Source organism: Phalacrocorax aristotelis, chromosome 11 (assembly GCF_949628215.1).
Source record: "Phalacrocorax aristotelis chromosome 11, bGulAri2.1, whole genome shotgun sequence".
NCBI lineage: Eukaryota > Metazoa > Chordata > Aves > Suliformes > Phalacrocoracidae > Phalacrocorax > Phalacrocorax aristotelis.
Window position 1 is genome coordinate 8,752,184 of NC_134286.1, and position 120,704 is coordinate 8,872,887.

The 120,704-nt window shown below is 44.3% G+C and overlaps 3 protein-coding genes and 1 non-coding gene across 12 annotated transcripts; 3 read left to right on the forward strand and 1 right to left on the reverse strand.

Annotated features, from left to right (window-relative positions):
- Window positions 1-19,878: 19,878 nt before the first annotated feature.
- On the reverse strand, window positions 19,879-52,439 carry LOC142063249 (transmembrane 9 superfamily member 2-like). Of its 2 annotated transcripts, XM_075106748.1 has the most exons (17): window positions 52,129-52,439; window positions 51,503-51,570; window positions 50,074-50,167; window positions 48,227-48,354; window positions 47,880-48,009; window positions 45,511-45,638; window positions 42,934-43,045; window positions 40,359-40,438; window positions 39,306-39,414; window positions 35,592-35,724; window positions 33,935-34,054; window positions 33,699-33,756; window positions 31,163-31,322; window positions 30,406-30,557; window positions 28,750-28,861; window positions 28,157-28,328; window positions 19,879-20,495 (listed from the first exon to the last, which is right to left on the reverse strand). In XM_075106748.1, exons 1-17 carry the CDS (start codon window positions 52,243-52,245, stop codon window positions 20,428-20,430), a joined length of 1,941 nt encoding a protein of 646 aa, XP_074962849.1. In that variant the 5' UTR covers window positions 52,246-52,439; the 3' UTR covers window positions 19,879-20,427. The 2 variants fall into 2 exon arrangements, with proteins under 2 accessions (XP_074962849.1, XP_074962850.1); XM_075106749.1 differs by lacking the exons at window positions 39,306-39,414; window positions 40,359-40,438 and having other exon boundaries at window positions 52,129-52,365.
- Window positions 52,440-56,964: 4,525 nt separating this feature from the next.
- RBMX (RNA binding motif protein X-linked) lies at window positions 56,965-67,990 on the forward strand. 4 transcript variants are annotated; one of them, XM_075106750.1, is made up of 9 exons: window positions 56,965-57,286; window positions 58,660-58,786; window positions 58,986-59,092; window positions 64,583-64,754; window positions 65,850-65,966; window positions 66,333-66,447; window positions 66,564-66,689; window positions 66,766-66,869; window positions 67,373-67,990. In XM_075106750.1, exons 2-9 carry the CDS (start codon window positions 58,678-58,680, stop codon window positions 67,678-67,680), a joined length of 1,158 nt encoding a protein of 385 aa, XP_074962851.1. In that variant the 5' UTR covers window positions 56,965-57,286; window positions 58,660-58,677; the 3' UTR covers window positions 67,681-67,990. The 4 variants fall into 4 exon arrangements, with proteins under 4 accessions (XP_074962851.1, XP_074962853.1, XP_074962852.1 ...); XM_075106752.1 differs by having other exon boundaries at window positions 57,168-57,286; window positions 66,781-66,869; XM_075106751.1 differs by lacking the exon at window positions 56,965-57,286 and adding an exon at window positions 57,339-57,408.
- On the forward strand, window positions 58,843-58,915 carry LOC142063462 (small nucleolar RNA SNORD61). Its single transcript, XR_012662775.1, has one exon. It is a non-coding gene; the product is annotated as a small nucleolar RNA SNORD61 (small nucleolar RNA).
- Window positions 67,991-75,846: 7,856 nt separating the features above from the next.
- Window positions 75,847-116,638, forward strand: ARHGEF6 (Rac/Cdc42 guanine nucleotide exchange factor 6). 5 transcript variants are annotated; one of them, XM_075106744.1, is made up of 22 exons: window positions 75,922-76,156; window positions 77,222-77,305; window positions 85,426-85,510; window positions 90,353-90,480; window positions 90,897-91,098; window positions 93,747-93,817; window positions 95,246-95,340; window positions 96,897-96,992; window positions 97,856-97,978; window positions 99,233-99,371; window positions 101,223-101,282; window positions 103,436-103,582; window positions 104,467-104,553; window positions 105,531-105,609; window positions 106,387-106,520; window positions 106,817-106,942; window positions 109,827-109,847; window positions 110,639-110,732; window positions 111,723-111,812; window positions 112,605-112,704; window positions 113,600-113,654; window positions 114,297-116,638. In XM_075106744.1, the coding sequence occupies exons 1-22, from the start codon at window positions 75,992-75,994 to the stop codon at window positions 114,435-114,437; spliced, it is 2,322 nt and encodes a 773-aa protein (XP_074962845.1). In that variant the 5' UTR covers window positions 75,922-75,991; the 3' UTR covers window positions 114,438-116,638. The 5 variants fall into 5 exon arrangements, 4 of the variants coding, with proteins under 4 accessions (XP_074962845.1, XP_074962846.1, XP_074962848.1 ...); XR_012662700.1 differs by lacking the exon at window positions 109,827-109,847 and having other exon boundaries at window positions 75,847-76,156; window positions 110,622-110,732; XM_075106745.1 differs by lacking the exon at window positions 109,827-109,847 and having other exon boundaries at window positions 75,924-76,156.
- Window positions 116,639-120,704: the final 4,066 nt, after the last annotated feature.

Below are 120,704 nucleotides of genomic sequence, written 5' to 3' on the forward strand. Positions count from 1 at the left end.
ACTGCACGCTTCCTCTCAAGAGGCCGAGGACAACTCGGCCGTCATTGTATCTTTCCCCCATCCTTTGCCATGCAAAGAAAGTGAGATCCTTCTGGTGTAACCATCGGTGAAATGCATCAATTACGCACCATTCTGGGGACGGCCACCACGAGGCATTCACTTATATATGACTAATTGAGCAGAGAACAATTGCTATTCATTTCACAAGTGGTTCCCAAGGGCTGTGAGGGGGCAGGGAGGACTGCATCAATTCACTCTTCATCAAGTAAACATTCAAGTCATAAGCACGACCCAAATCTCTCCGGGGTGGTTAAAGATGTTCTCATTTCTCCCTACAGCCCATATTTGTTAAGTGCAGCGAGGCGGTTCCCGAAGCCAGCGCTGCAGCTGTAAGCAGGGTGCCGGGCCCCAGAGGGTGGGCAGCAGGAGCCAGGGCTGTGGCTGGGCTGACGCTGTGACCCCAGCAAAGCTCTCGGAGGCCAGGGACCTGCCAGGGAGCCCCACGGCGAGGTGCTGCACATCCACTGAGGCCTCCTAGCCAGCAGCAGGGAAGCTTCTTCCATGCAGAGGGAGACAGCGAGGGGAGATCTCACTTGGCCGCTCTGATCCTCCTGAGAGTGTTGCACCCACCTTCTGTTTCTCTGCATGCCAACAGCACCAGGCTCCAAAAAATCCCTTCCTTCACTTGCCAGGGGTTCCTAGCCTTTGGCTTTTAAGATGAGGAGACAAATTTACATTAGAGTGAGCAAAAAAGATGTAGCTGGGCAAACCCACCTCCTGGAGCCATGCAAGGAGTGGGTGATGGCTGCATACCTGCGCTAGAAGCAATGAATTACTTTACTGCTGGCTACAACAGCACTGTGAAATGCCTTTCCCTAGAGGAAAGAAATCCTTCTGCAGGTTATTTTTCAGGGAGCACAGCAATATTGTTCAAGAAGGTTAAAAGTTTAGGCCCAGATATTGTTTTTCTTTTAAAGTAAGGCAGACTTCCCTACATGCAACCCATTGTAGGTCCTCCAAGATGGATATGCGATCAGATATCCCAGATCATTGTGCTCCCCTTCACATTAGAAATGGGTGAAATTCAGGATCTTTCATCTTTTCCCCATCATAAGCTAAAATTCAGTGGCAAGACCAAAGGCTGGATTTCAAGAGGAAAGCCAGCCCTCCTCCTCAATACGGCAGCACTCTAGCCTCCAGGTCATTCTGCTGCCCGTTCTCCTTAGGCAGGGCAGCAAGATATGGCACAGCAGCACGCTGAGTTATTTTTCCTCCACATATAATTATTGCATTTGAAGATAAACTGGCCCTCTCACTTACTCCAGTTGTGATTATTAGACAGCTTGGCTAAGAGATACTGTCAAGGAACTTAACCACTGAGCTATTGAAGAAAATAGCATGGGGCTTTACAAGAGCACTTGGATCAGTTTTCTGCTCAGAAACAGGCAGGCAGCTGTGCTAGAAGAGCAAAATCCTTGAAATGCTCTTTATTGTACCTTAAAAAATAAAGTACTCTCTGGATTGGTGTCCCTCTGAGGTGCTTGGTTATCTTGCCTGTGCTACCAGCAGAGATTCTGCAGTCTGTACCAGTGAAGGAGAGGAGCTGAGCTAATGGAGGGGAACTGCACACCAACCTCAGAAACCATGTGTTGGAAGTCAGAGAAGAAAACTGGTCTGGGAAAGTTATTTAGGTCAAAGTTTTCTGAAAGTCTTGGCCGATGGAGGATTGAGGAGCTGTTGCCCTCTAGAGACATTGCCTCATGCACGTGGTCCTTGTGAATTTGGTCTCGAAGTCAGCCTGGGCAAGAAGATATGATGGAGCAGGGGATTTTTCAGGAGCTCATTTACACAGCTGATACAAAGAGCAAAAGCCTAGTTTCACTTCAGATGGAGAGAAAGAGTTATGGAAGCACCCCAGCAAAGTGAGATTCAACCGATGAACAGTTAAGCCCCTACAAAGCTTTCTGGAAAGCAAGAAAACTCCAGGACAGGGCCAGTACTGGGAGCAGGAGAGCTGTGCAGACGGCCATCTCCTCCAGCAACCGAGTCCAAGTTGCCCAATAGCTAGCTTGAGGAGCAGGTGCCAGAAATCATAGGAAATGGCGCTTGAAGAGATAGCCTAGTCCATTCCCCCACCTCGAAACAGATTGTATAAGTCCGCATCTCTGCAAACATACTTACCATGCTGTTCTCAAACCCTCCAGTGCCAGAGATGCCCTGGGCAATCCCATCCCTGGTGACTCCTTACATCTAGGAAGGGTTTATGAGCATGAAGCCTACCCATTCCTAATGCAGCCCAAAGCCCTGACTTCTTGCCTTGGTTGTAGCAGATAAAGGGAACAAATTACTCGTGCTCCCTGCAGCAGTTTTGGGTATTTGACTGCCACATGTTTCCTCCTGCGCGTGTGTGAGATGGGGTGGCAGGAGAGAGGGAATCTCCATCAACGAGAGCCAATCTTTGTCATGCAAAAAGATGAAATTCTACTTTTTGGCAAAAGTGAATTTTCATTAATTCCCCCAGCTGGAGGTTCACCATTTTCCAGAGGAATTTGGCCATTTTCCCAGTGTGCAAAGCCTCTGTGGGTTAGCACCAGCAGGGCTTCGTTTTCACAAGATCAGTCTCCAAATATGCAGTACAGCCTATTGTCTAAATACAGTATGAGCACAGCTCAAGCCACCTGATCGGAGCCTGGTTTCCTGGCATCTACTTTCCCCATCTGTTGGCTTTTAACATAAATTGAAGTACGAGTGCCTACTAATACTAGTCTCACATTTGAACGTGCTCACGAAGCCATAATCTAACATGCAGAGCATATTGGACCAAGTTCAGTTTACGCGAAACGCAAGGCACATCCCCAAGACAGAACTGGAATTGCTTTGAGGGCGCGTTCGTTGCCCAGACCACTCTCTGCTACACATCCATATGCTGGAGACCTCTTTTTGGAAAGAGAGAAGTGCACGCAAATGGAAGCTTCCCTCAGGCTAACGCTGATCCGCTTCATTTCTCATCCGAACCCCAAACACGTTCCAAATGAACTCGGGGAAATCAAGGCCATTATGTGCAAGACACGGAGTTTTGAATTATGATCTCCCAAATTTTCTTGCATGTGAATGACTTGGATGTGTGAAGGAGTGACGCAGCTCTGCGCAGTGGGACGGCTCCCTGTAAAGCCACATGCCATCCTAAAGCCAGGCTGGTGTTTCCAAGCTGCCCATGGCTTTTGCAGCCTCCAAAGTTCCTCTCGACGCAAGGGCTGTGATAAACCTGAGCTTCTGGACCAGGTGAAAAAGCAACCCTCCTAAAAATGAAACAGATGGGTACAGAAACCAAAGCTAACATTTCACCATTAGCCATTTCCAAAGGAGCCTTTCTAAGCATAGCAGCTCAGCGTTGTCTCGGGAAATTGGAACTCTGAGAAGCTGGGGTTTGTCCTCTGCCCTTAGACATTTCCTTCACTCATCTGCCCTGTGTCACAGCCCTGCAAAGCGGGGGGGTCGTCACGTCCCACTGCACAGCCTCAGGGATTGCCATGCTCGTGCTGGACCCGGTTTCTGAAGGTCAGTTTCCCTGTAGCCTGGACAAGGAGGGATCATGCTGATTTGGTGCTGATTTTGGTAAGCTTCTTAGACCCAACCCACAAGGCTTTTCTGGATTTGTGTGCCTGTAATTTCAATAAAGGACCTTCTTCCATATGTGCACCTTCTCATCATCTCAGTTTGCCTTTATCTCTTTGATTCATCCTTAAAAACAGCCATAAAGTCTTGTTTCACATTTCATCCACTATTTCTCAGATGTGCCTTCCAAAACCAGAGATGCACCAGCTCCCTTCTCAGGATGGGCAGGGCAGAGCATGACTGCAGATGGAGTTTGTTCATCCACATATCTTGCCTTGGTGATATACCTAATATTGCTCCAAGGGCAGCCTCTGGGCCCTGCCCGTTGAGCATCCAAGCAGCAGCACTGCACTCTTGGTGGGTCCTGTTCAGGATGTTTTGCTTTGCTTTCTCCAATCCCCAAAAAGCATGTTATTTTTTTCCTTTATTTTTGGGAATTTCAGACAAGGCCTTACCCACATCCCTGTATGTAGACAGGAGACAAAACTCCCTTCTGAGCCCAAATCTCTATTGATCTCCTCCTTCCTCCAATGCCACATGCACATTTTGTCCTCCCTTGTTGCTGCATGTGCGTGAGCAGGAGGCAGAAGCAGAAGAAGCCAAGCAGGCACAAATCTGCCTGGGACATCTGAAAGGTCCAGCTGAACTGGTCCCAGGTCCAGAAGCTCCACCGCATCCAGTCCCCACCACTACTTACTCCTTCTGTGGGACCCCCCTGCTCCCTGCACAGCAAAACACGCCTGGAAACATGGGCTTTGCAAAGAGGGTGTCAAGGTATCCCCAGCCTCCCAACAGCCACTGCCAGGAACAGAAATGCCTCTTTTTTTATTTTCTTTCCTCACCATCAAAACGGTGTTCATTGCTCACATAAGCCATGAGCCCAAAGGTCCAGGGTCAGATCCAGCACCATGCGGGGCTGCCAGGGAGGGAAGCCTGCAACACATGGACAGCAGTGGTGGTTGCATCCATAAGCCAGCTCTGTGGCACTCGTGGGGCTGGGGCAGAGGAAGGAGCTCAAAGGGAACAGGAACATCCCCACATGAGAACGAATACCCACCAGAACCCCCTCTCCTCCCTCCCCTGCTCCTGCCCAGATCCCTGCCCAAAACCCAAGTGTTCAGACATATTTTTCTAGAAGACGTTTCACATTAAAGCTGGAGCAAAGTGAAAAGGCATAGGTCCCTGACATCTCCTGGGGCTCTGCCTGGCAGGGCAACAGCACAGGCAGCTGCCTGCCCCTGGCACCAGGCCCCCAGGACAGGATGTCATCCCTCTGGAGCACAGCGCTTTGGCAGGGAACGTCCTGTTCCTCCAGAGGAGGAATGAAAGGACACGGGCTTGAACAGCGGCACAGACATCTCCGTATATAGCTGTGTGCTATTCTCATCCCCATGCAGCCCCTGCCTGGGGAAGCTGCTGCCCAACCCGTGCTCATGTGCTGCATCTGAGAGGCACGGTCAGGGGCTCACCAGAGCGTGCCACAGGGCATCACAGCAAGCTGGGAGAAAGCTCTGTGGGGCCAGGGCTGTTTCCCATGCCTACACAGGGTGCCTCACAGATCCCAGCCCTGCTTGCACCACAAGCCATGCAAACGTTTACCAAATGATGCCACATCCCAAGAGAGCCTCCGCACGGGCATTGCCCACTAAAGGTTGGGCCTGACTTGACTAAGCACCTTTCCAGGCACAGAGCAAAGGGCTTTGTGACCTCCCCGTGCCTGGGGTAGCTCCCAGCTCTCCACAGACAGGGTCTGGGTTCTCCCTGTTGGCACATAACACATCTAGAAACAGCCACTGCAACATAAGGCAGTTCAGTCACCAGCATAACCCACCCCAGGAGGGTTTGCAAGCTGTGCAAGACCAGCACTGGGGGCGCACACCACTTCCACTCCTTGCCAAACCCTTCCTTTTAAAAAAAAATAAATTCACCTTTCAAAGCGATAGCAATTGCTAAGCAGTCCATTTAACACCATTACTAACGGAGCCAAACAGTTCAGTCTATCCTGGGCAGAGAAGCGCACCGGGTATGGCAGAGCACAACAGTCATTAGCCTTTGTGTCATTTGCTTTGTGTTGTACACCAGGCAAATTCAGTAAGTTGGCGGTGATTGACTGTGGGAAGTAGCTTTTAACTCTAACAACTAAGAAAAATGTTTCCAGAAAAAAACGGAAGTAGGCTTGGTCACCCTCCAGGTGATGTAGACCCAAAGATGCTTCAGACCCAAAGGTGTTGCCACCCTTTCCCTCTGTGCAGGGAATCGGCCATGCACAGCCAAGAGGGAAATCCCAAAGAGCGCCTGAGCACGGGCTCCTGCAAGGTGGCAAATCATCCCCCAAAGCCTAAGACTCCAATGTCTTTGTCAAGCCGAGCTTCCTCTCACGACATCAGGAGAGAGCAAGGATCTGCTGCTAGTTCAGGTCACGGGAGCTACCCAGCCAGGGTGGGACAGGAGTGCAGCCCCCACAGTCTGGCACTGATGGGTTTGGAGGTGCTGTCACTCCATCTCACTTACAGGGTAGAGAAGAAGCCATTGCTGACTTGACTTGCCCCCAACAACTGGTTTTGGTTGGAACTCGTCCATGTCTACCACCTTTCTGACAGTAAACCAAACACCAGATTTTCAGCTGCCAAAGAGTTTTTTAATGGTAAAGCCACAAATTCTCCCCTCCTTTGAGTTTCCCTCATGCTGTTGCTGGGGCCTGCCTCTGAGAATAGCTCTGCAAGAGCTGCAGCGTTCAAGCCAGCAGGCTTACCCAAGCCAGGCCAGGAAAGGGTTTGTTGGTATAAGAGGGGGCAAAAAGTTCCACACTGCACCACCCAGACCTCTTCAACTAGAAGAAAGCCCTATTTTCACTAACTCATCTCAAAGTGGATGCTTTCCACTCCACAACCCATTGTGACACCTATGGGCACCAGAGCCTGTGCCAAGGTGTGCAGTTAACCCCACCCCCAGGTAGGAAGTTTCCACCTGCAAAATCCACCCACTTCAGTGGGATTCATCCCACAGACTACAGCAGGCTCCGGATGAGGCTCTGGCTATCAAAAGCAGTTCGATTTGGTTGTATCATCAACTCCAAGTGCATCCATTTTTTTTTATTAGCTATTTTTACCGAGGAGTGCTTCACCTGGACAGACACATGCATATTACTGCATGCGAGATCCAGCCCAGGTAGGAGAGTAACAGCATCATGGCTTAGGAAGTACTCACACTGCAGGGGATCCAGCTGAGTATTTACACTGCAGCATTCAGTGTAACTCACGTAAACCTAATATTTCTCAGTAAATACCCACTCTGCCAAAAAGAAAACATTACTGTAAAACTGGATTTGCTCACAGCTCTGTGCTTTCCTACCCCAGCAGGCAGCTTTGGATTTTCATGGCCAAAGGCGTGCACTCTGACAAGGAAACCTCACCAGCACAAAGTCCAAGAGGGAATACAGTCTAAGCTGGCCATCAGCTCAGGTACATGGGCAGAAAGAGCACGAGGCCCATGCCTTCTGGACGCCATGGCAGTCCCCCACCAGCAGGCCCATACAAAACACACCGCCTATTTGTCACCTCTGAGGATCCCAAGCTCTGGCCCAGTCCCAGGAAAGACACTCTGAGTTTTGGCCAAGGGCACCCCACTATGGACAGTCTCTTCGGAGACTGACACAACACTCCTTTCCAGCAGAGTAGGGCTGTGTCCTCCTCCAAGCACGGGTAAATCTGCATGCTTTTTAAATACAAAGCACAGCATCTAGCCCACAGGTTGGAGTTTTTAAAATGGTACAATGTGCTGCGAGCCGATACGCATTATGGACGTGCCATTCAGTAATCAAGGGTAAGCAATGAAGTTTTTGAGTTGCTGCCTATAAAGGTAAAAACCACTTTCAAACAGCAGTTTTGTTGCAACAGCATCTTTCCGCTACAGGGTAGGAAGAGGCAGCCAGCGGCCACAGGACCGAATAACTCGCTTACTGAGAAAGTGCCTTTGCGTACATAGCGTGCAGAGAACTGGAGCTCCTGGAAAAGCCTGTTTCAGTCAGACAAATCAGACTTATAAACTCGCTCCTTTTGGGAAGGGGGGACTGCAGGGAGGGGGCTAATGGCTGCTTTATTGCATTAGACAGCATCTTCATTAAGGCAGAGAAGAGTAACCGAGGGGAATGTGCACATAGCGTGACTGTTTTGCTAGAACCCCACAAACCACCAACTGGCAGCTCCTTGGCTCTCAGCCACCCAAATCCACGAGACCATCTGGCAACTGGTTCAGTTATCCCTCCCCAGTTAACAGATGTACACTAGATGGTGTGGGAACAGCATTTTACAGAAGCAATTAGTTTAATCCTCAGCTAAACAGTTTAAATGCCAAGCAATTTGGAGGAAAAAAAAAAAAAAGAAGAGAAAAACCCAAAAAACAAACCAACTTGCTTCCAATTTCAAATAAATATCCAATTCTGCTGGTTTCACCACCATTGTGTGCCCATGGGCCTTGTTCTTATTCCCAGCTCCACGTGCTGGACACGAGAAGACTGCCAGATTTATTCGGAGGCTGCAGCCGGGCAGCCACCACTCACATGGCCATGCGGTAGCTTCACCATAGCCAAAACCCAACCGGGTAGAGGCTGATCTTTGAAATGCAGATCTGTCCTGACTTTGGTTCCTCATCTGGCTTTGGGCAAATCATTTAACTTGGTTAAAATTATTTTCCTGGCTCACATGCCTCCAGAAAATGGGGTAAATGACGTGGTCTTGCTACAGGGAGTGGTAAGGTGGAATCAATTACGGTTTGTGAAGCACTTGGAGAGTCTTCAATGGGAGGAATCATAGAAATACAGAACATTGTTATTAATTACACTGATTAATTATTATTAAATTAGGACAATTTTGTTCTCTTGAGAGAAAAAAAGATATGTTTTCCAGCCATTTCTTTTGCTCACATCCTTAAAAGAGTGACTTTCCAACTGGAGAAGACTGAATGAGGAGCTTAACCCAAATAAAATAAATTGCCAGTAATTTCTGGTATCCCCTATGCCATTATTGAACAATTTGCATTTGAATCGGGGCTTTTTCCATCACAATCCAGCTTCACCTGATCCTGCTCTATAATCACTATCCCCATTTATGAAATCCCAGCATGTTGCCGCAGAAATTATGTCACAAATTCATCATTATGACTTCCCCAGCAGGAGCAACTGGAGCTGAAGATTGGCTGTAGAAGTTGCCTTTTTACCAGTCCTGCTTTAAAGATATTTTAATATTTTTTTAAGGTACAGAAGTGAGATTAGCTACCGTGGGGAATTAGGCAAACATGTCATGAATATCCCAGGGATACAAGCTTACACCCATGAGTCACAGGAACCATAAAATATGATCAAGAGACTTTATGAAGGATGATCTTTGAAATCAACTCCTAATCTCTGAGCGGTTTACATAAAACAGACTATTAGTTAAAAAAAAAAATTGTAATTCAAAATTCAAAAGTGAACCAGACTGATAATAGTGAAGTTAAATCTATTTCTGTCAGGAAGGCTTATCTGTCAAACCACTCCAAACACCGAGGCTTACAGGTTTGTGCACTCCTTTGATAACATGATAATTAGCCAGGTACCATGGCAAGAAACATTCAGAGAGTCAACTTTTGAGTTAAATAATTTATATTTAAATATTTTAGACTCTTCCCACTAGGCTATGCTCTCGCTGCCACTTGTCAAAGACTGGCGTGTGTTATATTTCCTAATGAGAGCCACTGAAGAACTTTGACACTGGTAAAAACCTTAAAACAAAGACTATTTATGGTATAAGCAATGTACTTTGCCAGGAATTGTCTTAGTCACCCCTGTAATTATTGAAAATAAACAACATTGGAATACAACCCTCTTCCTGTCACTGCTAGAGCTGAGATAATAATTCAGGGAAAATTAAAAATGCCTTATAGGGAGTTTAACGCCTGGTTTGGGGACTAAACACTGATGTGTTCACGTAAGTGTGGGGCTGGGATACCACCATGGGATGCTCACAGGGCAGCCCTGAGGGCTCCATGTGCTCTGTTTCTTCTCCACTAAATGCCTTTCCGTCACTCCGATGGCCACTGGCATTTCCCTGAGGCCAGGCGAGCCCTGTGCACACAGGGCGGGCACCACCACGATGCCAGCACCGGTCCTGCCCCCTCCACAACACCGGCGTCCTGCTCCTGTCACCTTGGGACTAGCCCTGCTCCCGCTCCGCCGGCATGATGCTCCTGCCGCAGCCACTGCATCCCCATGGAGCGGGGCAAGGCGGAGGCAGGGCTGGGTACAGGCACCCCAAATATCGCAGCACATTACCAAGGGAGAGGAAGGGAGACCTTCCAGTTTTTTAAATCATGCTCAAGCACCCCAGCTCCTTGTCCAGCAGTCTCACCATCACGGTGGTGCTCGGTGGCATGGCCCGTCATGCCTTGGTAGATGAGTACTGTCCTTGGCTGTTTTATCAGCGCTTGGAGGAGCGGTGCGAGATGCTTAAGGAAGGACACAGTGCAGACAGGGTTTGGGGCACCCTGGGCAGCAAAGCGTTGGAAACGGGGAGCAAAGAGAGAAATGCAAATTTCCTCCCAGCATCCTGGGCACGCGCTGGGCTGCCACAGCATTGCCCCACTCACAGCCCTTTCCAGGTCTTGCCCTAATCCATTCGCACCTTCCCCCCTTTCCCCCGGGCACCCATCCCTCCACGCACTGGAGCTCACCCACTCCTCCAGGTTTCAGCAGACGAGCCTGCATGGTTTGAGAAGCGGCTGCTCCCATGGCAGAGGACATCAAAGGTACCATGTGCCAGCTCCTCACTGCATCAGTTATTAACTCAAACTGCCATCAATTCTTATTTGCGCTAACACAAACTATGGCAGCTGGAAAATTACCTAGCCATAAATCACCGCTGCTCGGTTGTCAACCAGCAGTCCTCCAGTTGGATGCACAGATTTCTTCTCTCCTTCCCACCAACTTTCCACCTTTTCTAAATTAAAAATGAGCAAACTAGACAGCAGACATGTCCTGTATTTAGTTACAAGAAATCTTTTTGTAATATTGTTAAGCATCCTGGCAGGTTAATTAGTTTTTTTGGTATTTCCTAGAGTGCAATGTTTGACTGGAAAGGCAGACACAGTTGATTTTAAATCAACTAAAAACATTCAGGATGAGCAAGAAACCACAAGACTTTGCCAAAAAGGAGGTGTGACACAGACAGGGGGCTCAGCCCTCCACACGTTCCCAGAAGACCAGCGCTACAAGCAGCAAGAAACCATCAGCCTTCAGGTCCCCATAGCTGTAAACAGGAGTTATTTAGCACTGGTAAGCCTTTTACATTGCAATTGAACCCTTCCACTTCTGAGCGGTGACAAGCAATAATTAATTAGTAGCAAGCACCCTAATGGCTATTTCATCCTTCCTCCAGCAATTAGACTCTTTCAGCCGAGAGGTCTGTCCCAGCATGGCACAACTCATTAAGGGAAAGTGCAGGAGGAAACCTGGGAGCCATTCAGAGCTGGAAGAAGGGGGAAATAAAGAGGCCCAGTCCCACGTGCCCTGTGGCAAGACCCCAAAGAGCCAGCTAATTAGATCGCCACCGGTATGTGATTTCATACAGTGAGGATGTTTCTGAAGCCTGGACACCTCTAGTCAGCATGTAAAGAGAATGACATATAGAATGCAGGAATGGTGGTTTAAAGTTATTAGTGATGCGGTGCATGGGAAGGCATCCTGCACTTCCTGAGGGGCACCTGCATCAGGCCAGGAAAACCTGGCTGCTCCTGTAAAGCACACGCTGAAGCATCTGCCATGCAAAGAGGGAGCTGGAGATAACAGCTGCCTGCTGGGTTTGATCCATGGGCCATGGACCCATTCAGGGGCCTTAAAGGGATCTTCTTTCAGGCTGGTTTGGGATTGAGACAGTTTGGGAGGTAAAAGGCATCCTCCTCCCTGCATCACCCAACACAACATCGTCCTACAAGGTCTGCAGGCATCCTCCATGCCCAAAGCCATCCCAGTAGGCCCTTTCACAAAGCACAAGCCCTAAACACATTACAGACATATCTCCACCAGCCACAACATAGACGACAGCATGACAGGAGCTAAGCATGACACATGCCCTGAGGGCCTCTCCTGTGCAACCAAAGGCTGGTGCCACGAGCAACATCTAGACATCTCTGAGGGCCAAGCACCTTCTCCCATTGCCACCATGGGACAAGTGCTGTCCTCCCGGTTTTATACCCAAGGCACAGAAACACCCTGGCTGACAGGGGAAGCCTGCAGAGCGTCATTCCTTGCTCTGAGTTTCCCAGTATGGACACTTGACCGTGAAGGCATTTAGTCTCAGTTAAGCCCAGGACAATCCTTTTCCCCACCTCAAGGACATGCAGCACCAGTGTCCTGCTGTTTTCCATAAAGCATGTGTCTGCCAGCTCCTGGGGTACCTCATCTGGGGCTCCCTAAGCTTGCTGTGATCGTGGCATTGCAGCCTGGGCCACCCTGCAGGGACACACCATAGCACAGCCACACTCCTGCCCAGAGACACTCCCTGCTCCAAGGGAGCCTCAGAAACCAGGTCCCACCTCCCAGCTGACCACACAGCCCACTTCTACCCAGGAAATCCCCATCCCAAGGCAATGACACCACAACTACTGCCACAAACATCCCCTTTCCCCCCTGCCCCTTCAAAGAGGGGAATTTCAACAACTGTAGCTTGTTTAACTTGGATCTTACCCTGCCACTTGGGGTACAGGACCAACAGAAGCTCCAGCCCACACTCCAGCAATCAAATCCTTCTCCAGCTCCAGTCCTCACCACACCTGAAAACCCTAACGACTTCAGCAAGTCTCAGGGTCTTATGGGCTTTGCTGCTTAACCACCCTCAGCTGCACAATTAATACCAGTTCACCACTTTCCCTCTTTGATGCTGGATCTAGCTGAGCTCCAGCAGTCTGCCCTGCACAAAGCTGTCCATGCAGCCCCCAGAGACATGTGCTAGACCATTTTACCTGCTTTTCCTCTACCTCTGTGTTGGCTTCCCTAATTCCCATGGGACTTCTCCTGTGAGCTTGCCCTTCCTGCAATGCATGGAGGATGATGGGCAGTTTTTTCAGCTGAAGTATCTGCCTTTTTTTTTTTCTCTCCCTCTTAACCAAAGCTTCCCTGCTGATGCAGCCTCCAAAGGACGTGCTTGGAGAGGAGTGACAGGAGAAAGCTGGAAGCCAGCTGAGCCTGTGCAGAGCCTGAGGACTCACAGCCACCTGCGTGATGCTGCTTCCCCCCACTTGGCTGGGAGGTCCTCTCCCAGAGGGATGCCTGGCCACATGCAGCCATTTTGCCCTGCTTGAATGACGCAGGAGCCACCTCAGGCTAACAACACTTTTCTTCCTGCTTGCAAACCAACACCGGTAAGGAACCTGGAGGGTCTCTCCTGCTGCTGCCTGGGAACATCAGACACCATCTACTTGATGCACCCCACACGTCCACAGCAAATGGACAACTGGCCAAGAAAGACCAAGATCTGAGTAGCTATAGCAGACAGGATGGGGATCATCCCGAAATGCCCAGTGCTGGCACCAGTAAGAAATTTGTTGGAAAAAACACCCATGCTAACCCACAGGGGAAGTTACGTATTGGCTCTTGCCAGTCTGATGAATTGTCTCTTAATCTGGATTAGGTTTAACCCCGAGTGCATGACCAGGCCATGCAACGCAAGGACCTGCAAACATGAAGGCATGAGCAGCATCTGCTGGATGAGCCAAGCCAAATGCAGCCACAGCTTCTGCACAGTTTGGGGAAACAGCTTTATGTGGTATCACCTCTAAGGTAACAGCATTTCCCTGCAAACCCCCACAAAGTGCCCAGATGTCACTTACATCAGCATTGCAGAAAACCCCAAAAGGAAGACGCAGGGCTGTTGCAGCCACAGCGGTCTCAGGATAGCAGTGGGAAAAGCTCTCCAAGCAGAGGGATTGTCTTATTAAGCCAACTAAGAGAGCCAGACCTGCAGCTGCAGGCTGTGCTCCCCAGCCCCGCTCCACTGGCCAGGGCTGTGTCGGCTGCAGCTCACCCCATCAGCACCAGGCAGTGCAGGGTCCGGCTACGGTCCCCAAAATGTGTCTTCACCATATCTCTTTTTGCCTGCAGCCATCATCCTTTGTGTTTGAGGTACTGACACACCGGTAGCTCCGGTGCAGTCTGGGAGCATTGCCTCTTGATCCACCCACAAACCGCGCTATGGGGATTTCCTATCTTGCCCTTCTCCAGAGAAGTTACAGCCTCACTGAGAGTTGGTTGCATGTATCTCTTCTCTATTATGGTAGCTCAAGAGGGAGATAAACATCCTCTGGATGTACAAATGTAATCGTCATCCTGTAGAGTCTGAAGTACTTTCGCCAGGGCTCCCATGCCTTTTCATCTACAGCAGAGCCTGTCAAGGAACAGCACAGGAGGGAAACGATACCAGAAAATATGGGAGGCACATGTGCACATCTGATTAACTCAACTTTTTACGACAAACAAAGCAGCTCAAGGGCCCTGTTCTCTCTGCTCCTGTAATAAATCTCCTGGTTTTACTGTTTTATGATGTCAAACATCTAAGAGTTTTCCCTGAGTTGCAAATAGAACATAAATTACCTTGGGTAAACCCTGCAGACGCTAATGTTATCTATAAAAATCCTGGCACTAATAACTTCGCAGAAAGTCTAGGGGCTTCCTAGTTTGTATGAGCAAAGCTAATTAGTGTGTGTAGCCTGTAACTAAGAGGCATCTAGATTTCAAGATAAAGTACCGTACTCTGAACTCCCTAACTGCAGGCACTTTGGATACCAAAATAGACAGTGACCCTGACCTGAAGTTCTGGGTACAGGCTTACAGCATCTCAACAGAACGTGAAAGACATCCATCCTGCTTTTATCCCAGCGAAGTCAAAGACATCCCACCCAGGTGTAAACAAACCGTACTAAGAAGGATCCATCCTGTCTCCAGGAGAGCTGCATCAGTGGCTGTTACCCTAGGGGAAAGCCTAGGCTGCTGTTGAGCCCTTTCCCACCCACTCTTTGCCATAACAAGTCTGTTCTCCACAAGCGAATCACACTTCCGACAAGTCATGACTTTGGCCTTAATGAAGGGGCTAAAACAGTTTGATCTACTCTCCTGTACATGGGCCCTCAGATGCTTGCTGGAAGTGCTGCACGCCCCAGATTCCCTCCTGGTCTCCATTGCTGCAGGAGTGCACAGGAAAGCTCTGGGAAATGGGGTCAGACTGTCTTTTTCACAATTCTCTGGCAGGAGGAGCTCTGCTCAGGGCAGAACGGTGTCCCTGGACATGAAATAGAAAGGGAGAACACAGGCCACATAACTGAAAGTCACCTGCACCACCCTTTGCAGGCACTGCGGGCAACTGCTGCTTCTGTGTCGCAGCTTGGGCGATTTTACAGCCTCGTCTTACCAGGTTTGTGCATGGTATTTAATGCCCGTTATCAGTATGAAAACAGTACAGTTGTAGAAAAGGCAGTAGTCTTTTCTAAAAGTAACAAATGGTTAGTGCACATAGTTCATATTTAATAAACATAAGTACATTGAAATAACTCTGCTCCATGACATGAGTTCAGCAAACACTCTTTTTAACACTCAGATCTAAGTTTAGTTGAATTACACAAGTCATAGTTGCAGGTGAAGAGCACAGCAGCAGCATCTTTCTAGTATTAGCCTGGAAACACCAGCAGCTGTTCTGTAGAAATGCAGCAATTTTGTTCCTGATTGCAAGTAAAAATGCAAAGTTATCTAAGAGTGGTCAGAGAAACAGTGACACCTGTGCTGAACTAGCTGAAATACTGCTGTATTTCCATCAGCTTTGGTGACAGAGCTCATGGGAATGAAACTAGACATATGCACGTCTGGTAGAATTAATGCGTTATTAATCTGTAGAATTAATGCGTTATGGCCTAGACAAGTGCTCTGTGCAGTGGGCGGGGAACTGGCTGACAGGCCGCACCCAAAGGGTGGTGGTAAATAGCTCTTTTCAAAGTGGCAACCTGTCACTAGTGGGGTCCCCCAGGGATCAGTATTGGACCCAATGTTATTCAACATCTTTATAAGTGATCTAGACAATGGGATCAAGAGTAGCCTGATGAAGTTTGCAGATGACACCAAAGTGAGTGGGGAAGTAGCCACTCCAGACAGAGAGCTGCTCTGCAGGGAGCTCTGGATAGGCTGGAAGAGTGGGCCAACAAGAACCTTATGAAGTTCAACAAGGACAAGTGAAAGGTCATGCACCTGGGAAAACATAATCCAGGAATGCAGCACAGACTGGGATCCACCTGGCTGGAGAGCAGCTCTGTGGAAAGGGACCTGGGGGTCCTGGTGGACAGAAAGCTCAACATGAGCGAACAGTGGCTGCTGCAGCCAAGGTGGCCAACAGGATGCTGGGTTGCATCAAAAAGGGCATCACCAGCAGAGATAAAGAAGTCATTATCCCGCTCTACTCAGGGCTTGTCAGGCCACACCTGGAGGGAGCACTGTGTATAGCAGGGACCAGAACTGTACAAAAAGGATGTGGACAGGCTGGAAGGGGTCCAGAGAAGGGCCACCAAGATGATCAGAGGACTGGGAAGCTGCCATGCGAGGATAGGCTGGGAGAGCTGGGTTTGTTCAGCCTTGAGAAAAGGAGGCTCAGAGGGGATCTCATCACCACGTACCAGTACTTAGGGGTAGCTACAAAGAAGGTGGAGACTCCCTTTTTACACGGAGTCACATGGAGAGGACAAGGGGGAATGGACCCAAGTTGCTCTTGGGGAGATTCTGATTGGACACGAGAGGGAAATTTTTCACAGTGAGGACAGTCACCATTGGAATAATCTCCCCAGGGAAGTGTTTACTCGGCCACATTGGACACTTTCAAGAGTCATCTGGACAGGGTGCTGGGCCATCTTGTCTAGACTGTGCCCTTCCTAGAAAGGTTGGACTATATGATCCCTGAGGTCCCTTCCAGCCTGTGATTCTGTGTAAGGCTACAGGGGACAGTTCTCCATCAGGAAATCACAGGTCTAAGAACCATCCTTTCCTTACAGTTTTTGACCCGCATGACCTAACCTTTCTCCAGCCACAGGCCTTGTCCCCAACCCTTACAATGCAAAACACCTATTATTCCTTCTTTTATGCATGATTCTCATGGCTGGATCTTCATGTGGTGATTGCTGTTAAAGATCCTGCCCACAGGTTCCAGAAAAGTTCTAGTGTAGACATGGGATCTCAATTGCAGGCAAAGTTTTGTTTATATTTCTTCTCCCCCAGTCATTTGCAACAGTCCTCTGCAAACATTCAAGCTATCAGCACAGCAGACTTAATTCTGAGACAAATTTTAAATGTGAACTTGGACTGTGTTATCAAACACAAAAGCACAACTTGGTATCAAGCCACTGAAGACAAGCTTATTGCTGTTCATCTAACATCTTTCCATCACAACTCCTCATGAATATGCCCCATGTTCCCAGCTCCCCCACGTCAGCACCACTCGTAGCCCTCAGGGAGGCTCACATAGGTATGGGCACGAACCCCACATTCATACCGCACTTGACTCCCACCCTCGCTGTACATCAGCGTGGCCTTGTTCTGGCATTTACATTCAGGAATGAAGATGCGCCTGTATCTATTCAGTACTGTTCAAGCAAGTGGAATGAAATGTAAAACATCAGCACTAAAATCCCTCCTTCCTTTGAGGTTCTGTTGTAACTTGTCATATTTTAAGTAAAACTTGACAAACATGACATTCTACAAAGCCTGCTGGATTTGGGTGGTTATTACAAGAAGAGTCTTACACGGGAAATGCTTTACTTCGCCTGCTGTGAGTCCATTACTAGGAGCATCACAAAAATGCAATGTAGATGTCTATACACGCACTTCAGAAAAGCTAAACAGCCTGATTTTTTTCTTTTTTAAATAGGGCAGGAAAGCTGGAGTATCTGCAACAAAATAGGGAATGTTTTACTAAGACGATTGTTCTAATGGAAATACATGAATACTGGTTATTGCCACGACAGCTATTATTCATGAATTAATATAAAATGGGTTAGATATCAGACACCAGTTACTGGTAATCTAAATACTTAAACCATCCACGCCCCATACTGACTGCTTCATCTTCAAAACACATGACTGACTCAACACAGAGTGGACAAGATCGTCACCCATAGTTTAAAAACTCCCTATGAGCACCAAGAGTCACTGCAAAACAACATTATTACAACCCATTCTGTGCCCAGAAAAATTAAAACCAACAAGTTTGTCTACCACTTTCTGGCTAAGGCTTACACCACCTTTAAATTAATAAATACAAATTGTTTTGAGCATGTAACTTACAGCCTGGTGGCTTTCTCTGAAGTGCAAAGCTCAAAGACAGCTTTCAGCTTTTCCTGGGTCAAAAGAAGATGGCAGAAAATTCTGAGGGCTTAGTCCAGATTCTCTGCAAACAGCACAAATCTCAGATCTGGGGCCAGAAAAAAATATTTAGATGTAGGGTACCTGTAGAGATGAGACAGGTGGTTGTCTCTTAGGCAGGGGGAGTGCAGCAGCAGCAGATCTCACAGGTGTTCACAGATGGGAAAACAACAATGGACAAACTATTTTAAAACATGACACCACTCAGATATCAGTCAGTCAGGATACTGCCCACCCCAGCCCCTCCCTGTAGCATGTTAATAAAGAGCATCCTTAACATTCACTTTAATTATACTGAAATGCACAGCCCATGACAGATCATTAAAGCAGAGTAATTGCCTTTGCCATGACAGCATCCATCTATTTTGAAGAAATGAGACCAAATCTCAAAGCCTTTTTCTGATTGTTTTAAGATACACTCTATTGCGCCGCACATTTTGTCTCCACCACAAAGCCTGCTGAATTGTGAATTATGCCAGGCTTGCACGAGCGGGGCCTATTACAAAAAACAAACCAAGTTCTCTGATGATAATTGCATGAGAATGACTGATATTACTTTTATGGCTTTGGATGTAAACTACAGGCAAGCTTCAGACACTTGCTTAATCCAGCTTCTACTTTTTAGCTCACCAGTAGTCACGGTAAAATCAGAGAAAGCACTGTAAATACAATTTTACAACTCATTTAACTTTGCCTCTCGTGAAATGCGTATTTATTAATCTGGAAAATTTTCCTGCTGGGATTTTATGCCAATTGTAGCTCCAAATTCTCTCATGAATTAATTTCCCTTTGAACATGTAAAATTCAAAAGCAGCTTCAGCCAACAATTTGTTTGTTTGGGTTTTTAAGCCTCCAGTAACCTCCCTGCCCAAACTTTAAGTATATGATTTAATAGGAAGGACCTTTTTAAGCAAAGCAGCACCAATTCCAGTATGAGCATGGAATCTTTATGAGAGTGAATGCTGCTCTTGAACCAGCAGGTAACCGCAAGCCAATTTCTCCAATAGCAGCTCTGTAGTTTTCCACCTCTGGGAGGGAACAGAAAGGAAATGAAGATTTTGGCAGAAGGAAGGGAAAACATTTGGGACACCAAGTTGCCATAAGAGCATACCTGAATCTCACTTGAAACAACCTTTATTGTAGCCAGCTCCTCCTGGTACACTAATGCTTGGCTCTTTTTATATAGTTGTCTAAAGCCTCTTTTTTTATGCCACAGGCACTGTTCAAAAGATGTAGCCTAGTACTCATCCCATTTTAGCTAGGTGATCTGTCTCTCACTTCAGTAACCTGGAAGGAAAAACCGCACATAGAGGTGAGACTTGAAATCCTCATACCAAAGATTACCTTTTGGAAAGGATATTAAATATTAACTACAATTACCTGGTAGTTTTATGACTGTCAAAAGTTATGGAGTCATTTTGGGTCTTGTTAGATTGCGGGCTTAGACATTGAAAAGCAGCTTCCTGTGATGGATGTTTCCTTATGCCAGTTAATAAGCTTTGAGTATTTTACCTATTAATCTGAGTGAACATCCCCTTATTCATCCCCAACGTTGACAGAAAGTAATGGTTTGCCCAGCAAAAAGTATTTTGGGTAAAGTTAGAGTAAGCACACAGATGAGACACAGGTAATGGCAGCAGCAGCTTCAGAAGCCCCTGTCCATCCTACACCCACGGATTCAAGGAACCTGCCGGTCCTTCCGCTCGCATAGACAATTTGCAGCCAAAGTCTCAGCCAAACTGCTTACAAACAATATAAAACTTGAGAGCTATCAACTGGTCAAACTAATGTGATCTGCATCCAAGTAGCGAAGGCCTCATTAACAAGAAAGGAAACAAGTTGGCTGGAGTTGTGCAGTTTTATTTGAACAAAAACCAGTGTCGGTATTTTTAATAAAGTCTACATTACACTAAATGCATGTACATTTGTAAGAAGATATCTAGTTGTAAAGAAGGTGCAAGATAATATGTACAATCATAGTTAAGTTAAAAAATTCACATTTTACATAGATTTACTTGACAGTCCTATGCTTTCACGGTATATAAATGGTAACCGAAAGAAGTAACAAAAAAAAACCACGAGGAATTTCAGCTGGAGGACTGTATGATGCACTCATTTTTCAGATAAACTAGTTCACACAATTTTTATTTATCATAAATCAAATTCTTTATATAATTTTTAGAATTTTCAGAATCAACATATTCAAGGAGTATACTGATGTAAACATTTTTCCAGTGGTGCCATTTCCTTCCATTAAAAAAAATCTCTATTTTCTGCTGCAGTTTGCTCTTCAGCTTTTACAAATGAGAATAATTACACAGGATGTTTTTTAATACATGGTAAAAATTATCAAACAGCAAGGGAGATATGTTCAAAAAACACTTTGAAGCTTTTCAGTCCACTTTCACAACACTGTAAATCTTACTTACAAACCAGAAGCAGGCAAAAAATCCAATAGTCCCTAAAATGAGAAAGTGAAAATGGTTAGTTTATCTTCCAGTTTGCTCAGAGATAAAAATCTAACAAGTACTTCCCAGCAGGACAGAATATAACCTTGTAATCCAGCTAACTATCCAGAATAACAGCACTTGTTAAATTTAACAGCACACATTCGTCCCTAGGCTAAGTTATTGATTTAGATCAAAGATGACTTTTAGGACCAGGCTGCTTGACGTACATTTAAACCACTGAAGGTGATGCTACCATCGCCACTAGAGGCACACAGCACCATTTAAGAAACTGACTTTTATACACACACAAAGTCAACACCTACTTGGGTCTTTTAGGTCTACAATAGTTCACAGCCATCTGTGAATGATGACACAAAACAAGGCCCTGGGAAAAGTCACCTGGCCCAGTTTTCTCTTTATTGTGCTCTACTTATACTCAAGAACAGGGAGCTTCTTACTCTGGATATCCTGCTACTTCCTTTTGCTAAAGCAATGCTCCAAGTGCTATAGCAGTGGGATGCAAGCATCAAATGAAAGTAGCAGTGATGCAAACCAAAACACATAATTTTGTGTAACATGTGTTCAAGCTGCAGATTTTCTTGTCACAGATTACTACAGATAATTAAAACATACACTAGTTTGGACAACAGAACAAATTCACGAACAAATAAATCCAAAGGCTTTAGTTTTAAGGCTAAATAGATATATTTATCTGGATATAGAAAGGCTAACAGAGATACCATTTCAACTGCTAAAAAGGCCCTTGAGCCACAGCTGATGGGAGGCTAGGAGAAAGTACCAGTACATGCTTGCCCTGTTCTATACCCCTTCCTGGGAGTACTGCTGCTAGGGTGCTTGGGTAGCAGGCCTGTGGTTTGGTTTGATACAGCCTTCCTTGATTTCTTACCAATCCAGTTCTTTAGTCATCTAACAACAGCAGGAGAAAAAAAACCACAACTACCTTCTGGAGGGACTTTGGGCCACTTGTCAAGTGCGTGGCTCAAGTTAGCACAGTGCAGAATCAGATGATGGAAAGAGGAGATGACACTGAATGAGATTAGCCTATACCAATTTTCTATTTTTAATCTGAAGAGCAAGCCTGTAATTTGCACCCCACAATCACTATTGTGGGGCAACTGCAAAGACATTGCCTATCACATTTATTTTTAAATTACTTTAAGAACTTAGTATGCAAGGAGACATTGAGCACCGTACAATTAAGTCTTAAGCCTCTAAGGGAAGCAAGGCACTGTTCCTCATGCTTTTACCTAGGGGTAAACTGCCACACAGATGTCAAGCCTTACCAGCTAAAACCAGGGAAGGTCTGTTTCAGCTGAATTCACCTTCAAAGACAAGATACATGCCAGCCCTGTGGCAGCCCTTACCAGCTACACTATAGGCACTTGCATGGTCACGCACTCAGCTCCTCCTGTTTTACATTCATCCTTTTCTGTTTGTACAGCCAATACTTATTATCAGCTCCAACTTTTTTTCACTTTTTCATTGTGACTGGTTTACTAACTAGGAGGTTCTTTATTAAGTGCTTGTCTTTTCTACATTCATCACATCTCTGTCTTTCAGACCACATCTCCGCATTTGATAAGTGAGGAACCTGTCTTTGGATGCTTATTATCTATATGCCAATTCTTGTATTCTTTGTGCTTGCAGTTAAAGGCTTTTTGACAGCCTGCTATTATATGCCACAGATTACCCTTTCCCTCCAAGTTTGCAGTTATCATCCTCTGAAACAGTAGGAGACAGCAGATTTACTGCCGTTGATAGGAGATCAGACACCAACCACAGAAGGAATTTAATTCCTTTGTAGGCTTGACATCGCTAAGTCTTTGCAGTTTATGGTCAATTCTCACTCCTTCCTACTGTGTCCAATACTCCAATATCAGCACTGTTACTCTAAGCCTTACTCTCATGATTTTTTCCTAATAATGGTTCTCAGCATCTGCTCTCCTGTTGTTTTATAATGTAGTCCACTTTCAGCCTTTTATGGCTTTGAAAGAAATGTTTCTTCCAAATGTTTAACATATGAGATATCTTAGATATCTTAGAAATTTTTCTGCTGTTCTAGAACAAAAATTGCAATATCGTAACAAAAATGCTTAACTTCAGCAGAAGAATGAGATTTTCCACAGAGTTTTCTGAGCATCCGTAACTTAATATGGGAACACACTCTAAATCCACAGTATTTTCCTCCAATCCTTGTCACTCTCAATCTTTCCAATACACAAGCTTTCTACAAAACATGGCCTCATTCATAGCAGAATCTGAAGACTTCATACTGTGAACAAGCATTTCATCTATAAACAGATTTTCACAGGTTTCAGTAACATTGATTTTCAACTTCCCTCCTAAAAAACAGTCTGTTTAGCAAATCAATGACAAGTACCCCTGCTCCTTTTTTAAACTTTATCAGAAATTTTGCCAATGTAGTGGAACTAGAGTAGGACTATGTTTCCTAACACAAGCAGTAAGCAGTAACGTTTGTCAGATGCCAGATTTGAATCATGAACTTAGAAGCTCAGGAGAGAAAGGCTAGACTCATCACCAAGATGCAGCCTTATGTAGCCAGTACCCCCCTGGTCAGTGGGGGTTTCCTTTTGTTGTTACCTCCACATTGATAATTAGGGCTTACCAGTATTATAATTTCTTCTTCCCTCCCATGAACAAATGTATCCTACAAATTCCAGGTGCGGATAGCTCTGTGGACCAGAAACTTCAAAAAGAGCATCAAACTAAGGACCCCAAAAGTACCTCTCCTAAACAGTACACTTGACGCTCAAAGATCAGTATGGTTTAAAGGTGCTGGCAGAATCACAACTACGTTGAAAATCGACCTCAAAAAATCCAACTGCAGATTTAGAAGTGAGAACTGAGCAAAACAACCACGCATTTTTAGTACTTTTTTAAAAAAAAAAAGTAACATGGGCCAAACAGTCTAGGAACTTCCAAAAAGGTCAGGTGAGCACAGAGTTGTGTTGATATTACAAAATCAGTATTAATAGATAGAAATGAATGTAAGTTAAAGCGGTTTATAAATAATGTTTCTTTAAGTTATACAGCTGCTTTACCTACAGGATTGCTTATGGTACTACAGCAAAAAGCGTAACTTTTTTTTTTTTTTTTTTTTTAAGAACTTGAACAGTACAGTGCCTGGTTCCACTGAAATTCAGTGGTTTTTTCCGCCTCAGACCCAGGGGTGCTTGTGATTCCATGAACCACTACAAGGTTCACAAAAGGTAATTCAGACAAAAAAGCTTCCAACTTTCTATACAGGAGTAAATACCACAATCAGAAAGGGATCTGCAAATGCATAATGATTGGGGAAGAATAACCCTGAGCTAGTTTGGCTTGTTTGAAAATTCTAGCCAGAATGTTTTGTCTACATTTCACAAATTTTGCCACTTGTTCCAAATTTTAGCACTTTATACAAAAAAGCACCAACATACTGGATCTTTAGGTCAGTGCTGACTAGTATAACAGGTTCTCATATTCCCCTTTTAACTAAGGCCAATCTTAAAATACAGATAAGGGCAAGATCAGTTTCCTACAACTGTAGCTCTACCCAGAATTGCTGTTACGAGCTGCACTAGTTAAAAATACAACCCTGCTATGTCAAGTAGCATGCTTGAAATGTGTTTTCTTGAAAAGCACACTCAGCTCTTCAATCCTGAGCATTTTCCCAAGCACATCTTGCACCAAAACTGGAATCACCCCTTAAAATGTGCCTCTCATTATGACAGTAAGACTATTTAGGTAAGCTTTAGATAAGACCAGCCAAGGATCTGGCTTATATTTGTTTACTTCAAAACACATTCAAATTGAAACGAAAGTTTTGAAGCACTATCAACATAGAGCATACCTCTTCAGCTTACTGCTTTGCTGACAGCCATCAACGAACACATAACAGAAAACAGATACCCAAAGGTGTTTTTTTTTAAAGCTGTTGAAAAAATTCTAGCAGTAAGTACTTAATAAACCTCCCCCAATAAAAACCAAAACAATGCCCCCACAAACCCCCAAACAGACAAAAAAAACCACTAGCTGAAAGAGACCTCTAAAATTATTTTCTGATTGGCCTAAACTGCTTTTCATCGTAAAGTTTTTACAGCTTTCATATGCACATCTCTATCAAACAACACAGCACAAGGATACCATGCCTGCCACCAAGTCCTGCAACAAGCCCATACAATCTGTTTTAATCTAATATTAAAAATAAGTTTTGTGGCTAATGGTTACCTTAACCAATCCTAAACACTCACCAGCCTAAATTACATTAAAAAACATGTGAACAATGTATGTTTAAGAACTTACTTTTGCAGGGTAGAGCTTTATTTCTCCTGGAGTGAGTGACCTGCCTTTCTAGATAACCCCTACTAGTCTCGGGAACTGATGCCACCCTAGTGCACGGCAGCCCACTGTACATCACTCATTACCCTAGGGACATACAGCTAAAAAAATAATTTTTGGGGAGCCATTTAAAATTCAAGAACGCAGTTGTGAAGATGCCTCAAGTTATTTCTCTAGCCAAGAAGCAAAATACGTCCAATGCATCTACTTACACCTACTAGGGAGACACTGACACCTCAGGTTTTTTTATCTTTTTGTCCTCCAGTTTCTGTACTGCTGAATACTCTGGTCTGCAATATATACCACCACTCAGCAGCAGTTTTCTTTTACACATAAAGAAGATCACAAGCTAGCATCTAACCGGGTAAAGGAAAGTTATCAGTAAGCTAATTTTAAAAAAAATTAAAAACAAGGATTATTGCACAGAATAATGCCAAAACACATTAAGCAGACTGTTCTGCTTTATTCGTTTCTTCTAGCTTTATTGTTTAATGAAGAAAAAAAGAATTCAAAGCACGAACAGATTGTAAGAAAGCAAATAGAAAAGCACTCTGCACTTGGCTGATACTTCTTATGTACCTTAAAAGCTCTCTGTATCATACTGGTTTCAATCACCGCACAGTGGTGGGTGCTTCAGAATCTCAGATTCTAAACACCATCTACCCAGAAGATCAAAACTCAATTTTGAAAATGGCATTAACTCACAAGTGAAAATGATGTTCAAAAATAGAGGTCACTGTAAAGCAACATGCTTTGACAGTGTTCAGCATTTTTTCGTATCCGAGCATAAAATGCATGTAATCATGTAGCTACCCCCTTTCAACCACACTCACTATTTCTTTAAAGATTAGCTGCACTTTGTACATTAAAATGAAATTGCCTTGTTTGCGTGTGCACATTAATTGTTAGATTTCACTGGACAGACTATATTATTGTCAAGGTTGCCACACAAGCCTTCAGTTCCCATTTACGTATTCATTACGATCCCTTTTGTAATCTCCACAGTGGCACAACACACCACCACATAGGAGGTATCAATGCCGCCCTCTATATTCTGTCATGGTTGCGGAGACCTAATATGCAAGAATAGAGAAAACCAAAACACCTAGTGCTAACTTAAGTGGAACAGATGAAGGTCCCATTTTGGGAACATGCATACAGGAAGAACGCTGTTGTTGTGTATAACGTGCAAATCTACATTAGTAAACTCCCTCACCTCCATAAACTTGTTAAGGACTGAACCCTTATTTTCCAAAGCAAGTGCTATTAAGGAATATTTTACACCTAACTTTGCTTACATTCCAGCCCCCAAAAAATCAGTTATCAAGCCAAAGAAATTTATCATAATGTTTTACATAGCAAGGATTTATTACACACTCCATATACCTTCTACCTATTTTATTCAACTTTATATACCTCTTCAACTTTAAAAGTGCCCATGTAGCTAGCAGGTTTCTTCATGAACTAAAAGTAGAGCATAGCCACTATTATCATGCTTCTATTAATAAAAAAATAAAGAAAAAAAAAAGAAAAAGAAAAAGGGCACTGCAAAACTAACCACAGCACAGTTTATTATTGTACTTTTGGGGCCTCACTGGCCTCCACATCAAGAACTCCAGGATCAGCACATCTGAAGCTTTTAATACCATTTCAGCAGCTGCCATGACAATTTCAATTATCATTTTATATATGAAAGGGATATTTTTAATTCCACCAATTTGCATCTTGTAACTGAAATTGAAATTGGCAGAATAGCAACTAACCTATGCTAAAACCCAGACACACATTAACATATTGCTTTAGTTTAAAAGTAATTAAAACATTTTACACTACAGTTTATTTCAGTTTATATATATAAAAATAAAATAGAGGACATCTGGAGCACGTCCATTTTGCCAGCATTTAAGCAGGGATTTAACTGGCAATATGCCAATTCATGTTTGCTTTCTAATAATTAGAGACTTAAATCCTCCCCATCCTTCCCTTCCTCCCCATCCTTCCCTTCAAAACTTTTTTTACTTTCTTTTGAAGAGACACAGGTCTAAATAACAAAATCTAGCAAGTGCCACTTATTGTTATTAAATATAATTTCTACAGAGTACCTGCTTTGTTTAAACCCATACAGTAATTTTATCTAGTGTTATTAAGACCAGTGCTTTTTTTTGCCTCATACTCAAATCAGTGTTAAAGGCAATAAAGCTGAACAAGGTCCTTCTCACTGCTGAACTCACAAACTTGAAGTCTGATGCTAAGACTTACTTTAATTACTTATTTTAGCCACTCTTTTTTTAACTGCATCAAGGGAGTTAAATGGTGCATCTCAAAGCCAAAACAAAGTAACTACAGCAGGTTTCAATAATCAGGTAGATGATGTTAAGAAGTAACAATCCAAACCATCATGCCATCCACAAAGAGATCCTCTATGACAAATCTTAAGAATGAATGTAAAGCCTGGTGTATGGGGACAACGCATTATATATGAACTAGCATTTTCTCTAGTTCTACCACTACAGTACTTCATGATGCACTGTATGCACAGCAATACATAAGAGATCTGACTTCATGTGTTAAAACCACATATAATACAGCAGCAGTATGATGAACACCAATACAAAATGCTCCTGGCTATTTTTAAGGGCCAGTGCTCTCTGAAGAGCTTCTAATTTCATCTAACACATGGTAAATCCAGCACGGATTTCACATCAAATCAACTTGAAATTATAGTTTGATCCAAGTGATTATGAACATCAGAGTAATTCTGTAGAAGACACTTAATCTGCATGAGTAACAGCAGAAAATATGGAGAGCCATATTTCAAATAGGTTCCTCCAGTTCAGGCACACTCCTGCTATTAAGAAGTGGTGCTTCATGAGCAGTTAAGACCACCTCTAACAGTACTAGAATCCTGTATCATCAACATTCAGGTTTTTTCCCCCAGCAGCAGCCTGTTTCACTTGCTAATAGTGAAAGCTGGAAACATCTTTTATTCTCCATATTGCAGAGTGCAATATCTCTAACTACAGAACTTCTAGAGCCAGTTAAAAAAATCCAGATTCAAGTTAACCCTGATATCAGAGTGAACATGAACAGCATTTTGAAAATATAATGGTTTAAACTCACTGCAATGATATGCAATATTAAAGACTATCTTACTGTGATGTGTGCTGTCACAAACCATAAAAGTAACACTGCCTAAAGAGTTGTAAATTGCATTTGATGTTTTGGATAGTCTGAATTTCACCTAATGTTTCTCATTTAAAAAAAAAAACAGAAACCCCTGCATTTGTTTTAGTTTGAACACTGTACTTACCTGTAAAAAGGAAAAAAATCAAGACCATGATCATTGTGTAACCAAAGTATAAAATGGTGCTAGCAGTTCCCGTTATCTGGAGTTTAGAGAAGAAGTAATGAACTGCGTAGATAAAGAGATAAACTGCTGTAAAGCTGCTCGTCAAAAATGATCGCCACCACCAATGATAATCCTGAAAGAAATGATAAATTATTCAGTAAGAGATATCATGTAGAAATCAGAATATAAATAAGCCCAGCAAAAAAATAACGTCTTATGAAATATATTTAATTCTTCAAAATTCATCTCAAAGAAAGAAGAATTCTAATATAGCATGTAGCTACTTTTTTCTTTCTCAAAGTCAGCTGTATTGCTTCCACTATGGACATGAAGTTATTCTAAGATCAAGGCTGTTTATTTTTGCTTATCTGCTGCAAACAGTGGATTCTCAAGCAAAAGGCACTTTTCAGAAGAGTGGCTAAGACAGGCATGTTAAGACCTGACAATAAAATCCATTCAGTGTCCAGCACATGACAGCGTATGCAAATACCTCAACCCTATTTCTAACACCTTCCAGCTACAAGTGGTATCCACATCAGAACTGTACTTTTTACCTCTGCACACAGATGGAAGTAGCACAGCAAAACTGTAGCCTCAGAACACGTAATTAGTAGGATTATAAAAACTAGGAACAGGAATCCAAACATGTAATACATCTGATGAGACCTAAAATAAAAAAATAAAAACAATTCTAATTTTTTATTAGAGTTCTGAGTTAATTTATAGTGTTACATTCCCAGATACACTAAGCTAAACCAAAACAAACCCCAAACTCAAAAAACCCACACTGCTGGGATAACTTTGTCTATACCACTATCGGCTGATTCATAAGAAGTTTTTTTTACCTGAATGTACTTTGTAAGTATACATTCGTTTAACCTAGCAGTAATAAAACCACTGCTTTACAGAGCAATGCTTAGAGTCTTCAGTTATACTTCCCCTGAAACTGGCATCTATAAACTTCCACAGAAAACAGTTATGGACAACTTTCACCAGGGGCGTTTATCACTTCACGTCTCCCTGTTGAGAAGACCTTTAGCCTCCCTGACTCTTGCATCATGTGTACTCTTCCCTAGTTACGATACCCATTTCCTTCCTCCTACTGTAGCTAAGTTTTCCACATGTCTCTGCACCTCCTCACTACCTCAGTCAGATGGTGGCCCTCCACTCCCACTTTATCCCCATACCAACTCTGACTCCAAGGGCTAACCAAACACAACAACACTCACAAAAGTAAATGCAAGGGAAATACATCTGTTTACTCTTAATCTGGTGGCTTTCAGATAAGGGAAGTAACCAAATCAACTTTATTGAGTGATGGTGACAATTACTGCAGTATAAGATTTGACAGGGGGAGTATTAGTTGCACATTCCCTCCATGCTTCCCTTCTATTGGATAAATAATGAGAAGCAACTTGGGAATTTCGTAATTTTGACTACAGAAGTCCAGAGTATGTATACCTGTTTGTCAGCTGATTATATTTTCCAGCATAGCCGTATTACACAGTTTCTACTTCTGTTGAGGACTAATGTGAAAGGGTAATACCTCTAATATATTTGCATTTAAGAATAGATTTAGAAAAAAACTGTTCCCTAAGAGATTTCAGCATAAACAGAGGACTCCTTAAAAACCTGGCACTTTCAGGTTAGTATTTTACATTGAACAACAATATGCTAAACATTTCATATTTACATTGTGAAAGTGATGGAAGATTGCACTGATTTAATTTTCTATGCACCTGCTTGACCAGGTTTTGACAAGATTTAGGAGTGGTGTGGATGTTTCACAGGGGGTGGAGTCTTTGTTTTATAGAACACGGAATCCCAAGATCTTGACCTGATTATGATTCAACAGCTGAAACTGCTAGATTATACTAGTTTCATAAATCATAATATAGTTCCACAGTGTGTTAGGCTCCACCTAACCACAACAGCATGAAACCATGCTAGTGCTGTTCAGAGGGTGAAAGATAAAACAAGGCAACAACTCCATTTTCACACTTTGCAGTTGCCAATTAGAACAACTAATTTTATAAGTTCTAAGCACAGGAATAAATATGCAGATTCTGGAAATTCCACAAAAGACTGCAAGGCATCAAAACTTCTAAAAATTCATTGATTCCCTATATTCACTGGTTTGGCATGTTCAAACTCACTATGCATTTGTTATCAAACCAACATAACTAGAACAAGAAAAAAGTTATACTCACCAAATGCTATTCAGAATGAAAAACAGTTGAATAAAAATACAGCCAAAGGGCAAGATACCACCCATTACTATACCAGGCAATGGCTTTGTGAAAAAGGATTGTTCGGGAATCTGTCGAGGAATCTGGTTTGTACGAACTGGATGTTCAATAGGCTTTGAAAGAAATCAATTAGAAGATAAGTTGTTGCATCATAAATAAGATTACTTTCCCCTAATGTTAGCATCTAAAAAGTTGGTAAATGTAACTTTATTTTAATGCATAAGCCATCACAAGTTACCAAACCAAAACTACAGACTTGATAGTCAACATTAGGAAAGAAACACATAAGGTTTAGACATTCCAACTATTGGCCAGTAAGCAGGTCAGAACACGAAGGCAAGAAACCTGTTCAGTCCTAATAAAAAACCCAAACTTCTTGTTAGTTGTCTGGCGTTATCTCAAACTAGCAAGGTACAAATTGGAGTACTTCTGAAGTACTACTTCAGAAATGGAACTGCGGAGGTATTACTGAAGTACAAAAGCCAAGCAAGACCTCCAAGAGCACTATTAAATTCTGATTCTAGTGAATGAACAGAAAAAAGTTTAGTGTGCCATTACAAGCATACACTCAGTTTCACAATCATGGCAAAGTGAAACATCATTTTACAATCATAGGGCCATAGATGCTTCAATCCAACCAGTTCTTGTATGCTTAGGGATTCAATGGCTCAACTACAGATACCAGGCGTATTTCAAAACTGTATTCAGAGAGCCCTACCTTCTCTTTGAAGCCAAAATATGCACCAACAAAGGTTAGCGGAACTGAAATTCCAAACCACATAGCTAGGATAGCAACCAAAGTGCCAAAAGGGATGGCAGCTGAGGATCCTTTCACCCACAGAATAAGATTCATAATGAAGAAATCAGCAAAGACAATCCTGAAAAAAGGTGAGAAAATATATTAAAATAGTCAGGAAAGTAAGTATCACTGGTAAAGCCACTATCTAAATATAGACTCCACTGTAAACATTCCATTGTAAAATCTATACAAAGAATGCTAAAAAAAATAAAAACCCCTTTTATCTGAATCACCTTTCCTATTATTCCCAGTCATTTGATTCCTTTTGTTTACAACCTTTACAATCAGTAAATTCCCTCCAAAAAAAACCACAGTGATAGGACAATCTCATATATAGGAAGCCACACATCACACTCACAGCAAACATACACCCTGCTGCAGCATGTGTCACAGCAACATGGTAGCAGAAGGATGGATTAAAGAGGGCTCTTCCCTAAAAAAGAATTTTGTATTCTCATGGAGTTACACAGTTAAATGGCTCACACCTTTGGAGAATTTAAATAAAGACTGTATCAGTCATGACACGTCCCCAGACCTGTTCTTCCCTCCCCAGTGAAGTACATCTGCCTCATTTTCTAAAGATCCTGGGAAAACACTAGAAAAAGACTCCAAGACATATGATGATGATTTCAAACCCATCCCATTCTGAAAGCAAAGCAAAATGTACTGCAAGGGAACTCAATACGAAAGACTGGTTGAAGTGCCATTACTCATGAATTCAGAGATGCATCACAGAAAATTCAGCCTCAGAAAGGGCCCCTGTGAAGTTCACCATTGCCTGTGATTTGTTAAAAAAGTGTTTCTGAGACAGAATTTGCACTGCCCCGAAGCGGACATGCATCCTCCACGGTATTTAATTAAAAAAGGAAGGGGAAGAGATTAGAGCAATAGACATGCTCCTTCTTTCCTAGGAGAGGCTTTGCACTTACCAAAACTGTTTGGGGGAATAGACTTGTTAAATAAGCACACCTAAGCAACCTCTGGTGGAAGCATCTTGCTGAACCAAAAATAAAAATCACATCCATTTCAGGAATCTTGCTAATCTTTATCATCTGCCTACGATCATAACAGACCCCACTTATGCCCTCCAAAGTTCGAAAAAAATACTGCAAATATGAACTCCCATCCATCTACTGAGACCTTAGGCTGTTTATGATATTATGCAAATTTACTGAACTAGCATGGCATAATCAAGACATCTGTTCCTATTCTACCATTCCCAATCATTTTACTTCCTCTGTGAAACTTAATTTATTTGGGAGTTTAAATGATCAGCACGATATTTCTTCCACTGATAAATATTTTCTTCTCCCTCAAGATCATATCTAAACAACAGCAGGGAGACCGAAGCACATTTTATTTAGAAATAAGATTTCCTTACAGAAATACTACACTCAGTTGCTATCGAATGCATTACATTTCATTTGATGAAATTCTACTACACTCAAAACCAAGTCATGTTTTATTCATTTAGGGCTTTTTTGGGGAGAGATACCTTAAGAAATTATTTACAACCTTTCCTCAACTTTTGCCAAGGACATGTATCAAAGGGTAGCTTCATCTACCCAAAGTTGCAATCAAGAAATATGGAAGACTTGAAGAAATTAGTTTCCGTTCCCTTTCTTCACTGACCTAATTCTCATGAAAGGTCTTAAGAGCTATGAGAAAATGAAAGGTAGGAGAGCTATCACCCTTCCCAAGCACAACAGTATTGGCCATGGTATGATACATGCCACAGCCATATCTGAAACAGGACACTACCTACCTTTATATAAAAAGATAACCAGTTTAAAAGAATCTCTGCATTATTCTCACACAGAAGCCCCTAAACTTCTACTGTTTAGTATAGCAGTACCTAGCTATTTACTTTAAAAAATATATACTTCAATTTCTCATGTCCTTTTCAATAAAAAAGTTACAAGAAAACATTGATATTGTAACTAAGGTAATGGAGGTTCTGCCTAAAGGGTTGTCTCTCCCTACTTCGAGAACAGCACTACAGACACTCCAAAGCTACCACAAAACCACGTACCTCCTAACAGAGTGACCATACCTATTAACTGTTACGGCAGGATTACCTGGAACATACAGAGTTAAGTGGTACCAAATTGGAATTCCCCCATCACTATGCCTAATGTTTTGGTGCAGTGATGCTCAAAGGCTGTGACACTACCTTGCAAGAGTGACATCATCCCTCCCACCCCCACAGCTGATTTGAAAACAAGATGCCAAGAAGCTGGTTCTAGAACGCTAGGCTCCAGCTCCTCAGAATTCACTCTTCTTAATATTCACAGATAGGTTACATACAAAGGGAGCAGCAATTTGGAGAACAATAAAGAAAATAATCCCCCACACAAGTACCATAACAACAATTCACTTTTTCCCCTCTTCCTTCCCAACTCAGATTCATTTATACTTACAAATAAAGGAGAGAAAAAGGGGGAACAATACTAACCCAGGGCAAAGCAGAGCTGTAAGCAAAACATTTGTCTTCCACTTCTCGCCTCTAAATGCTGAGGGGAAAAAAGTAAAAACAATTTCAAGTACAGAACTTTTCCCAAACGTTTTGCAGTACGGCAGCAAGAAGCAGATTTGTTGTCTGAGACACCAGCTCCAGTCTGAGGTTTATATTAAGCCCAGGAATTCTGAATTTAACCTGCTGTGTCACATTAAACAAATGTGTGTACTTACTCTTGTACATTCTAGCAGACACGTAACCAGCTGGAGTTCCCAGTAAGACCCACAATACAACTGCACAGGTCATCAAAGCACCACGGTTGGCAGGAGAAAGAAAACCAAGGCAAGCTAGGACTAGAGAGGCAAAAAGATTTCATTATTTGTGGACACAAGTCAAAATTCTCCTGTACCACGTATCACTGTACAGGTTTATCCCATTCACTACCAGATATTTAAATGAAGACTGTGTGCATAAGCTCCTGTATATTGCCATCACATGACCATACCCCTAACTTCACTGTTTCATTCATAATAAAGCACAATTTTCACCTTGTCTTTCAAATAGAAAGTTTCTCATAGAAGAAAGACTGAAAAAATAAAATGACACAGAGGTGAACAATGAACCTGAACCAAATTTCAGCTTGAAGAAGTCTGCTTCCAAAATCCTATAGTCCTCCTGTAATCAGACACAGTCAATACTTGTGCATGCTAAGTAACAAGTGAAGTTTAATATGTGGCATAGAGGACACCTGAGAACAGTAAGTCTGGAGAAGCCAAAACCTTTGACAGAGCTAAGCGCTTCTCTTTGTTGGGGCAGGGCAGGGGGAACTATTGGGGGATTTTTAGGATTTGTTTTTGGTGTTTTTTTGGGGGTGGGGTATGTTTTTTTTAAGGTAGAAATAAGCATGAAGACAGAAGACTCTAAAGGTACAAGTCACTTGCTTGAAATTCCACAAAAGGCTCTCAGAACTAATTGTAGAGGCCAGCCCAGAGATATTCTCAGAAAAGAAGTTTGTCAGCAATCTTTAGTGGGAAGCTTTGTTTTTAAACAGAAGAAGAAATTGGTGGTGGTGTGGGGTGGAATCCTTTCTATACTACACTGGTTGCACAGGAAACTATTGCAGTTAAGTAAGTTACAAAGAGTTGTAATAAACACTGAAAGACAAGCCTACCAAGAAAATTCTATTAATCTTATAGCATCACATAATGAATAGAAAAAAAGCAGCTCCTCTACGAAGGACTAAAAAACTCTGAAAAAAAACCTGGAGACCACAATTTGAAAAATTCTTCTTTTGTAATAAGTATTAATATAGTTCCCAACTCTACTGTGTGGTAAGAAAAGGAATGGTCATATACTTTATAGAGAACATATAATAAAACACTAACTTGTGACAGGTTACATCATCACATGTATACATAGCTATTTATTGTAGGCTCTCATATTATCTCAATATTGTGTCAGGATTCTTTCATTCGCATGAATTCTTGCTCTTATTTCTGCATGGCTGCAGGCTGTTGCGTCAATCGTATTAGACAGAAAGTGTTCCGAGAACATTAAAGCTTTGATTACATGTCTTTGAACTTGCATTACTGGATCCTTGGATAATTTACACCATGACAAACTGGTTTTGTTTTTTTAAAAAGAAACTTGTAACAAGGAAACATCATTTCTGCAATCATGAGGAATATGAATTAGCCCAGATACCACAATGTTTTGAATGACAGCATTACTGAAGCTATCTAGATTATTATTATGAAACAGCATTAATATTTTATTTCACTAAAGGAAGGAGTTCATTTCCAAAAGCAGGCTTCTATCATTTGTTTAATGATATTGTAGTGTAATAGCACAAGAAAGATGCAAACACATCACCTTAACAAAGTTACTTACATAAAGTAATAAAAGTCATAATGAAAATCTGCGTTCCTTGGCCCAAAAAGACAGACAGTAACATTCCCTTCCTTGGAGGTCTAAACACATCTCCATGAACCAGCTTCCAGCCAAATTCCTCTTGGGCATCTTCCTATATAAAATCAACATCGTCTTTAGCAAAGATACATAATGCAGTAGTGAATTAACACAAACAAGATGCAAAATACATATTTAAAGTTTGATTAAATTCCAGTTCAGATCCAAAGACAGACTAATTGCATGTGATTCATCACTCATGGATTTTATACCCCCCTAATGGTTCAGTGAAAGAAAAAGGCAGGATATATCAAGAAAATCCTCATCTCTTAAAGCAAGAAAAAATATAATTAGCCAACCATATAACATAATTCTAAATTTAAAACTAAATCAAAGCATCCCATTTAATTTAACTTGGATTATAGCATTTCAATCTAGTTAAGCATTTTTATTTTTTTTTCTTCCATTACAAAGCACATCGGTCTCAATGACAATACTGGAAAAGAATGAAACAGTCCCTGCGCTCCACAAGAAAGCCTCCTCCCCAGAATCACTAGGGGCAAGTACCAACGCTCTTTGTCCCACTGCCAGAGGGGGTGGGGATCCTCAGTCCAACAGCTGTAAGGAACCGCTGCTGAAGAATAGAACTTTTCCATAGAGTCACTCAAAACAAACACCTCCCCTCACAAAAAACCCAAACATGCACGACCATAAATAACCGACCCCTCAACAAGACCACTCTCTTCCTCACAAAGTTAAGAGCTACAGGTTTCATTCAACCTAGGAGTAGTGAGTTTAGTTCAATGGACTGCTTAGCACTAGAATGACAGCACACAAAAAACAGGGTAAGAAAGAATACAAACCAAAGTGGAAAAGGACATAGAGCATCTTAAATTACATAATCTGTCGCAAATTATTTTTTTCTGGAAGATTATTTTTCCCTTTCCCATACTGATACTTCTGCTTGCACTTGTTGGCTAGAAGTTACCCTCAGAAGTCTGATATGCTAATACAAAAATTGAAAACTATTGAACACAAGATACCACTGATTAAAAAAAAAACCCTAAAGACACACACACCTATGCCTGCAAAGAAACCGATACCAGGTACCTCGGTATAATTCCAACATGTCAGTGCTCTTCCAGTAAAGAAAGGTTTGTTTGGTTAAAGCAGCATGAAGACCACACTTTCCTGTAAGTCTGAACTTGGAACTAATTGTGATGATGATGAGAAAGTTGTTGAGGTAAGGCAGAAGAAAGAATTTTCCCAGGTAGTAAATAAGGAATGAAAGAATTTTAAAAGTTACCATCTGAAGCAAATCTTGATCTGTTTTCAGAATGGTGAACACTAAGCAGAAATAAATGCTTAATACTTTAGTTCCTGACAGAACAAGGAAAATGTACAAATTTGGAATGGCCGGTATTAGGTGATTTATCAACACCTAATCTGGCATGCACTCAAAGGACACCCTCTGGTTTTAATACAAACTTTGAAACATGGTAAGTTATGTAAGTTAGCATAGTAACATCCTACATGGTAAATATCTTGGTTTAAGGAAAATAAAGAGAAACTAAGCTTGGCAGATTGGGACCCCTGATTTACCTTTTATGAGCCTATGGGCCAGAGTGTTTGCCTTAAAGCTCAATTTTTAATAAAACTCTTCCATTACAGGCCAATTAGCTATGAGTCAGTATTTTCCAGACCTTTGTTTAAAGAATTCAGCTGTATTTTATATTGCTAACATTTACCGTTAGAAGATGAGTATTAGAACTGTACACCTAATCCAAGTAGGAAGCTATACTTTATAGTTACAAAAAAATATTTGAGGAAAATAAGAAAAGATACTTTTGAATCTTGGTCAATATGCTAAAAATTACTGTACATGTTTTAAAAGTGCAGTAATCCTCACCTTACCCATTAATTTAGCCTAGTTCTCAAAATATTTTAACAGAGATTTAAGTCCCCTACGCTCAAGCAGTCACTCTCAAAGAGATTTAAGAATAGACGACGAGAGTTTTACCTCTCGCTGTTGAAAAGATATTGACATGAATTCTCTTGAGTTCAGGAATCTTTTCTTAGTCATAAGACCCTAAAAGTAATCTAATGATTTCTAAACACTTCACTAATGTATGTCTCACTAAATCTACATCACACTGAAAGCCAGACGGTATTAGTATGCGCATTCAACATTCAGCTAAAACCACAATGACTGGCTTGTGCATCTACCTCTTTTCAAGTAGAATCACCAGCGTTCCCTAAGTGTGAGATATGAATTTGCTTCATTGCAGCTTCCTCAGCCCAGGTTTTCTTTTGCACAATTATTTCACACCTTTTTAAATCAGCTCCTTGAACTGCAACAGATCTTAAGTCTCTTACAACCGGCAAGAAAATTAAAATATTGTGTGTTTTTGAAAGTGACACCTGTCCCTGCTGTTATCCATAAAAACTAATCAAGAAGCTCACAAGTCTTGCTCTTTATCACATTAAGAATGACCAACTAATAAAAGACAACACAGTATAAGATACTGAACATAATTTAATTGAGAGATCAAACAGGAGCTTCACAAAAACGATCAGTTAAAGGATGTGGAAAAATTCTTCCACTTTAATTACTGTCTGGATTTGCATTAACAAAAGATATTAAATATCAAAAACACAAAGAAGAATAAAAGTACTTTCAGATGTTTTAGTTTCAATATGAAACATTTTTGTGCATTTTAAGTATTTCTTTATGCAGATAGACAGCAGCAACAGTGAAAATTCAAACCTTTGTAGTATCTGACATTATTTCTCATCTTTGGCTTGCAGATACCACTTTTACCAATGAGAAAGAGTAATTTTTACTCAGCCTTTCACTCACAGTCAACTGGTCAAATCTCTCTAATTTACAATCAGCTATACTCTCTTCCTCGAAGGCAATAAGCCACTACAGGCACCTGCCCTTTTCCCATTTTAAGGGGTACATATTTCAAAAGAACTCACAACAGGTTCAACCGGATGTCAACAAGCTTCGGTCATCATGTGAAGTCAGACAAACCAGGTTCAGTTTGACACAGTGATCACCAGAATCGTATTTTAAAATAAATAAAAATCATATACACACACGCCTCAAGTATTTCTAACACAGCTACAAAGCAGAAGTTGTGTTGCACAGCTACAAACTAGAAGCTGTGTTGCCCGTGAACTGCAATATTATGATCTCCCAAATGAAGACAAAGTACCACCACACTTTAGCCACTGACAAAAGGGCAACATCAATTTGTGTTAGTCTATGTTAACCAGAATCTCTCCCATAACATTTAGCAAGACAACTACTGATCCTCACACTATTTTCACTCTATTATTAGCTGTTGGTTTGATTTTTGATCCTTTTTGCAATAATCACCTCAGAGTTTTGTTTGTTTCATTTTTGGTTTGGCTTTTTATTCTTAAATATGTTGCTTTATGAAGTTGCATAGCATCATACTTCTCATGAAATTTAGACCACAAACTTTCCAAACTTCACAAGTCAAGTGCTAGTACACTTGCCTTCTGGACAAGTTATACTACAAACTACTATAAAAAAATACCAGATATATTAGCATGTATCAAATTCTTGGTAGTTATAAATCTCTTCAGATTGTATTGAAAATTAATTGAAAGACATTGCTATTACCAGAAACACATGCTCATGTAAAAGGTGTAAATCTTACTCACAGAAGAGTCAATCTGATTGTATCTTGCAATATCTTTATGAAGAGTCCTCAGAATGATCATAGCCACCATGCCGGATAAGAAGAGAACAATTACGAGGGAATTCATTATACTGTAGATAAAGAAAAAGTCAAACTTTCAACCTACTTATTCAGGTTTCATGCCACACACTCCAATTCATGCCACATATGTACAGCTCAAGTCTGAGGAGTAGCATTAGATATTCAGACTTTACTTAAGTCATTCAGATCTTATTTTCCCACCCAGAGAAAACAGTTTTAAGTTGTGTACCTTTAGGATTTCTGAGGACACAGAAGTGAAAAGAATAGTATTTTATAATATATTGTTAATTCTCAGGACAGTTACATACTGCTTTTCTTTATTTCCTCCTTAAAACAGCTCAGAAGTAATTTTCCTAGTGAAACAGCTACAGCTCTTAAAGCAGACTTTGTCAAGTAGATTTTATATCTATCAACCAATGAAACGTGCATCATGACATTTAATATTTTGTAGGCACGTATTTAATCAGATTAGCCTTTTCAAACACTTTATATTGCAAAACATTCACATTTCAACTTAGATTATATACTTACTTGAGATCATTTGCGTGGTACAGAGGAAGTAAGAGTTTTTCATATACATCTTTTACTCATAAAAAAAGCCCTTCTTTTTACTGTAAGCAGCTGCTGAGTAAAAAACATGCAGTACACACATGTACCTCTCACTCGGCATTTGGAGAAAGCCAGACAGTAACAATAAGAACACTGCAGAGCAGCAACATCTCAGATGTTCTGCAGAATGGAGTTGTTAAAACAATGGAGGCTGCTTTCCTTTTGGACACTAATGGTGCATTCCTTTGGTGAAACACAATACTACAGTTGCTCCCAAGAGATGGAAGACTGATAAAAGTTACTTCACATATGAAAACAAGAAAGTTTTCTTGCCTGGAAACTAACAGACTTTTCTACCACAGCAGACGTTATTGATCTGTAGAAGCACAAATAAGAAATCATTGTGCTCCTGAAAGGCTATTCACTGAATAAATGCAGATCTTACCTAAACCACTGGATGTTTGTATGTGGCATGGACTCCAAAATGTAGTCCCACCTGGAAGCCCACTTAATATTATTCTTTTCCTATAAAGAAATTAAATAGCAATTAATAGAAACAAGTACAGGTTTGTTGCAGTGTCTGAGAAGGAATAAGCACATCAAATGTGCATAACCCTTCCATTCAGCATTAATATCTAAGCTTGGTATCAACCCTGGATGTTAAACCTCCCTCTTGCATTAATTCTTTTTATCTCTTGAGCCTCTCAAAGAATATCTTGTTTATTAAAATCTCCTATTCGCATCTTCTACCTTCAACTGAGGCTTCACTAAGCCTCATCTTTCCACAATTCAGTACATAGCTGCCGGCAGCTCCCAAATGCACACTGAATAACAATCACACCATCACCACAAGATACTCCCAGCACAGCACACTGATCTTGAAACCTCAACTTTGTTAAACGTACTCAATGGGTATATTTCTAGTTTTCCCTGGAACTCTTCTCTCTCATCAACTTTAATGTATTTAGCACAGGCTTCCTCACTCCATGCCATAATGGTGTCTGATACAAACTGTTTTCCACTCTGATTCCTGGCAGACAACTTTTATTTCCAGATATCCCTGTAAAGAAGAAATCGTTCAACAACTTTCAACTTAAAAGAGAATGGAATTGTCTTTTCATCTCCTCCTCTACACACTTCATCTGAGGGCTATACAAGCAATAATTCTTTCTGACCACCAAGCCTTGTCCTCCACAGCTTGTCTCATGGGACATACGTCTGCTGCCCTGCTACCAAATCCTATCTCCTGACTGGCACGAAGTTCAGCACAATTTCTTCATTTGTTCACCAGCTGGTAAGTTTGTTCAGTTAATTCTCAGAACTTAGAATATGTCTCCAGCCTAGAATTTTTAAGTTCCGATTCGTGTTCTGGATCAAGAACATGTAACAACAAAGAACAGGCACCGACACAACAAGGTGGCTGAAATTGCCATAAGTTGCTCTTTATCAGCTCAATCAGTAGTTGATCAGTAGTCCACAGCTAGCTGCAACAGAGTTTCAGAAGCGTGGTTCTAAAGTTTATTACTTGAGTACCAAACTGCTCCATGCTTACATTTTTGAACACTTGTGTATTAAGCATTACATGCACGATTCTGTATACTTTTCACATACACAGAGCTACACCTTGCCCATTTCAATGAATTAAAGCAGACACCATAGCTTTCTCATCAGAAGCCAACAGCCGTATTAGAAAAGACCACAGAACAGTTATGCATTTCCCTGGTTTATGTATTCAGGCTTACTGAAACTAATATTCTCCTATTTAAAAATACTTTTCACTGACAAATACTCCCCTTTGAAACTACTAATAAAAAGTAAAATATATCAGGTATTATTTCAAATCAAGGCTAATGGGTAACAGGGAGAAGAAGCAGTTTTGAAGAGCCTGTTGACTGAGACGTGCCGAGCGCCGTCTGCAGTAAGCGCCTGCACCCATGGCAGCTAAGCCTCACCTGCTCTACACCGAGAAAAAGGGAGTAGGTAGTCCAAATGCATAACACATTGCATGAATAACCAGACAAAGTTCACATTGCAATTCTAAATTGTAATTTATCATCAAGATTTAAACACAAATGTTAATCGACAGGAGGCTCATTCATGTAGCAAAATTAGAGAGTCTAAGGAGGACTGGGTGTCTCAAGGGAAAAGTAACAGGATACAGAGCCTTGCACCTCAAGGTCATTGGTTCAAATCAAATTCAATTTGGTAGAATGAAAGCTGTTACCATATGATGGCTGCTTGACTGCCTATACAAAATAAGCTGGTGGTCTCAAGCCAAATACTCCATGATTGGTGTCTTACATCAGAAAAACAAGCATGCTTTTGGGACAGACTGGAATCAAGGTACCAAAGTTTGAAGCAGCTTGAACCAAATCATTCTCACCCCCACAGGAGGCTCGCTTTCCATGCTAGGGTAAAGACCCTGTTGCAAGAAAGTCTGATTTCCTCCCGGCTAAGTCATAACAGGATGAATAAAGCATGAGAGTATTAGTAAACATTAGAGTATTAACTCTAAAAGATAAATAGCCACCTACTTACAAAAAGGTAGCGAATAAAATAAAAGCAATACAAAAATGAGACAAAACCTGTACTAAAAAAACAGCTTTACAATATGCTAAAAAAAAAAAACCCAAAACATTTAACATAAAAGCATCTCCAAACATAATAAATACTTCTTCAACACGAGACAATCAGTACCCTGACTGAACTCTGAAAACACAGGGCACACCTCAGGGAAGACAACTCTTGCAGTTATTCAGTCTACTACCTTTCTATTAGTAGAAACAGGCAGATTAGTAGAAAACAGAAAAAAAAAAAGTCTTTATTAATACATTCCAAGTGTCACTCAAACTGCAGCAATGGAGAAGTAATAGGTTTGGGGAAGAATGCTTCACAAGACCATCCTTACAGAATTTACAGTGCTTTAATCCAGTTACAGCTATTAAATAGCAAATTATCCAGTTGTTTTGATTTCATTCTTTTGGGGATTCACATATTCATGTAACAGATTCGATACTTACTTCAAATGTCACAGAATAAGTGTAGATCAAATTCAGTTTACTGGTGAATTCTCCAGGAATCTCCATAGGTGGACCCTCACAACTTAGGTTGTTCTCATCTGTATGTTTGTAGCTAAAGGGGGGGGGGAAAAGTTAAATAAAATTTCACATGCTCTAGAGGATGAATTTTCACTAATTCTTTTCTAAAGGTTTTATTTAAAAAACAAAAACAGGAGGTGCTGTGTATCTCATTTTGTACCAGCTATTCAATTTCTTTGAGAACCTGCTTTTCTGTTCTTCTACTCACAAAGGTTGAAGATCTTAAAATATGCTTTTATTAACACTTATGTTTGTAGCTAGGGATAATACGAGAAAAATAAGATCATGTATATAATTAGGTATCATTACTCAGAATTTCTGTAACAGCCTTAAAGCCACACCAGAACTGAACACTGGTTCTCACAAGCACTGTGGTGAAAGCTAAAAACTCCACAGAAAGCATCCTAGGGATTTGGAGCTTGGATCACTATCCTACACTCAGTTAATATCTGTTCACACTTCTAGGCATTTGAGAACATTATAGGTAAAGTTGTTTGCTAAGCATGTGGGAGATAAGAACCACAGACCTCTGAAAGGTTATCAGATGTGATTTCACCCTACCCACTTCTGCTATGATCAGAATAAAGTCCTAGTCCTAAGCTAAAATGCTGCTTGGTTAACCAGGCTGCAAAGTGTGGAGCTCTTTACCAGGTAAGATGGTTAAGTTTTAACACAAAATACCCTTTCTCTGCCATCATACCTCCCTTCACATTTTAACAAGACTACACTATTGGTCAGGGACTTAACCTCAGTGTGTGCTCATCCGTAAGGAAGATAGAGAATTTCTTACCAATCTCCCACAGGTAAGATCCCACCTTCCCTCAAGTCTCACAGGGAGAAGGGTGTTTACTTACTTTTATTTTGGTGGACTTGGGAGTGGGTTTTGGATTTTTTTGTTTTTTAATTACTATTGGTTTTTTACAGATGCGAAAAGAAATTACTGTGGGAATCTTGCCGTTTTCCATTCCTATACAAGTGGTCTAAATTTACCTTGTCAGTCTTGTTCTGAGTTGTTCTACATTTGCCAGACTAAACAACATTCTACATTCTAAAGCTCAAATATGCAAACCTGTCTCTGCAGTACCTTAGAAATACTGCAGCTATAGAAGCATAACATCAAAGAAACCTTAAGTTTTGCTTGAATTCATTCCTGTAAACCTCCTCTAACACTGGAAAATAGCTTCCCTCTCACACCCTCTTGGGCAAGTTGTATTTACCCAATTTAGATAAACAATTCTACTTTATACGCATTATTATATGTCAATTATATTACTAAGTCAAGCCACAAGACAGTAAAAACTTTCATGAAAGGTCTACAGTGCTCCAACCACAAATACTCCCCATCAGTAGCGTTCAAGGCTGAAGCAAAGCACCAAGCAAAACACCAGGTCAAAGAAGGACAAAAGTAAGGTTATGTGTAACCTAACTGTGCCCCCTTGTGGTCTGCTTTACTGGTGAAAATAATTCTCATTTTTCAACCATTCAGGTTGCAAGTGATAAAGCACTGATCGACAATGGAGGAGGTTGATAGAATCTTCTTGCCACCATCTCCGAGCAGATGTAAATGGAAGGAATAAACTCATATAGCAAGCATAATTCACTAAAAGCACACTATACCACTGTAACAGAAAAAAAAAGTATACCTGAGCCACGTTGTACCATACATGTCTGTATGACTTGAGAAACTGTGGTAGTGTAACTTAAGAATATACATAATCTCTGTAGAGAGGGAAGCATTTAGCTAAAAAAAAAAAAGGCAACCTACTGTGAAATGTTATAAACAGCCTGCAGTTTTCAAATATAGGTAAGTATGAACTGACTGACAAGCAGCCAAAGTAATCGCTTCAGTCTGTTTCTGACCTCTGAATTGTTGCATCTCCTCTCTAGTCGACACAGAAACTAAGGAGCTACTGTTTAAGAAAATATGTTAGTCTTTTTAGAAAATTAGTCATCATCAGCTGCTGCTCTGAATACCAATATTAACTTGGTATTTCACCTATACCTCAGTATCCAAACTAACACAGGAAAAAGTACTCCTGTACAAATACGGTACAAATACGGTACATTCATACAAAGCACATCTGGGAGGCAATGCAGCAACAATAACAGATGACACTCAGTTAAAGGATATTTCTCAGTGTAGCTGAAAACTTGTCTTCAAGTCATAGTCACGTAGAAAAGAACTAAAATGTTTCTTTTAAAAAAGTAATGCACAACCAAGATGCAAATCAAGAAAAACATGAGAAAGCTTCTATTGTTTGTGTCTGGTTATAACGGTCTGCATAAGCAGTCTTTCCATCAGGAGAGACTTTGGGGAAGATTTTAAAAGCAGTCGTGGAACTACTCTGTGAATACAGTTCCAGCTGTGAACCAGTATACTAAAACGTTTAAAGAACAACCAGTTCCTCAGAACTTACTGACACCAAGTATAATTTCTAAGTTTGCAACTACTGTTAGGACTCCCTAGTACTAGAACTTGCTCCTTTGACGCACAGTTACCTTTGCGGTCTCAGTCTCGCCATCACCAGTCTTGCACCAGGCCAATTTTCATCCTTCCCACTATGGTACATGATTGTTATGTCAACGTGGTTGAAGAGGTAGAAAGTGTTCTTCTTGTTAAACTCTGACTACAAAATATCACCAAGAGATTGAGAAACTTCAACAGGAGAGGGCGCAAGTAGTCAAGAACTTTAAAAGGAGACTACTGGCCAAGGGAGGAGCAAAACAGACACGGAAATACATCAACATTCATGGATTTTTTAATATACCAGTATAAAATATTCATATATTTTTCTATGCATATTATGTGGGTTTGAGTTATGTAACACAAAAGTATCACATCTGTGTTACTAGCAAAATTTAAATATGTTTGACACCATTTTTTTATTTACCACAAAAAGCTGCCAAAATGAGGTCAAATATGTATTAATTCAAAGTACAAGTAATTTGGATTCACTGTTTCTCCCCCCTTCCCCAACCCAGTCTTCCCAGTAGACACTCCAGCTACCCAAGCTTACAAACAGGTTCTGCTTCAAAAAACTACCTTTCACCCTCAGTAGCTATTCTGCTTTAGTAGCCCTATCCTTTCAGAATTTGGAATTATGAAGAACTATATAAAGCTCAGATGATACCAGAGCCAATTAAATTGACTTGGATTTTCTTTTCTCCTCAACACTGTAATTGTTTAAAAAAAATTCAATTTGAATTAGGGGACCAGGATGACAGACTGCTAGTTGAGTTTCCAAGTAAAAAAAATTATTTTATTTATTGTGTATATTACACCTCTTCCATCCCCTGCCCCCTCCCAGCAAAATATAAAGGTGTCTTGCATTAAATTTATCTGGACTTCTCTTCTTTCACCATGATCAAGATTCCCATCAGAGGACTAGAATTATACCTATGTCATACTATAATGCCACCTTTCCTCCATTTCCAGCTGCATAAATGTGAGGATGAACTGTAGCTGGGCCACTGCATGACAACCACCCCTTTCCTGGTCCCATTTTTAAAGAGACAATGATGTCTGCTAGAAGCGGTATTTGGGTATACCTCTGGAAGAGGATGATATTCCCCAACTCACGCCCAAGGATCAGAGTCATATCCATGGTGCTACATTCTTATTTGCCCCCATAACAATCGTCCCACAACATTCCCACAACAATGCCACACAACATCCTCATCGCAGTTAGAACCTACAAACTAAAATCAATGCTGAGCATGACAGCTACACTGGCAGAGCATCCACACCACAGCTAGCACAATTTGCGCAGCGTTTCATGGATACACAGTACAAGCTCTCTAGAGCTTGTACTCTAGAAAATTCAACCATTGCTGCCTAAGTATGAAGGACCCCCTCAAAAAAAAAAACAAACAAAAACAACCAAAAACTTTTTAGCCAAGTTGCTGATTTTGCTACCACCATTTTCTGTGTACCAGATAGCTTCCAACACAACATACACCAATATCAATTTAACATAAAAACCTCCTCACATACAAATCAATGGGGTTGAACACATAACTAGAACAGGTTATACAATTCAGAGATCGTTTTCAATAGCCTAGGGAGCTTGAGAAGTAACCGAGTTGGAAGGTGACTGTGGACCGAGTAAACTGAACATGCATGATAAATTAATCACTTCCAAGAAGCATCAGACCTGCAGAATACAAATAAATTGACTGCACACGTAAATCATGCAGCAGAGCAGAGCCATAGCAGAGAGCTCCCTCCTCACTAAAAGAGGAGTGTGGTCCCTCACCCCAGGAGAGGTAAAACTGTATCACTATTATCTGTAACTGTACTAGTTCACCATGGAACTCCCAGGATGACTGACACATTTCAAATTGTTGTCAATATAATTCTTTCCTTGTCACAGCTGTGTTTGTTATCTTGCAGCCATCTGGGAAAATCCTGACACATTTAACTTGTAAACCGTGCTAGACGTAACTTTTGCAACTAGAGCACAGTGTCTAGGTCTTCACTAGAAAGCTTCTATCTGAAATCAGTAAAATGTCTTGCATACAAATACGACTTAGTGGCATGGACAAAGAATGACTAGGTAGAAGGATGAACACACATGAAATTTCAGAACAAAACCTCAATTTTCTAAGGCTTTTAGACACCAATATGGTTGTTTTATAGCTTTATCTATATTGGTCAAGAGATCTACATGAACTGGGTTTTTTTGGACAATTGTATCAGTGACACATTGCATACCGGAGCAGCATTCAGCTTTGTCAATGCCCACATTCTCAGTATTAACCATGTTTACAAGGGTACCTGTTCTTTCTCAGGAAATGAAAGCTTAAAAATAAAACTGTAAATTAAATTAAATCTGCTGTACTAACAAAAAAAAAGTTCCATCACTTACATTTATAACACAAGCGTCTTTAACTCTACCATCTGGAGTAACAAAACAGCCTATTGGAAATCCTGGATTACAGTATTTTTGTCCATCTTCCACATCATAGCACCACGTTACAGGCATGTTATCAATAATCCTAGACAGAAATCACCAAAGAACACGTCCTCAGAAAGGGATGCACCTTATTTCACATTGACATTTAACATTGATGTAATACACACTGTTTTCAGTAGTACCCACAAGATGCACAGTAGAAAACGACTATCACATAGAAGGAAGAAAGCAACCACTTAGAACACAGATAGTGTAAAAAAGCAGCAAAAAAACCCCCCAACCTCAAGCACACAGCTTACCAGTGATGCTGATAGTTCAACTGCATTCCTTTCTTCAAAAAAGCCAGTTTGCTTTTATCAGCACTGTTTCCTGGGTCGTATGATCTTGTACAAACCTTCTTGCATGTTTCTTGCTTTTTGAAAGTGAACTGTTAAAAAAAAGCACAACAAAAAACTAATCTCAGTTTTGCTTCAAAACTCCTTTAGAGCCTTTTTTTTTTTTAATGTAAAGCTTACTCTAAGATACTTCACTTCCTTGCTATAAAAGCTCCTACAGCCAGAATTTCCTGCACAACAGCTTTAACTTAAATGTCAAGACTTATGTATATTCAGCACCAGCAATCCCCTTGCTAAAAATCTCTTCAATAGCCCAGATATATTCTCAGGGTTTATCTGGAAGCAGTTTAAATTTGAAAATTAGTAGAAAAAGTATTGCTTTTTTCTTTTACCAGTTTGTTTAATTTTAGTAATTTCATCATCTGCTAAACCAGACTTTCAACTACACCTTTTTTGAATGTTTCATTTTAACTTTAGCTGCGTTTCCCCACAACTACTAAGTTATTAGGCAAGGCTGCCAAAAACGCACCAAGTTGCACAGCATCTGTGCTTCGGGTGCAGACACCCCCTAACACAAACATGCTCACAGCTGTATATCAAACTTCTATTCTAACCCAGTTAGGATTTACCTCTTAGTGAGCTAACATACTTAAAACATGACTGCAAATTCTAACATTATCAAAGTCTAAGTGCTAAGAGCACTTTCTAATTACCACAGTATGCAGCCATTTCAAACAAGTAATTGTTATAATACTTAAATCTATTCAGTGGGTATCCAGCCCAAATGACTCATCATGGTACATATTTAAAAGCTTCTTGTGGCCAGCAGTCATAAGGTTTAAAATTACATTAGCTGAGAGGGTCAAAGAAAAAGAGAATTCTAGGAGCAATTTACACAAGGGAGGAGGCATCACCTCCTTAACGGTCCTATGAAAAGATGTGAGTAGGTCCCTAATGACTGAGCAGCAGCAGGCTCAGAAACTCTGCTGCCTCTTTTTCTCACAGGGATTTGGATTATCTAGCAACCCTCGCACACAAACATAGCCCAGTTTTCAGCTTCACCAGCAAATCCCAGGCTGGAAGCTACAATTGAACAGTATACAGCTTTCAAGCATTAAGAGCCAGTGTTTGACCATATCTCCTTTACTGCCAATAATTTTCCCAAGTTGATTAGACAGCATTTTAGAGATGCTACATTTGCTCACTGCTAACGCAGAGCATGAGACAGAAAAATACTACATACCTAATCTACAAAATACTTCTATACATTTATTTTACAGAAGATTTCAAGTGACATGCATCAACAATGAAAAATTTGGTTTTTAGACAACAGATGTTAGGCGTGTACAAGCACGGAAGAGCTGAAAGGGAGCCCCAACTTGGCTTCCCCTTCCCACTCTGGAAGTTGCCCAAGAGTACAACCAAGCATATGAAACAGCTCCTGAACCACCAGTTTACAGTCTTCAATGTTACATTTTAAAAAACTAATTATTTCCGTTCACCTAACACACTATACACCCAGTTGTTACAGAACTGCTGAAGATATAGCTTCTGGATTTCTCTACCACAGAAGAACAGGGAAGAAGAGTGATTACTGGCTCAGCTTCCTAACTTTAATTAGCCACCCTAAGATGCCTTTGGGGTAGAAGGTGGGAAGGGTTTTGTTTTTATTACGTAAACAGTGTAAAGCTTATATTAAAAAAAAAAATAGTTACACAATCATCAAGTCTTCAACTATGTCTATGGATTACAGCAGCTATCTATGGCAGCTATCAAATTTAAACAGGATCAACTTCAAGGGATAAAATAACCTTATATGGAGATGACGCGATTCTCTCCCCAAACAGCACTTGTCCAAGATTTTCTGATGGTCTTTTCTCTTCCATATCTTGACAGAAGTCAAACCTGGAAAAAAGTGGAAAAGATTACCTTTAATTTTTAATTAACATATAACTGTAAATATGAGCATAAAACAATTTCTTAAATTATGTCCTTAATGTGGGAGTTTACATGCTTCTTTTGGCAGGTCAGCCACTGTTAGTAAAAATTGGAGTACCTTTGCAAATAAATTTTGCATATAATATATAGAAATATTTCTATTTTGATATCAATTTCAACCAAGATATATCACAGCTGAAGTATCTTTACCAAAATGCATGATGTTTAGTCCAAGCATCCTTTTCAAATGACAATTTAAACAACCAATGTTTCATATTAAGAAATAAAGACTATGCTACGGACCATCCATTTTTCTTGCAAAAAAGTTTCAGAAAAATAACTACACTCCTTTCTTAAAGGAGTCTTTACAAGTATTATTTCATGTGAAACATGTTCCAAAGAAGGAACTGCTTTTAATATTAATGTGCCACACTGCCAAATGCCATTTGCCTATTCTTTCTGGCTACATACAGTCTGAAACAGACGAATATGGAAGAGAGAATGCAACCATTCTGGATCTTTGTTATTTAAACTCAGGTTTAGGAGTCTAGATTGCAGAAAAAAAGAAAAAAGAAAATAGCTTATCTTTGGTGAGTAAATACTTTTCCTCAATAAGTGGTCCTAAATTCATTGGCTTCCATAAAGTTTAATGCAAGTAGAGACACCATGGGCTTTTTGAGCTAGTCTCTGGTCTTGCTGCTACTCTTGCACTACACAGGATAAGACCTACAACACCTGCAAGTTTCTCTTTTCTGTATGCCCAACAGCAGGACTGCAAAGCATGTTGTGTATCATTGCTTAGTAGGCCTATAAATACCTGCAAAGACAGGTACGTTTTCACAGGCAAGAATCAAAATTTAAAAAAAATAGATAAAGAATTAGATACAGAGCTTTGGTGCAAAAAGGAAAAATAACAGTGACACTTCTTTTAACTTCTTTTAGTTGCCAGAAACAAGGAACACAAAGCTCCTGTCTTCCTAGATTTGACTAGCAGGAAGAACTTTCAAACATATCAAACAGTCAACACTAGATCTAGTACTCAGCTCAAAAAAATGCACGCATTAGAAACCCAGCAGTCTTGTCTTTAACAATAACAGGGGATGGTCAGGAGGCACAGGTGTGGCCTTCACCCTTCCCACCCTCTTGCATTTCACTCCTGCCGCTGAACATTGGCTTTACTCTTCCATCCCTACCGGAAACACCGCTTGGGAGAAACGCACTGTATCAGGAGTTGTATCACTGCCCCGAGAACAGAAAATAGGCTTTCCAAACGCTTACAGAAGCCTGTTGCAATGTACTCACGCATCATACTCGTATGGCAGAACCGATTCGACCGAGTCCAGTCTGTTCACAAAGAGCTCAATTAGCGACTGAAACAGGGAAGGACGGGGGGGGGGGGGGGGGGGGGGGGGGGAGAAAAAAAGGGTATGAAAATACAGAAACGTGCGGCCGACACGAAACGCATCGCTAGCTGACAAGCGCTGTGACAAGTTTCGGAGGGGACCGTCCCACGGCGGAGTTACCACAGCCTGCTGACAGGCCCTGCCGCCGCCGCGGCGCTGGGCCGCGCCGGAGCCGCCCGCCCTCGGCAGCGCCGCCGCCACCGGGGGCGGCTACGATGCACGAAGCACCGGCGGAGGACCCTCCCGGCACTCGCTGAACAGCCCAGCGGGAAACGGGGAAGTTTGCACCGTAAAAAACCACACCGGGTGCACCAAAGGAAAGGGAGCTGAGGGTGGTTGGCTTCCCGGAGCAAAGGTTGTCCCGAGGGAGAGCACCCGGGGCCCGCACGCAGCTGGTCGGGAGATACTTGGCAGTTCCCCCCCGCTCCCCGCCACGGAAACCCCCAGCGGGAGAAGCCCCGCACTCGGGGTTCCCGCGGCAAGGGGTTGCCCACCCATGTCGGGCCCTCCCGCGGAGGCTCTCACCTTGCAGCCCTCGCTCTCCTCGCCCTCCTCACAGAAGCTGACGGGCGCCAAGCCGGGCAGGTAGAAGGCTGCACAGAGAGGCGCCACCAGCAAGAGACCGGCCGCCAGCAGCCCCATGTTCCAGCCCAAAGGTGCGAAGGCAGCATGAGCCGAGGCGGCGGCCCCAACACCCCCGGCCAGCGCCTTTCGGAGGCGGCCTCAGCCGGGGTGGAGGCCGGTAGCGGCGGCGTCACAATCGCGTTGGGGCCGCGGCGCCTGCGCGGTGAGGGGTGAGGCGCTGGGCGCCATCTTGAGTCAGGTCATCCTGAGGCACGGCGGCTCTTCTCAGGGAGGCTGGCCTTGGCTTCGGGACGTTTGGGCGGGCTGTCACCTCCCCCTCGGTGGGGAGGTGATTTCCCTTCTTTCCTTCGACGGTCAGCTCAGTCGTTTTTCTCCAAGTCCCCTGTGGTGACTGGTACCAGAACATCATTCCAGCACAGCAAATAAAGACTTAAACTGGATTTTACCAGTTCAGAAATCGGAGTGGAAATCCAAGGTTTTGTATTGCAACCTTTGTCTGCAACCCTGTGACTTTTAAGAATTATATTTGATGATTTTTTTATGTCTGGTTCAGCAGCTTGTGATGTTTGCAGCCAACAACAGTGGGATGTACACCAGCTCATGATATCCTGTGGCTCCTTGCTAGAATGCAGCCACAGCAGTGCCATGAACATGATGCCAAGCTCCAGGCTCACTCCTTCAGGTGGCAATGGCAGGAGCAGCACTCAGGGGCAGTTGCAAAACCTGTCTGAGAAGCAGGCTAAGTGCAAGTGATGGCTGCAAGCTGAGCTCCATGCTACCATGGCAAGACAAATACTCACTACTAAGACATTATGCTAAAGGCATTGCTGTCAATACCAGGTAGAGAACACCTCCATCTTCCTCTCTGTACTTCCCATTTAGGCAAGCTGTTGCCGCTCTGGTTTCCAACCTGTGACATTACATTTGCGTTACCCCTGCAAAACCTCTGTGTCTAACAATTTTACCCAACTCGTCAATCAGTAGAGAGTTGCCTTTATCATAGGAGAGCACCAGGCAAAAGGAGAAAGAATAAAGGGTGCATGATAATTGCTTATCTTGTGTCTTTGCAGCTGAGCGTGGAAAATTTGAGTAATCATTTCAGGCAGCTCCAGCTATGTCTCAGGGACCTGTGATCCACCTTTTATTGCTAAACTGAAAGGGGCCACAATTAGATCCCAAATAGGTGATTTGGGGAAGCATCTTACAGAGTTCAGGTTAGAAATGGTTGGCAAAGTGCCAGAAACAACTGTTTTGTGCTGCTCTCATGTACTCTAGTCTGAGTTTTATGGAGGAAAAATGCTGAATTTCCATAAATACCTATCAACTGACAGCTGCCCAGAAAATTGCTTGTAATGAAAGTATTAAACTGATCTTTCCAGTTATTAGTTTTTTATTATGTATCTAGAGGGAATTGCATTCCTTTTTTATTCATTCTGAATGAGTCTTACGTGATCAGATTATTTATATATTCATTAGCCCTCACCCCCCAGCTCTCCTGAACCCTTTATCTGGTTTAAACCCGGAGTATGATGAACTTGGAAAAAGGCCAATATGTTTGATGAAAATACGCAGTGTGGTACAAGGGAGATCAAAGTACTGCCCTCTGTACGAACAGGTTTGTGGTGTAAATTCAACTACGTTTTTAAACATCATAGGATTCACTCAAGAGAGTGACATTTTAGGTGAAAGCTACCAAAATAACCCATAAAATATTACACTCATGGAATGTTGTTTACCTCTCCCATCTAGTGGGTTCATTTTTATGGTTATTGGTGAACAGGCGTGAAGGGATCCATTTCTTTATATGTATGTGAGTTTGTAAGTAACATGCTTAATTGCATTTCTTCTACTTTTAAAAACATAAGGATTTTTTTTTAAGCTGTGTTAATGCAAGGGCAAGTATATCTATGCTAGTTAGATAGCAACTGTCTTCTGAGTAAAGGTTGGTGTTTTTCTGGTCTCTGTTTCCCCAGTTACTCCATCTAAGCCTGTTTCCTATCCTGTAGGGGCCAATATTACAACTTCTTATTTCTATCTTAATTTCCTATCAGAAAATTAAAAGTTGAGAAATCATTTGCAAAAGAAACTGCCACAGCTCTTCAGCCTTGAACTTCTTACATAAGCATAAGAGGGATTAGTTTCCATTCAGACTGCAGTTTGTTCCCTGAAGGTTTCCGTAATTTTTCTACAAAAATTCAAACTTACAAAAAAGAAAAAAAAAGGATGAGGCGGGGAAGTCTTAGAAGAATTATATATCCTCTAATCCTCTAGGAAAAAGATCTGTCTCACTGAACTTGGAGCAAGACCATATATAAACTATGTAGTGGAATATAGTAAAAATACTGTTCCAGTTTGCAATGCAGATGGAGCTAAGGTTTTGATGAGAAGCCTGAAGAAGGTATCTTTTAGGGCAAAGGATAGAAGAATTTGGCCCTAATACAATTACAGCAGTTATGTTCAAGTGCTGTTTCAAATGTAATTATGTTCATGCTAATCCTGTCTAGCTACATGTATAGTACATGTTAACAGAATGTTAATAAAACGAAGCCAGAAGTTACCAGTGAAATATTTTACTTTTTTAATCAGCGGAGGAAAAAGACACTTTAGTTTGCATTTCCTTATCTTTCCAGTTATCTGGGAGGCAGTCAGCAAATACACTACTGTAGGTCACAGAAGTACGCAGAGACTTCACACATAGATGGAGACTATTTTTAGCATGTTTCTTACAGGACTAACAGTTTGCTTTAGTTTTCAGTATCCATTCCAGGGAGGCTCTGAGGTTTAAATTATTCTGAATTGAAAATAGAATTTGAACCTTTTTTAATATGATAATTGGATGAGTATCTAGCTATGCCATTCTTTGGCAACTGCATTGTTATCACGTGGAGTGCCCTCCCACTTTGTTACTGAAGGTCATCTTTTCCTTTTCCCATACACAATAGCAGCATCCAGAAACTCTTAGCATCTCTGCTGGAAAGGTGATCATCTTTAAGTACGTACTACAGCCTAGAGAAGCATTTGAGAGCTACGTTCTTTTGTATTCTCAACAGATCTATGAGATAGTCTGAAGCAATGCTGGCTTCTGCTTTCCTTAATGCGAAGAGCAGTTGAATATCAGTATCTGAAGACTGAAAAACTGAAGATAAATGTATGATGTTATTTTAATCAGGATGCAACAATTATGCAGCTCAGTGACTGTAATGGCACTGGGCAGTACCCGTAGAATCTATAGACTCGACACCTCTCAGAAACAAAGGTCTGTAGAATACCACAAGGGAGAATAGAAGTTACGGAAGAGTTGAGCAATGTCCATCCCACACTTTAAGAAAGTGGATAAGGTAGCCTGCCGGCGGACAATATTGTGTCTCCTGTGACAAGAGAACACGGTCTAGGAAACTACACCACCATTTCCAATAGCTTAAACCCCACCCGTCCCCTCCTCCCCTCCACGCAGCTGGCACAGATAACAGTGTGTGAGGGAGTTGGGAGGGCAGATGGGAAAGGTAATGGTTTTTTTACTTTTATCTCCTAGTAGGTTCGCTGAGGAGCCTGGTCAGCCCTAGGGACATCTCAGTGAAAACTTGCTATGAGATCTGTACAAGCATGAGTCAGAAGAGGTCCCAGGCACCACTGCCTACCATACAGCGTGGATACCCTTTGAAAAGCCCTAGGAAAAACCACCTGGTGATCTGCCATGGCTGATGCAGGCACAGTACAGGAATGTGGAGTGCCCCTGGAGACCAGCTCCTCAGACCTGAGGGGCATCCCTCAGCACTGCAGATCCCCAGGAACACACAGGGACTGGCTGTTGGTATCCGTTACTCAAACCTGGGATCAGGGGGATTCATATGAGGTTCTGTTTTAAGTCCTCTGGTTAACCCTAGTGAGATTTCAGTAGGGGAACCAGGTTTATTAAATAATTTACCTGTGACACATCTTGGCACTGTTCCCTCATTGCTCGAGTCAGGAGCTATACAGAATACTAAACTGTTCAAGGCACCTGCAATTCCTTAGGTTTTGCATCTTGTAGAAGTCAGATCTAAGGGTCCTTCTTCAGAGCTGGAGCGGGAATTAGTTACAGGTGCTGGCTACCAGTCTTCAGTGACCACGTTCACCGTGCTTCTAGAATTTTTGTAAAAGGTGACAAATGGAGACAGGCAGACTTGCAAAATACCTGCTCTGTTTAAAAACCACGGTGTACATAGTTAGGCAACTTCTCTTGTTTTTATCGCTTAGTTTGAAGGAGGTAACAGAAAAATCCGGTTTTGTTTTTTAATTGAAAGACTGAGTGGTAATTAGACTGGGTGACTAAGAAAATAGGCCTTGTTGACTGATTAATACCATTTTAGATAATCTGTAAGTTCAAATCACAAAAATTTAGCCAATTCTGTACACACAGACTTCCTCCTAACTTTTCACCTATGAGGTTCAAGTCAGCAAAATATCTGCAAGTGAACCTCAGATGTAATTAAAAAATCGAGTTATTCGAACCAGTGCAAAACTTTGTTATCAACAACCTATTTCAAATTATACTTATTGTAAGTCTCCAAGGAGATGGTATTGACATGCACATGTATTAATTAACTAAAACCGCCCTCAGGCTCTCGTAGCTGAACAGGGTCACCCTCCCACACAGGTACTTCCCCAAAGTTAATTTTCCAAATTGAAAAAGTTTCCAATTCCAGCTTTTGCTTCCAAACTAGGGAAGCAACTGCTCCTTGGGGCATCCCGCTCAGAAGCGGGACGCGGGCCCGCCGCGCCGGCACCGGAAAAGCCGGGGGACAAGGAGGGAAGCGCTGACCGCCGCAACCCGCCTTTCCCAGCAGGGGCGACCGCGTCCGCGGTCGTTCATGGCGGCTCACGCCCCCGACCCCACCCGCGGCCGCTGCACACCCCGTACCCGGGCAGGACGGAGTGCTCCGGGCCCCGGGAAGGCCCCGCGCCGCCCTCCACGGCGACCCCTGGCTGCGGCCTCCCCCCGCCGGGCCCGCCGCCGCGTGCATCCGGGGCCCCGGCCGTCTGGTGACGTCAGCGCTATAAAGGCCTGCAGCGCCTTTGTTCGCTCCCATTGCGCAGTTGCGGTTTTCTCCGGGCGGAGGTGAGTGTTGCCGGGCGGGCTCAGCAGGCCCGGGGGCTCTGGGGAGGGGGAGAGCGGGGCCCTGTGGGACGGGAGCGGGCCGCGGAAGGCGGCGGTGGCTCGGCGGAGAGCCCGGCCTGGGGGTGAGGAAACCGTGTTCCGCCAGCGCGCCGCTGCGGGACCAGGCGCGGTGTGGCGGAGCCGGGCCTGCCTCCCCGCGTGCCTCTGCGGGCCCTGGGCAGGACGGAGGGAGCGGTGCGGCTGTGGCGGGGCGAAGAGGGGTCCCGTCTGCGTGAGGCGCGGTGGCCGCCATTTTACGTGCGGGGGGTTCTGCTGGAGGTCCCTCCGTGAGGGCCTCTGCATCCCCGAGGAGGGCGAAGGGAGGGCGGCGGCCGTGCCTGCGGAGCCGAGCGGATGGTTCTAAACGGGGCTGAGCTGTGCAGTCGGGTTAGCGCCGGTGCGGTCGTTTGGCACCGGGAGGGAGAAGAGCCCTTTGCCAAAGGGGGCCGCCATTTTGTGGAGGTGCCCAGAGACCGCGGAGGGTCTGACGCGCCCCCCCGCTCCCCCCCTTCCCCGGCCCGCTGTCCGCCTTCGTAAGGTAAAGAAGAGGACTTGCGGGCGACCTGGCACCCGCCGGCCTCCTGCTTCCCGGGGGGATGCTTTATCCCGCTATCCCGGTGCGCTGAGGAAGCTGCGCAGGCCTGCCATGCACGCTGCTGCGAGCTTTCCCGCCATTGAGCTGGAGCCATGCGGGTAGCGTTTGTGCACAGGCGCCGGGCGTTTTGCCAGCCACTTTGAGGTTTTGCTTTGTCTTCGGTTCTTTAGCTGTGGCCGTGCTGTGTAGAACTGCAGTGATGGTTTGATATCCGTTCAGGCTGACACGTTGTGTAGGCCAGGACTTTGGCATAGTCTCGATGCACCTCAATCTAAAGAATGAGCTTAATTTGGAAATTGGCCTAAGCTGGCTGTAATATTTTGGCATTACTTTGACATGTGAAGTAAATTTCTTGAAACATCTATGGCAGGATTTAGAGGGAGGGAGTGCTAGGATTACCATCGAAGGCAAAAAGACAGTAACCCTGAAAGACTTTTCATATTCACCAACACTATTTGATCTTAAGAGAGTTCATCAGTGCTTTGTTCCACTTTTTAAAGTTAATCTATTTGAAGTAGCCTATGATGTGAAGAAATACCTAAAGCAGCGCTACTTCTAATTGCTTCGGTCTAAAAGTCATAATTTTTTAATGTTCTTTATACCTTATATCTCTTAAATGGCATCTTGCTCAAGCAAATTTGCTCGTACTTTTGAGAAGTCATTTATATTCCATGAGGTGGTATGGAAGTCTCTGTTGCAGTGTGACGTTTTGTTAATAACAACCATATGGTTTTAATAGGTCATTTGCAGAATCAAGATGGTTGAAGCAGACCGTCCTGGGAAACTGTTCATTGGGGGCCTGAACACAGAGACAAACGAAAAAGCCCTCGAGGCTGTATTTGGCAAATATGGACGCATTGTGGAAGGTAAAAAGAAAAACCTTTCTATTTTAAGATACTGAAAAATGAGAAGCAACAGCATAGCTGTGATGACTTTTTTGGCGTTGATCATCTGAAATGATGGTGCTTTCATGTCCTCTAAGAAGTTCTGAGCTTTAAAGGTTAAATAAAGGTTAAGTGTTGCTGCCTAATTACAGGAAAGGGTAACACGGTTTTATTTCTGCAGTCCTTTTGATGAAAGATCGTGAAACCAACAAGTCCAGAGGATTTGCGTTTGTCACATTTGAGAGTCCAGCAGATGCAAAAGATGCTGCCAGAGATATGAATGGAAAGGTAGGAATTAAAACCAATTACATGTTGCTGTTACTACTGACTAGCGGTATTAATCTTTAGGGTAAATTAATACAAGTGAAAAGTAATAAAAGTTGGAAAGAAGATGGGTTAGAAAATCCTGGAGACAAGTCGTAACTTTGGCAAAATGTCTCTAGCTGGAATTACTTTCTCCTGATTATGGATATGAGAGTAAAAAGTGAAGTGTGGCTGTCGGTCATACTTTTTTTTATTGGTGATGGAGGGCTTTTTAGTAGCCAGCTCTTTGTTCCTGTATGTCTTCTATAATGTTTTTGTTTCGTCATATTTGAATGCAGTGCTGTTTAAATTACACTTCAGGGAAGTGGCTCTCCTGAAAACTGTTAATGGTTCCTTTAACATGGATTTAATGTGACTTCCCTACTGTGCTGGAGCGTTGATGCACTATCTGGTAATCTGCAGATAATCTCCTATGTTTGTGCATTGCATCATCAATCTACTTGGCGTGTACGAGGAGCGTCTTGCCAGTTAATATGAAATAGCTTTGCAGCTAGCCAGCAATTGAATTTGCTTGTTTACACCCTACAATGCAATGATGTGACTCTAAAAGGAAACAAAAATTTGATGCATATGTAATGTCCTTAAAAAGAAAAACCTAGGGATTTGGAGCAAAGTTCTGAGATAAATACCAGGATGGCTTGTCAAAGGACCATAGGCTATTATGATCTGTGTCTTTTCTGGCATGTGTTTGAAAAGCTAGATGCAAGTTTGCAACTTAATGGTCAACAGCTGCTTATCTTCATAGAGGTGCTGTCTCTTCAGGCAGTGAAAGCTGTCTTCTCGGTTAACTTGAATTTCAGACTCTGGTCTTTCACCCTAATCTGAACACTCATGTTAAGGTTACACTTCATTGGCCTTATTCTAAGCAGTGTCTCTGAAATGCCATTGATGTAAGGTGAAAAAGCCTCTACTGATTCTGATTAACACTTGGGGATTTTGAGAGCTGTTTGTTTGTGTTAGCGTAAAACATTGACATAAAAAAAAAAGCATCAGTCATTGCAGTCAGTAAGTAAAGCCTAAGGAATATTGGGACTTTGGGAATAAGAAAATGAGCTTGCTGTAGCGTTCACAGTGAAGACAAATAGTAGAATTTCCTTGGTTTGTGTTACAGCTGGCTTTCTGCTGTGTGTACTTAGTTTCTGGCTGCTTCAGGACAACCTCATGACAATTAGTGTTACTTTCTTTGGACACTTGCTTCCTTTTCAAACAAGTTAGTAGTTTTTGTCAGGGCAGCGTGTGATAAGTCAGGTAGTGTCCTTTCTGTGCCAGCCTAAACATCCTTAAAGGTGCTCTTTTATGAAATTTATGTCTTCATTGCGTAGTTTGCTACAGTTCTGAAGACTACTGCAGTTCTTAAACACTGATCGGCTCTGAAGTAGCCGTTACACTGAACCCTCACATGAGGTAACTTCAACCATGAACAACTAATTGTCAGGCTGAAAGAGTTCAGTCACTAATGTTAAGTGTTTGTGGAGTGCAGCCTTCAAGTGAAAATCCCTTGCAAAATAATCACCAACTGTTCTGAATTTTGAATGTTGTGGCATGTGTTTGGTCACATTGGAAACATTCAGGAAAATGATGCTTAAGTAAAGTAGCTAAGCAAGACAGAATGTTTGCGGCTGAGGTAATGTCTACATGTTCTGGAATGCACCATCTGCGTCACCGTCAAGAAATGCTAGGAAGTACTGCCTTGCGGATCAGTGTTCTCATGGTTTGTCTTCAACACTAAAAAACTAAAGGTGGCTTCATCTGCTTTGAAATTTGAGCAGCAAATAGTGTACGAAAAGAGCATCCTCACTCTGGATTTGGTGTAGAATGACCTTTTTAACCCAAAACTTTAGGTGCTGCTGTGTATAGTTCCAGTTGTGTATTGATCTAGCTTGGTTCAACCATGGATATGAAAGATACGGAAGATGTTCGTGAGGTAGTATCTCATCCTCATCTTCAGATGGCCTTCTGGACAATAAGTACTGCTTGTACCTCAAAACGACTGCATTGCATTCTAGATCTGAGGAGGAGCGGTTTGAGGCATGCTGTGGGAAGAGGTCATTGTAATAAATCAGAACTTGGAGTTTTTATGTCCATTTGGAAATGATGGATTGGAGTGCTCATGAGAATTTCAGCCACTTAAGAAGCGGCAGAACCACTGTGCAGGCAATTGTTCAAGCAGTCTGTATGGAGTTAGTTGACCTGTCTGGCCAGGGGGAAGAGTTCTGCATTGCCAGCGTGTTGCTCATTCCGTCATTCCAAAGGAATTCAAAGTTGCAGCCAGTAGAAGAGGCCAACTTGGATAGATTCTGCAAGAGTAAATTTGGATTTGATTTTTTTGCTTTGCAAATATTCATGAAAAACGGATGTTTAAGGCTTTGTTCATTTCGGGGGGGGGAGTGGGGAAGTAAAGGGGGTTAATGATATTTCATTGCAAAATGGGATAAGCATAGACTAGTCTGAGTTTGCTTCTTGAAGATTAATTTCAGTCCTGCAGAAAGAGGTCAGGAGGTAATGGTTTTGGAGCAGGGGTGAAGATTTTTCATTTAAATTACTTTCTCCGCAGAATTGGATCAATGTTAGCATGTCTGAGCAGTGCTGAAGAAATGTTAGAAGTACTTTTTAGCAATTATTAATCCTCTTTAAAAAGAACCTTAACTGCATGGCAGTCAAATCTACATACTGATGTCTTGAAATGTATATGCTTACCTGGACACAAGTGTGAATACTCCAAGTTTGTAGTAGGCACTGCAGTAGGCTGTTCTCATGATCTTTTGCTTTTAAGTCCTGAGGATAAATGGATAATTAAAGAGAGAATGTGACCTTGGAGGAAACATCTCGTACAAGCCAAAGATTTAATTCCAGTGTATACCTGCCAGGCCAGCTGGACTGTCTTAAGAGGTTGGAAACAAATACAAACAACATTCTGATCTGTGCTCAGTGCCACAGAAGGTTGTCTTCCTCTAATCAACAGAAAGTGTTTACAGTTCTTTTGGTGAAGAGATAAGCTGCGTAGAAGCTCAGCGTAATAAGAAATGACCTTCAGTACTTGAATATATTTGGTGAAAGGAAGCCCACTTGATGTGCCATCAAGAAACATGCAAAAGTGGTGGAATCACAGCAGCATCAACACTGAAGTGATCCATTGGAGAGGAAAGCCCTGTGTGGTGTTAGGCTGCAGTTTAATGCAAGTTTCTGTAACAGTTTCTTTGGAATGTGTTACTTCTGCCCCACTCCCAAAACTTCAAATTCTTTTAATATTTTCTGTTGGAACATGGAACAGTTCGCAGGACAGTTCTCTAGTTCTGTTTGGTCAAGGTTTCCTGGCTCACCTTACAAAGCTGCATAGATTGTTCGTTCCACTTATAGGAGTTTTTGTGATTGCCAATCTATTATTAACCTTAAATGACTCATTCCTGCTTTTTAGCACCAAAGTGACTGCACTTCATGGTGCCCATACCATACTAAAAATGCTACTGTAACACTCAGAATCAGGGTTAAACACCAGCAAATGAGTGTTTGCGTTGACAGCTGGTGCTTTGGGCTCATTGGAAAAAATTCTGAATTCTGAAATGGCTTGTCTGAGTTTTATCTGTTCAATGAGGTGAGACCTTTCTTCTTTGACCTAAGAACCTATAAAATGAAGTTGTCCTCTCTGCTTTAAAACAGGACAAACTTTTGACAAATCACCTTCTCCTGGTTAACAAAAAAAAAAGAAAAATCATCTTGGACCTAATGAAAGGTCTTTTTGGAACTTTGGCATGGCTTTCCAGGGCTGCCTGCATAAAGCAGTTTCAAAAGAAACCTATCTTTTGCCTAAGAAAGATGCGTAAGTGCAAGGCAAAAGGAAATAGGAGGATAAATTATAATGAAAATTTTACCTCCTACATAAAAGAGGAACCTGGACCTAGCGTCCAGGTTTTCAGAATTGATGCTAGCAGAAGGGGATGGTGTTTGGTTTCCAAACATGAAATAAGCTGTCAGGAACCTGCTGTGAAACTGAGGACAGCAGTGGTCGTGATGGCAAAACTTAAGGCTTCAAGCCCGCTCTTCCTCTTTTGAGAAGAATGACTGAGACAGATGAGTGATGATGGCAAAATAATATGCTACAAACTGAGAAGTTCCAGTGATAAGAGGTACTAATGCTCGCTCCTGGAATGTTTCAGCTTGTCATGCCAAAAGGCTTTTTGAGGAACCTTCCATAAGCAAAATACTTTAAGTCAAAGCCAAGACCAGTATGGTTTTGCTAGTATTTTTGTCTCACAGTGGATCAAGTGGGACCTGTGGATATACTCATAGGTTTTTCAAACAGTAGCTACAGCTATGTATGGTGGCAGAGTACATGAGCTACTAAAGTGGATGATTTCAGAGAGGACTAGATTTCAGTAGAGAACAAAAAATATTCATTACCTCAGTAAACAACTATCAGCAGTTCAGAGTAAGCTATTACTAGCAGTCATGTTCTTGTTCATTCATTGCAGAAAAGTGCAATAAATAACACTTCCTGCATGTACAATTCATTAGTTGTCATAGCAGAGTTAATTTTTAACTGCTAAAAAAGGCAAATAAACCATATTTGCCAGAATAGATGTACAGTAGCCTAACTTTAGAGCTTGTGAGCTTGGCTCTGCTATAATTACCAAATGTGTGGTGTCTGAAAGATTATACAGAAATTAGATAATTATATTGAGTTACTCAATATATCTTACCACTTGCTCATGTTGGCTGCAGAGCTCCTGTTATTGCAGGTCTATATTCCAGAAAACGCTTCCACCCCCCCCACCCCCCCACCCCTCAAAAAAAGAGCCACACAACAAAACCCCCAAACAAACAAACAAACCACAAAGCACCTCCGCTCTGGAAAAGCAAGTAATAGAGTGAATTGTGACAGTCACCTCTTTGGAAAACCCAGCTTGAAATGGTAGAAAAGAGGGGTGAATTATCATACTCAGTCTGCTTTGTAGAGGCTGAAATTACTTCTAAATACTTCAGTGATCACCGTTTTATCAGGACATCAAGAAAATGTACTAAACGGCCTCCCCATTGCCAGAAACCCCAACTGAAGCTAAGATACCTTCAGCTTAATCCTGTAACTACTGGTGCAGTCCTAGTTTGGTACAAAAGTCCGTGGCAATTGAAAGTAAATTGGAGTTCATAAATCGTGTTTCATTTACAGAATAAATGACATGGGGCTGCCGTAATCATTGGACACTTGTGTTTTCAATGAAAGTCCTTTCTGATGCTGCTCTGTATATTTTTTTTTCATCAATACTACAAGAATGAAGTACTTTAAAAATTAGGCCCAACATGCTGCTGAGTACATGGGCACTAATACTGAAGACTGAAATCAGTTCTAGAATTGCTCTAACTTTATAAAGTGGAAGCCCTATAATAGTGAAGCAAGAGGGGCTTAATTTAAGAAATACAGACATGACTGAGCAGTAAGTAAAGCAGCTTCTTCTTTAGTCATTAGATGGGAAAGCAATTAAAGTGGAACAAGCAACCAAGCCATCCTTTGAAAGTGGTGGTAGGCGTGGGCCGCCACCCCCTCCACGAAGCAGAGGTCCTCCCAGGGGCCTTAGAGGTGGAAGAGGCGGAAGTGGCGCAAGAGGACCACCTTCAAGAGGGAGTCACTTGGGTATGTATTTACCTCTCTCATTATATACTTGGACAACATACAAGACAATCTCATTGGAAGATGACAATAATCCTACTGGAAAAAAAGTCAAACAGCCGAATAGTGCACTCCTTGTTCTTTATTAAAATGATGAAATATGATCTCGGCAGTTTAGTAAAATTTTTGATTAGGCAAGTACACCTTAAGAAAAGGCTTTCAAATATGAAGATTCCCTTCTACAACTAACACTCCACTTGACTTTTGGCTATGAAAGAAAAGCAAAACTCCTGCCCTGCACATGAGAAAGGAAGCTTTCTGGTATTCGAGTTGAAAAAGCGATTCTCTTCCACCAGGGAAAGGGAACTGCCTTTCATCCTTACTAGCAAGAGGTCTAAACTTATTAAATTCTAGGACTGATCCTTCCAGATCATATTGGCAGTTAAGGAAGCTCAGCCTCGTTTGTTGTTATAAAATAGTAGCGTGTTGAGTTGAAGCTTTCTGAAGTGGAAGGATAGTGTATTACTTGATACTGGATAATCTTTAATTAAGATACAGCTTTTATTCAGAGGCTTTTCAGTATCAAAACAAAACTGTCACTTAAAAAGCAAGCAGCACCTGAGGTAGAACAGTAAAAGCTGTAATGCAGGAAAAAAAAACCTGGAAATAGTGAAAACAACTGTCTTGAAGAGTCTGTGTAGTAGGTTCTACAGACTCTGTAGTGCCTCTGTTCACTCTCTGTAGGATCTTCTCTAGTACATCTTCCCAGGTAGCTCTTGTCATCTTAGAACAGTAACTTGAGCATTTAAGCTGTGACTTGTTACAGGTATTAGCTGTCTTTCTCCCTTGTGTCACACTGTGGCTTTTGGATAAGTTACAAAAGACAGTTCTTGACAGGAATTCAGGCTATGGAAAAGTTAACTTGGTGGGCTCTCAGTTCTGCCAGTAGCATCTAGTAGTGGCCAAAACACAAGAGAAGGCTTTGAGGTCTGGTTTTAGAGGTTTACTGTTCATCATGCGGTGGTAATAACAGTGCTTAGGTTATTGTAGTTCAGGCCTTAGGGACACATGGGTGAATATCACAGAAATGACAAGTAGGTTGATGGCTTATCCTTCTAGGGTCTTCTCGAGGGCCACTTCCCATGAAGAGAGGTCCACCTCCACGAAGTGGAGGCCCTCCACCTAAAAGATCTGCACCTTCAGGACCAGTGCGTAGCAGTAGTATGGGAGGAAGAGGTAAGGACTTTCCTAATCATTTTGTTTACGTAGTCAGCTGTAGCGCTTTAGTCTTTCTTCAGAAAATGTTGCAAATTATTGATTCTAGCTGAAAACCGCTATGGGATAGCGCATCGTTTTCCTAATCTATCAGTTCTCTTCATACCAGTATCACTTTGTAGCTGTTTGGAACAATTTGGTGTGATATGCTGAGTATGTTCCTTCTGTTGCTGCTTTAAAACTGTACAAGCAGAAGAGCAAAGTATTATAAACTAGTCTATAGAGATATGTTTGAATTGCTATAAACAGTCTGCTAATACTTGCCTTGAAGTCTTCTGTGTGGCTAAAGGCTAATGAAGCTTAAAAATTTCACCTGTTTCTCTTAAGCTCCTGTGTCACGTGGAAGAGACAGTTACGGTGGTCCTCCACGCAGAGAACCAATGCCATCTCGAAGAGATGTCTACATGTCTCCAAGAGATGATGGCTATAGCACTAAAGATGGGTAAATCTTTCTAATTTAGTTTGGCCTGTTGTTTTTTTTTTTCTTCAGAGAAGGGTTTTGATCACTGGTCTTTTGAGGTATGACATAGCTAACACTTCAATTTTTGTTCTTTGCAGTTATTCAAGCAGAGATTATCCCAGTTCCAGGGATACACGGGACTACGCACCACCTCCACGAGACTACGCGTATCGTGATTATGGTCATTCCAGTTCACGTGATGAATACCCCTCTAGGGGATATAGGTACCTACTGTTGAATTTTTCTTCCTGGCATTTTTTTCCTGCTGTGATCCCACTGATTGATACTAAGCCTTAGTAGTCTTTCCTCCTATAGTGATCGTGATGGATACGGTGGTGGACGTGACAGAGACTACTCAGATCATCCAAGTGGAGGCTCCTACAGAGATTCATATGAGAGTTATGGTAAGAATCCATTTTAAGGATCATGTAGTAATTGTACAGGTGTCATAAAACCTGACTTCTACTAGGTTGCTCGTGTTTTAGGGGGAAGTGGCACACTTTTTTTTTCCCATTACAGTGAAAGTGCAGTTGTTGGTTATCATTTGATCATCTTGTTAAATGAGCTATAAGCTAAAGAAGCAAAGTCTACAGTTCAGAATTGCAACTGTCTCTGGAAAATATGGCTGAGTTTCTTCTCTAAAATAACAAGCTGTTCTGGAATACCCAGTAAAGAGCCTGCCTGAATAAACACCGTCTTCATTCCTTCAGAGTCTTTAAATCCACTCACTGCCTGATATGCAATCGCTACTTTAAATACCATTAACGTGGCAGATTATATTAAGAACATCTCAAAACATGCAAAAGAGTAGCAGTAAACATTTAATACAGCAATTCTGTAAATTCAAATTGAAATTGTTATATATAACTTATGGTGTTGCCATATTACCTGACCGTTGACCCTGCAGGTAACTCACGTAGTGCTCCACCTGCACGAGGGCCCCCGCCATCTTATGGTGGAAGCAGTCGATATGACGATTACGGCAGCACACGAGATGGATATGGAAGCCGAGAAAGTTACTCAAGCAGCAGAAGTGATGTCTACTCAAGTGGCCGTGATCGTGTTGGAAGACAAGACAGGGGTCTTCCCCCATCCATGGAAAGGGGCTATCCACCTCCTCGTGATTCTTACAGTAGTTCAAGCCGCGGAGCACCCAGAGGTGGCGGCCGTGGTGGAAGCAGATCTGATAGAGGTGGAGGCAGAAGCAGATACTAAAAACACTCTTAAACTTTTGGACCAAGACAGATTACTTCTCAAAAAAAAAAAAAAAAAGCAAAGTGGAAGTTGTTCTATCTTTACTACCAGAGGACTACTAAAAGGAAAAGTTGTTTTTACCTTTTTTTATTGTTGCCTGTTAAGTTTTCCCCTCCATGACTTTTATGCTTTTGTGAGGAAAAGTTAAACCAATGTTTAATTTCATTTCAAAATTGTTAACATTTCTTTCAAAAAGCAGATGTTAAATGTATGAAACTTGAGCTGTGTACTAGTGTTGTAATTTTCAAAGTAAAGTTTCCCTGAAATGCCACACTTCCCATCTGACTTTCCTCATGAATGGAACAAGCAGTTCTTAAGATCTTCCACACAACATCCAACCATCTAACATGGAGATGGATTGTTCTACATGTTCAGCATCTCATTCTTAAAGTATTGCTTGTGATTTGGAGGGTGGTGGGGATATTCCACACGAGGTTCAGTTTTTGCCTAGAATTTGAAGTCCCGGTGTTCCCAGTACAGAATGCCTTCAGATCCTGTGTAAAGAAAAATAGAGGATATCATTCACTTAACCCGAAAAAGCAAGTGGATAATACTATTTTCTGCCTTCCTACTGTTTCATGGGGAGTTTGAAAAGATCTCCCCTCCAAATAAATCATGTACATGTAAGTCAGCTACAGAATACTGTAAAAATATAAAAAAAAATTGAGCAATTCCATCAAAGAAGCTGCAAAAAGATGCTTACTCATACTGTTTCAAATTTTTGCAACTCTGTAGTGTTTCACTTTTAAAGGAACATCTTTGATTCCAAAGGAGAAAATAAGATAAGCAAAGAAGTCTTTCTCTCCAACTTCTCAAAGGCTTATGGCTTCCTAAAAACAAGTGAATCTTTCAGCATTCCACAGCTGATTTAAAGCATCAAATGCCTGTGAAACAGCAAAGATGGTAAGCAAAGCAAACTAGTTTTTCAGTCTAAGTCAAAATTGAACCAAGTTACCTTCCTCTAGTTCAGTAAGAGAAGCTGCACGTTATGGCAGTGGAAGTGCTGTCTAGATTTAAAAAAAGGAAAAGAAATACTTCAATACATTAGAAGTTCTCCAAATTCAACATTTCTTCTTGGATAAAAGCATTTATGGCACCAATTTTGAAACTAAAGGTGTAATGCAGCTCACTGTAGACAGAATGTTGCCAAGTAGGGTTGGGAGGGGGTATTTTGTGCCCAGTACCTTTCAGTGAAGATGCTTAAAGAGGCTGCATATGCTATATTAAAATTAAAGCCATGTGAAATCAGGAATTGGTTTAGATTGACAAATATCTGCTCGACTATTGGGAGTTTGAAGCAAGCGATTCCAAACTTGACGTTTAGTTGGATGCCTGACTCTGTTTATTTTGACACTGCATTACAGGGATATCTGGTACATGTGGCAGAACCTGTGGCAAGTTGTTATGACTCAGGTAAAGCCATGAAGTTCAAAAGATGCTCTTGAATATAGTAGACATGAAGACCTCCAACTAAAAAAAAAAAAAGGCACAAACGCAAAAGCTTTGTACTACAGTTTAGTCCTCAGTAAATTTTGTCGTTCAACTTATGGATTTAACGTGGCAGTGCACCATTGAAAAGGAATGAGAATCCATAAGCCATGCAACCTATCACTAAGCCATTCCAGTCCATTCCAAGCCAGTGAATCCTCCACCACTTAAAAGAGAAGTAGTAAAACTTCCAACAGAATAATCTGCAAACCCAAGCTTGTGGCTTTTTTGAAATGGGGGAAGCTCTATAGGTTGTCTTGGGCCATAAAATGTACTTTTCTCCATTTGTTGTATCTTCTCTTGATTGCAGGGTGATAACTTCTAGAAGATGCCACCAAAGTAATGCTGGTTCATCTGTGTTGATGGCAGATAGTGAGTGGTGCCTGTACCTATACGTAAGGTAAATATTGCGCTAGTGTAGTAGCTGGGAGGAAGATGCCTGGTGGTTCTGTGTTTATAGATTTGGGTGGACATCCTTGGAGGGTAAATGATATTTTCAACTTAGGATTTGAATTTTGGAGGAGGAGGTTTAGGTAGGCTTTTTAAACCTCCCAAGTTAGAAATGATAGTGAGAGACTTCTCACATGCAGAAATCGTTTCAATTTGGGTATGGGTCAACACTAAATATGATTACAAATGCACTTTAAATCATGATGCAGAGAGTACTTAAGTCTAGGAATCTTCATGAGACCACACCATAAAAATCTGAATTGGAATCATGAATGTCAGTACAGACGTTTAATCAGTTTTGTGAAATGTGTGGAACGTGCATTTTAATGATTACACTGAGTAAAATCTTTTATTAGTAATTAATCTCTGCAGAGGTCTTTGGACTGAATTGCAGACTTCCAGGCATCTTCAGAATGGTTTAAAACTTTGTAGGTCTGCTGTGGTTCAGGACTTTGAAACCTACCCTATTAAGATTATTTTTCAAGTAGATGTAGGAGCAACTGTCTTGAGACTTCATATGGAAGAGTGACTCTCTTCTGCTTCTCTGATAACTCACCAGGGGAAAAAAAAATTATTACTGGCTGTGATGCTGATACAGCTTTTCGGTAAACTTTTCTACTAAATAATTGTTACTTAGAAAAAAAAAAAGCAAATAACCTCTAATGTGTGTAAAATCTATTATTAAAATCTAGTATAGAGTGAAAGATAGGGACAAATCCCTTTTCCAAGGGAAGTATTTATATAAGAAGTGTGTGTACTTCTTATGTAATTTTAAAATTAGTTTTCAAAGTACTTTGTAAATGCAGGAACGTATTTTGCTCTTAGTTTCAAATACTGCTTTTGAGAACCAACTTTGAAAAGAAAAAGCTTCGGTTGGTACACTGCTGTTCATCTGACCCATGGCCACTGATTTCAGTGAAGTTCCATTTTGTCTGAAGGACAGGTTCTCAGTTGCTTTACAGTTTATTCTTTTTAGAGTCTCAGCAACAGCAACTAACCATCTGTGCAGCGCTTTTGTCAGAATATGCCAGTAATATTTTGTAAAAGCTCCTGATAAATTGCTACTGTTACCTTGATGAAGGAAAAACACGTTTTTTTCAGGGTAGTGGGCTGTAGTTCGTAACAAATACAGAAGAGTCATGCGTATTTTACGTTCTGAGTGGGAAGCATAAACATATAAATTATAAATACATATTCATAAAAATCTGCTACCTGACCTCTATCTTCATGTTCCTCGTAAGCGTGACTGTTGAAATATTTAAATCACAAACCCTACCGGAAAGGACACTGTTTGAACTATAGGTGTCTCTCTAAAGATTAAAAAACCTGACCTTGTTTCATTCAAAAATCTCTGTCAGTAGTGTGGTACCAAAGCGGATTAGGGAAATATGTCTGAAAGTAAGCTCTTCTCCCTTGCTTCCCCACCAACCTGCAAAAAATCAGCAGGAGTCAATTTTCAGTTTATACTTCGAGGCTGAACCAGATCGTGAATCCTCTAATAAAGAGATGGACTACTGTCTTTAATGTACAGCATCCTGGGTGATGTTAAAAGGTTTTGCCAAATCACCATACACAGGTACTGTCAGAATGTTTTCAGCTTTTCTTTAGCTTCAGTTCTCTGTATTAGCTGGGAAGCTGAAGGTTAATTACTCTTGGCAAACAAAAAAGCTTCTCGGAAAAATTTAAGTGCTTTTTTCTCAGTTCACTAGAATTGTTTTGCTTTTACTGGTGGTAGTGGGCCATGTTGTAATTAAAAGAGATATTAAAGATAAAAACATGCTTTCTCAACCTACTCTGCAAAGTATAAACATTTCTAAATTCTTAAGAGGCATGGTGACAGTGTGAGTTTAGGGATCAGTAAATAGAACTTAACTGCCTGCATGGCAGGAAAGGTAATACTGACTTTGTAAAATACAGGGATGTAATTGTACTAATTCAGCAAGCTGTTCACCTTTTTTGGATGACAAGTTTTACTGAATTCATAGCACATCATTACTTACAGATTAGTACCAGTGTGTATACCAGCTTATTACAGGACTTGTGAGTATCCTGCTGAGATGGCCAAGAGCTACTGGGATTTTGTGGTACACAGGAGTTCGGAGGGGGATATGCACAGGAATTCCGGAGGCTTTACTTAGTACTTGTTCTGGAGACGGTATTGTCCAGGAAGTGTGCGTTAATGCAAGTAGTCCTCGGATCATTTTCATTATTGTAGTTAGCTGTTGATGTGTTTTCATACTGTTGGGACAAATTGAATATAATCAAATGTATGCATTGTGCATATAAAACTAATCAGCTTGAAGGTGATACAGCTTTTTTTGTCTGTCTCTTGGTTTCTGAGAGTGTACTAACTTGCATTTCCTTTTTTCAGTTGTGTCTAGAAGAAGGCAATGCAGCAGTGGATATGCTTTGGAAGATCAAAGGATAACAAAATGCAACTGATAAAGCTTGGCTTTTGAGTGTGGTGTTACCCCATATTTGTTTTGGAGGATTGCCTTTGAAAGTAGCACTACTAATCTCTTGGATACAAAAAAACCTGTCTGGTGGAAGTCAGTTGCTGTCTGCCATAGCTAACATCTTCCAAGAGTCGAGAGTGAGCCCTTTTTTTAGTCAGTATACATGCATCAGTAGATCCTGCAGCAGAAAAATATTGCAGGGTTGCCCTTTACATAGGGGGCTTTCCATTCATGCTGAAAGAGCAAGTTATATACAAGTGAGTTTTAATCCTAAAATACAGAGGACTAAATTGTTAAAAAATCTTCTTCACCAATAAATGATGAAAACGTTTACTGTATTCTTACATTAACAGTTTTAAAATTGTCCAGGCCTTCTGGATGAGAGGAAGGACATGTTGGTGTGCTGAGACGATACTAGTGATAAATGCCCAGAATAATTAGTGTTCTTGTACATGCTGGCTTCTTGGAAAACTCTAGACAGCACTGCATCTGTTGCAACAAGATACTTTCTTTAAAACTTTGCCTTGGTTTTGATGCATTGTTATCTTTCATGTATGTTGATGTGCCCACCTATGAGAGGAATCCTGAAGCACCAGTACTTCATGTAGAAAATTAACTTCAGATTGACTGAAGTACTTACACAGTCATGGCTAAAAAACTTTATATTGATGACTTCTGTGGTAGACATAAACTGATCTCATTTAAACAACTAACAGTTTAGAGTGAGTAGCTAAAGGAGAAAAAGCATGCATACCTTGTCTAGGGATTTAAAATTGCCTTTGGTATTTGGGATAAGAATATCACTTTAAACTTGAGTTATGGACTGCGGATTGTAGGAGTAAGTCTGCCTCAATGTAGCAAATGGGTAGAATCGCAGTATTTCCCAGGGCTAATAAATTTGCTGTTAAACAAAAGCATTATGGGTTTGGGTTTTTTGTGTTTGTTGTTGTTTTTTTTTTTTAATCAAAATAAAATACCTGATACTCAGCAACACTTGCATGGTAGAAAAGATTACAAGTGTTACATATTAATGGAGGTTTGTTGTTACAAAGTGGTCTCAGTGTATCTTCTGCAAGAAAGAATAATGTGCTGTAATATTAGGAGACTCCTTTTCAGCAGTAGCTTATAGTCTGGGTACTGCTACTTAGGGTAAAACAGATCATCCTAACTAAAATCTAATGCCAGTATATGAGCTATCATAGGAAAGAAGGTTGTTACCTGCCTAAAATGCTAAATATTATTTGAGAATGTACCACCAATGTAAATTAGCTCATTTACCAATTCAGACTTCATCATGGAAAGTCACTAGTTTAAGTGTAAGGCAGCAGTAGATTCTGCAGCAGGAAAATACTCCAGCATTGTTCTTCGTATTGGGTATTTTCCCTCTGTGCTGAAAAAATGAGCAAGTTACATAAAAGTGAGTGACTTTGAGGGGAATCACTCCGGAATGTTTTCTGAACCCCTGAATGCTATGTTTAACTTGCTTATGTTACCATGTTGTTAATGATGGATATGCCATCAGAGTCCTTTGATAATTGGGTATAGACCACCTTCCCACCTCCCTTTTTTTATTTTTTAAATAATACTCTGTTATATAGTCATCACTGGTGTAAATCAGGCTGCAAATAAGAGTGTATTTGTAACTTGGGGGTGGAGGTTGACTCTGCAACAGATGATTGACAATTTGTTTGATTTGTCCCTGTCAGCAAACAATTAAAGTTGAAGTCTTTTTCTGAAGACCAGACCAGAAACTGCTCCTTGTTTGGTGGCTACATCTTCATACCCTGGGTTTGGCACAGAATTAATTTTAGCGTAGCAGTGGGTCTACAAGCTGAAACATCTTTAGATGGGTCCTTTCTGGAAGATGTAAAGTTGGCCTGGAGGTGGCTAATCAGAAATGCCTTAAATTTTGGGGCTTTCTGAATGTGCATGTTTCCAGGTCTTTCAAGCAGTTGGTAAGTGTTCAAGATGTGGCAAGTGTCGTTCAGTTGTAGCTGCAACCATGAACACCTGCTTGGCTGCGACGGCTCTGTGAGGAACAGTCATGAAACTAAACCTGCCTGTATTCACACAAAAAAGTTTGCTTGGGAGGAGGGAGTGGGTGAAGTACTCTTCTGGGTGGTTCAGGTTTGTAACGGTTTAATGAGGCAGGTGTGTAATTTTCCCTGTGTTGAAATATTTCTCTTTACATCAGAAACTGGTATGTTCTGATGAGATGACTGAAGCGGATGTCTTCCATATACAAATCATTGTCCCCAGTATATGAATGAGCATTACCAGTTGTCTTGCCTACTACAGATTTGGAAAAAGCAAGCTATGAAACTGGAGACTGCAAGTACTCACTTCTACAAAATAGTGCTCATGAGAACTGGAGGAAAAAAACCCAAGCCCTATCAAGTTCTTGTAATTAGTCATAAATTTGAAATGCTTTGCACACATATGGATAGTTGTAGATGTACTTCACCAGATGGCAGAGAGTTTTGTGATGTAGCTTCAGCCAGCTTTATCGTTCACACTGGTTGCGGCTATGTGTTACTAGTATTTCCGCACAACGCAGAACTGGAATTCAGCCCCATTCCTTATAAAGGTGAAAAGTCTGTCTAACCTAAAAGGGCAACTCTGATTTCGTACTAGTGGCTGTTAATAATGATCCTTAGGTAGGTTCCAGTAGCAGTCATAAGGCCTGGAAAGTGGAGACAAAGCCATGTGTATTGTATATAACCTGCCCTTTTGCTGTTCTATTCCTCCCTACCCTTGAAAGTACTAACCTAAGCAGTCTGAGTGCTGATGTCTTGAAAACAGTTGCTTCAAGTAGCAGGGTTAGGAATCGGCTCGGAATATTGTCACTGAGAAATTCTGGTCTCTAGGAAAATTTGTTCCTGTTGTATTGCTTCAGTCCATGATGCTCCAACTTCTTCGGCATCATAAACAGAATTGCTTCATCTTCCATCTGTTTGGTGAAAGGACAGTTAAAAAGGAGAAGAAAATGGCAAGATGACAGGACTTTTCTGAATCGATATGGTCAATAGTAGTGGTTAATACTGTCCCAGAGCAGAGTGAAAAACTGATGTTACTCCATACACTGGATCCTGAAGGGCTGGTGGAAATGGGTATTTTAATGGGACAAGTAAAATAGTTGGGAAGCTTCATTCTCAGCTATGGATGAGTGAAATTTATGAACTTTTTGGAGTTATCCAGATGTTTGTTTTGAGAGAGTATCATCTTCAAAAAAACCCTTTTTTGAATTATATGTGTGCTTCTCTCATAAAATCGTTGAAAAAAATTTTTTCTACATAAAGTTCATGATCAGAATTTATTTTCAAAAATTAGATCCTGAAAACAGAGAACTACTACGACAGGAGGCAACTCTGGTAACTAGATTTGCCACATAAACTTGAAAAATGTTTATTTGGTGTGACGTTACCCCCCAATTTTTAGTGTGAGCTTCAATTTTAAGGCTTGCAAATACCTTATTATTTGCAGTACAGTTCTTTGGGCAGTAGCCACAAGTTAAGACCAAGTTTACCAGATGCTGCCACAAGGAGGAAGTCACTAGGTAAGATCTTGGTGGAAAAAGTAGCCACATAAAATGCTACTATTTTTAATAATGTTGAAAATGTTAATGAGAGTTAAAGATCTGCTTCCACTGTCTGTCTTTATAGTAACAGTGCTAGTAAGTATTTTATTAAAAAAAGTTTTTTACCTTAGAGTGAAAGTAATTCTGGTTCTTCAGATTTGGTGAGCTTCCCTGCTGAGAAAAAAAAAGTACTTTCATACTTGAGCTCTGCAAGCAGCAGAAGCAGGAAGATGTAATCACGGATGTGGGTTCCAGCGAGCTGCTGCACAGGAGAACTGCGCTGGCGGCAGAACTCTCTGCAATGAACCCAGAAGAACAAATTGTAACGTGGCTTATTTCATTAGGAGTCTTAAATTCCCCCAAGAAAATAGTAGATGATCCAGAGGAGTTCCTGAAAACTTCTCTGAAAGATGGAACCGTGCTTTGTAAACTCATTAATCGACTTCTTCCGGGATCTGCAGAAAAGGTAATCCTTTACAATGTATTTTCCTAGCCTGAAACAGAGCGCTGCTCAGTAAAATACTGCCCTGATCATTTTGAGGTATGTTTTCCTTTGGTAAATAAGGTCAGCAAGGAGTATCGGGGAGATGAATGTTTTACACTGCACTTACGAGTTGTATCTAATTGAGGGCAAAGTACGATTGTAGCTTTAGTTCTTTGATTTTGTCTCTACATCCAGAAAAAAACCCCAAAGGTTGCAGTTGACTGTGTTATGTGTGTTCGTTCAGCAGCAGGAAATACTGGGCCTACCAGAGATCAAAATACCTTGGTTTTGAATAGAAGGATATGCAGTTTGTCTCTATTTATGTAATTTTAATTAATTGCAACTGTAAATATATTCACTTTTTTCAGAACTCTTACTGTAAAATACTTTGTTAGTCACAAAGTACACTGGAGAAGCAGATTAGGTTAGGAATAAATAATAAGCCTTGCACCTGGGCCATTTCGAACTATCCCAAGGCCAGCAAGTCCATTGGTACTGAAGCCATTTAAGCCACGCAAGTACCTCCTATTACAGTTTTAGGAGGCATATATTCAGACAGTCCGAAAGTGTGATAAGTAACTGCAGGAGGAAAAAAGGGAAGGAGTCCAATGAGAGATAGGAAATGGCAACACAGAGGAGAAGCTGTTTAATTTTAAAAAATAAAAACCAAAACAAAACCACAGGTTCTTCACCCTGTAAAACAGACGAGTCTATTATGCAAAAATCAGTTTTGCTAGCTCCTTATCTTTTGGTTATATGTGATGGTTGGGGGCAGCGTGTTCTTAAAGGTCATCGATTTCCCACTGTCACTTAGGGCACTGTCATATGCTGACATTCAAACAAGATGCCGACCATTTCAATGTGTGCATCACTTCCTCCAGTGGCTCGCTCTTCCTGCGTCGACAGCTTGCCTGCCACCCCCATCCGCCCCCTTAAGAAGCTTCCCTAATTCAGTATAAAACGCACATGTCAATATTCATGCAGGCCTTCTGAATAGAGGCTATACGGGAGGTAGTGCGATGATCTCAGTGGATTTTCTTTCTTTAGTACTGCCTGGAGCCTAAAAATGAAGCTGATTGCATCAGTAATATTCAAGAGTTCTTGAAAGGCTGTGCACTCCTTAAAGTGGAGGTAAGTCAACCTGGATCCTTTCTTTTACTGTCATAACATGCTTGTTTAATCAGCCTTCTGAAAGGAAGCCAGATACCAGGGGGGTGAAATCGGCAGTCATTCCTCATCTTTTATATTAATAACATAAATTAGAGCATTAATATTCTGTCTGGACAATTTGGAAACGGAGTGTATTGACAGTGAGCTTAACAGATGCCTTCTCGTCTTTTGAGATGAACCTAAATGGCCAGGTAGAAATATGTGCAACAATAACAGGAGATCTGTCTAAACAGAGTTAAGCAGTGTGGACCAGTTTACTCTTTTTTTTCCATTATTAGAGAGAAGGGATTGCAGGTTTTAGCCTTGCTTTAATATGAAGGTGAAATATTCTTAATACTGCAGGACTTTTCACCCCCTTGCAACTGTCGTGTGAGATTCTGCTAAACACCTGGCATGAAATTGATCCTTATACATAAAAATAATCCTAAAGAAGACAAAAGACACCTTTTCAGTGGCTGTTCCTGGTCCTATCTATATGCTAATTCTTATGCTTAAGCATAGCTCATATTTGCAAGATCAGAGTCTAAATGAATAACGAAGAGTTCAGCTAATTTTGCCATCAAAATTTTTAGTAAGTGCTTATGGATTTAAAATGTAAAGACTTTTGTATCACACTTAAATTCCTGTAGTAAAAAGGAAACCTGTAACTAAGAGCCATCACTGTCTTGTTTAAAATATGCTCAAAATTGTGGGGGAAAAAATATATTCTGAAGACAAATTCTGCCAGAAGCAGGGAGAGCATCCTTGGGCATTACCCAGAATATTCATGCACCACAGTGAGGAAGGTCCAGCCCATGGTAGCTCTGCTCCTGCGCTTTTCCTTTGAAAGCCTAAACAAACAAAGAGCCTTTCTTCCCTTCAGAGCTTTTTAGCTAACCTGCGTGAAAATTTGCTCATTCCAGACCTGTTTCACTGGCCTCTTGTTTCCCAGCAATGCATTTCTCAGAGCCTGCTGCAGCAGCCCAGTTTTAAAAGCAGATACTTAGAGAATCACCAACAGCCTATCACATCAGGCATCAGTTGTTGCCTGTCTTCTGGTACTGACCATGTGATTTCCTCCATTTTTTCAGAGAGTTTATTTTGCTATTTGAAAACTAGTTGGTTGTGGTGGAAAATATTAAAAAATAGGAGTCTTAAACAGCTAAAAGATAGGAGAAGGGAACACTCCTCAACGTGTGCCTTAACATGTCACGGTTTTGAAACCCCATTCTGCGATATTGCAGACACGCTCCACAACTTTCAGATACTAGGAACTAGCAGCATTGTGTGTCCAGCTCTGGGTGTTGCTCTGATCCTCCCTGTGCCTTTTTCTTCCTTGGTTTTAATTTAAGAAAAGATTTCTAACTTCTTTTCCTTCAGATTTGTAACCCCCTTAATCTTTGAAATAATCTGATCCCTTCAGGAACTTCCCTAGTGCGCATGTGGTTCCCCCTGTCTTGGTTGCTGAGAAAGGAGACCTCAAAAGCTGAATAAAAAAAGCTCAAATCTCTCAAGCTTAAGTTTAAGTTTTGCAGTGAAATGAAAATTGTATCTTCGTATTTTTTTCCAAAATATTAAGTCATATTAGAATGCCAAGTGAAGACAGGAATTTTGCTTCTTCCTGGCTCCTCTCTGTAGCCTCAGGCAGAGGAATGCATGAGGTAGGACAGCTGAGATGGTGGGCAAGACATGGCACAAGTCAGAGTGCTTATGCTTCCCTCTGGCTCTTCTCCTGCATCACCAGCTTTTCTGAGTGTTCTGAAGGCAAAGCTGGAGGAGACATGAAAGCCCTCTGCCATCTGTTCCTTCTAAATGCTGCCCTGCTTGGACCCTCTTGGCAAAGAGACTCTAAGAAGCATACCTGTAGGTGGTCCTCCCTCATGTCTGATGCTTAGTTTGCCTTGGGAAGGGCCACTTCAGAGGGGGTTTCTCTGCAGCACATCTAGTCTGAAATCCCGTTTGGAGCATCAGAACAGGAAAGGAACCTTCTGGTTCCAGGATCTGTTGGCAAGGAAGTACCAGTGATCTGGTGTTATGTCTCAGGAAGATGAGCATAGGATGGAAAATGTGTTCTGCTCCAGTAACCTAGCTTGAGAAAGGAGTAATGTCAGGAAAGCTCTTGGCTTAATAGGTTTGAATTCCCTGACCGCCATCTTGCTGCTTACACAGACTTTGGATTTGACGGTAAAACTTCAGTGGTTCTGTCAAATTCTGCCCTTCTCCAAGTGCCACAAAGAACTCTTGTTTGTTAGATATGAAGAAGTAGCCTGGGACTGGCTATGAGCCACTTCTGTCTTGAGACTGACAAGTGCAAGTTAAGGTCAGAGATTCTGTTCCTGTTGCAGATGTGAGCAAAAGAGGATGTTCTGAGGAAATTCAGAGCTCAGAACTTCTACTCTGAATGCTGGCTCATACGCAAGGCCTCATCCTGGGAAATCTCAAGCATGAGAAACTTCATACATGACATTAGCATCCCATGGCTTCATTGTACTTCGCCAAAGCAGGGGCTACCCTCATACTATGCCTTAAATTTTTGTTTCTGTTGTAGATATTTGTATAGCTGCCATTTGGAGCTGAATACATCACTGAGCATTGCTAGCAATGCAGGGAAGGGGATCAGTGTGGAAGGTAGGGTTTCCAACAGCATTTGGTTGAAACCCGAGTGCCACCTTCCACCGAACGGATACCGCTTGCCAATCCCCTCCAGTGGGGGGGCATGTGAAGAGGTTACTCCTGCAGAGCTACATATACGCACTTCCCTCCTACCCTTCTTCTTTGTTGTCCTGGTAACTCAATCTTGGGAAGTGGAAGAAAGACACAGCAAGGCAAACAGCACGTTCTCCCATTTTACAGGAACAGTGAAAGATTTGGACGTAGTGGAAGGGAGGGAGAAGGACTGTGACCTTCCGGCTTTAAGATGGCTCCATTAAGTTGCAGCGGCTCTACAGGCTGGTGGTGTGAGCTGGAGGAGTCCATCTCATTGCAGGGTATAAATAACTAAATTCTTCCTTAGCTTCAGCCCAGGACTGAAGCCTGCAAAAATTTGCTGCTACAGGTGTGTTAGTTCTGAAAAAGAAAGCAAGCAGGGGAACGAACACTTTCTTCAAACTAGACGAATGCTGTAATTAGGTGAAACAAGGAGACTGTGTCTAAAATTTCCCAAGTGCTTTTCGATGCTAGAATTTGATCCCAGTCATAAGAAAGTCTATCAGCCCAGCTCTGCTTAGACAGAGGACTGGGCAGAGGACGTGGGCACCTCTTTGGAGCTTAACTGTCTTTAGGGGATTCTGTGATGGTTTGGACTGAGGAACAGTGCAGATAACCTGGTTGTGCTTCACTTATGCTGTGGCATCAACCTCTGAGCTGCGTATATGACCCAAGATCTGGTCCAGTGAGTGAGTACTGCTAAGGCAGTGACTGCTAAGCCAGATGCAAGCAGGTTGAGGTGGAATGTGGAAGGCAAGAGGCTCAGGCCTGGTGGCCAGGGGGAGTCTAGTTTAGAAGATACAGGGAAAAGATCATGAAGAAAGAGAAAAATCAGGTAGAAAGCTCCTGGCATAGCTTGTTTTTGAGGGTGCAAATGGGAACTATTGGTCTTTGCTTTTGCTGTTGGCACCACTGTTTATATAATAACAGGAACTGAATAGCTGAGCATCATTTACTGCTGAAGAAGCAGAAGACCTTCATTCAGCAGCACCATTTTCATGCTAATATGACCACAAAACTTCTGGCAAGGGACTCAATTTTGTAAAGAAAGAACGGTATCTGCAAGACAAATCAATAGCTGGATTAAACCTGACTGTCCAGAAGGATCATAGAGCATGCAGCGTGTCATTGCCATCGTGGGCAGAACTGAATCTATTTCTGCAGTTCGAGGTGCTTGCAACCTTCACCAATCTGTTTGTACTTGGAAGGAGGTCCTGGGAAGGCAGATGAAAAATCATCACCCCCTTGGCTCCTCATCCATGTGCTCCCAAAGCCTGCTCTGCTTTGGCTTCCCTCCTGGTTTCCTAGCTGGGTAACGTCAAAAGCAAAAGCTCCAGCCCAGCACTGACCAGTGCAAGCGCTGGGGAATGGGTACGTCTGAATTCAGAGTGACCCAGTGTCCCAGAGACCTCTGGCTCGCAGGTGTGTGGGGTGTCTCTGACACCCCTCTGTCCCTGCATGGGGTTGGGACCTTACAGCCGGGCTTCAGCCTGGATGCCACTGCCTCGATCCCTCTCCGTGCTGCAGCCTGCTGTGGCAGTGGAGTGTCAGGGGATTTTCACGCTCCCTGCAGGAGAGCGTTCCCCGAACAGATGGGCACGCACAGCAGAGGCGCTGTGCTCGACACGGCGAGGACATGCTGTCTCGGAGAATTCATTGCCTCAGCTGAACTGTGCCTCATCTGCAGGCCCTTCTGCAGCATTTCTCTTCTCAGTGGGCAAAGAATCTGTAATTACCATTTCAATAGCCTGGATTTTCCTTTCTTTTCCTATCCCTTCCCCCTCATTTTTCCTTTCCTTCTTTCTTTTCCCCGTCCTTTTATCTTTCCCCTTCCCTTTCCTCTTACCCCTCTTTCCTGATTTACTTTTCCCCCTTCTCTCTCCCCTCCTATCCCCTTCCCCCTTAGCCCTCTTTCCTGATTTACTTTTTCCCTTTCCCCTCCCCATCCCTTCCCCTTTCCTATCCTCTCCCCTTCTCTCTTCCCCCTCTATTCCTGATTTACTTCTTCCCTTTCCCCTTCCCTTTCCCGTCTCCTTTCCCCTTGCCGCTCGCGGCCGGCGGAGGGAGCTGCGGCCGCGCCACCCGCGTCCCGCGGCGGGGCGGAGCGGGGCGGCGGCGCCTCCTGTCACTTCCCCTTCCCTTCCCCTTCCCTTCCCCGCGCCGCGATCCGGCTCCGGGTCAGAGCCGCAGCGGCCGCCCCGCAGCACCGCCCGCCGCCGCCGCCATGCCCCGGGGCTGCCCGCGCGCCCGCCCGCCGCCGCCGTGAGTACCGACCGCCGCGCCGCCACCGGCACCGGGCCGGCCCGCCGGCCTCCCCATCCTCCGGCGGTGCCGCCGGGGTGTCCCGGCGCGGCCGTCACCGGCGGTCCCCGCGGGTTTCCCGGCCGGTCCTCGGGGGGTGTCGCCGGGCAGCTCCCGCGGGTGTCAGCCCCGCCGGGCAGCTCCCGCGGGTGTCCGCGCTGAGCCTGCCGGAGGTGGAGCGCGGCTCGTTGCTGCCCAGAAAGCGAACCTGGTTTTGGGGCTGCCCGGGGGGTGTGGAAGCGGACACCGAAGCCGAGGGGAGCGGGAGGCGGCGGAGGGGGCCGGCCCTGCGGTCGGAAAGGCGCTTCCCCGCCGCCTGCGTGTCTCCGTCTCGCCGGGTTTTGCAGAGCCGGCGGAGCCGCCGCTCCCGCCGGAGGCGGAGGCACGGCCGGTGGGGAGCGGCCGGGGTCGGGGGGCAGCCCGGGCGCCGGCATCGCTGGCGGGGGACGGTCTGGCTCCAGCCCTTATCCTCGGGTTTGGACGAAGGGTCGCGGTCGCGCCGAGCTTTGGGCTTTGCCGGGGTTCTGTCTGAAGTGGAAATAGTTTGTGCGGATAAAACAGCTCGGGCTCGAAACGCAACCCGGCTTCTCCTAACTTTTCTGCGTCTCCCATCCCGGTACTGGGATTTTGGGTGCTGGTGCCTTGCTAGCTGCACCTGGGTTTGATTCTTCGTCCTTCCCGAAAAGCTGGGTGCACTTCTGGTTTCTGCCCTGAGAGCACCGGCCCCTCCTCACCCTCTCGCTGCCTTTCGCAGGAGGGCTGGGGTGCAGCAGTGCAGGTTTTCTCGCTCCCGGTGTGATGCCAGACGGAGCAGCCGGAGTGTTTCACCGAGGGGAGCTGCAGTCTGAAAGTCGGAAAAGCATTTCATCCTCAGATGACAGCCATAGATTTAAGCGGGGTTTTACGTACATCCACCAGATCTTCTATGAGTTAAGGGCGAAAAAGCCTTTTTCCCCTCTATTTTTCTTCTAGCCTTGCGGCTTCTCTTTGAGTTAGGAATGGAATGATGGATGGATTGTGCTGGAAAAAGTAACTTTTAGCTTATAAGTCAGGACTTTCTGAATGATGAATTTATTGTGGAACAAGCTGTAGGGTATACTTACATTATAGTAGCTGATCCAGAAGAGTTTTCCATGTAGCCATCATTCCACAGTATCTATTCCAGACAATTTCTCTGTGAAGAAAAGTCCTAAAAGTTACCGCTTGCTTTTGTACTAGAACTTTTTGCATATCCCTTCCACCACCATTTTCCTCTGGACTTTGTCAGTCTGATGAGTCTGAGCTTACAACATTATTCTGTGCATTGAAGGATCAAGGATGTATTTTACTACTTTGGTGCTTTAAAAAAAGAAATATGCCATTCATTCAAGGCAGGACTTGTTTTTCTGGACTTACTGAAGCGGAAGAAAAAGGATATGACTGAGAAAATGACACACCAGAGAGATAAACGCAAACATCCTAGTCTTGCTGTTTACTTTCCTCTTCTGTTTGGCAGGAGGGTGAAGGCGTGTTACTGTAGCATTGCATCCTCCGGCGGCTGCTGACAGGGTCAGCGCATGCCTGGGCTCTCTGTTACTGTCTCCCTTTCCACGGAGACGCTAACGTCGCTGCTTTGGGCTGGAAGCAATGCTCAGATAGCACTGGCTGCAATTGCAAGGCAGGAAAACTAGTTCATGCACCAGTTGGCAGAGGGGATGGGGTCTGTGTGGCCCAAAGGAGCAAACCTGGAAACAGCCCAAGGTAGGTGGGGATGTCCCCAAAACATGCAGAGTGGCTGGTGCGGTCGAAGCTGTGGAGCTACTGGTTTTAATATTTGTAATGACAGCAGGCTGTTCCCCCTCTGAGCGTGGATTATATTTCTTTAGGGTAAAGCCTTTCTCCCAGTATTGAGTGGCTGAGTCAACAAAGAGCAGCCTTTGTACTGCCCGTGTTGGACGTTGTTGCTGCACTGATGTGTCTGTTGAGAGGAAGAGATGCCGCGAGCATCCAGGGCTGCAGAAGAGACCAGTCCTCTTCCTATTTGAAATATGCCAAGTGTACTTGAGGAGCTATATGTGGAAAGCAAGAAAGGGCCATTTTAAAGGGCAGTACTACCCTAAAGGTAATTAAGGCTTGTGTACTTATTTAGCGGGATACACTCTTTAGTGCATTGGAAGTGTTTGTAAGTAGATAGTGTCTGCCAGGAGGGCTTTAAAATCATCTTTCCTCTTCATTGGATTTGTGGATCTGTGGTCTCCATCTGCAAGACAACGTGTATTTGGGGATTAGCAGATGGTGGTATCAATAACAGGGGCTTTTGTATTGCTTATCTTTGCTTCATTAATGGTCGGATTGGTACAGTCTGTATGAACTTGAGGGCATTTCGCAGGCGTTAGAGGGGATTGCAGTGTTTTGGAAACCCAAATTGCCCCTCTTTCTGCTGGTGGTGATTTCTGAAGGGCTGGGGCTACAAGGTCCAGGCTACCAGTCCTGGTGGACCAGGTATTTCTATTCCAGAAAATAAGCCCTTGCTAATTATGTATATCTGTTTTGCCGTTGAGACTTAGCAACACAACATTCTTTAGACTGGAATTTTTGAACATAAAAGAACTGGTTTTGGCTTCCTGTTAGAAAATTTAAATGGATTATATATACCATATTGCAATAGTAGAAAATTGCGTGTGTTTGTTTCTTCTGCTGTGGTTAATATGTGTGTATATATATACATATATATGTACAGCCTCAATCTCTTCAGCTTTCGATAAGAGAAATAGCAGCAAAATCTTTACTTCCCTCAAGGCAAGCAATAACCTTCTTCGTGATTTTCTGAGCAGTCCCTTCTCTACAGGCAGCACCGATTTCTTCCTTCCCTGTCCCCAGCATTACGCTCGAAATGCTGGTGGGTCCCCCTGCCCTTCCCATGCCGCCTGCCACTGGTGCCCCAAGAATTCACTTGCTATAAAGGAAATGGGATTTGTCAGCCCTGAATAAATATCCTATGCCTGCAGAGGCGTAAGGGCTACTTAATCCTCACTGTCACCCTCTAGCAACGTGGGCTGCTCAGATGGCCAGAGTGAGATGTTTGGGGCTCAGCTGACCAAGTTCCTCTTTTGCAGGTGTTTGATCCACATGATTTGTACGCCGGAGAACAGTTCTCCAAGGTCCTGAGTACATTAACAGCTGTAAATAAAGCTACCGAAGGTAAGAAAAAAGGGTTTTTTTCTGTCGTCTTTTCTAATTCTGTCTTGTATGTATGTTGGGGTGAGGTTTTGTTTTGGTTTTGGGTTTTTTTTCAGTAATTCCTAGTTTATGGTGATTTCTGGAGGCTTGGCAAATTGTGCTGCCAGCACTGATGCCTGATGCTGGACAGTGGAATTGAATTTTCATGCTTCTACCAACTCTGGGTTTAGATGTGGCATTGCAGAGTTGCTGTATGCACTTTGCAGAGCTTGATTATTGCTTTACACTAAGGGACCTCTGCTTGGTTTTGACAGTACTAAAGGACCTCAAATTAGGTCATTGTAAAGGAGCCTTGATGTAAATGAACGTGTACCTTCCAAAATGCAAATGTCAGATTTTAAAGTGTGTGTTCTAAAGCTGAAGAGAAAAACAGATCCATCTGCATAATACCTTTACTGAAACAAACATCGTTGCCAGATGCTCAGTCAATTGTATTGTTTCTCTCTCTCTCCTCTCCCTGGGTCCATGGAATAGGCTCCCGGGTTTGGGAATCAAGCTGATGGCTTGTCCTGCCTCCCTGGGTGCAGGAGCGGGCTGCTGAAGCAGAGCAAATCAGCTCCTCTTGTCTCCATCCCAAATATGTAGCTGTTCCCTATGGGCTGCTCTAAACTAATATTCAGCTGCATAGACTGGGAAAGAAGTTCAACGGGGAGGATGATGGCAGCGTGGTGCTCTGGGGAGGGGTGAGCAGACCTTTGCTGAGGGGCTGAGGAGCAGGTCTGTCCTGAGCTGGAAAGAGTTTGCAGGGTGGAAAGTGTTTATGGCCCCTGATCATGCAAGCAGATTTGGACAGAGTCCTGCACATTCACCAAAGTCCAGCGCCAGGAGGAGGGTTTGGTTTCCCTGTCACAGATTACATTTTAGGTGATTAAAAGGAGAAAAATTCAAACCCCAAACCCACAATTTTCCTTTCATGGGAAGCTTTTTCTGTTGACTTACTGCATTTTGCCTGGATTTGGTTTGTGGTGGTGTTCTCAGTTGTTTCATTTCTCTTTCAGCTGAGTTTTGCTTTTGCATTCTCTTCTGCTAGTACAGAAGCTGCTCGGGTGTTCAATGAAACAGCCTCATTGCTGGGACTGGACCCTCTCCTCCCTGTTTTCTCTGTTTTGTTCTATTCTGATGCAAGGCTTTATAAAATCATATGTAAAGTATATGCTATATTTATACTTTATATAAACTATTGTATATTGTATTATAATGTATATATTATAAACAGCAACATATAATATGTAATGTACAATATATATGTGTGTACACACATGTGCGTGTGTGTATGCGTGTATAATGCTGCTCTGAAGAAATTCAGGTTCTTAGACCGCCTTTCTGCAGCCAGCACTCAGCTCTGCCGCCAGCTTGCTCCCTAGAAGTCAGTGATGGAAATTCAGAATCAGCACATCTCCTTACAGCATCCTACTGCTCCATTAAATGACAGCACCCGGTGACCCCATGTAGAGGCTCTTGCAGTTCAGTATGATGGGGGATATAAAATGCAGGTGACCTAGACTGGGAGTAGTCGTTGCAAACGCTGTCATTATGATGGACACTAGCTTTCTTATTCTGAAAGCAAAAAGAGTGAGAAACTCTCCTGCCTCTGTGCTTGTCTGTTGCTGGACCAGAAGGGTGTGATGGGGTGTGTGCTGATGGGACATCGAGTTGTTACAGCAGTCCCCTATTTACAGCCCCAGCTTGGTTCTTGCAGCCACCCATGTCTCAGCTCAGTCTGTGCAGTCACTGCGTGAGGCTCAGGGTGGGGCTTTGCTGTGGAATAGTTTCTATCACACGTTACTGACGGAGCTATAGGGAAGCTGGAATCCTCTTGGTTTCATGGCAAACATCTGTTTGAACATATGCTTTCTCTGTTTAAACGTTAAAAAGTGTGATGCCTGCAATGTAATTTGCTGCTCAGGCAGAGAGCACCCTTGGGAAAAGTACAGGGTAAAATAAATACATGTCTAAAACATTTGCTTTTTGGTGGCTTGGCCAAGTTCCTGAGAAGCAAGGGCCTGTGTCCTACAAACCACCACGGCAGATGGTCTGGTTTGTCTGTCTCGCCAGAGGCCAAGGGCTGAATGGAACATCAGGACAAGCCTGGTAACCGGCTACTGCCGTTCCTGCTGTGGCCAGTGCTCCGCATGCCTGTGCATCCCGACACCCGCAGAGCTGCTACACCTCGACACCCTTGTCGGAGGCAAAGGGAAGTAGGTGACAGCTGAGGGAATGCCGTGGGAATGTGTTTCTGAGCATCCATTTGAAATCCAAATCCTTGTGTCTTCACAGACCTTGTTATGCAAATAACTAGGGGCATCGTTTCTAGGATAAACTCAAGAGTTCAGCAGCTGTCCATCAGATAACAGCAATACAGAGCTTGATGCTTTTAACTGAAAGAGAGGGCAGGGGAGGAAAACCAGCTGCGCTGGATCAGGCGGGGTTCATCTGCCAAAAGTAGTGTAGGAATGTGAGCAGAAAAACCAGCTATTTTAACCATAGTTTAAGCAACATATGGCAGCAGTGTTCTGTGCTGGACCAAGCATAAAATAGGACACTGTCATCATGCAATATAAATGATATGCTTCCCTGCCAAACTGTCAAAGTCAGTTTTACATTTGTTTCTAGGTTGTTGCAGATATTTATAAAAGCTTTGGAAGATTGGGCGGGGCAGGGAGAAGCATAAAATCTACAGTAACCAAGTCATTTCCGTGGGACTGTTGCTGATGGCTTGAATAAGCGGAGAAGTCTGGACTCGCAGTTTACGCCCTCCCTTTTTAGAAGGAATCAGGGGAAGAATATCTCACACTGGCAGCTGGCCATCCCTCCTGGCCTGTGAGTCGCCAGGAGCAGCTGAAACAGCTCCTGCTCAAATATCGGGATGTTTCAGAGAAAAAAAAAAACATACTGTGTTTGCAAAGTGGGTTTTCCGTGCAGAGGGGTTTTGCTGTTGCTGCAGCCTGGGGAGCTGGGAATTCACTGTGCGGTCGTCAGGCAGTTGTGTAACGAGCAGGGCAAGAGAGAAAACTGACTCACCCACAGCATACGAGATTTAACGTGAATGTTGCCCATCACTGGAGCATGGACCGGGCGGCCCGGTGCGTGGGTATGGTATGGTTGGGGGTCTGTAAGGCAGTGGCGCCTGGAAGTTGTAGTCACGTACCTGGTCCCCATTGTGCAAGGCGTTGGAGAAAGACAAAGCAAGTCCATTCTCCAGGAGCTCAGAGTTTGTGTTGCTCCAGGCCCAATCTAAGGATGAGGTGTTTTTTTATTGAAACAAAAATCCTCTGGGGAGAATAAAAGCCCAGCTGAGTTCCTGTAACTCCCACCAAACTTCCCCTTCGGAATGACTTTTCCATGTTGATATTCAGACTGAAGGAGAATGGGGGAACAGCAGCCTTAGAGTTTGTGTTTTCTGATTCCTGCGCACGCTTCATGGCTTGATCACCCTCTCCTCTTAGAGTGTTTACAAAGAACTCCAGACATTCTGCAGGGGACTTGCACACCCAGCACAGTGATGCCTGCAGACCACTCTTCTCTGTCCTCCTTTTGAGGTTCATGGGCATGCTAGGTCCACAGCACAGGTGGAAAACAACAGCTCTAGACTGCAGAAATGTTCTTAAATTAAAAAGAAGCTACCAGATAAATCTTAGAAGTACTTCACCATTTACTGAAATGATAATACCTGCTGTTGCTTCAGTTGAGCACCAGCACACATAGAAAATGAGGTGATCTGAGTGTTGTCCCACAGTGTGGTATGAGGTACAGTAGTAGAGAAGTACTGGAAATTACTGGGTGGCTTGAATTCCATGTTTTTACCACTCTGCAGCATCCAAGCAGAGTTCTGGGGCTGAGCGCTGCCGGGTCCTGCAGGACCTGGGACTGCTCTTGGTGGCAAGGCCACTGACTTGATCTCAGCACAGGGCGGTTGTGACCAGGAAACTTTTTACCCTCTGGCAAGTTTTTCGGTATTAATATAGACACAAACCACTAATCGTGAAAAACAGAATGTGGCAAAGCATTATTTCCAGCATCAGTCAGGTGGTGTCAGGAACAAGCCCAGAGACTAGTTGGCAAAGTGAGAAGCTTTGAGCATGTGAAGGAGGCAGCTCCAAGAGCTGCTGGGATGGTCTGAGCCTTTTTGTGGGCTGCCAGTCTCCTGGGGGTGACGCTCATGTCCTTCCTCAGCGTGGTCCGAATCCCTCTCTCACATGGCTAATGGCAGCGGTCCATGAACAGTAATCGAAATTGTGCCTAGCCTCTTTCAGCTGTATAATGAACCCAGAAGGACTTATCTAAATAGAGAAGCAATTGTGTTGACCAGCTGTTCAGCGTTCTTCCCTGCTCGGCGAGGAAGCCCACGCTGCAGCTGTGGAGGTGACCAAGGAGTGCTGACTTGCAAGCTTCAATTTGAGAACACCTTCAACAGCGCTTACTGAGATCCCAGAAACATTCCCAGTGGGGCAGCATTGGGCTGAGTGTTATTCTGTTTTTCTACAGTTTTAAGGGGGATTTAAAAACCATAATGCAATCAGATGTATGGCTGAAGAGCTGGCATAACCAAGGAGTGCCTTGAGATGCAATTCAACTTCTTCCATCATGGAAGTGTTAACCCAGCCCAGCAAAAACCATCCTTGGTGTTGGCTTGGAGTACCCACACTGGAGATGCAGTGCACTTGCTTTCTGCTCTGATAGATGCTCCTTCAACTGCTGTACCCAGTTCTTGTTTTCTTTACAGGCTTTACTCTTTCCTTTGCTGTGATGCGGAAGGATGGTGGACAGTTGGGTAAAACTCAGATCTTGTTTTTGCCTCACCAGATCAGCCATCAAAAGGGCCATGTTCACATCTATCGTCTCTTAGCTCTGCAGCTGGAGGTGCTCACGCTGACTCCAACGGCACGGCTTCGCAGTCAGCCAGGGTGTTAAGGAGGCAGTCCAAGCCTGTGGTATCCTTTATTTAATATCTCATCAAGGGTTTGATGGCTGTGGGGGTAGAGGGGTATGAGTGGTACCTCTGGGTCGAGCATGCCAGAGGGGCTTGTTCTGCCCCGATCTCCATCAAGGCTTTGCTGCCCTGGCTGGAGAGAGTCTCATGGCTTCTCTGAACAGTGGTGCTCCTCTCTGTGAGATGAGGAAAGCAATTCTTATCTGCCCTCCATTGCACTGTGAAACTAAATTAATGCTGGGGAGGGACCTTGTGGTCCTCTGGCAGGAGTGTTTACACAAAAGCAAGACATTATTGCTGTTATGAAGAGTAATACTGAAAAAACAGCTGTCAAAACAAAGCAGAACAATAGCTTGTCCTAGTGGCTTCTGCTGTTTTGGACTATTTGCTGATGTTTTTCCATGTTTCTTTCCTTAGGAGATGACCGAGAATGGCAGTCATCAGCTGGTGGTAAAGGCCAGGTTCAATTTTAAGCAGACCAATGAGGACGAACTCTCCGTTAACAAAGGAGACATTATTTATGTCACCCGGGTTGAAGAAGGGGGCTGGTGGGAAGGGACCTTAAATGGAAAAACAGGCTGGTTCCCCAGCAACTACGTCAGAGAAATCAAATCCACTGGTAAGCGAATTGCTTTCAAGGGCTGATTGAATGACAGCAGTATAATGCCGTGTAGATCCTTGTGCCTTTGGGAAATTGCTGCTATTTATTAAAGACCGTTTCTGTCCTTAAAGCGGCAGGGCTAATGGAGGGATGAACGAGGCCATAAGGGTAAAGCCTAGTCTTTCACATGAGTTGTTTGAGAGCTGCTTCGCCCTCTTTCCCAGCACATTGTGCTTTTCTATTGCTCCCCAAGCCCCAGCAGTGCGGGAGCAGGGATGTCGCTGGAGGATGAGGCCAGAGATGGCTGCATGGGTCCTCTTTGTCCTAGGGAGCTGCCAGGTCGCTCTGGTGTCTGAGCACAGAATCAGCTTTTTGTTAGAGACCTTGTTCAGGCAATGCATTTGCGTTTCATCCTGCCACTTCTGGCAGTGGTGGAATGGATGCTCACGGTCTCAGGGAGGAAACGAACAAAAATTATTTGGCCACAGGGATTGGTCCCCTGGTTTTGTCCATAGTGAAGGCTGATTTCACATTTTCCCCCAGATGCATCTTCTGCTGCGATACTGAGAAAGGAACAGGGAGGAGGTGATCCATATGATGATATCTGCCTTTATTGAGCTTTGTCTTGAGCGTCCTTAACATTTTCGGTGATGTGATTTTAACCAGATGTGGGGTGGTGATGACATGAAGCATGCCCCTGGCTAACTGCCCTGTAGCGTTACATATCCATTCAAGCAGCTCACCCTATTGTGCTTCCGAGGCCATTGTGTGACAGGAAACTTGGTTTTTTTTACAAAATCCAACTTTAATTCCTTAATGCGCCTTGAGGGCTTACCCTAGACAGAGATCTGTTTTGTGCTCAGTGCTGGTTTTACAGCTTAGGATCAGCCCTGGCCTTAAACACGGTAAGACATCAGTGGTTGCAACCACTTTGCAAAGTGGCTGCAAAGGGTACAATGCCTGTTGTACACATCCTTGCTCCCACACTTGGCAAGCAAAAAAAGCAAAGGAGGGACGAATAAAATTAATGAGTGAGTGTTCAGAATTAGGCCAGTTTTTATTTAATTCCAAATGAAAAAATCATTGTTAGGATATCTCATCTCCCACTATTTCCCTCTGGGAAATGATGTCTGAGCTGGAGCAGGATGTTGCAGCAGAGGCTGAAGGCTTGTCTGGCACAACCCAGGAATCACTAATTAAGTCAGTGAGTGTAGAAGAGAAATGTTTTTTTGAAAAAGGAGAGCAAACATCAGTCCCATGGGAAAAATCAGATGGGAGCTGCATGAAATAATGGCACCTCACTGAAGCGAAGAATGAGTCTCCCACTGATCCTGATGTAGGAGCACATCCAGTTTTTTTGTCTGCAGAGCTTTTCCCTCCAGATCCTCTCTCCAGCACCCATTTCACATGGGAGGAGGGTTCTTTCCCCGGTCTCTGCTTGCTCAGGACACATGGCTGTATTGCAAATGATGGATGTGGGGACCGTCAGCTAACCCACTGCTGCCTGAGGGCTGCAGCCCGGGGAGAGCCCTTGCTGCAATCCTGTGGGAGCTGCCTTCCTCGCCTCCAAAGTGTGAGACTTGTCACTCTAAATGGAGTTAGTTGTTTTTCAGCAGTGGCTGTACTTCCGCTGTGTCCTAAGTCTGCCCCTTGGGTGGAAATAAATAGCTGTGCAGAGCAAAGCTCCTCCGAGCCTTTAAATGAGGCACAGAGCTCCTGGCTGGAAGTGACAGGAAACCCTACAAGGGCAATAATTAGACAATACATCGAGCTGTGGTTTCCAGGGGCTAAATTTATCAATTTCAACCTTCTCCCCTGCTATTGGTATGAAAGTAATTGCCTGCTGTGCGTGATTGCAGGGAGAAGGGAGAGACTGGCTGCGCCACACGGCACAGTGCCTTTTCAGTACGGGGTGTGCGGTCTGGCCAGGGCTGGCGGTGAAGCCTTGCGCTGCCGACCTGTCCCAGTCCGGAGGGACAACGGTGCCGCTGCCGTGCTGGGAGGGCTGGCAAAGCCGTGCTGCTGGTGGGGAACGGGCTTCTCTAGGGAAAGCAAAATGGAGCAGAGGCTCGCAGGTGTGTGTGTGTGTGCGCGCACATGTGTTACCACACTGGAGGCATCCACAGGGGTTTAGCAAATGCAGAAGACGAGACTTGACTTCCAGGTTTGTGTGAGTTTTTTTTTCAAATCTACCTTCTTTCAGAAAGGGATTTTGCATCACAAATGACTGCGGGGATCAGGATTCAGCATATTGATTAGTATTGGCTTCAGGTGCCTTGTGAATCACCTGAAACAAATCTCAGTATCCAGCATTTCTGATAGACACCCAGTTTTAAAACCCAGATTTTGTGGGCCAGGTGAAGACTCAGTGTAGCTCCAAACAGTGCCAGACGTCGGGCTGCTGCCAGGGATTTCAGAGCAAACCTGTAGGTTAGTTGGCAGAGGCTGCGCGGTGCATCTGGTGCCACCCGCTCGGCTGCCTCCGGTGTCATGCACGCGTTCGGTTTGCTCCTGGTTTTTCTGAAGCGGGCAAACAAATCCTGCAGTTGAAGTTTTGTGTTCACAGGGGTGAAGTTAGGTTTGCTGGACATGATGTGGCAGTGACTTTTCCTGCTGGAATAACGAGAGCTGTGCGCTGTAATTTATTGATTTCTCTTTTTGTACAGATAAACCACTCTCTCCCAAAGCATTAAAAGGACTTGAAAGCACTCAGCTGACAAAGAATTATTACCCTGTGGTAAGTTTTAAAGTGCTGATCATACATTTTAATAAGTGGCATATTATTAATCCTCTGAACTGGCTCTTTCCCTTAGAAACCATTGAAGCAATTTGTAACAATTGGGGATGTGACTCTGTATTTAAATGCTGCTGTTGCCATTTCCTTGATTCAGGGCTGTCGAGACAATAAACCACAAATGGAAGTTGCTGCAAGATGTCAAGAGGAGAGACTCAAAGTAGGCAACTGAGATAACATAGCAGAGGTGGCAGCTTTGAGATCAGTGTTGTGGAATAAGGCACAATGTCTCTGGTCCAGTCCTTGCCATTGACTGCCAGCTATCTCCTGTTGATAAAGATGAGGAGATAATGTCACGGTGTGAAGCAAGCCAAATTAGGGCTCTGATCCCTGATCCCTTTCTTGGGCTTGGCTGGAGGTGTTACACCCCAAGCTGCCTCCCCTGTGCCGCTGCCAGCAGCTGCAGCTCTTGGAGAAGGGGCAGCGCCACAGCTCACAGCCTGGCGTGTTAACTGGGCTTGGCTTTGGAGCAGGTCAGCGTGCCAGGCTATGAACTGTGGCTGCAGAAGGGGTGGAGAAACATCACCACCTCTACCATCTTGCTACTGGAGTGATGATGTCTGGCAAAGCGGGGCAGGTACCTTCCTGCTGCGTCACGGCTAGTGTGAGCCCTGCGGTGTAAGAGAGTTAAAATGTCTGCATGCGAACATCCCTGGCTCTCGGTGCTGGAGGTGAAATGTGCTCATCAGCATGTCTAAATATCTTTTAAGCAAAGCAAAGCAGAAACAATATGTCCAGAGAGTTGGGAACCACCCTCACTGTCTCCAAAGCTCATCCACACTGAGAGACTTGAGTGGTAACTGGGAGTGTGCAGGCAGTGGGTTTGCCTACCCCGCTGCCGGAGACAATTGACTGCTGAGATGGATTAGCAGGACCAAACCCAACTCAGCACATCCTTCAAGTGGAAAGTGAGCTGTGCCCTGGCTTGAGCTGCCGCAGGAGCCGTCCTTGGTCTGGCCACCGTTACATTTAAATTGTTGTCCGCCTTCGCGCAAACAGTGCTCCCAGGATGCATGCACGAATTGTTTGTTTGCCTACCTTGGCAGCCAGTTACGCATGCAGGGTTAGGCATGAGCCTCTCAGGGGTCAAATACTAAACTCAGGTCTGAACTGATGTTGTCTCCATGCTTTGCCAGAGAAGAAGGAGCAGCCCTTAACACCTGCTTTCCAGGCTTCCCCCAGTTTGCAAAGTAAAATCCTGAAAATGGACCCCCCAGGGCTTTCCTGAGCATTCTGGGTTCTGTATTAACAAATGTAATTTATGGACTTAAAATACACTTTCATGCTTTTCCACACTTGGAAGCCGATGTCATGTTCCTTTGACTAGTCGTTAGTACTAAGATCTGCTCAGTGCTCTGTCTCTCACCCTAGGTGTTGCAAAATATTCTGGAAACAGAACGAGATTATGCGAAGGAACTACAGTCACTTCTGGGAACTTACTTAAGACCCCTCCAGTCTTATGATAAGTAAGATATAAGGGCATCTGAGGTGGAGAGAACCCTGTAAAATTGACCATAGTTCATTACTTTCCTGCTTTTGAATGTTCAGGGACTGTTACTGCTCTTCTTGTAAAGCCTCACAGCTTCTCTGTGTACCAGAAAAAAACCCACATTGTACAGGTTTCTGCTCTTTCCTGTTCCTCAGTGGTCATGCAGGCATTCGGCTGTGTTAGAGACGGGCATTTCCATCTAGTAGAGGGCTGGCTGTTACAACCCATCTGCAAGCTCATGTGTGGCTCTCCCGGCGTGCATGTTTCCTGGCGGTACGCCTTGCATGGCTTCTCCCCTTGTAATTTGCCTCGTTGTGACTTCTCAGCCCCAAGCGGCATCTCCTAGTCATCTCTTCATTTCACGCACGGTGACACGTGCTGTCTGCAGTTAGATTGCCTCTCGCTAAATCCAAACTGCTGCTGAGCAAGAAGTGACTCTGCTGTCTCCCTGTCTGCACAGCCATTGGCTTTAAGTACCTCCGTACCCAGCAAGAGCATGCTGCCATCCCTTACGGCCTGAGCAATGCTGGGGAGGCTGGGGGACTTTGTCGGGGCCTACCTGCAGAAGTAAGCCTGTGTGTTTTCCATCCGTGCTGGTGAGCGCGGTGCCAGAGGCCGCACATGCCATCCTGTCCTTACCCAGGCAGTGACCGGCAGCGCGCTGGTGCCTCTCAGCAGATTCCTATTGATAGTTTCACCCTGCATAAAAGATCCAGTGCAGTTAACTTCACCTCCTGCTTATTGCTTCAGCTTTACAGTCGTCTCTTCCAAACGGTGCCAGCTTGGCGACCCCATCCATGCGGCTGCATTTGGGGCTAGGGTCCCTCCAGCTGAGCACGCTGCAGGAGGACCGGGCAGCCCCAGGGCATCACAGGCGGAGGGCAGATGTTTAGTCATTGTCCAGTCCAGAGAGACGGGAGAGTGGTGTCTGAAGGCCTTTGTATTTAAATCTCTCCTTCCTTCCCCATATCTTCACGTGGGATATTTTCAGCTGCAAAAATCTCTCATGCTCTCAGCCTTGGCATTAAGCAAATGGCTTAAATGAGGGTGGTACGAGAGTGACACTGAGGATGACAGAAGCAGACACCTTAGTTTTGGCTAGGAAAAAACCAACCTCGCTCAAGGAACAAAGCAACCCCTATATAAGGGGCTGCTTTGTAGGACGCTCCTCCCATAGGGAAACCCAGCATGAATCCCTGAAGACAAAGCTGTCTCTGTGTCTGTGCACACACCTCCTTCCCCACCCCTGGCTGAAATCCCATCTGTCTGTGTCTATTAGACAGCTAAACATCTGAGATTAATGTGATTAAGTGATTATAATCCAATTAAGATAATCCTTGACAGCAGACATCTTCTCCAGAAGGCTGTGGTATGTAGCTCACAGATTGTGGATTTTGTGTTTCCCATGTCTGATGGTGTATTTGGGGAAAGAGAAGTTCTTGGGTCTTTTTGGAAGGCCTGCTTGCAGATACCATGGGGGTACTCCTGAGAGCAACCTCTCTTTGATGCTAATTGGTGATTTGACTCTTGTAGGCTCAGCGCCGTGGACATTGCATCATTGCTGGGAAACGTGGAAGAAATCTCTGCATTTCAGCAAACACTGAACCAAGCCTTGGAAGAAGTTGTGAAGTAAGCTTGTGCCGTAGCACTGAGGGTGTTAAGCTATTAAACTGCAGCTAAAAACAATAGAAAGACATGTTCATTAATGTTCCTGCTGGTTGCTGTCTTAGACTTGTTAAATATAGAAGAAAATAGCAGGATTGAAGAATGGCAGCAGGTAGTGTTTTGGCAGGAGGGAAGATAGAGGAAACTCTGACATTTCTACTGTTAAGGCACCTGCTGAATGAGAGTGTCACGAGACCTGACATGAAAGTGTCACTAGACCAAAGATGCAGACACATGCAGGGTGGGAGATCTGGCAGGCATGAAGATGGGGATTGTCAGGGAGCACACAGCAAATTATTAGAGGTAATGATTTCCCGCGGGAGGCTGGAACACATGTTTCAGCCTTAGCCCAGCCTCTCCTTTGGAAGGGCTGAAAAGAGATGGCAAAAATATTGGAAATGTATTCATGATGTGGCTTCCCTTTCTCTTGCCATCTCCTTTCTCTTATTCACGGGCTGCCCAAACAGTGAGACCACCCCTCCCTTGCGCCCAGTGCTTTCCAGCGCATCCTCATCAGCCGCAGTGGGTTGTGGCATCCCAGCTGCAGCTCTGCTGTGGGCCAGGACAGGCTCGGTCACACCTTGTCCTGGGCTGATAAAAGGTGTGATACTCACTGTCTGCACCACAGAAAGCCAGTCCCACTTGAGGACCTCCTTATTCCTCCTTCCCAAGTGGCAGGTGTGGGTAGTTTGCTTGGTGCCACAGTTACGCGGTGACCTGGGAATGTCCCCATGCGGTGGGTGGTTCCTGGGCAGGTACCTGAGAATGCCATAGCTGCAGGGTGCAGATCAAGAGGCTTAATGTGGCTGGTGTGTTGGTGTCCATAGGCTCCCTGAGAACCAGCAGCGCGTGGGAGGCTGTTTCATGAACCTGATGCCCCAGTTCAGGTCCCTGTACCTGACATACTGTGCTAACCACCCGTCTGCAGTCAATGTCCTCACGCAACACAGGTGAGTGGTGAAGGAGGAGATTCAGACTGAAATTCCTCCTTTTAAAGGTTACTTTTATTATTAATATTTGGCCTGGCATGGCTTTTGTCCTGTATTTTGACAATAGCGCAAGGGGATAACATGGGATCCTGCTGCTGGGAAAGCTGCTGGGGCTTTGGGCTCTCCAACATAGCCTTTCAGTTTCAGCATGGAGACAACTCATACTGCTTGTCTTCAGAACTGGTCTCAGATCCTGTCTCTCTCTCCCAGGACTTTCTTACCTTGGGTAAAACAGTGGCAACCTCAGCCCTTGCAGTAGCATCTCCTGTGATTTTTCCTTGCTACAGGACCCAGATGCTGTCTCAGACCCACTGCTGAAGCACTCACACACCGGCAGATGGGCGTACATTCCCCTGGGGCACTACGGTGTGGGGCACATTGTTGCAAAAGGAAGGTGGTCATCAAATCACCCGGAATTACGCAGTTTAATAGCATCTTCCTTCAATATGTCCTACTTGAGTAGACACTGGAATTTGTATAATGTCATGCTAAAGAGCATGCCAAGCCAAAAGGCTACAACTGTGTCATCCCTAATGCAGTTTAGCTATCCTCCCTGCAGTGATCGGAAAGCCAGGATCCCGGCCATACTGTTTAAGTCTTCCTGTCCTGTAATGGGAACTCACAATATGCTTAGTTACCTGCTGAAATCCAGCTTTAATTCAGCCTAACAAAATGCTGGCTCCTGTAGATGACTCATTCATGTGGTTCCTCAGTGTGACCCCTTTTCTTCAATCAGTCAAAGAATCAGCTTTGGCAAATGTGCTGACATGCATAAGACGTTTTCCAGAGCGATATATGAGCTCACAACGGTGTCACGACTCCCAGCAGGGCCGTGGCACATTGCTGCGGCATCCTCCAGCACATCTGCAGCCCTGCTGTCCACCAGCCGCCTGGCCCTGTGCCACCTCGCTGTGCCGAGGGACCAGCTGCTGGCATTGGCATTGGCACCCCAGAGGCTGTGCGCAACCAGCACCTGCCACCACGCAGCACCCTCCCCTGCATCCCCGGGGAGCGGGGTCTTGCTTGGCTGGAAGCTCACAGCTCTCTGCCTGCCCTGCCAGGTTTGCGCAGGGGGTGCTTGGAGTGGAGGCTGGGCTGCCTTTGGAAAGGCACAGCTCAGAGCAGAACCCCGGCCATCAGGAGTGCGTTGGAGGCAGCAAAACACAGCCCTCAGTGGTGGCAAGCCCACCTTCTTGTTGTTGTCTCTCTTTATAGTGATGAGCTGGAGAAGTTCATGGAGAGCCAGGGTGCGGCCAACCCAGGCATTCTCATCTTAACCACAAGTCTCAGCAAACCCTTCCTGAGGCTGGATAAATATGTAACACTGCTGCAGGAGCTGGAGCGGCACATGGAGGTAGGTGGGATGTGGGACTGCTGGGCAGGCTGTGCCCCTTGATGCTGCAAGAGCTGCCCCCCAGGCTGCAAGAGGTACCTCTGCCCATTGGTGTTCGAGCACCACATTTCTAAAAGTACTTATCACCCCTCCAAGGAGGTGTTCCACCTCTGTGGGACATTATCTACCTTTCAGATTAAAAGTGGGAAAGCGGTGGAGCCTGGGGGATGTTGTGGGAAGGCATTGCCTGCTCTTCACCCCAGCCCTTCCTCAAAGATGGCTCATTTCTAGCACAAGTGAAAACAGAGTTCAGGGTCAGGCTACAGCTGGTATTTATTTGCACAGTGGATAATAAATCAGTGTTGTTGTTATCATTTTATGAGATTCCTATCCCCGGCTGCTCGCTCCTGCAGCTCTGAGGCACATCCCCACCCCTCACCGGAGGCTTGTGCTCCCGGGTGGAGGCAGAGCTGCACAGGCAGGCATCGATCTGGCAGCCAGCGCAGACACGGGGGCAGAGAGGCAAGTGCCTGCGAGCAGGGAGAGCAGCGAGGGGGACAGACACTTCCTTGGTGGGTGGCAGATCTGCTTTAGAACATTTCTCCCCCTGGGGACTGTAAAGATCTCCTCTGCTACTTGCCTGCTGGTGCACTCCTGCTGTGGGGATGCAAACCTCAGGGGTGGTGCAAAGAGGTCAAAAAACCAGAAGTAACAGGCTATTTTTAACTGGGTTTGCTTTTTCTCTCTTCCAATATTTATTACCAGTTAATTACTCAGCATGCTTAGCCATAATCATTCAAATCCCCATCCCAGCCAGAGGATTAAAACCTCTGTGCTTGAGCCAGGGATTTTTCTTCATAGGAGAGGGCATAAGAACCTGCACCGTAGACACACTACAGACCTCACCTGTCCCACTCTCACCTGGCTTAGCTGAGCTGCAGGGACTGAGCTGAGCTTGGCTGCAGCCACCATGCCCACACTGAGACAGCATGCTCTTCGCAGGATGCTGTATGGGGTCGGAAGTGGATTCGAGGGGACACATCTGCTATTTCTCTTAGTTTCTAAGCTGAGCGTGGGGGTTTTGTTGCATGAATCAGCAGGGTTGAGGTTTAAGCTGCAATGCCGTGGGAAGAGTATTTATGTATGCAATATAGACGTATGCATTGTGGATGTATACCATAGCATTCCCTGCACAGCTGGAGATGGGGCAGGTATGTTCGGCCCTCATCCCAGATTCCCAGGTGAGTGATCCCAGGCAGCCTCTGACAGCCACAGGGACAGCTCCATCACAGCCTAGACATCTTAGGATTTGCTGGGCATGAGGTCTGGATGGTGAAGAGCTTATGATATAGGGCCCTAGGTGTGCAGGAGAAGATTCCGGTAGAGTGCCAGAAGGCAGCTGCAGTCAGAGATAAGGGGCAGCATCCTGTTTTCCCTTCCCTGGCCCAAGAGCTCTCTGCTCAGACATGTCCTCCCTTAAACCTGGAGATGAAGCTCCCGTTGATGCTCGTGGAAACTGCACCCCTGACGGGGCAATGGCTGGAATACCTTGCATGCCGATGGAAGCTTCCTTCCCAAATGTGATACCAGAAATCCACCCTGCACCTCATATCTGCTCTTGCTCTGGACACTTTACACTCATTAAATTGGTATCAATGAATTGCATAGCCGCTTTAAACCATGTCACATGGAACAGGGTGGTGAGGAAGAATCCTGGGGGATTTTGGCCTGCTCCTGCAGCCCATGCTGCCAGACCCCCACATCCCCTCAGCACCCCATGAGCTCTGCTGCCCTGGGTGCACTGGGGCAGTGGGTGCCATGCAGGTGGCTCCTGCTGCTGGTGGCTGAGGGATTTTTCTCTCCCTTCACTAGGAGGCGCATGCAGATCACGAAGATGTTTTGAAAGCCGTCACATCCTTCAAGTCCCTTGTGGTAGGTGGCAACTCTTAAAATAGAGCACTCCATTTCAGAGCTGCATTTCACAAAGAATGAGTCAAGCCTGACATTTGTCTCCTCATTAGAAAAACAGGTCTTTTGGAATGGAAAAGATGGGTTATAAAGAATCTTAATTTCAAGTTTCAAGCCTAGAGCTGCCCCTTTGGCTGCATGTTTCAGCAGTTATATGCTGACTCCGTGGTCCCAGCAGCAGAAATGGAGGATCTCCAACTTTCTGCTCCGCTGCAGAAAGCCACGTGTGGGTGGTGGTGGCATCGGGGTTCCTTTCATCTCCTTTTGCTTCCACAGCCTAATCATTTGCCACCTGAAACTAGACCACCCCTTGCTCATTCAGATGAGCCAGGAAAGGTTAATACAGGGGCCTGACTCAATCCCTCTGAACCCGTTGAGCGACTCTTGGTTTTGTTGAGGTTTCCTCCTTGGGCAGCAGGAAGCTCTGACCATATTGCAGGTGATTTGTGGCACTGGGTGCCGTGGCCATAGGCAGGGAACAGAGCAAGCGGCAGCGAAGGGATGAGTCAGAGATAACCTATATCTGTGAGCTGTGTTACCTACACCCCTCAAAGTCCTACTGCAATGAGATGAAAAAGTGGGGGAAAAGCCATCCACGTGCACAAAGGTTTTACCTGGCAAAGCTTTTTTCGGTTATTAAAAAAGCTGTAGTCTCTCTCGCTTTTTAGCCACTGAATACCTTTCACTATAACCACTCCAGATGTGGTCCAACTTCCTTCCTTAGCACAGCAGATGCAAGTTTTCGGTGCTTAGCAATGCAGATAAAAGATGGGGAGGAGAAAGTTCATAGAAAACAGGAAAGGGCGATCATGTTACATTTACTTAGAAACTCGGCTCCCTTTCCATTTATTCTAGTAGATAATGGGGGAATAATTCAGTTAAATTACAAGGTGTCATTAATCTTCAGGAATGCTCATAAGTGATGGACAGTTTTACTTGAAATGTGTACGTGGGCGCTGAGCAATTTGATGTAACTACATTATGACCACGAAGGTTCAGTGCGGATTTGAGGTTAGACAGGCAGAGATGCCCCTTGCAACAGATGCGTGGTCCCGTGGTGGGACCAGGGATGCTCCTGAGCAACAGCAGGGCAGGACCACGGAGCCGCATCGTATCTGCACAGACTGCAGTGGATTGCTGTGGATTTTATATGGATTTGCATCCTGGGAATGTCGGATTTGGACACCCAGGGAGCCATCAAAGCACCAGACAGTTGTAAAACCAAAGGAAGCCCCCCCCCCCAGTCTGGTTCAAAATTGTGTGTTTTCAGAGTAAACCCAATGCAGCCTCTCTCTTTGAAGATCTGGATAGTCAAAGGGTTTGTATGAAACGGAGCTGGAAAGGAGGAAAATCTCTGTCAGAAACAGGGATTTGGAAAAAACCAAGCAGCTGGAGAAAACTGAGCCTGAGTTTGGCTTTGCAGCAATTTTCCCCGTTGGCAGAGGGGTCACTTAAAGCAAGTTTTGCTTGGGTTTGCAGGGCTATCGTTGCTCAGTCAGCATTGTGCTCTGCTTGCTGAAGGACTGGCTGCTCTGTGGAGCTCTATCAGTCCCCAGCTACTGAGCATCAGTGCAGTCTTTTCAATTACGGCACCTTCAAAAGCTTCTTTTTGCACTACTTTACTGCACCACTGAAGAATTGTACCAAGTCCTGCTTTTGGGTTTGCAAATTTTGGTTAGAAAATGTCTACCCATCTCATTTGTGGGGCCTTTGTGTTGCAGCAAGTATAACTCTTTTGCTGTTTGGGCAGAATGGGCAAAATCTCTCTAAGAAGCAGCAAAATTAGAGACATTTAATTCTGAGGCTGTCTTGGTTTGGAAAATGTGACCCTGTACTCTCAGAGGTAGGACTGGTTTGGAAGGAAAAGTTTGCTCAGTGCAGTTTGCAATTTCTTTGACATTTTAACGTATTCATTACTTCATAAATTGCTAGGGTGAGGATTTTTTTTTTAACAAACTTTGTGTAATAGAGCCAAAGCAGGCTTTCCTGATCCCTTGACATGACCAGCCCTGAGCCCACACGGCTGTGGGAGCGTTGCAGGTGAAACCATCTTCATTGGGATGGTTTGGGTTTGCGCCTGCCCTTTAGCTAACGAAGCGCCTTGCTGTGATTCCCAGTCGCAATGCCAAGAGCTGAGGAAGAGGAAACAACTTGAACTGCAGATCCTTTCTGAATCCATCCAGCGCTGGGAAGGAGAGGACATAAAAACGATGGGAAACATTATCTACATGTCCCAGGTTATGGTACAGTGTGGGGGAAGTGAGGTGAGTGCTGTGGTCCTCCTGGCTAAAGACGTTGTGTCCAAATAACCCCTTGCTCATGGGATCAGCGATGCAAGGCAGCAGCTACTCTCACCGCAGGCCAGCGAAGTGCTGACAAATAATGCTGATAAATAATTTTACCTGGACAAGAGCTGGGCAATGTGCACATCTTCCCAGTCAGGCACTGCATCACACCCTGGGGACGTAGTTTCAGGCCTTTGGTGACACACTTTTCGAGCAAAAGCATCATCTCAGTGTTGTATAGTACATTAATTTCCCTCCTTCCCCCCTGTGACTTAGTCTGAGAAATAAGAGTGACTTGAAAGTGTGCATTAGCATAACCCTTTTGTCACGTCCTGTGCACAGCGGCTGCTGTGACGTCCCACTCCAGAGCTGACTGCACATTGGAAATAACTGGAAGGATTGCTGTGCTACTGGTCCTAAAGCATCGCACCAGTGCTTGCCACAGACCTTCACCAGTGGTGTTACAGCCATGCATACTGCATGTTTGATGTGGGGAAGTGCCTGTTAGCACTGAATTGCCTGCTGTAGCAACTTCTCCCTGGGAAAGGAAGACCTGTAAAACAAAGCCCTGGAGAGTCTAGACCCAGCGTCTTGTTTGAGATGTGAGATGCTGGGGGGTGTAAGGTCTTGGTCTTCTGAGGCACTCTGAAATGATCGGAGGAGGATTAGCAGGATGCAGACGAAAATGTATGCAGGAAATACTAATGCAGAAATGCGATGCTGTAAAGAAAAAAATCCAAAATAATTGGTTTGGGGGTGATCTCTCATAGACTGTGATTCCAGCTGCCACAAGTTTGCTTTGCTGGAGGAAAGTGGTTGTGATGCATTGCAAACTGGACTAATGTAAATTCTTACCCCTGCAGGAAAAAGAGGAGCGATATTTCTTGTTGTTCTCAAACGTTTTGCTGATGCTGTCTGCAAGCCCACGGATGAGTGGGTTCATCTATCAGGTAGACATACTTAATTTGAAGTTGCAAGGCATTAGGTGTGAAAAAGGAAATCAGATAGCTCTATCAAATTCAAATCCTCTGCTTCCTTAAACCCTCTGTTGTGATGCAAATGCCCCAGGCTGGGAACCAGGGCTTGGTTTTACCATGCCTGCGAGGACACTTGGTGCCTTTGTCCTGCCAACTGGTTAACAGCATTTGGTAAGTGAATGCTGTGAAATTAGAAAAAAAAAACCCAATCTCGCAGCATGTTGCCCTACATGCTGTTCTCAAGAATTTTGTGTGTGTGTGTAAGGTGTCCTGATCCAGCTGTAGGCTTTTGCCCCACACGGCCAGCCAGCCAGCCAGCTCTCAGGGTTGAGCCATCTCTGGAAAATACTTCATTACTGTGAAGAGTCCAAAATTTCCACTCCGTGAGGCACTGCATTTCTTGTGTTTTACCACTTGAATGGCTGCAGTCAGGCTGTTGGGAGCTTGGCTTTTCTCCAGTTGCCTGAAACCATCAATACCCTCCAGGAAAAGGATGCTCTCCTGTTGATGTGTCACGCAAGGGTGATGAGGGAGACAGGAAAGATTTGGGAAGGATTTGGCTAGGTTTTTAGCTTTTACCCACCAGCAGGAGTAGGGTGAGCAGACAGTTCAGCACACAAAACAGAAGGATGGGGCAGGCTTTCAGAAAAACCAGGGGAAGTTTGTCCTCCTGACTTGGTTGTAAAAAGGGTTTGCACCTAGTGAAGGGAAAGGGCAGCAGATAAGCCAGGGATGACTCGGTTATCATGGGAGCCTCTTCTCGGCCGTTTGATCTAGTTGTGCAGGGAAATCTAGATCCATACATTAAAGGAGACTCTTCCTGCAGTCTGAAGCCTTCACAAATTATTTTTTAATGGCGTTTCCCAAAGAGAAAGGAATCACCAGAAACCAGCAGAACAGAGCCTGCTGCGAAGCAGATGCAGACACTGACTCCTCCTCAATTCTCCTAGGGAAAGCTGCCTTTGACAGGAATGACACTGACAAGGCTGGAAGATGCTGAAGGGAACGAGCACATGTTTGAAATTGCAGGTCAGTGTAGTCCCTGCTTCGGCACATCCTCCCAGTACAAACAGCAGCTGCCGCTGGAGGTACTGGTCTTCCTCCTCCCCACACCACTGCACCATGCTCTTTTTAGTTTTTTACCGTGCTTTGTCTGAGTTCCTAAGCATCTCCCTCCTAGTTGAGGTGACCTTCTCCCAGTGCCCTTGAGCTCTGTCTCTGGCACTGGGCTGCTTTCGGAGACCATAGTGTTAGGTATAGGACAAATCTCCTGCCAGGGCTGGTTCTGGCCCCAGTAGCACTGCTCTGTGCCATGCAAGCCCTGTCTGTGTCCGTGGTCCATCCCGTGCAGCTGTGAGCACCTTGTTTATTGACAGATTAAGAGCTCTGGTCATCAGGTAGCTTTCCTAATGTTCCTCCCAATTTTCCCCTTCAATTTATCTCATTACTTGTAGCTGTACATGGTTGTCATGCTCAGTGACTTGGCTGCAGGGCAGCTATTTGTGCTGGTGGTATTTCGTGTCAGGGTCCTGTTAATCATGGAAATGTTGCATGTTCTTACTTTTAAGCTTAAATAATCCCTGACACATTCATCTCACCAGTTCCCTTAGCTTTTCTGTGCTGCTCCCATGCTGGCTGGCACTGGGTGCCTGGAGCACAACAGGGGTCACATCTGTAAACTGGCCTTTTGCAGCCACTGGACTTTGCAAGCTGAGGAGCCGTTTGCTGCTGTGCCGAGCTGAGCTCACCCTGTGTTTCCTCCTGGATCTCTACCTCTTGCTAAAGACATTTAACCCTCTGCCACAGGGAACATGACGGAGCGGATCACTGTGTCCTGCAGCACCAGCCAGGACTTGCACGAATGGCTTGACCACTTGCAAAGGCTCACCAAAGGGACGTGCAACACCGTATCCAAAACGCAGTCCTGGAGCGCTCATTCGGTATGTGTCTCGCCTCCCCAGCCCCTCTGCTGCCTAGGGTTCCTCAGCGCTGCCTGATCTCTCTGTTTTGGCAGCGCACCTTGATACCAAGGTAATGTGTGCAGCTGTAAGACACATCCTGCAGTTTTGCTTGTAACCGTGTTGTGCTTGTACCATTTTACATGCATCCTCCCCTATTTTTGCTGCAACCTAAACGTCTCAAACGAGTTCACAGTGAACTCTTGTCCATCCCCCTCTGCTTCTCTACATTGTTTGGTGGCTAACAGTCTTAATTTGCTTCTCATCTATTTTCTCAGACATTTAGTTCAGCCGGACAGATCCGTGGGCCTCTGGAACCCCCTAAAATCCTCAAGCCCTGGAGCTTGAGCTGCCTCCGTCCTGCTCCTCCACTCAGACCGTCGGCAGCACTGAGTTACAAAGAGGTAATCATCCCACGTGCCTGCAGAGCACCGTGGTTTCATAGCAGTCCCTAGTGCTTGTGTCCAGGGTTCTTATCCTATAGCGAGTGCACAGAAGCTTAGGTTAACGGGGGTGCTGAGAGAGATTACTCTGCCCCAGTCCTGCGATGGATGCTTGTTGCCACGGCTGGCTTTGTGCTACAAGTGAAGCATGAGCACATGTGTTTGCAGGCTCAGCTCCGTTCCCGATGTTTGCTGTCAGCTGCTGTGGCCAGAGCCCTCAGCTGCTGGATGTCACCAGTCCCGCAGCGGGGTGTCCCACAGCCTTGTGTGTCCCATCGGTGCTGTGGTGGAGCTGCCTCCCCTTCTCCTCCTCCTGCCTTGGTCTGAGCTGTGTGTGGGAGCTGGGCTCCCTGCTGGGATGTGCTGCATCGAGAGGAGCCGTAGCAGCGGCTCAGCAGTGGCCAGAGCAGCACTGCAGGATCAATCAGCAATGCTGCACCAAGAGGAAGAGGAAGAAGGCCTGTTGGTATTTCTTGTGTCTTCCACCCTCTGTTTTGGTGGCTGGAGCAGGGCTCTCTGCAGCAGCCGTGGGGCTCAGCCCTCCTCCGCTGCCCACCTGAGCGTTTTACACCCTTACCTTGGGATTGCTTCCCCCGCAGAAACCCCAAGCCTGAGAGGTAGGAGGCGGCGTGGGGAAACCCAAAATACAACGCAGCTCTGATTCTCACCCCCCACTGTAACTGCAGTGCTCTCCTTCCCTACCTCACGTTAAACTTGTGGGATTACTCACCAGTAACTCGGGTAACGTTCCTCTTACTGAATGAGCACTCCGGTTCTGAGTCAGCCACCTTTCTTGGTACAGCAGCCCTGGGAGTGTCGCTGCCCGGGCTCCCAGCAGGGACAGGGACAAGGAGGGGTCTTGCACCCTCCCAGCCCCCCAGCACTCGGGCATGGAGAGCCCAGCAGCCAGGGGGCCTGTGGGTCCGCTACTCCAGGTCGAGATTTTGGGTAGCCTCATGGCATTTTGTTACCTTAATTTCGCAAAAATTGTTAAACAACGCATTTCAGTTCGGGAATTAAATTGTTCAAAAACCAACAGAGCAGGCTGGAAATGACCCTTAATCTTTGCATGGTCCAAATCTCTAACAGAGATTAAATTGTTTCTTGCTTGCATGGTGAATTAAAATATAGGACGAGGCTTGAATTAGAGGAGAGATTTTTCTGTGTGAAAGTGCAAGGTGATATTTGTTCATGAGGTAGGCCAAAACCACAGATTGAGTGATATCATTAATACCACGGTCCTTTGCAGTTTCTCAGTTGTCCCCTGCCGTGCATAGCAGGAGTCAAGGTTTTTGCCGCAGAGGCCGGGCGGGCGGGGAGCCCTGAGGGGCGGGATGCTGCTGCAGGCGGGATGGCAGCTGCAAGGTGTCAAAGGACCAAAAATGTGGTTTCCAACCAGAACGGGCCAGTACCAGGTGTTGATGGGAACTCAAAGGTCAATGGGTCCGCCAGAGCCGGAGCAGAGCTGGGCAGGCACAGCCTGGTCCCCAGTCAGTCCTGCCTGCGCCGGGGGGCAGCCCCCCTCTCAGGGGAGGGACTCCTGGACACGAGCATATGATGACAAATGTGAAGTAAGTTCAGTTGTTGGCGCAAGCAGATCCGCATCTGCCTCGTCTCTCCCTCCGGGGTGCTCAGTCACTACACAGATCTCTTATTTCACTGTATTTTAATTTTTATTCTTTAAATTAAAGTTGGGCACAAAGTGAACTATACTAACAGCTCAGTGCAAGCCACCTTCCTATAATGAAGATACAATGAAGGAATACAAATTGCAAAGGTTATTTGCAGGGACGGGAGTGGGGGAGTTTGATTAAAAGATTAGAGATTTTCAGACATCCAGTGTTACTTTAATCGGCTTCTAGTAGTGTAGGACGGGATGGCACAGTCTTGTGCATTTCCTCATACCTAGCTGTGCTCAGGAAACCCCAGAACCTGCTTGCGTACCGCACAGCACTCTTGTTATTTCCATTGAAATTGGGTCATTTTCCCTGTTCTGTTTCCAGTAATCATTTGACATGACAGAGCAGGTGCTATGGGTAAAGCGGTGTGTCCGGATTCAGGTTAGCAAAGTGAAAAAGAATTACAGATGATTTCTTCGACTTTTTTTTGTTTGTTTAAGTGGCCTGCTTTGCATTAGGTGAAGGGTTTATAACATTGGGATGCAGGACTCTGCTGGCCAGACCTGCAGGAGAGCCGCGCGGCTCCCTGTGCTGGGCATCCCAGGGATGGGACCCTCCATGGGGTGTGCAGGGAGCTCCCTGTCCTGCCAGCGGAGCAGGGAGATGCTGCTGCGCTGATGCCTGACGCAGTCCGGTCTCCAGTGAGGATGTCAGGTCCCCTCCGAGAAGATGCAGTCCTGGGAGATTGTCACCAGGATGGGCAGAGCATCCCATCATCCTGGCTGGGCTGCTTGAAGACTGCAGGACTGGTGTTGAGCACAGGGCCAGACCCCAGGCTGCTCCCCAGGGCTCGGACTGAGCCAGGCGCGCAGGGCGGCTGCAGCGTTGGCTAGCACCTATGGGTCCTGCATTTTTAAGCACCATTTTAGACAACCAACATCTACAGAAACCTACTACTAACCAAGGAGGCATGTTCTCTATTTTGATGTGTTTAGAGTGCATTAATGCCCACTTACCATGTGTTTCACATGTAATTTTTTCAGTTCTGCATGACACCGTGCTCCTTTGCATGTCGATAGTGCTCTAAAACCAGTATGGAGGGTATGCCACATTAATCGCAAGACTAACATTTAAATGTGTTTTAGAATTGTGGATTTAATAGACTTGATCAATAAAATCATCAATCTCTCACACTCATCTTCTCTTTCTTTGCATATTCATTGTAGAGGATGTCTTATATCTTAAAGGTAAGGGTAGATACATCTCTTTGGCTTAGCTTATCGTGGCAGAGAATGCTTGTTCCTGTTCAAGCTTCTTGTGCTTGCATGACCCTGTGTCGATAATTTATTGTGAGAGTCAGTGGCAACTGGCAAATGTATTCTGAGATAACTCTCAAGAAGGATTTGGTACTTCAGCTTCCTGGCATGCCTCTTCTCCTGCTTAGAATCCATATTGCATGTAACCTGCTAATACACTAATTCTCTCCAAATCAGCAAGACTTGTAGCTCTGTGAAGGAGATAAAAGCTTGTGTTTCTTACTTGTGGAGTCATAGCAAACACTAACTTTGTGTGTATTTGTTTGTTCTCTGTGTATGTGTGGGGGGGATTTATACTCTCAAACAAATTGTTTGGAAACAATGTAATTTGCCAACTCTTTTATATTAAAAATCAAATTGAGTCAAGGAAACAAACAATATTATAGGATTTTCTAACAAAGACCACAGAGCTGATAAGCAGACTAAAAGTGCTGTGAGTGTGTTTGAATTCTTTGGCTAAAGGATCTTAGCCAAGGGTTGAATTCGCTAAAGGAGCTTGTCCACACCTGCAGGTGCAATTCCCACTGCTGTTCCAGGGACCAGTGGGCCACAACTAGCGCATGGGAAAGGCAAAAAGCATCATTTTTCCCGACTTCCTCATTGTCTGCTTTGTAGTTCTCTAATGTGTTGTGTGTAACATGGGTAGCTGCATTCAGCTGCACGGCTCCACTGTTCGAGCTGCCTTTGGTTCTGGTTAAACACAAGAGTCTGTTTCTCTATAGGATTCCAGCAAAAGTCCCAAAACGATGAAGAAGTTTCTTCCCAAAAGGAAAACTGAGAGAAAACCATCTGATGAAGAATTTGTTATTCGGAAAAGTAAGCATTGTATTTTTCTCTTTGTGGGGGTTTCTGTGTACAGAGTGATCTCCAACAGGCCTTTGAGAGCAACCTTTCTTACGGTGCAGGATGCGACAGGATGCCCACGTTGTGAGCAAGCCTATGTGCTGCTGAGCAGAGGAGGCTTCTGGAAGCACACTGGTCCTCAGCCTCTGCCAGATCCCCTCCCAGTTACCACTACTAGGCATGCTACCACCCTCCTGGTGACTGCTAGCACAAGATCATGTGGTTGTGGGCGGTCTTGTCCTGGCTACGAAGCCAGGGAACTACTTTGAAGTAGTTAAAAGCTGCTGTAAGACTCCACATCAATGGTCAACAAAATATATCTGGGAGCTGGGACAAGCCCTCACCTGGCCATGCCAGCAAGTCCTGGAACAGTTTGCATGCAGGACCAGGGAACAAAACAAGACCCCATCCCTGTGGGTGTTCACCTGCAAAGAGGGATGTCCTGACAGCTCCCTGAAGTCCACGCGGGACACTCCGTGGGGGTTTTACATGAAAGGCCATTGTCACCCAGCAATGAGATGCTATGGTGTCCAGCCTGAAGGTCAGTTGTCCCCCTCGAGGAGACAGCACTGAGCTGCTGGGGCTGGAAATGAAGCCTTCATGTTTCCAAGTCCTGCTCTGATGCAGCTGTGCCAGACCTCTCCTAGCAGGGCTGCTCTGCCTTCCCATCGCCTTTGGGTGCTCCCTGCACCCAAAGTCGGACATCACACCCTGAGTTTTGCTGAGATGAGCAGCTGGAAGTGCATTTTCATACCATTTAATCATGGTGCTCAATGCCACAGGATGTTACAAAGGCCAGAAAATATAAAGAACCTCAAAAGGGAATTGGGCAAAGTCCCAGAGACAGTGTCAGTCAAGGAAACAACACGCACCTCTCTTACGGGACTTGGAAGCAAAGGTTGGGGGAGGTGAAGCCAAAGCCCTTTGCTTTTTGTGATAGCTGTTGCCTGCAATGTTTTACAGGTACGGCTGCGCTGGAAGAAGATGCTCAGATCCTGAAGGTGATCGAGGCATACTGTACTGGGGCAGGCTTCCAGCAAGCTCTCAGCTCAGGTGGGCACACAACCAGACTATTCAGTTCTTACTCTGCCTGTAACACTGATAACCCCTCTGGGAAAAAACAGATGGTTGCATCATATAGCAAGACTCATGCTAGGAAACTGTGGTGTTCAATCTTCAAGATAAGGGAGCTTCATCTGCCTAGTGGTTTAGTTGCCATTGTTTTTCTTCTAAACACAGAGAATGAAGCAGGTAGGAGGGCAGATGAGACACAGCCATTTCACCAGCAGTTGTTAGGAATTAAGCAAACCTAGTTAGTGCCTGTGGCTGTCAGCACTGAAAACCTGATGGTAATCTCAGGTTGCATATAGCTTTCGAAAGGAAGCATGAATATTATCTCTCAATCAGCTGCGTGTTTAAGAACAAGCTGCTTCATAAGAACCTATTTAACATCTTCAACTCTGGAAGTATAACTATTTATCATTGCTGGTGAGATGTCAAATCACTGAACTATCAAATAATAGTACGTTTTAAAACGGGAGGCCATGTTTCTTCTGAGAGCTCTTGATCCTGATCAAGTTATTTCATTTATAAGTCATGATGTAGCTTTAGATGCAATGAGCACTCTTGAAAACTTTCCACTTGCTGCTTCAGCTCCAGGGTAATGGTGCTTACAAGTCCATATCTAACCGAGGCAGAGAGCTGGTGGCTGCTCCAGCCCCTGCGTCCCCAGCCTGCCCTGGGCTTGCAGAGGAGCAGGGAGAACCAGGGATGCTGTCTCCAGAGCAGTGTGGGCATCAGAGATAGTGTCCCTTTTTCTTCCTGATGAGTAATTCTTGTGCACAGGCTCCCGTAAAGACTCCATCCCCCAAGTCCTTCTTCCTGAGGAAGAGAAAATCATCATAGAGGAAACACGAAGCAACGGCCAGACTGTCACAGAGGAAAAGTAAGCACAGCTGCTCTCCACTTGCAGATTCCCCTGTTGCTTTTCAGAAGGACATTAAAAACTAACGCTCTCTCCTACTGCGTCTCTGCAGAGGAGCAGGGCTGGTGTCAGCGACTGCTGCGGGTCCTGGTGAGAACCACTGGGCTATTTCAGTTGCTATTTCGCTATTTCGTCCCTTTTTAAGAACAGAGCCACCTTCCCAGCTGCTCTGACATGGCTGTAACCCTCTGGAAGTCTGTGTGCTGGTCCCAGGAGCCAGTTTATCAAGTCCCAGAGCTTATCTGGATGTAGCCGATGGGGACGGGGAGGACAGAACCAAACAAATCGCTTTTTTTTTTTTTTTTTTCTTCCAAACTACTGACATACTGGGCTGCTGCTACCCCTCGGGAGCCTGCCTGACAGCCGGGTGATGCTGTCTGTGCGTGCTCCCAGCCTGTTACAGAGCTTCAGCATCTAGGTGACTGTGCTGATCTGCTCCTTTTCTAACCCAGGCAGGGAATTCCTTTAATGCTTGTTTTTTTTGCAGCATAACCTCAAAGAATCAAGGCTGTTTTACAAAAGATGCTCAGGCATTTCCAGTTTTAATGTCATTGTTATTTATCGCAGTGGAGTAAACAAGGAAGCCAAAGCCACAGGCCTTTGTCGATACCTTGTTCTGCTATCTTTACGTTATTTTTCTTGAGTTTTCAGATTTTTTTTTTGAGCTTTTGATTTTGGGCTCTGTTTCCAGAGTCCCTTCATGGGCAGCAGCAATAGCTGCAACCTGATGCAAAGCAGAAGCTGGAAGCACCTTCCCCATCAGTGCCTCCCTCGTGAAAGCTCCTATGCTGCTGCTCTTCTGCTGCACTCCAGCTCTCTTTATTTCTTTTTTTTTTTTTTTCATTTATTTTTGCAGGAGCCTTGTTGACACAGTTTATGCACTGAAAGATGAAGTCAAAGAACTGAAGCAGGTAATTTGAGTGGTTTTGTTTCCGCTGGCTGCAGTGGGTTGTTGTCTTTGACCGGTTGGTGCCCAGGAAAAGTCTTGCTGATGCCGGTGCAATCCTTCAGCTCCCCAAATCAGCATCAGTTTTCTTCTGGTTTAGCTCCCTGAATCAGCTCACCATGCAGCCCCTTGAGCACCAGAACCAGCAGGAGGGAAGGAGTATTTGGTCTTTGTTGTAACATAAAACTTCCCCGCTCTTTCAACTTGACTATTCATTTTATAGGGGTCTGGTGGGTATCGATTCTTCTAGACTTGGAAGAAATACATCCCCCTCCGTCCAGCCCCAAGGCTGGAGGTGGGAGAGACCACCCCAGGAGAACAGGGTCCTCCAACCCAGGCTAAAATTAGGTTTCCAGGAGGATGGTTCTGCCTGCTCAAAGTCACTGGGACTTTTGTGCAGGTCTGTAAGGTGGTAAGGTTCTGCTTGAGTGGATTGGACCACAAGTAACCCATGTTGTTCATCCTCACAAGCCGGTAGTGACCTGTTAGATGTCCATGGGATGGCATCCCCTCCGAGCCACCCGGCAGTCAGGGCATGGAAGGACCTCATTGTGTGAAGTGCGTGGGCATTAACTGCATCCTTATTCCTTTATTTTCCGCCTTGCAGGAGAACAAAAGGATGAAACAGTGTTTGGAGGAAGAGCTTAAATCCAGGAGGGACTTGGAGAAGCTGGTTAGAAGGCTGCTGAAGCAGACAGACGAGTGTGGCAGGGAGGACACGGGGCGCAAGTCATCCCTGATCGCCTGAATTCGGGGAAAAGCTGCTGGCAGTGGTGTGTGACCTCAGGTGTTTTTTGGGAAGCAGAACTGGATCCTTTGCCTCTTCTTGCTCCTTATTTTGTTGGGTTTGGGAATTTTGTTACAAAAAAAAAAGTCATAGAGAAAAAAAATAGTTTTTCTTCCATTCAATAAGGAAATAAACCAGAAACAGTCGATCACAACTAAACCAGTAAGCAAGCGGTCCATGATTCACAATTCATCTGCAGCAACTAATACCTCATCGTACCTGCTACTGGGAGCAAATACAAACTCTGCTAATGATTGCCGCTCACCAAAGGGTTTGGCAGCAGTTTCCTAGAGGAAGCTTAAGCACTTTTTAATGCTTTCATTCTTTTCAAAAGCACCGGTACCTATTTATTGAATGAAAACATTATTGAGGTGGCATTGAGCAGAAACCAAAAAGCACCATGCTCCTCTTTTCAGATAATCACAACTGGGGAAGCTTTTCCCATTCACTTTCTTTTTCCCCATTAGTTGACTGTAGCGAACTAGAGCCCAGCAATACTGTGGTTCCCGTGTGGCCTTGATACTGATTAAAATGTGCAATTAACATGAAGACATTTGAACTCCTTGGGGAAGTCAGATCTGGAGCACCTGTCAGAGTGCATGGGAAGGTATGTTGCACAGTACTGCCTCCTAACAGCTCGTGATTAGCACAACAGGTAACTGCTGTTCTGCCCCCCATCCCTTTTCTTATGCATGACCAATAAGTCCTACCCCCTGCTTTGTTTTCACATTGAGTGTCCAGCTATTGTATGAGTTTATAGTTTTGCTGTGCTTCCCCTTGCAGGACATGCTTTTCTCTGTATGAAATGTAAACACTGCTTGACAACAAAAACAACCCCCAAATGTGTTGGTTCCCTGCTCCCTTCTGCCCACGAGGCTCTCCATCTCTCCTTGCCAAAGGCTGGGAACGTAGCCAACGGCCACTTCTCCCCCGTTGCCCCAAAGGGGCTTTCTGCTATGAAAAAGGAACTTTCTCTTGGGATAGGAAAACTATTTATGCTTTGGCAAGAGCTGGGATGCTCCTAGGGCAAGGATGTGCAACACCCTTCCAGATCCCCGCGCAGCTCCTCGAACACAGCACACAGGCAACATGCATATGTATCGGCTATCTTCATCTCATTTGGTGTTATACTCTAGTTTAGAAATGATGTTTTCGTTCCTTCCTTAGCAGCGTTATAAAAGTAACATTCTGTTAATGGTAAGTCTTATGTATATCACAGGGCAGCATGGTCCCCGGGTGTGCAGACACACCACAGCTCAGTACAGTCATACCATTACCTTGGTCATGAAGGACATAATACAGGCAATAATTACAACTCCCCCCTTGCAATTAAAATTTAGCCAGCACATAGCAAATGGTGTTTGGGGAGAGCTAGACTCAAAAACAGCACAAGGTGTGTAAAAAAACCCCCTCTTTAAGTCTAAGCTGTTTCTAGGACAAAACAGAGGTCTTTTTTGCTCTGGCTACACTTGCCATCTCCAGAGTGTCCCAGCTGGATGGCAGCTCTCTGCATCCCCGCACAGGCACGCAGGTGAGCGGTTTGGTTAGCAGTCAAGCCCTCTGTGCCGGCTAATCATTTTCCAGGATAACAACCTTTGCTGCATGCTGAGCAGCTCGCACTGCTGTTCTGGGATGCTGTCCCCAGGCAGCCCTGCGTTGTCTGGTGCTGCCTGCCCAAAGGCGGGCTGGGGACCAGGCTCACGATGTGCAGCCAGTGCAAGGAAGCAAACCGAGGGCCGTTTACGCTCCTAGGAGAGGGTGAAAATATTTCCCTGCTCCCCCCCAGTTTAGTTGAAACCTGTGCTGTGTACATATGCATGTTTGTAAGATGTAATGTGATGGAGGGCACACTGGGACATGCTGGATCAAGCATTTGTCAAGAGCTAGAAGCCAAAAAAGACAAGAAAATAAAATAAAAGGAAAAGAAGCCATGCCGGTTGGACAGCAATGTTTCCATATTTACTTTGTTTACAGTGCTTTGTAAATAGGTTCTAGTGAGTCTGTCTTTAGATGGATGTTGTGTCAGCTGCCTTCCAGTTTGTCTTTGTCATGTAGGTTTATTTACTGTAACTACTTATGCAAGTTCAACTTTTCTAACATGTTTTTATTTTCAACAGTTTTTTAATTGACATTTTCAACAAATAAAGGAAGATTAAAATTGCTTCTTAGCTCTTAGTGCTGCTTCCTTTGTTTCTGCCATGAAACCAAAGCCAGGGCTTGCTTTGGGCATCCCTGGTTTGCTCAAAATGCCCATGGCTGCATCATCCACCCTTTGATTTACTTGATGCTGGCAAGGATACTGGTAAAAATGATGATGCTGGCACTTGAGCTGTTGCTCCCACCATCACCCAGATCTGCAACAGTGATGGCACCTGCTCCCAGGGGAAGGAGATGCATTTCCATCCCTCAAGCCCCACTTGCACTCTGCTCACAAGGATGCTTCATGGAGAGCTAGCTGCTCTGCACTGCACTGGTGGGTTGCTGTAGGTAAGTGACTTCCTGCCTGTTTGAGATTTTTTTTTTTTAGTTAGCTTGTGTTTTTTTTTTCTGGAGATTAGGTGTGGTGACAGGATTTCCTTTGGTCTACCACTTGGACAAGATCTCTCCTGCATGCTGGTATTTTTAACTCTTTGGTAGAGACAAGCCATACTCTCAGTCCACAGCCAAAGTGGGAAGTTCAAGGGCATGAGGGCCAGACCCTGCTCTACCTCCCCAAACACAGCAGTCAGAGAGGGAAAAAGAGCAAGCAGAAGAGAAACACTGGCCTCAGGCACAAGTGCTGTTTCGGGCAATTATTGCAGAGCTGCATCCAGAGCCTGCACTGGGTGGAAGGGCAAGGAGGAGGTGTTCCCCAGGCTCATTTTGGAGGGAGCATCTCTACACCTGGGTACCCATGAAGGTATCCAGGCCTTAACCAGAGACCCTCCTTCCTGCTCTCCCACTAAATACAGGGACTCTTGTCTTATACCAGATCCCAAACAGCCCCCTTGCACGACCCAGCTCCAACACAGGAAGCACCACATCCTCCAAATGGCTCCAAATTACCATCAATGTGAAAAATCAGAACCCACCCACCCCCCAGCTTAACCTGCACAGCCCAAAGCACTGCCGCAGCTGGGGATGCCCTGGAGGTGCCCGTCTGCAGGGGGCTGCTCCTGCCAACTGCCCCAGTGCAGCACTGCTCCATGGCACAAGTACCCCCAAGCCCAAACCAGAAGGAGAAGTCTCCCTTGCCCCCAGGCAGGGGTTCCTGCAACGGGTCTGGCTTCCTAGAAGAGGTGGTGGCAGCTCCTAGAAAGAGCTGGAGAACCTGCCGATGAGGACCCTGCCCTGAGGAGAGGAAAGGGCGGGCACCAAGCGAGGGGTACCAAGGCAAGGCCGGCAGCCAGGCACACAGTGCTGAACTGGGGACAGGGATAAAAAGAAAGTCCAAGGTAGTGCACAGAGGTGCGAGGGCAGGCTTGTCGCCCGAGCAGCCACCGTGCACAGCCACGCAGCACGTAGACGGCTGTTCTCGTGCTCCTGCTGTCTGGCAGCCCTGAGCTCAGCGGCACAAGCTGGTGAGACCCTGCTTTGAAACCAGCATCACAACATTTTTTTTGATAAAATCAACAAACCAAAATCTCATTTCATATACAAAACTAAAAGAAATATACGTTTGCCAGTGAGTTCAATGCGTCTTGAGCCATGCAAGCACCTTTCCCAGCAGATGACCATGGCACTGCTTGCTCCTGCTGCTGCTCATCCATGACCCACCCTGTGCCAGTCCTGCTGATGTCCCCCATGTACTCATCATCCTGACATCCCCTTCTCCCTTCTTTATTCAGTAAGGAGATTAAAAAAATCAGTTCAGACACCGTAAAATTCACAGCCCAAGAAGTGACAGGGAGGCCCCACGTCAAGGGAAAAATCAATGTATTGACAACCTTCAAACTTTCCACGGGGAGAGGAAACCTGCACTTGCCGCGGCACTGGGCAGGGGCCAGGGAGGAGAGCAGAGCCGTTTAGGAGAAGGCCACAGCTGGATGGTAGCAATCGCATCTCCTCCCCTCCCACGCACTACCTCATGTCTGAATCCCACGGGCTATTTTTGGCAAGCAAAGGAACAGAGGCAAGAAACAAAAGCCCTGGGAAAGGCAGCACCACGGGCAGGGGAAGTGGCAGTTTGCATCTGCTGCTCTTGCTGCAGAATTTATTGAGCTGTTTTATGCCTTTTGTTTGCTTGTTGTTTCCTTTTCCCCTCTTTAATTGTTTCCCCCAACCATGCATGAAAATCTATTTCTCCATGTGATTTGCAGCTTGCAGGTCCCCTCTCAGTGGTTTGGGCTGGGGATTGCAGCCTGGCCCAAACCCTCTGGCAGTTGCCTCCAGCAACCAAAGCTGGTGGGCTGCAGGGGGTTGTGTGTGTCAGGGCCATGCGCTGATCACGTTTTTCCCTCATTGCTGCTCCACAAGGTTTTGGGCACCCAGAAGTGGCCACACATGTGCTCCCCCCTACACTTCCTATCCACTCCCTCCCAGCTGGCTTTTCCCCCTTTCTCAGACCATGTTACTTGGCATCAGCTTTTGTTTCTCCCGTGGCTCCCACCCACACTCCTGCCACAGCCAGGCACTTCCACTTCCCCATGGAAGTCTGGGGTCTTCAGCCACGCCAGCACTGCCTCCATGAGCCCAGCCTGCAGGGGCTGGCTGGATTTTGGCAGTGGCAGAGGTATGGTCAGACCCACACCACGGCTGGAAGTGGCCACCCAGCCCCTGCTGCCACGTGTGCAGTGGCCACAGACTCCCTCCGTGCACAGCATCCATCCCATCAAGCAGAGACATCCTGGCAGGCTCCATGCCCTTAGGGCAGGCAAGACTAAACCTCTTCCAGCCAGGTGTCCTAAAAACCCATAAATTAGACCCCACCCCTCTGCTCCACAGCTGTGCTGGGAGCCTCCCAGGGTGGGGTGTGTGGGGGGGTGTGTGTCCCTGCTCCCTCTTCCAGCCAAAATGCCCCTGGTGATGCCCAGACCTGGCACCCCAACATGCCCCAAAGAACGGGGTGGGATGGCTGTCCCTGGAGGCTTTTGGGACTGGCTGTTCCCACTGTGAACCCTGCTGCCCTCTTGGTCCCCTGACCCCAGGCAGGACCCCGGGAAATCCCAGCCTGGGGCTGAAAAGGCTAGGCAGTCTTCAAAGCACACAAAGCACCCTATCTCTTAATTCAGAAGATATATTAGTTCTAGGGTGACAGTGGACAGAACTCCACAGTTGGGAAGGGGGAACCATGAACACTGAAATATCCTGCAAAACACAGCTATGGCCATGCGCCGTCCCTTGGCCCATAGTCCCTCTCTGTTCATGAATATAAGAAGGTTTTAGTTAAATACTTTTTATACATGGGGTCAGACAAGAGTGGTCCATTCCCTAATGAAGTTAGGCAGTTTTGGAGAACAGCCAACAAATACGTATTAAATTATAACCAAACTACACTGGCTGTGATCTCTCCTCTACTGACCTTGGGAGGGGGCCATGCCAGGCACCTAGCACCATAAGGAGCTGTGCAGACTGTCCTGTCCATCCCAGCAGTGATGGCACTCGGGCACTGTGTTAGGGCCAGACCTGCAGCCTCCAGCCAAGCAAACCCTAAGGACTGCCCAAATCTGAAAGCTCTTCCACTTGCAAACCTGTTGGCTTCCAGGAGTATTTCCACACTTTTGCACTCCAACAAGTGTGACCTCTATAACAAATTGCTCCAAGCTTGCCACCTTTGGCATCTTTAGATGCTTTTAAAAAATGCTGTATCAACATCCTTGTGCCCTGCTGTTGCTTAGCTCACCTTCCCTGCAGGCCAAGCTGGAGAACAGCTTTGGGGAGACCCCAATGTTCAGTGTCACTCAGGTACCCTTTGCCCAAGAGGGCATCCTGCCCGTCTGCACAGTTCTCCTCTCCTGGAGCTCCTGGAAAAGTGCCTCTGTGGGCATGTCCTCACTGAGGACAGCCAGAAGATGCTCTGCACATGCATGTTGGAGCACCTGGGAAGAAACAGTTGGTGCTGCCACCCCTGTGCTTTCCTGGTCCTCGTTCTAGGGTAGGAAGGGTCTCAGGAGAGGAGGCAGGTCAAAATTTGGTGGTGGTGGCCAACTCCCTATCCACAGGGGAGTGAAACAGTCCACAGGCAGAGGGTCCTCTACCTGCAGAGGTGAGAGGAGGACAGTCTGGCAAGTGGATTTGGGCAACCAAGAG

Bases quoted from the DNA above. Each gene is read 5' to 3' on its own strand.
- RBMX (XM_075106750.1), top strand. From the start codon at position 58,678: ATGGTTGAAGCAGACCGTCCTGGGAAACTGTTCATTGGGGGCCTGAAC. The intron at 64,755-65,849 runs GTATGTATTTAC...TTATCCTTCTAG, and splicing joins TTCAAGAGGGAGTCACTTGG to GGTCTTCTCGAGGGCCACTT. The intron at 66,690-66,765 runs GTACCTACTGTT...AAGCCTTAGTAG, and splicing joins TACCCCTCTAGGGGATATAG to TCTTTCCTCCTATAGTGATC.
- ARHGEF6 (XM_075106744.1), top strand. From the start codon at position 75,992: ATGAACCCAGAAGAACAAATTGTAACGTGGCTTATTTCATTAGGAGTC. The intron at 85,511-90,352 runs GTAAGAAAAAAG...TTGCCTCACCAG, and splicing joins TGTAAATAAAGCTACCGAAG to ATCAGCCATCAAAAGGGCCA. The intron at 99,372-101,222 runs GTAGGTGGGATG...TCCCTTCACTAG, and splicing joins AGCTGGAGCGGCACATGGAG to GAGGCGCATGCAGATCACGA.
- LOC142063249 (XM_075106748.1), bottom strand. From the start codon at position 52,245: ATGGGGCTGCTGGCGGCCGGTCTCTTGCTGGTGGCGCCTCTCTGTGCA. The intron at 48,355-50,073 runs GTTATTTTATCC...TTTTTTTAACAG, and splicing joins TCGCGTCATCTCCATATAAG to TTCACTTTCAAAAAGCAAGA. The intron at 45,639-47,879 runs GTAAGTGATGGA...GATATTTTGTAG, and splicing joins AAGACGCTTGTGTTATAAAT to TCAGAGTTTAACAAGAAGAA.